General features: G+C 29.5%; 3 protein-coding genes across 10 annotated transcripts in view; 1 reads left to right on the top strand and 2 right to left on the bottom strand.

Annotated features, from left to right (window-relative positions):
* LOC107442066 (poly(rC)-binding protein 3) overlaps positions 1-26595 on the bottom strand; it is a 72604-nt gene extending 46009 nt beyond the window's left edge. The window contains exon 1 of one of the 3 annotated variants that reach the window (XM_016055529.4): positions 26404-26595. Coding sequence is in view for 1 of the 3 variants with exons in the window: in XM_016055527.4 (XP_015911013.1) it covers positions 4586-4598 (13 nt within the window). In the remaining 2 variants the exon portion in view is untranslated. Of the gene's footprint in view, positions 1-479; positions 518-4585; positions 4685-26403 lie in introns of those variants that run through there. The other 2 variants (XM_016055527.4, XM_043050977.3) reach the window with 2 other exon arrangements.
* Positions 26596-48692: 22097 nt separating this feature from the next.
* On the top strand, positions 48693-93212 carry LOC107442065 (uncharacterized). 6 transcript variants are annotated; one of them, XM_016055525.3, is made up of 6 exons: positions 48693-49023; positions 59504-60791; positions 66284-66520; positions 71279-71483; positions 74400-74590; positions 83480-93212. In XM_016055525.3, the coding sequence occupies exons 2-6, from the start codon at positions 59511-59513 to the stop codon at positions 85703-85705; spliced, it is 4140 nt and encodes a 1379-aa protein (XP_015911011.1). In that variant the 5' UTR covers positions 48693-49023; positions 59504-59510; the 3' UTR covers positions 85706-93212. The 6 variants fall into 6 exon arrangements, with proteins under 6 accessions (XP_015911011.1, XP_015911012.1, XP_042906909.1 ...); XM_016055526.3 differs by having other exon boundaries at positions 48706-49023; positions 83483-93212; XM_043050975.3 differs by lacking the exon at positions 48693-49023 and adding an exon at positions 49121-49249.
* Positions 93213-98734: 5522 nt separating this feature from the next.
* LOC147812532 (uncharacterized) lies at positions 98735-99902 on the bottom strand. The gene is made up of 2 exons (XM_087162341.1): positions 99179-99902; positions 98735-98910 (listed from the first exon to the last, which is right to left on the bottom strand). The coding sequence occupies exons 1-2, from the start codon at positions 99900-99902 to the stop codon at positions 98735-98737; spliced, it is 900 nt and encodes a 299-aa protein (XP_087018467.1).
* Between the last annotated feature and the right edge of the window lie 13929 nt (positions 99903-113831).

Raw genomic sequence — 113831 nt, 5'->3', positions numbered from 1 at the left:
GGTTCCTATACAGGCTGATCAAAGTGGTCACCCTTCCCCCGCTTACTGACTGCAACCAGTGATGCCTGACTTCGGTGTTCTACTGGGAAACACGTCTTTATGATCAATCCACTTAGCGGGTATGTAATATATTAGCATGTATGTAAATAATTTTCTTATAAATATTTATGGTTATGGTCACGCATTCCTGAGTTAGAAAAAATAAGTTAATAAACTTGCCTAAAATGCAAATAAACGAATAACACGAAAGACCCATCTCCAGTAAAAACAAAGTTAGTTTTACACTTGTAATTTTAAAATTTATTATCATTTCATATGTCAAAAAAGTATCATTTGTTTCTGGAAACATGTTGGTATAGGAAACACCATTTTTTTTTTATCACGCCAAGCCAGCCAAGATAGATTCTTTTTTTTTTTTCCGAGACAAAATTTTTCTTCCCCCTCTTTTTAAACAGGTAGAAATTAAAGAGAAGACTTACCTATGCTGAAACCCAACCCCCGGGAACAGTTCCAAACCACAACAAACGAGAGAAAAAAAGAAGAAAAAAAATGCAGATGCGTAATCCAATTATAGGAACGAATTTGCTGAGTACTTCATTTCATTTCATTTCTGTGGCCTCTTAGGCATGGTAGTAAATAAAAAGACAGAAAAGGAACCTCAATGAAGCGAAGGGAAATACGACACGGAGTAAGCAAGACGGTAAAAATGGAATCTGTGATGAATACCTGAATTGAAAAAAGAAAAAGGTATATCGTCGTTAAAAGAAAAACAATGGAAAACGTAACCTTGGGAAAAAAGCTCTTTGCAATCGTTGCACGCAGAAGATAAGGAAAATTGATCATTATTTGTTTCTACGGTCTTTCGAAGCCACCCATAATAATCTGTAATTAAACAAAACAAAAAATAAAAGGGTACTACTCTATTAAAGTGCTACAGTTTGATACGAGAGACCCATTGTTTTCAGCGAGGCTGGTGCGGAGAAAAAAGGAAAATGACTAGAAATTTAAAAAGTCAAAGCACTCGATTGATACATAACTATAAGTCTATGCAAAGTCAGTATTTTAATAACCTGTTTTTTTCTTTTCTTTTTAACTAAAAAACAAAAATCTAAATATTTTTGCGAACAAAAAACAATTTTTCTAATCATAACCATCCGACCAGCAGGTTCTTAAAATCCACTTTTTAAACATAAATAACATAATTGAATACTAGTGGGTTCCCCCTCTGCTCCCTGACGCTTCCTAACCCGAAAGACTGCTATGCAATCTTACATAAATTGCAAAGCTAACCATGTTCGCTACTAAGTTAAGCCCTTTTAAAATATGTTCTAGAATCGAAATTTAAATTGTAAAATCGTAAGAACTTAAAGCAATTCTTAAAATTAATTTCTCTATAAAAAATTAAAAATTCTCTTTCAATTAAATTAGTAATTTAAAGCATAGAAAAAATGAGTTTAGATAAACCAAGAGTTAAATATAAAGCTTCAATTTCTGATATATATATATATATATATATATATATATGCAAAATGATTCTCAGATTTTACATGATCATGATAAAAGAATTAGTTTCTGACAAAGAACTTTTTTCTTGATTATATTAGCCACCATAAAAGATCTAGAGATTTTTTGGTTTGATTTATAGAGGGTGGAAAATGAAGCCTGAAATGGAGAATACATCTTTATTTTCAATACGAATAGAATAAAAGAAATATTGGTTGCACACACAATTTTTGCATAACACATACAGTTTTTGATTAATTAAATGTTAAACACAGATTTTTAGCTAGTTTCCGCTATCTTTGTTATTTAAAATAACACACAAACACAATGGGGAGAAAAAAAATCGTCACTAAAGACATCACATTGTTATTTAAATTGTTAAAGTCATTGCTTCCGTCGTTTTTAGCAACTTCAAAAAGAATAATATTTCTATCTATATCATAAAAAGATAATTGTTTCGCGCATTCTCATTGGACAGAAAAATCACATGATACTTGATGAAATCGCATGACGATGAATGTGATACAAATAAAAACAATCCAGATATCTATAGGTGTCCTTTGTGTGTTATTACCCTAAAATTAATAAAAGCTGATACGGTGCTTGTCTATAAATTATCCATTTTCTACACATTATACCATTACAATTTATCGACAATTCTTAATATTATTCATTGTCATTATCTTAGAAAGGGACAATTTATAAGAGTGATATTTAGCTACTGTCTTAAAATTATTAATCACAAATTTACATTTATAATAAATTTTATACAAAACTGCGTCCAGTATGCGCATGAGATTTAAATAATGAATAAACAACAAATATTTAAAATTCTAAAGCAACATTAAGAATTCATTCTTTGCACCATTGCTAAAATAATTTTTACGAAAAATATTTGACAAAATTAAAAAAGAATTTCGACGCCCGGTGGCAGAGCGGTAGCGCTTCGCGCTGTCGTGCCACAGGTCCCTGGTTCGATCTTCGGCCCGGGCAAGGTTGACTCAGCCTTTCATCCCTTCAGTGGGTTGATAAATGAGTACCAAGCATGCTTGGGAACTAAACACTGGGGGTTCCGCGTTCGGCTGACCACCTGACCGGAACATCTGCTCCTGCACCCCAGAGCCCAAGGTCAAGAAAACTGAGATGGGCACAGTAGGCCATGGCCCTCTATGGGCTGTCGCGCCACTGAGTTTAGTTTTAAAAAAGAATTTCAAAAACAATTTTTTAACGAAGTCGCATTGATAGTGGAACAAAATTAGTCCATTTTGTCTCCGCAGATCGTGTAAAAACAATAAAGCTTTATAGCATTACATGATAATTAAGATTTTACATAGAATATTTAATGCGTCTAATAATTTGGCAAGGGATGCTAGAATAATAGATCTAAAGAGATACTGGGATATCATTCTAAACACTATTGAAATATATTGCCAAAATAGTGGGATCGTTTAATTGAAATCTTGGGGTTTATGGGTGAAGCAAGTAGGGGGAAGCCTCGTAGCCAGACATTAAAAGTCCCATTGTTTGAGATGTATTTTAAACTGATATCGATGGGAGGATCCTCATTTTAATTTAACTAGTCAGGAAATATTTAAGCCAACGTTTAATTAAAATATTTCTGACCAATCACGATGTCACGTATATATTTAAATAGAGTATTGATTGAAAAGAGGACTTCTCTGCAAAGAACACATGCTAAGTGAAGTATGAAATCTGAAAGAATCAGAGTTAGAAATTCTCTATAAAAAGTGCTGATGGGAAAAAGAAGACTCATTTAAGTTTTTAAAGATTTTCTTTTTAGATTTTTAAAGATTTTTTTTTTTTTGCCAGTGCTAAACAGGGGTAAATGTGAGTCCTACTCTAAAATCCTGAAAATTTCTCGCATTAATGACGCAATTCAAAAAAATCAATGTCTTCATAAATTTAAATCATTGATATTTTCAAAACACGAAATTCTAAATAAATTACATGCAGCATAATTTAAATGAATAATTATGCATAAGTTTACTTTTTATCTCTAATCACATTTTATTATTCTACCAGAAAAAAATATTTACAAATGAAAGAGATGCCAAGTATAAATTCTAGGTCTAATCAAATTAATTACCTAAAGCATTATATATTTATCTATAATTTAAAGTGATAATCAACTTAAAAACAAACTTTTTTTATCACTGATACTAATAATCGAAATTTTCGTTTTTCAACTAGACATATACAAGATGCCACATGAACTAAATTTAATACTGAAAACTTATAGCGATTATACAATATTTAATCTATTTTATTTTATTTTATAACCGTCGTTGAACAGCCGACCTAATTTTGGGTTTATGACCACTAATGTTCAACTCCGTAGTTTTGCAATTTTGAACCAATTCAAAAGGAAAAAAAACTGCTGGATCAGTTTCCACTAGAGGTATGATTTGTTATGGGAACATGGAAGATTTTGTGACTCGACAGATTTAACGTGTAATCAGTCACTACACGGTCACAGTCATTTACTTCACGGGGAGTCTTCGGCTGGCGGGGATCGAACCCACGACCTCTTGGACATAGGACCAGTGCCCTACCAACCAGGCTATCCCGGTTCAATATTTAATCTATTGTAATTAAAACTGCCTCGTAAACTAAAATTTGCTGTTTTAATTTAAATGTTCGTCACAAATAAAATTTTAAAAAAAACTTTACAGCGCTGGCATAAAAATAATAATCTTGACAAAATCAATCCAAATGTAATTTCTTTTCAAAAGTAAAATACTTTGCTGATATCATAAACATGATAGTAATCCAGGAACAAAATCTATGAAGAAACAATCAGTAAGAAAACAAGCTAAGCTAATTTATAGACTAAACAACTCAGAGAGAAAAGAAAATAATCTTTCTCTTTAAAGACTAACAATTAAAACTGAAAAAAAGAAAAATCTGCCTTGGTTGCAGACTGAAAAGCTGTTTACAAAAACGATCTTTTCAATAAAAATAATAAAAAAAACCGTAGTATGACACTAAAGAACTAAGTAACATTTAAATTTACAGTTGAACATGCCACGCTCTTAAATAGTGATTTAATATACATATTTACCAATAAAATTCATAATCCAAATGTAGTTTCTAATTCATTCAGTTCTCAAAGTATGTTTGTAGTACTGTATTGTAAAAGAAAATGAGTTTCCCAGAGAACAATTTGGAGTTGTGAAAACTGATAAGGGAAATCAATGGAAGAAGGAAACAATAGAATGTTCTTATTGAGGGGTTGTGATAAGATTCATAAAATAGAACAATGAATGAATTCGCACACCACATAAATATATTTTTGATGTAGCATATTTAAAACAACTATGTTGACTGAACTTTATAGGAATAACCTTTTAGAAGAAAGGGTTGAATCCGTTTGTATTTTTTCTTTCTCCATCAAATAAATAGTTTTGATATTTATTTTGAAAAATAAAAACCCTTTTATCCTTCAAGTTTTGAAGAAATAAAACACTTTAATTAGTTTTTTTCCCCTTTATAGAACCTGTGTAAGTTGAGCTTTTTTATTTTGGAAAAAAACTTGTTTTTTTACCAATTTTGACTTAAATGCTAAGTTAATCAAGAGCAGTTATGAGATATTCATTTTAGTGAATTGGAAAAAAAAAAAAAGGATAGTCAATAATTGATACGCTAAGCATCATAAATTGAAAATAAAAAAAGCTTGAAATTAAAAAATAAATTAAAAAATTTAAAAAAAAAAGCTTAATCATTTTTTTTCCTTTAAAGAAAATGAAACTTTGATAAACTCGTGCAGGATGAGCTTCTTGTTCGGAAAATTAAACATTTTTTTTTTTTTTTAAATTTTAATACTGCTAAATAAATAAAAGAAGCTTTTGGGACTAAATTTAATTATAACTTATTATTTACACCCATCTCATTCTAACGGGCCTGACAGTAATTGATACGTTAGGTACCCTACATTAAAAATTAAAAAAAAAAATTTAGATAAAAATCATTTAATAGAATGAACAGCATACAGAGATCTAATAAAGCAAGTTCTAATCACTTTCATTCATCCATTCAGAAAGTTCAGCGTAAAAGAATTTTTGGTCGATTATAATTATCCTTATGAAATCATACGATTCTAATTGAAATCAATAACCTTCTGGTTTTTGCAGTTCATATTACAGATTCACGGATATTAAGTTTTCCATTTGCCGATAGTTTCCAGCTGTTAGTATTAGCTGTTTCTTTCTATTTTGTCCGGAAACTAGATCACCCAAGGCATCATCCAAAAATAAAACGCCCATTTGATTTTGAAATAAAAAATAATTTTTTTTATTAAATTTAATACATTTGTAAATAAAATAGCAATTGGTAGTTCTTCTGTTAAAATAATATATGTTCTTCAAGGACTCGATAAGGGAAACTTAACGAGAGAAAACATCACGCTAAAAGGTACAAAAATTTAAGTTTCTCACGTTTTTAAAGAAATTGTGTAAAACCTGAAGTTTTCGCTAAAAAAAAAAAATCTTACAATGTTTCTGTTTTATTAATTTATTAAAACCTCTAAAATTAGGTAATTGTTTACCCCAAAGGTGCCATTTTGTTAAAATAAACTAAATATATAACATTTTATATTTCAAATCTTTTCAATTACTTAAAACATTTGAAAAAATAAGTCTCCCTTCAAGGCGAAACCTTAAACGCTGTTTTTCGAAGCGCTGTCGCCAAGGAAAATAAAAAGCCATTGGAGTTTAAGTGCCTTACACTTGAAGCAATGCGATGATTTTAAACTATATATATAATCTTGCCGTGAAGAATAATCCGGGCTTTAGAGCAGACAAATAACTTAAATATTTTAAAAGTTATTGAACTTTTTTAAAAATCGTCAATTTGGCGACATTTTTCCACCTAGATAAAAATCATCAAAATCACTGCCTTATTCTCAGTTTTTGCAAATTTTTATGAGCCCAAGAAATGCAGCATTGCAGTAAGTTTTTAAATATTAAAAAATTAAACCAGAAACGCTTTTCATTTTCACAAAACTATGGCTTTTCTCCATATTGACGTTTTGCGCCATTTTCAAAATAAACGATTTTAGATTGACAAAACATGACCTAACAGTCATGAGTAACAATTGCAAACTCACAGCAGCATATCATTCAGAGCTTATTATAAGATATTATATACAGAAAGTTTATAATAAGATGGCATATTATTCGTAAAAAAAAAAAAGAAAGAAAAACTGGTAAGGATGTATTTAAACAGATGTTTGAAAACTCACCTCATTGCAGTTCCCAATAAAATTCTAGAAATAGAAATTCTATCAGGGATTTTCAAACAGAAATTACTTATTTATTTAATTGGAGAAATAAGGCACAGTTTTTAAAATTTCATTCTTTGCAAAACAATAATAAACATACAAAATAAATAAACATTCCAAATGCAATAACAGTACGCAGAAATAAAAACCCAGAATAGCTTTAAACTAAAGACAATTTCAGGATTTTAAAAATTAAAGACTAATTAAGTCCGCTGGATAGAAATGTTATTAATACATTAAGTTATTTGAAATCAGTTTTCCAGGTGCTGTTTCCAGAAAATCTAAACAAAAAGAAAGAAAATAGAATAGTTAATTAAAGTTAAACGAAAGCTAATTTTCTATATAAGTAAGCCAATGGCTTAACTTTCCAACACAACATTAGAAATTCAAAACCTAAGAAAATGAGGAATTATCAAGAAGATCTGCGTATTCACATTAATTAAACTTTTAAATTTTAATTAAACATTTAATTAACAAGGAAGTAATTAAAACTTTTTTTAATTAAGTATACTGCAGTTCAGAAACGCGTTTCTAACGATATAAGTTAGCAACAAAATTCAAAGAAATACATTACATATTTATTTAAGTCAATTACTTCCACCTCGTTATTTATAGTAATTAAATTTAGTCTTCGAAAGGAAAAATGAAAACTTTTTAATTATAAAAGTAAGAAATATTTTAGTCCGTCGCTGTTTCCTTGAGATTCCACAAATCTACAAGGAATTGGTTAGCATATTTTTGCAGGAAAGTTATTAACGGCTAATTTCAAGTTCAATTTGAAAGAACAACATAATAATGATAGCGATGGGAATTCTTCGCAGTTAAGTCAATTGTTTTAAAATAATAATTAATATTCCCAATCAATAAGAAGTTTATGAATAAATATTTTTAACGTGCTTTTTGAAAACAATAAAAAAAGTCAGATTTGCGTATACAATTGAAAATGCATAAAATTTATACACAATTTTTATGCCGTACAATGCGAGGCAAGGAAAATAAAAAAGAATTGAAAGAAAGGAGAGAAAAAAAAGAAAATTAATCTAGGAAAATCTTTTGTTGTTGTTTTTACTGCCAATGTTTTCCAATATACAGCAAGCCTGTTGGTTGAAACCAAACGAGTTTAAGGCAGAGGGCGCGTTTTTTGTTTTTTAGTGGCGCCATCTATGGCCGAGAATACGACTTCTGTCACACACATCTCACAACCAGTTTATAGGGCGGATCCATTCATAATTCCATAGAACGTAATTTTGACCAGAACCAGAGAATGAACAATCTCCAAATCAGTACCCCCAGAGGTATTGATTTGTTATGGGAACTTGGAGGTCTTTGTGACCCGACAGATTTAACGTACACTAGTCACCATTTACTACACGAGGATAGAACCCACGACCGCTTGGATATGAGTCCAACGCGCTACCCTGCCAGGAAAATCTTTTAAGATGCATTTACAACCCTAATAAAATCATTTTCAATTACGAATCAAAAATCAGTTGAGTTGGAAAAAAAAGAATAAAATACGAATTAAAGAAAGATTCTTAAAAGGCTCTCACTTTTCCAAGAAAACATAATTTTTTCTACGAATTTCAAGAAAAGTTTACGGAAATTCCCGATTTATTTTAATTTTTGACAAGAACGAAGTACGTTTCTGTGTCTGATTTCGTTACTTAAAATATCGTCTGCATTAATCAATTAGTATATATATTTGCGGTCACCCTTTCAACCTTTAAGATTGAGTCCTAGAACGTGAAGGTCCCATCATTAGATAAAAGGTTATTCTGGGTGGTCCGTTTTTTTTCTTCCTTCATACTGTACATTATTTTTTGGAGGATATAAAAAAGCATTGATCACTTAAATCACAAACATTTGATAATTTCCTTGCATTTCTTAAATCACTGTCGTGAAATGTTTAGATCAGTGGTTTCCAACCTTTTGTGGACCATCACCCCCTTCTTGGGGTTGGCTGACACATATCGCCCCTTTCTCTTTTTGCTCAAAAAACCATTCATTGTTGCTTGTGAGCAACCAAACACTGAAAATATGCTATGTTATTTGATTTTAATATAAATTGTAATGCAAATAATGCACATTTATCCTGTCATTTTTATTAATTAAAAAAAAAATTTGCATCTTTTTTTTTTTTCAAAAAGAAATGATATTTAAAACGGAATAATCAAAACAAAAGTACATTTTTTTAAATTAATATTCTAATGTAATCAAGAAAAAGTTAAAACGTTAACAACTAAAATTTGAGAAAAAAAAATGAAGAGGGAGAAAGTACTTTTACCACTTCAATGACTGCCCTGTGCTTGGTGTATTTCAAGTTAAAGCTTGAATGTCAGGTTTTATGCTCGTCAGATTTAAACACGGGTCTCCTTTGAAGCAAATGTCCAACCTATCTCTTTGATTTGTGAGCAGCTGGAGGACAGAACTAAATCCTCTCTCCACTAAACAGGTTGACGGGAACGAGATGAGAAGCGGCTCAGTTTGTTTCCACAATTGTGGATAAATGTCCATAAGCTTTACCCAAGCTAACTCGTAACCGTATTTTTTAAAGACGACTTAAGCCTCACAGTCATACTTCAAATCTAAAATCTCAGTCTACAAAGAGGAAGTTAGCTTATCCACAACTTCAAAAGAAAAAGGATCGTAAAATCCAATCTGGAATTTCTAATTTCATCAAATCTTTAAATCTTGATTCCATAAGTGATCAAGGTTATCAGTAAAAATTAAGATTTTATTTTCGAGAATCTCGATATCTGCCATTGAACACTTTTTAAGAGTTGGAAATTGCATTAGCTCTTTGCGACCAATGTTTGACTTGTAGATATCAAACTTGGCGATGAATGAAGATATGATTCCCTTAGCCTTGATAATATTCATTTTATTTCCTTGAAGTTTTACTTGGATTTCGTTCATTTTTTCGAAAATATCCGTGAGGTACGCAGTTTCCAACTTGCGTTGCTTCAAACTCTCACTTAAAACAGGATTATGTAGGAGCAGGAATTCGAAATCTTCATCATTTTCATGGCAAAGTTCTCGGAACAAACGGTTATTAGAAGAATTAGCTTTTATTTTATTGATGCCAGAAATAACCAATTTTTCGCAGCCAAAAGTTGACGATGAATGACATAATGAATGGTGAGATAACTTCCGGTACTTTTTTTAAGGTGACCCAGAAACTCAGTATGACAACCAGACATGGTTGGAACACCATCTGTTGCACAAGCACTTACATTTGTGAGGGGAATTTCTTTTACATCAAAATAATATTTGATCAATTAAAAAATCGACGATCCTTTTGTATCTGTGTTCAAAGTTCTTGTAAACAACATTTCCTCGTTAATCTCATTACTCTCATTTATGAATCTCACGTAAGCTAAAACAGCTTTGTTATCTATCACAGTTGATTCATCAATCTGCAACGCAAATTTACCTTCTTTCAGAAATTTGATGAGTTTTGATTCAACGTCGGCGGCCATCTCATCAATACGCTTGGAAACAGTATCAGGAACAGAGTGCCTTATCAGATTCCCGCCTGCGAAACCAAAACGTATGACGAAACTATCCTGCACATGAATTTTTGTTAATTTTTAACTATCATAACCAGGGGTCTGTTTAGAAGAAATTTGGGTCCGTTACGGACCCTTCACAAAATATTTTAACTTAAAAACGGACCCTTCACAAAATGATTTTTCTTTTAATCGGACCCTTCACAAATTTGTTTATCTTCATTATTATTTTGTTAATCGAATAAACCCTTTCCAGGGCAGAAAACAAGAAAGATGGATGTAAAGGAATTAAGTTTTGTCTTCGGCAGACGATTTTTCCATTATTCGTCCGAAATTAATATTCTGCGTTCAGCAGTATAGGCTAAATACGAAATATTTGTACGTTGCATCTCTAATTTAGAAAGAGCAATTGTTGTTTATTTTTTTAAATTTAATTTTTTTAATTACAATTTTACAGTGTTGAGCATAATCTTGTATGTCTGTACAATTTAAAAACTCCTTGAAAAAAATTTTTTTTTTGCAATAACGGACCCCATTTGCACAAATTCATAAAAGCGGACCCTGGTAGAAAGAAAGTGAGTAATGTTTTCACAATTTCACGAAAAACGGACCTTTCACAAAATGTCTGGACAGACCCCTGATAACTCTTTGTTTACACCAGAACCATAGGTTTCATATATATTTTCAATTTCAATCTCAAATGGCTTCTATTATTAATATTATTAGCAATTTTTATCGTTTGAATAGTCGTCGCCCCCTGATCGCCCGCCTGAGGATTATCGCCCCCTTCAGAAGCTCTATCGCCCCCAGTTTGGGAACCACTGGTTTAGATGATCCAAAGAGCTATTTAAAATATATCAAAAAATTCTATTGAAAGAAATGACTCCTATAATACTCCAAGAAATTCCTTATTAACTATATAATGTTTAGATTATCAGTTTTATTGATACAAATGACTCCTACAATAATTCACGCAATTCTTCACTAACTAACAATATGTTTAGATTATCAGTTCTATTGATGCAAATGACTCCTATAATAATCCACGCAATTCTTCACTAACTATTTGACTGACCTCCAGTTAAAATCATTTCGAAAACTTTAACATTTTACGTAATATCCATATTAAATGCATAGGTCACGAAGCTTATAAAAGAAGTCAAATGATTTCTGATGTAGAATGATTTTAAAAACATGATTTCGTGAACAATGACACTACACATATACAAATGCGCTATATCATCCTCTATAATATAAGTAAAAAAAAAAAAAAAACGGTCTTTTGAAAGGGAAAAATCTTCCATAACTCGAAAATGTTCATTCCTTATTTCTTAACAAGTATTTTCATACCGAAAAATTTCCGATATAAAATAAAAACCAAACACGTCGCTATTGTTATCCTTCGAATTTATATCGATACACTGTATTATTATAGGTCAATTTAAATTGTATGATGATGAATTTAGGTTCACGATTGAAATAGACATGCTAACTATTTCTACAAATAAAAAATAATGAATGCAACAAAATAATAATTATGATAAATCACGACAGCTTTTAACGACAATCCGTTCATGAAACCTTGAAAATAAGGAAAAACTTCAACATACAAAAAGAAGCTGTCTAAGAAAACATTTAAGTGCATCTGAAGTAAAAAAATAAATACAATAAAGAACATAAGGTAAAGCATGATAAATAAGGTAAAATAAGCTTTCTAATACGGTTACATCTGTTGATTGAAACTGAATTCAATCGTCAAAGAAGTGAAGCCCGAATGCTGAATAGGCAACGTTATTTAATTTTTAAATTCAAAATAACGGCTGATATTTATTCTACTCTTTCGAGGCATTTGGAATACAAGTACATTTTCGAATCAGAATAAAAAACGAACAAACAGAATAGACAAAATAGAATTTCTTGAGATTTTTTATGACAAAATTATACCAATAAATGCCGCAATTATCCTTTTAAGAAGAAGAACTTAGTATTACTGTACCTTTGTTTTTGAAAATATCTGTTTTTGCGCAATTTACGCCAAATGAATTTTAAAACGTTATCCAAATCTGTTGCCAACAGAGAAAACAAAAATAAAATTAAATTTTAAAAAAACTAAAAACAGACAATATGAACAATATCATTAAAATCATTAACGATCCTCTTTAATTCCCAGACAAACTGGTAGCCATAGATATGAAGCTGTTCGGACTCTGGTGTAACATTATGGTAAGGTGACCATTTTTTTAAACCAGGACAACATGAATTTTGACCAGCCACGCCCAAATTTGATAAATTTTTATCAAAAATTCACCCAACGGCCAATCTGTATACCTAAGTAAATAAACTTTTAGATATCAAAAAATGTTGCGTTTACTTAAACACAAGAAATGTGAAAACTAAAATATGATTTTACTATATAAAAATAAAACATAATAAACATAACATAACATAATCCATACCTAATATAATAACATAATAAAACATAAGGAGTTATTTAATTTAGTTTGTTTTTTTTAAATATTTTTCTGAGGAATGAATTGTTTTTAACAAATTTTTGTTTTCCTGTATATTTTCATAGAATTCCATACAGGTTGCATTAAAATTATTTTTGACAATCAACAAGGATTTCAAAGTTTCCAGTTTCAATTGGGTTTTCTCGCTAGTCCAGATGTTGTTTAATAAAGAAAAAACCCGTTCGGTCGATGCATTAGTTCCTGGCATACAGAGGCAATACTCCACCAATTTGCCAATATTATTTGACACATCATTTTCTTTCAAGGTTTTAAAAATTTCACTCCATCTATCTGATACCGAAACACAATTTTGTTTCCAATGCCCAAGTTTCTCATCTGTGGTGTAGCGCTGAATGAAACAGATTTCATCAAAGAGCTCATCTTCAATTAAATTCATTTCCGGATAATGTTGAATTAAATAGTCACTGTTTACTTGAACCATTTGATGCGTAGGTTTCATGTTTAATGTAATCCAATTAAACTTCTCGATTCCCTCAAAATTGCATTCCCATTCTTCCAGATACTGAAAACATGTACTGTAAAATTCCACCACTTTTTCTTTGAAAATATTCGATTTAACTAAGCCGTCTTCTTCCAGCCTTTTTAAATTTTGTCGAACTTGCAGGGGCAGAAACACACTTGCTATCCTGTCAGCAATTTTGGTTTGAAGGTCCTTATAAATGATATTTGTTTCCAACATAGAAATATCCTGTCCTTCTATCTTTAAAACCGTGTTATGAAACATTGACGACACGTTTTGGAGAAAGAAAAGCCAAGATTCGGTTTCAGGATTCTCAAAATAATTTTTAATAATTGGGTATAATATGAAAAAAACACAACTACTTCGATTTAGTAGGAACAACATATGACGCAATGCTAAACGAATGGAATTTAGTTGTTGTTTATTTAGTTATTGTTATTAGTAGTTGTTGTTATTTGTTTTAGTTGTTGTTGTTTATTTAGTTGTATTTAGTTTCAATAACTTTTCTTTATAATGCAATAAAATCTGGCGAGCAGCTATTTAAACGATCGAACACTTCGTTTGTTTATTTGTGGCTTGAAGTTAGGCTCGCAGAAAATGCCATTCATGGGTTAAATTTAGGAGGAACAACACACTCTGTGACGTAGGCTATATTATACCCAATTGTCGGAGTTTTTTCATTAGACGCAAAATACGATTTTAAAGCAGGAAATATTTCAAACACGCGCTGGTCGTAACGCTAACCACCGCGTAGCACTGTAACCCAAAAGTTTTTTATATTCTATGTCTACAAAATTCTGAGTTGTCATAATGATTATGACAACTCAGAGCCTTAACCCAGCTCGGTTTTCTTCATAAAGAATTTTAATAAAATTATTTGTGCTTAACACTAAACATACCATAACCGGTCAAATGACCGTTTAAGAACTTTTGCGCTTATCATCTTATCGTTTTTGTCACTTTTTTCTAACAATTATATACAGTTAATATTCTATTGTAATTTATTTATTTTTTGTACTTCGTTTGTTTCGAGTAATACTTGCCGTAAACCTATTTCTACAACTACCGGTCATTTGACCGGGAGAACAATTTATTGCTGTATAAGGTTATCAGATCATAAATTACGATGTAATGCGTGTTCAACGTATTGCATTCGATGAGTTGCACATTTCTGCAAAGACTGTTGCGTAGTGAGTTCAATGAGAATAATTGTGAATTCAAATTTCAAGAAAGTACCTAAAATTTTAGATTGGTATTTTTGTGCCAGAAAGAGTGACAAAAACTAAATGTTTTGGTAAGTAGCTTATATTTTATTTGGATAGCTTTACTTCATTTCTAACTAACTGTTAGTTTTTACCCAGAAAAATGTCGAATCAATCAAGACATCATACGTTCTTAGAAGAAATAATATTAATTATAAGAATGATTATAAGAATTACAAAAAATAATCAGAAGAAATATGTTTGCGGAAAATGTACAATGAATTAAAAATTCTTTATTCTTTGTGTTTGTAATACATAAAAATTGGCAATATACAATTTTGTTTAATTATAATTAAGTTTTTGCTAGTTTATTCCCTTCCTAACATCCATATTTCATACATTCAAACAAGAAACATAAAGTGCGATCATTTGACCGATTATGATAGAAATAGGTAGAGATTAAGTGTTGGTATGTTTAGTGTTAAGTATGTATTAAAAAAAAGAATAATTCTGTGCAATTCATAGATGTATAGCAAATGATGCAATTAATTTAGGTTACACTTTTAATCTCATTCTTTGCTTACTTGTTTTATTCTTTGTCTAATTTCAATCTACATGCTTTGAATTTTGTGTAAACTGAAACGTTGGCGAAAGAGTTTGGAACAACACTATTAAGAACTAATTCAAAATGTCGATTTTGTGCCATCTCTATCAAGATCTCATAAAGCGCTACTTTTCATCAACTCGATGAAAGAGAATAAATAGTAAGAGTTCATAAATCATAAACATATTCGAGTAGAGTAAACATTTCGGCAGTGTCCAAAAATATGCATCCACAGTGATAAAGAATCTCATCAGTTTGTTCCCTTCAAGATTAATCCCGACCACACGCACCCGTTCGCGGATTATTTCCCCTAGCGCATTTATTCATATATAAATATAACGCGTTGATGAAGGAACAGAATTTTTTTTTTTTTTTTTTTTTTTTAATAAACTGTAAACAAACATCCCACATCTGAAGGAAGATTGCCATGTGGCAAAGAACACTTGGAAAGAAAGTTAGATGAAAGCGTTGGTAATTCTACCCTTCATGCAGCTTAAGCTGTAGAAAGCAATAATTATCAAGGGTCATTTAGGGGTAATTTAGATGCATAAACAATTCCTTAAGAATATTCTACTTCAAATTTTATAAACTGAATTGTCACATAAATTTTGTTTCATACAAAAATTTAATCCTAAAACTAACTTATTACAATAAAAGTCCCAATTAATTTTTTTTAAATTATCGCATGCAGTTTTCAATGATTTTTCTAAAATTTTAAATAAATAATTTTGTAATTAATTTTAAATTGTTCCACAAAGTTTGTTTGACTCCACTGAATATTTATTAAGTTAAAGCAAAAAAAAAATTTTTTGTGAAAATGTTATGTCCATAAATATGTAATCAGGTTTACAAAACTTTTTACGTTTATAACAACTAAAGTAATCGATACAAGTTACAAGATTACTGCTTGATTTTTCTAGGATAGGGTGATCAAAAATACTTGTTTTCTTTCGTAATTTATTGTCGGTCCCCAAACCCCTGAAAGCTTTAAATCTTATTGCTTAATATGAAAAATTGCATGAACTAAAAATCTCTGAAGTAATCCTTTACGTATTTCTAGATATATTAAGAAAAATGTCAAAAATTCGAAGTGTCTCTTCCATTATTTTTGGGTAGTGTATGTTACCTTCAAAATACAGCTTTTCAACATTCACTTTCTTTAAATGGTTTTCCAGAGAAAACAAAAATATTTCTATGATAGCAATTTAATTTACTAATTACTAGTCACTAAATTAGTCAATAAAGCCCCAAGTTTGATCTCAGAAATTTTACAAAAGGAGAAAGGAAACTAGTTTACTCATACCTTGGCCACCAAGATAAACTTTATTTGCCAAGACACATACTGAAATTGTTCCAAAATTTTCCTCCTACATATGTCGTTTGTATAGTTCGAAAATATCGAAATGTGATTACCATTCCAAGAAAGATTTGGTACTTTTCGGTTTGCCGGGTGCAAACAAAAAAGTCATCAAAAAATATAGACCTCCTACAATTTTTTTTAATAAATTTTACTATTTCACTTATTTATTTTTTATGAATGTTAACAAAAGTAAAACAATTAAGTTTAAAAAAAATATGGAATTTCTTTGCGTCCAGTTGTCTTTATTTTATAACGGCGTTGAACATCAGACCCTATTTTTGGGTTTAAGACTACTGATGTTCAACTTCGTAGCCTTGTAATTTCGAACCCAAACCAGAAGACAAGGGAAATCCTGGATCCAGCATTGGGAGAAATTTGCCTTTGTGGAGGATTTTTTGATAGAACTAACCCGCACTTGAGTTACATGGAGAGGAAGATCACGAGTACCTTCCACGGTTAGCCTGACGGTAAAGGGACTCTAACCCATGATCCGTCAACCACTGAGGATACTTCACGTCAGCACTGTGATCGGTGCAAGCCGGATGCGGACCAGCCATCGCAGGGAATTAAACCCGGTTCACCTCATTGAAAGGCGAACGCTTTATTCCCTGAGCCACTGCGGATCTTTGCGCCCAGTTAACCTCAAAATACCAAAGTTATCAATAAATTGTGATCAGATTTCCAGTTTTTTTTTATTATTTTCAAGTTAAAGAGTTGCACCGCCCTCAGTTGAAAACAGTTTTGAGCTAAAACCAGAAACTTATATAAGAAAAATTCTCAGTCACACGAATTTGCAGCAAAGATGGATTTTGTAACCTTAATTCTGTCTAATGGACCGAGATAGCCCAGTTATCAGGGCGCTGAACACGAATTTGTGAGAACAGGAGTTAAAATCCAGCTGGCCGAAGATTCCCCGTGACTGACGCACGTTAAATCTGCCGGGTCACTAAGTCATCCATGTTCCCATAACAAAACAATACCTTTGAGGGTACTGAATCGAAGATTGATCGCTCTCTGGTTCAGGCCAAATTTACGATCTGTAGACGAATGAATGAATGTATGAATGGATCCGTCCATTACACGGGTATGACAGAAGTCAAATTCTTAGCCATAGATGGCGCCACTGGAACACAAGAACAATCACACACTCTCTGCCTTAATAGCAGAAGACGACGACAACGATTCTGTCAGTCTAAACTCTGTAATTATTTACAAAAATACTTTATGCGAGACATGTTATAGATTAATATGTTCCCCTTATTCTTAGATAAGAAAAAAAGTGAAGCAAAAAATTATGTATTTTTTTAGTAAGATTTATTGATAAAATTGTAATAAACAAAGTTTTTTTCAATGGTGGAAAAATATTAAAATAACACAACAGCTATTAAAAAACGAATTGCTCGATAAAATAAGACACAAGGATGCAGTAATATTATTTGACGGAAATTTAAAAAAAAAATAATAAACAGACTAAGTGATTCCGGAATATTTTGTATTATGTCAGCTTGCAAAATACTTATTCCACGTGTAGTAAAATAGGAGCCTGAGCACACAGACAGTGCTGAGAATAAGTAAATTGCGTCAAATGTCGTACTTTATTTTTGAGAAAATGTTTACTTAATCGAAATGAAACTGCAGAATAGTATAAATAACATTCGTAAATTGTTAGCCAGAGCGAACACTGCGGTCATTTTGTTAAATTTTTTAGTTTCACAATAGCATGGGTCGTGACGAATTTTCTTTGTAAAACTACATTTATTAAAATATAATGTAATTGTTTGCATTTCTTTATTTTCATCCCGAGCTTACAAAACATTTTTTTTTTTTAAGGAATGGCAGTATACCTACATAATATTTGTTTTAAATGTTAAGTAAAACAAGCAATATAAAAAAAAAATTTAAAGTCAATTCCTACGTAGGTCAACAGAGAAATATTTTAGTTATTTTTTATTAAATAAGTACTATTTTTTCTCCCATATAAACTAAAATCAATTAATTGAATTTAATGAATGAATTAATGCTTGAAAAAACTGTATTAACATCATCCACTACAAGTTTTAAAAAAATGTATTTAAACTTGAGTGGATAAATAAAAAGTATTTTATTGGCGTTTGAAAATTTAAACAAGATATAGGAGAGAACATGAACTAATAGTAGGAATTGAATAAATATGGTGCACGTAAACAATATTTTCTAATCAATAATTATAAATCAATGAATTCTCACTCTATTAAACACGATATATATTGTTTTGCAACGCATAGGAACTTGAAATTACGATGGTGCGTAGAGAAATGTGAACGATGAAATTAAATTAACATTTCATTGTGAGAATTATTTACAATTATACTTGTAGTAAAAAATAACTAACTGGCAGTACACAAAAAATTTTCAGGGGTTGAAATTCAAGGTGCTGAAGGAACCATTTTGAATTGTTAACAGAACACGAACTTTGGCTTGAACTTTCAATTTGTTCGAAAGTTATTAAAGATTTACGAGCATTTTTTATCACTTCTTTTCCTTTTTCGGCTTTTTAAAACTTCATAATTTTCTTTTTTTTTTGTAAATTTTATTTATTTATTTATTTTTTGCAGAGCAAGACTTATAAGACTTTAGAAACTTGACTACGAAGATGTGAAGAAAAAATATAATTAGAGTAGAATGGAATAAAAAAAATAAAATTTGATAATTAGTTCGAAACTTCGACTTGAAGAAAGAAATTAAGAAAAAAAAAACAAAAACAAGTAGACCGTAGAAATGCAATTCATCATCATCAGCATAGGCACGACAGCCCTCTGTGAGCCTGGGCCTTCCTCAGAAGCCCTTCTCCCAGAAACTGATTTCCAGTTCTTCACTTTTAGGATGGCAAAATCCTCATCCACACAGTCTTTCCATCTTTTTTTGGGCCTTCCCCATGGCCTTTTATTGGAGGGGGTTGCATTAAAGACTCTTAATGCTGTTCGTTCTGGGCTCATTCTCCACTACATGACCGGCCCATCTCATTCTACTTAGTTTAATAGATTTAATGATATCATCACTATTAAAGATGTTATATATTTCAAAATTATATCTTTTTCTCCAGTTGTTGTTATCGAGGATAGCACGAAAGATGGTTCGTAGGACCTTCCTTTCGATTCTTCCTTTCGCTAATAACTTCTCTTTCCTCTTTGTTAAGTCCTATTAATACTGTCATATGCCGCCTTAAAATCCACAAATATATGATGGGACTCTATTCCAAATTCTCTACATTTCACCAAAGTTTGTCGTAGGGTGAGGATTTGGTCAACTGTGGACCTTCCTTAGCGGAAGCCACGCTGATAATCACCAATGACGCTGTCTACAATGGGAGACAGACGTTCAAATAGGATATTTGAGAAGACCTTATAGGCGACGCATAACAAACTTATTCCTCTATAATTGTGACAGTCCAATACATCCCCTCTTTTTATGTATTGGACATAGAATACTCAACTTCCATTCAGTAGGCAATATCTCTCTCTCTCCCAACTAGATAGAATAATTTTCCAGACGTTGTTTACGATAGCGTTCCACCCATACATTATGCAATTACTAAGTTTAAATTTGATGTGTTAAAAATATTTTCGGTGTGTTTGAAATTATTAATAATATATGTTAGTATTTGGAATATAAGTTTCAATATATTCAATTAGAAGGAAAAAAAATAATAAAAATAACGTTACTTTTGAACAGAAAATCTTTGATTTTTATGAAAAATGGTTTCGAATTTCGCAATGGGAAGTAAGTTTAATTAAACCAAATGAGAAAATTTGAGTAATTACTTTTTGACTCCCATTATTTTTTCTGATTTTATTATAAATCCAAGTCATGTTTTTTTTTTTTTTTTTTGGACATTTATAATTAACAATGGTTTTTAAGATCCCGATACATTTATTACAATATTACGACTCGTGAGTCGCGCATTTAATTTACCACTTTTTGCCAAGCTTCAATTTTGCTAATTTCGTCATAAATCTAAATATTTTTTTTTAAAGACACTTATTGTTACGTTCTTGCAAGTGATTTTGAAAATCTCGTATTTTTACTTTACTAAGACACGCAAGTTTCGAAATCGAACATTTAAATAACCACTTTTTGAAGGGCTTTGATTTTGCCGATTTCATCGCAAATCCAAGTTATTTTTCAACCATTTTTTTTCCCCCGACAGTTTTTGCGCTGCATTCCCACGTGCTTTCTAAAATTCCGAATTCTATTACGACTTGCGAATTATAAATCGCGCATTTAAATAATTACTTGAAGTAAGCGCGAATTCATGTAGATTTCATTGTAAGTTTATTTTAATCCGTTATTTTAACTACGATATTTTTACGACATGAGAGTTTTTAATCGCGCATTTAAATAATCATTTTATGATACTATTTATTTGAGCATATTTCATCTTAAATATATGTTACTTTTACCTCATCGCCATGCATTTGGACGGGTCATCAAGAATTCCGATATTTTGATACTATGTTATCACAACAATGAAAAAAATCGAAAAGCGAATTTTTAAACTACTCACTGTTTGTAATTTTGTTTTAATTTTCTGGTTGCTTCTATGATTTTTTCAGGTAAAAATAAAAAAACTCTTTTTTTTTAAAAATTCATAAGACATTTAATGATTCAAGAAATAGTAATTATATAGCATAATACCAAATAAATATTGAGTTTTAATAAGTACTATAATAGTTTTGTTTTAAATTTTGCTTAAATCCTATAAATTTTCTTTAATTAAAACATCTAGTGAAAATTTATATTATTCTTTAAAATATGCATGCAGCTTTATTTACACTTTTGTTCTGTGAGTATAATTTTTTTTTTTGTTAGAGTTTATAGTATCTCGTTTCTCCATATACTATATTATATATATATAAATAAAAAGGCAACAAACAAAAAGTTTAAAAAAATATCAGCTTTTTTTAATTTGTGAATGAATTCTAATAACAGGGTATCTGCTACACTTTAGATTTTCAAATTCATGACTTTCCATGACTAAATTCCAAGAATTTTTCATAACTTAACGAAGTTACTATTTTCTCCAACAAAAACACAACAATAAATTTAAAAAAGCATTATAATAACCTTAATTGAAATGATATGTAGAACCAAAACTGATATACTCCGCTCCTTCATATGTATAGATTTTAAATTTAAAAAACAGAGTAAGGAAAGAGTTGAAGCAATAAAATAGCTGAAAAAAATACAAAATCAAATAATTTTTTCTTTCTTTTCTTCAGCAGAATTATATTCTAAAGATACTTTTCTTGTTCATTTGAAAGGACAGAAATACTCCTGATTTTTCTGTTTTCATTTTGGAATTTAAAAAAAAAAATCGCCAATGACTAGCTTGCTTCAGCTAGGATTTTAAAATAATAAAATAAAAAAATATATAAATAACATAAATTCTGAAATCACAGAAGTTTAAAAGATAATTCGCTCTAGAAATTATGTTTTTTTCATTCATTTTTGAAAGAACACCATAATTTTTAAAGAACATGATAAAAACCTTTCATATTTTAATAAAATATGACTGAGTGAGGATTTTGTTACATATTCAGATATTCAGAACACCATGAAATTGGTGGGAGGGGTAAATTCCATTTTAAAAATTAGATTTTTCCGTGACCTAAATCCATGACTCATGTTTAAAAAAAAAAAAACAGTTAAAATCATGACAAATTTTGTGCAATACCGAAATTCATGACTTTCCATGATTTATCATGACTTTCCAGGCGTGCAGATACCCTGTAATAATTAAAAGTATCTAATTTTCTAAAAACATGTTTATACTGATAAAAATATTTAGTGCTTAGAACACCAATTTCAATATAAAAATGATCATTATTTGCTGCCAACATGACTAAATATGCGTGAGGCCCTTCATTAGTCAACCTGATGTGCAAGTGACCCTTCACTCAAAAAGATTATGCAACCTCCAGAATACTATTTTTTTAGATATACTATTTATAGAATATATTTTTATAGATGCACCTCTTGAATACCATTTATATCTTTTTTAAAAACCATAAATATGTTGCATCAAATGAAATTTGAGCTCCTACACAAAAAGCAGGGCTGCAAAAAATCTGGGTTTTTCATGTTTTATTGGGTTTTCTGCAAAAGAGCGGGCAGGGATAAGTACCGTATTTTAAAAAAGCTTATATTAATATTAATAAGTAAGTTTAATTTTGAAAATTGACTTAACTTATAGGTAATTAAAGTTAATAATCAATACAAATAAATTGTCTGAAAAAGGTTTCTTTTGACATCACGATACAAAATGCTATATGTACTCACATAGATCACACATTTGAAACTTATTTTAACACAAGATTACTTTTTATTTATATTTTAATCTTAAAAAACGTTTGAGGAATTTTTTCTATTTATTTATTTACTTTGTGTGCATAGAAAGCAAATCAAAGGCACTAACTAATCAATGGCCATACAGTCAAATCTAGATTGTATTATAATGCTGATGATTTATAATGTATTTCCTCTGTCTGTGTTTATTTTGAATCAAAATCCATATGAAATTACTTTTATTGTAGTATGATTTATACTCAAATTATTCTGATTTTTATATGAAACCTATACATTTTTCTTCATGAATTCCACAAATAATTTTTCTTTCTAGATTGTTGTTGGTTTTTTCCCCATAGATTCATTCTTTTAGGCTAGACTACATAATATATTTTAATAAAATAGCTTTTTATTATAACAGAGGATAAAAAAAGAAATCAATTTTATAAAAACTCACTTTAGGGTGGGTTTTTTGCAACCCTGACAGAAAATGTTTGAAAAAATATTAAATATTAAAGTAATTTTGTTAAGGTAAACAACTAATGAAATGTAGGTAGATTTACATCGCACTAGAGTTGCACAATGGGCTATGTCGACACTTATGAAATGTAATTTAATATTTGCATTAAAGCAAAATTAAGAAAAATTAATTCAATTCGTTCAGATCTATTTTTAGGAATTAAGATTTGCTTTCCACATTAGCATCAATGTTAAAAGCAAGTCCTTTTCAGGAAGCAGTTCAGGCCTGGTATGATACAATATTACATTACATAATATTTCAAGCATTAAAATTGATTAGCATATTATGTAAAATAAGATATTTCTTTTTAAATATTTAAACTTATGAGCAGTGTCACAAGAATTTGACATAAAATTATCAATGCAAACAATTGATGACGCTAAAGAAAAGAAAAAAAATTATAGGGTGACCTGGGGTAATTCACGATCACTCTGTTTCTGGGGTAAATAATGATCACATAAGTTTTATTTAAAAAAATAATTTTTTTTTTAAATTTGAGACATGGACAGGAATGCTTGTACACTTTACTAATGTATAACTACATTTACTTAATAACAGTTGTTTGTTTAATCTAACAAAATAAGTATCTTTTAAAATGCTTTCTGTATTTTCCATTTCAAAGATGAGTTTCAAAATGTGCACATTTCTGCAAAGATCCCCCTCCTTCTCTTAATAATAAATATATTGAGTTACTTTCTTTTTTTTATATATAAAAATAGTGTAGGCTTTTGCTTAATTATTTCACATCTACTGTAAACATTATAATTGATTGTAGGAAACTATATCAAATGTTGCCCCCTACAGATGGGGTAATTATTGATCACTGGGGTAATTCCTGATAATTTTCATTTCTTCTTATAAATAGTATAAAAAATAGCTAATAAATAGTCAATTGTCTTTTCTTAAATAACAGTTCATATTTATTAAGTGGAACAACTATAAAATATATTTTAACTATAATCACAAAATTTGTTTTTAACTGTATACAAGAAAAATGTGTTCTGATATGCACCATTTCTAGCCTGTCTTACCTTGCTTCTGTCTTAAATTTATGTGTGTACATTGTTAGAATAATTTTTAAGTTGATAAATTAACCTAAAATAAATATGGTGAGAAGTTATAAGCTTAGAAAGGATACTAAGCTTCTAGAAAGAAAAAATAGTGAATTTTTTTTAATGATTGAAAATGAAAATTTCAGTGTGAGAGCTGCTGCCAGAGCTGAAGTGTTAATCTTTATTCCTGATTTTAAATAAACAGTTTTATTAGCTGCTTAAACATAACTTTTTGGTTTATTTGTTTGATCTTAATGTCTTATTTGTTAATTACCATTGTATAGTTATTTTTAAACAGCCCATTTACTATAAGAACTGGTGGTCAGTAATTACCCCAGAAATGATCAGAATTTACCCCAGAATTGATCAAGAGATGGGGTAATTCCTGATCACTAAAAATTTAAAATCTTTTAAATTCTAATTAGATTTTTAAACAAAAGAAGGTAGCATAGGACTCATCTCATATAGCCTCAAACTTCCAGAAAATATTAAAATTCTATCTTGAATAGTTTTTTCACAAAATAGATGTTTGCATTTTTTGATCAGGAATTACCCCAGGTCACCCTAAACAAAATATGCAATTGCCTTTTAAGCATTTAAATAGCTCTCCAGCATTTGTATTCTTAAATGGCAATTACAGTAATAAAATATGTTAACATATTAAGTAATATAAACTAATTTTTAAATAACAAAATTTATTAGTTTTGCAATATGCATTTGACATCAAACTAAGTTTATCCTTTTCAGAGCAGACGCAGAGTAAACTGACATTTTAAGCATTCAATTAGCTTTCCAGCATTAACGTGTTTACTATAAAAGCCTTAATTGAGGGCCGGGATAACCTGGTTGGTAGGGCACTGGGCCCATGTCCAAGAGTTCGTGGATTTGATCCCAGGCCCTCCATGAAGACTCCAATCTTATAACTACCAAAAAGTTTTCTTTATAATATTCAAAATTATTAGATACATTTCACATAACAGGGATATTTTTACATCGTGATCTGTTGCAGCAACTAAAATCGTGAATGTCATAAATGGATTTTAAACTTGCAAATTTAAAAAAAAACCTGAAAATTATTGGCCGGGGCTGGCTACGAATTATACCCTTCGAGTTGGTATCCTTCTATAAAATTTTTTTTTTAGTTTCTCGAGGGTCACTGCCAGGAAGTTGCCACTGCTCAGTGATTATTCTGCTACAGATCATGAAACGAAATCTTCCCAACTTAAAATTAAAGTTTCTCATTATCAATGCAAACAGTTAATGGCAGTAAAAAAAAAAAAAAAAAAATTTGCAGACAAGCTATTCAATTGCATTTAAAGCAAACATTTAGCTTTCCAACCTATGAATGCTTAAAATGAAATTTTAGCATTATTAATGTTTATTAGATTCAGCATTGTCAATGTTGATTTCAATATTCAAATTAATTAGTTGCGAAAGATACATTTGACAAACAATTAAGTTTATATGTTTCAATGCAAACAGCTGATGACAATAATAATAATACTGTAATTACCTTGAACCCCTGCTTACTTACCCTGCTAAGTATAAAAAGCTCGAGTTCGAGCTTTAAAATCCATTAGCATAATATAAGCTATTATTTTAATATTCAAGTTAATTAGCTTTGTTAGATGCATTTTACAAAGAATTAAGTTTATGTTTTCATTGCCGAACAGTTTAAAAACCAAAATTAGAACAATAAAAACAAGAGTTAGATGATGATGAAAATAGACACCATTTCTAGCATACAAATTTAGCAAACTGATTGTTCAAAAACAATAAACAAATCATAAGCATTTAAAATATCATTTAAAAAAAAAACATATTTGCAATATGTACTGCGTTTTCAGAAACACCTGATGCTTTACTAATAGGACTTTGAATGAATACCCAAACTTTATGCCAGAATCTAAAAGATTTTCGTCAAAAACGCAGGTTATAAGATAAGCAAATGCAGTTGATTAAACTAAACAACCAAATTCAAAAAAAGAAGAAAAAAAAACTTAATGTATAAAAATGAAAAAATGAGATTTCTAACTCACCAAAAAGTACAATTTACATAAAAGTGAATCCTATGTGTTTCATTGTTTTCGGCACATGAGTTTCATATGTTTTTAATTTCTGTTACTGTTACACTAACACACGGGAGATTCGAAACCAATTTCTCTAATGCTCCAAACAGCGGAGATCATCACGGAAAACTAGTCTCTTTTTTTCTGCTCTTTTCTCCTTTTCATTTCACTTCACACAAGATAAAATATAAATCTAAGTTGACATTTCTGAACTCCGTAGCCGAGAAATATTGCTGTTTCACCAAAAACTTTACCTATGGCAGCATTTCGTATGCTTTCACCATAAGCGTGAGGATAGACTTAGGAAAAGGAAGAACATTAGTTTCTGTCCTTATTTTCAAATAGATTCGAAACTTATAAGTTAAGAAACTGAGAAGTCCATTAAACATAGTTTTAAAAGAAAGCGTCTTGGAAATTATACAATTTATTTTAACAATTAAATATGAAAATTAATATGGAAGGGGAAAATATCGTAGTACCTTCGCATACAACTGAAAAAAGGAGGAAAGGGATGAGGATCAAGACATGGAACCGGTCTTCTCGACAGATGGCACTTTGGAGCGTTAACGCTCGAAAGTGCCATCTGTCACACAATTGTGATCGCGAATAAACCTGGCTGTTTCTTCGAGATGTTCTAAATAACATTATCCTAAATATGGTCACCGAAGTCAAGCATCACTGGCTGCGGTCAGTGTGCGGGTGGGTGACCCACTTGGATCAGTCTGCGTAGGGACCGAGGGTGTGCGGTATTGGTCCTCGTTAAACTGTGCTACCGTAAAGTGCTCGACTTCGCGTGCAGGTCGTTGGGCTACCGAAGCGGGTGTGCCATCCCCTCCGCAGAGGATCAAAATTGTGATGGCATGTCTTCGGATCATCCTCAGGGATGTTTCCCAGACCGTCGCCAATAGCCCATTGTGCAGCTCTAGTGCGACGTAAATGAACTACTACTACTACCTAAATATGGAGAGTTGGGGGGAGGGGGATCTAAAGGTGCATTCGCACCGAATGCGGTTGCTGAAACTCCTATTACAGTCGAGAGAAAAAGGACACCTGATTAATGAGCTTTTCGCTGGAAAATATATTTCCCTAATCAGGTACTAATATTTCCTCGAAGGTGCTGCAATAGTATTAGATAAGAATGCTGCTTTTGAACATTTGCGAAAAAGGTTGATATATAAAGCGAAAACCAGGAAACAGACTTGAGTTAAAAATGGAAATGGAGCAAACTGGAGCCCCAGCACGCACACTATCCTCCAAAAGTCGAGATACAATCTATTTTCTGCTCCTAATTTGAAAACGAATGAACGTAGAAACTTTTAATTTTGGAAGAAATGAGCCCTAAACAGTTTTTTCATGGTTGCCTCAGTCCACTCTGCAGAGAATCAAAATTATTATGGTATGTCTTCGGATCATCCTCAGGAATGTTTCCCAGATCAACGCCAATTATGCAGCTCTAATGCAACGGTAATAAACTACAATAACAATCTGATTTCCCCACAGAGATTGACATAAATTCTAATAGAACCATAATTTATAGAAACTCAATCTAGATATATTCAATTTATAGAAACTAGGACTCAATCTTAGTGGTTTGAGAGGGTGATTTTTAATATGCTAATTTATTAACGTAAGCGATATTTTAAGTTACGAAGTCAGACCCAAAAACGTACTTTGTCTGAATAAACATAACTTTTTTACTACAGATGCGGATTTTTGACCCGCAAAATATATGGAGTGGCCACAATTTAGGAAACATGGTTCCCATAGTTTGATCTGGAAAAATCCATATCTATCATATTTTAACGAACCTGTATTTTTAAAATTCAATTTCTCAGGAACTATTCGATTGATTTCGCTTAAATTTCGTATTTTGCCATGTAGTATTAAATTCTTCAAGAGAACGAAAAAATTATCCACCTTACTGTTCAAGATTTTTTGAACCATTATTACATAAAGTAATAAAAAATAATTATTAAAAGTTATATTTTGCATGGAATTATCTTCAGATAAACGCGTACTAAATTATAATAATTGTGTGCAAAAAATTTTCAATTCCCTTAAAAATTTCTTGAGATATGGCGAAATACGCAAAAATTAAGAGGCTCAAACTTTGAACAGCTCTCCTGATCAATAACTATGGGGACCATATTCCTCAGACTTCGGCTAACTCTATATTTTAGGGGTCAGAGATTTAAATTCTTCGAGAAAAAAAAGTATATTTATTCAGAGAAAGTACGTTTTTATGTCTGATTTCGTAACTTAATATATCGCCTGCACTAATTAATTAGGATATTTAAGGTCCCCCTTCAAACCATTAAGATTGAATTCTAGAACGTGAAGATCAATCATTATAATGAAAGTGATTCAGGTTGTACCGTTTTTTATTTTGCGCACTGTATATCAATCTTAACCTTAACAGGAAGCGGTTATATATCAGAAATTATGCAATAGCTTTTTTAAATTAGGAAAATTAAGTTAGAAAATTCTTTTTTTTTTAAATTAAGAAAATAAAACATCATAATTTAGACTGATCATAATAAGTCCTGAATATATTACAGAAACTAACATGTTCCATGGATATTTTTAATAATGAAAATTTTTTCATTATAGAAAATTTTGAATTAATTTTTAATTATGTAATGTTAACTCCTTTGTCAGGTAGGCGATCACAATGCTCAAATACGCCATCTGGGGAGAAGAACGGTTCCATGCTTTTTCCCTTCCCCCTTTCCTCCTCTTCTCAGTTGTATAGGAATGTAATACAGGAATAAAAATATTTTTTAAAGGAATTAAAAATATTTTTTAAAATGTCCATGGCGCTTTCTTTTAGAACTATGTATAATGTAGTTTGCAGTTCAATATAGTTTCCTAATTTAAAAGATTCTAATCTATTTGAAAATCAAGACCCATTCCGATGGCCAATAACCACATTTTCAATTTATTTAGGTGAGTGTTTCAGGTGTAAAATACCACCCTTTCTACTTCAAAATGAAATTTATTTGTGCATTGTGCTTTTATCTAGTGGAACCGACGATTTTGAAAATTAAGTAATAATAATAATAGTATTAAAAATAAAAAATCCAACTAAATTTTCAAATGGTATTTATTCAAAAAAAAAATTGTTTTTAGTTGTTCTCTCAACTAGTAACGCTATCTGTGGATGAACTTTATACTAAATTTATTATGTGGAGAAAATATATATATTTTCTTAAGCAAAAAGAAATCGCACATTTCGATTTCCTTATTTTTTTTTTCTAAAGAAAAAAAAAAAAAAAAAAGATGCCTCTCCAGATTGTCAGTGATATTTCGGACTTAAAGAAACAGTTTAAAGCAAAAGCGTCACTATTGAAGAAATGTTTGACCTATCACTAGATTTTCCCTAGCGCCAATGAGATTCAGTTGATTATTTCAAATGCTGAAGCAACACTTTTTTTTTTCTGATAAAATTTTGAGTCTTTAAATCAACAAAAGGAACTCAAATCCTTTAAACGACTTGAATTATCTTGAATTATTTAAGATATATCCTAATCCTTTAAAAAGCATAATCTAAAGCAGGGGTGTCAAACTCGCGGCCCGCGGGCCTCATGCGGCCCGAAATGAACATTTTTGTGGCCTAGTCAATATATCCGACGCAAAGTAAAAATAAAATATAAATGTGAATTAGAAAGAAAACTAGCATATAAAATTATAATATACTTTATTTATAAACTTTACGGATCATTTTAAATTGCACGCACGAAAATGTAAAATTCTAATAGGCTTGTGGTACCTGCCATTCCAGGGATACTGCATCATATCAAAAATACGTAGAAAAAATTTCAAATCTTAGAACAGAATTTGAAACAAGGTTTAAAGATTTTTATTCCTTGGAAGTCAAATTTTACTTTTTTTTTTCGATTTGCTCAATAAATATAGACTCAAGTACCCAGTAATATGCAAATGGAAGTGATTGAGATTCAGTGCGACTCAAATTTGAAGGTAAATTCATTGAAGTGGGTGTGCCCGAAATTTACAAATAATTTACCGGCATGGTTTGAAAATACTCGAAAATTGGCAGTGCGAGCAATTATATTCTGTTATGAATGGAAAAAAATCTCCCGTCCGAAACCGTATTAATAACGCTCACGTTGGGTCAATTTTGAAAGTTGTCTCGGCCAATAAAATTTCTCCCGAAATAGGAAAGATAGTAGCAGAGAAGAGATGTCAAATATCAAACAATACTTTACTTTATATATGTTTATTACAATGTACTGCTCAAAATAAAAATATTTGTTTCTATGAACACTGATTTTTTTTCTTCTTCTTTTGCGGCCCACCTAAAGTTAAGCATTGTTTATTTGGCCCAAGTTAGCTTTTGAGTTTGACACCCCTGATCTAAAGGTTTTATCGATTCGAAATTTTATTTTTAGTCCCCTCAGCGTGGAACATACACTTAGTAAATAACTAGGTACATAATTTACCCCCTTTGTTTTAGGGACCTAGGTATTTTTTGTTAAGTTGGGTCCCTAAAACAGATTATAAAATATGTGATTTTAAAATAAAACTGTTGTGCTTGCTAACATCGTTAAGAGCGTAAATTTTCGCCACGTAAAGCTTTGTTAAGTTTGAAAATTTTTATAAAAAAATCAGAAATGTGCAATAATTTTTTATAACTACATATATAAATTGGGCAATTTATGCATACAGTTCGGTATAAATGCTGAAATGGTTTAAACCATAAAACTTCATTTCAGGGGGTGGGTCGTCTTCAGACGAAAGAGAGGTCAACAATCATGAAATGCCTCTAATGACCTTTATTTTTTAAAAAATTTATTTGAAGCAAACTTAGTTTATAGCGCCACTTCATTAACTTAACTTAGATACTAAATATCTTTTGTTTTGGCGCAATATAACCTACATTACAATACAACCTACGCAATATACATCGACTCTCGAACCATTAAACTCAACCTCCTTAAAAAATCCTTTAACCCCATTGAGAATTTACAGAATGTTAAAGTAATTTCATGCTTTTTTTAATGTTATAAAATAATTTATATTTAAAATTTAAAAAAAATGTATGCATATTTTTAACAAACGGTACCGATATTGGAGAATTTTTGAAATTGTTTTCAATTTTTTATTTTTTAATAAAATTTGACCAACAATTAATTTTTCCATGTTTATTTGTACAATCAACAAAAGTTAACAATATGTGTCAAAATTGGAGATTAAATTTTATAAATTGTTTTTACATACGTACATTCAGAGTATGTCTATAATTAACATTAGATAATTTTAAAAAAAACTCAAGCAATTATTGTGGCAACCAACAGCATTATTCCTGTTAATGCGTTTATAAAAAAAAAAAATACGATTACATAATTTTGTTTGTTATACGCAATTCAAAATTGATTTTACGCAATCGATAAATAAAAATTGATAAGTACAATTCCGGAGTTTATTGAATCTGATAAATCAAAAGATAACACTCAACCACTAATAGACAAAGCTGATAATTTATTATAAGAGTAAACAGAGCTGTATAAATTGATTTAAAAAAATTAAATTAGAGTCTTAATGAATTTAAATAATTTTTCGTTGGGTATTTTATTAAATAATTTTGTCTTTTGTAGAACAAACTATACAGTTTAAAACAGTTAAAATTAAGTGCATAATTTTAAGCATTTTACAAACAAATGTTCACTTTTAAATAATTTACAGACTAAATATACAATTTAAGGCAATTCACAAATATACAATTTTTAACAATTTACTATTCAAGTATACTATTAAAAGCAATTAAAAAATTAAATAGATAAATTGAAACAATTTACAAACTAAAAATACATTTTAAAATATTTTGAAATTTAATGCAAATTTAAACAATCTGCAAACAAATATGTAATTTTAAGCATTTTACAAAAAAATATATTGTTTTTAAAAATAATTACCAAGTAACTGTGCGCATAATTTCAAACAATAAATACTTTATATTTTAGAAGCATCTTTTGCCATGAACGAATTATCAGCCATTAAAATGACCATGACTCCTAATCGAAAAGTTAATGTTATTTTTAGTTGTTTCACATGGAAATTTGGAGCAAAGCAAATAGTATTTTGAGTAAAAACATTAAAAAATAAAGGCGTTTGAAATTTAAACCAGCTTGATTTATCGCAGTGAGTTTACAATAAATAATGTTTGGAGAGAAAAAACATTAAGTTAAAACTTTTTTTTTCTCCATTTTTTTAAAAATGTGTTTCATAAATTTAAAAAGTATTTTTCATCGATAAAGACAGGTTAGCTTTTGTGTCAAGTAGACTTTGTGTCAAGTAAAAAGACTTTAGCAACAATTTCACCCAGTTGGGTTTAAAATCGGCTCAATATAGGTCCTTTAAGAACATGCACCGAGTGACCAATATTTGGATGTCTAGATTTTTTAATAGTGGTCCTAGAACAGTCTATATAGGGCCTCTATTGGCTGAATAAGGACTATAATTATGGGCTGAATAATGAATAGAATTATCCGATTTCTATATAGGGCCAATATTAGTTGTAAAGTGACTGTAAACTATTGGATGAATCTGACAATTCTATATAGGGCCAATATTATATAATAATTCATAATTTTAGTAATTATGATTATCGCCATAGTATCACTACAGTCAAGCTACTGGCATTATGGTGCCAGCATCACGGCGGCTTTAATAGGTACCAAATATAACCTTATCTAGGTACAAAATATTTTAGATACCGATTACAGCTGCTTATCATATAAAAAGATGAGTACAGGAGAAAGTAGCTTGACTGTGGTGAGTTTTAAATATCATGAGTTGCTTTGAGCAACAGCATTATGCCTGGTGATACCGAATACAATTTGTCTTTATTTTGATAGGATGAATTACTAAAAATGCATTTTGCTTAATCTAATAATGCAAAGCAACCGAGAAGAGTAACAAATAATAATGACTAAATAAAAAAACATTCGAATCATTGTAGCTTTACTATCTGTGTTCGTATTTCTCTGAAAACTTTGAGCACGATTATGTAGTGTTATTCAGTACAAATTGATTAATGCATACCCCCCCCCCACTCCTTACGAAGAACTGGCATTCAGCAAGTAAATAAATAAATATAAAATTGTTACAAAGAATTGATATGATAGAAAAGGTTAATTTATTTTCAATTAAACTTTTGTAATAATTCAATTAAACTTTTCATGTAGAGATTCATTTATATTATTCACTTGTCCAATTAATTACAATGAATTAGAATCGCTTTTATTTATTTTGATATCAGAGAGTAACAAAAAGGATACCCCATATTTAACAATTATTATTTTAATCACCAATATTCTATCTGATAATACGTTTCAATGCAGGAAAAAAAAAATTCAAGCAAAAAATATTCATGAAAACAAAAAGTTATTTTAGTTCAATTTTTTTAAAGAAATGAATTATTTCATCATTGTTTTCATCCAGAGCTTCATGTCAACATCGTCCATGAGTTTTACTTCCTACAAATGATTGCGATAAGTTTAGTCCGCAAAGTCATAATGAAGAAGAATTGTTTGCGTTTCATTTTTTTCGATCTCCAAGAGTAAAAGAAAAGGATAACCCATATTTAACAATAGTATATGAAGCAGACAACTAACAAACGGCGTTAAGGAATGCGCCTAATGAGAATTTTCTAGAGAAACCAGTTTAAAATGTTGCTCATATCAATAAATGTCTGAAATAATCTATTGGTGCCCCAAAATCGACCTCGCGTACTCTTTAAAACTAGATTATATTAATAAAGAATATTATAATTCGAAACATAGCTCGAATTATGAATCTATTGAGCTTTCGATTAAAACAATTAGCATAATAAAATGCAAAAGGAAAATTAAAAAAACGAAGAAATTAGAGGAAAATGCTACTATTTCTTTTTAGACTAATATAATATATATTGGTACACAAGAAATATTCAATAGAAAACGGAAATTCTATAGACTTAGATGATTCAATTTAGAAATAGTTTTATCTGACAATACATTTCATAAATAAAAATAATAACTTTAAATTGCGTCAATTGTAGATGCGATGTCGTACTACATTATGTTAATATAACTCTTTAAACTTGAATAGACAAAGAAGTAATGTAAAAAATTAAAGTCAATTCCTACTTAGGTCAACAAAGAAATTTTATTTATTTTATTTATTTTTTATTAAATAATTAAGTATTTTTTTAAAACTTGCAGTGGGAGACACTTGATGCTAATACAGTTTTTCAAATATCAATTTATTAATTAAATTAAATAAATTAATTTTAGTTTTACATTCGAGAAAAATTTTTTAATTATTTAATAAAAAGTAACTAAAGTAAAATACTTCTTTGTTGACCTAAGTAAGAATTGATTTTAATTTTTATTTTTATTTCTTGATATTATTTGTTTAATGTACAGATCTATCAAAAAAACCTTTAAGTGAAAAAAATTTTCCTACCTACTTTATCTAAAAATATCATGCATCGTGTTATTTATTTTAAAATAAAAATTAGTTTCACATCATGATAGGTATTTATTATGAGGCTATATATTCATTGATATATTTTAACTAACCCTGAATAGAGTCTAAATAAATTATGCAATGTGTGTAATATATTTGCATATTATGCATAATTTATTTTATAGATTATAAAGTGATGTATTACAATTTAGTAAATTTTTTTTTATTTATTATTATTGTTTTTTAAATGAAACACATAATAAATATTGTCATCTTTAATTATTTTATTTTGAATTTTGTTTCTAGAAATTAGACAATTGAACTATAATTTATTTCATGTATTTTAGGTTCGTTTAGTTATCAATTTACACTTATAAAACAATCGGTTGATAATTTAATAAGTATAAAAGTTGATTTAATAATTGTACAAAAAATAAAATAAAAAATATTGGTAATGATGCAGTTAGAACTGCTAAAAATGTAAAAGTAAAAAAAAAAAATAATAATAATAATAAAAAAATTAATAAATAAAAATAAAACATTAGTAATGATGCAGTTTAAATTGCTGAAAATGTTAAAAAAATAAAAAAAATAAAAAATGAAAAAATAAAAACAACGCGTAAGGCGTTTTTCAGTGTGTCCAGGTAGAAAACCCCCTCATACCTAGGGAATGATTTTTACTTCATTTTTAAGAAGATTAAAATTAAATAATGTGAAGATTTTTCATATAAAAAGTGCTTGCTGACGAAATAATTAGTATATTTAAGTTCACTGACATTAGTTATTGTATAAAATAAATTTACCTAGCCTGCAATACTTAAAGATAATTTTATCAGATCAATTAAATATAAGATTCATTTTTACGAACCTATAAGTAATCTTATAAAAGTTAAAAAGTTTAAAAAGATAATATTTACTCTCAATAACTATTGTTGGCCTTATTATTCACTTGTCAGAGTTATTTAAATATATATTTTAATTTATACTTAGTTTTGTAACATATGTTAACATATGTATATATTTACAGAGCTTATCCTCAATTGGAACCCTGATATTGCTGAGAGGACCTAGGTTGCATATGACACACATGCAGCCACGTCAGCCACGGGGGAGAAGTGGCTAGCAAAAGCTAATGCTACTGCTCAGCCTTCCCCTGGGAAATAGTTCAGAATTTATACCTAAAAAGAAAAAAAGTAAACCCACATAATAAACTGATGAATTAACGTAATTGTTGATTAACAATACCTTGCGTGATATTTAATAATTGAAAACTAATAACTATACTAGCTCGCTTTTTCATGTTTGATCACAGAACTGTTATTTTTCACAACCTGTTATTTTTTCGCAATTTACCCGTGTTACTAATTTAAGACACAAATTATTATTACTTATTAGAATATTAAGCAGAATTAAATAAAAGTCGATTTCAAGTTGATATGATAATTTGTTTCACTGCTATGAGAATTTTTATGCAGCTGCTTATGGTTCACTACTTGAAAAATTTGCAAATTTCGGATATCATACATTTTTTAGAAGCAATCTTTAATGAGTAATTTTAAAGCTGAATCGAATAAAATCAGTTGTAAATAGAAGCATTTACTGTTTGAAAGTTATATGCATTTTTTTTTTTTGAATTTCTCCCAATGAGATGCGTTTTTATATTTGAACAAATGATTGTAGCAACTAAGAATTAGTTTTATTCTGCTCGGTATTATAAGTCACATAGGAAATATTTTACTCAATTTTCTTTTCAAAGCATTATTTCAAATCATTCTTTCTTAGACATTTTACTCTCATAAAATTGCTCACAACTGTAAAACAAATGATACTATCAGCTTGTGGTTAGTTTTATTCGATTGGGTGTATAATATGCATAAAAATTGGCACCTAACTTTAAAATTTTATGTTATTAAACGATTGTTGATTTGTGATAACATTGTTTTAAATATTCAAATAACTATTTTTGCGAAACCCTGACGTGATTGACAATAACGGAAGTTTTTTTCAGAATCAGCTTCAAAAATTGATTAAAAAACTATTAGTTTTATGAAATCTGAGAAAAGGTTCAGAAATATAGTCTTTTTGAGATTATGTTAAGATTTGTAAGAAAAAGGAAAGAAAATCTAATTATCAAACATACAAGTACCACGATGAAAGATGTAAGTTCAATTATGGAAAAAGTGTTAAAATTTCCTAATAAGATTGGAATTATATTTTTGAATTTCTGTAAAGGTTGTTAATGGTAGTACTTTCTTCAGTGTATTTATTTTCTGGCTGTCACACTTTTTCAACGCTTTTAGCCACGAGGATTGAATAGTAATGACAGAAGTGGAATGCCATTTATCTGAAAAAGAAAATTAATTTTATCCAGTTAATTTGAATTAAGGAAAAAAAACAATTTATTTTGATTCTGTTGGAAGATAATATGATTCTAATATTTTAAAACCTGCCGCTATTATTGTAAATATGACTTTCTTACTAATTCATATTTTTTACTTTTAGGTTCCAATACTTCCAAGTCTCAACAGGGAAACAGAATCAATATTTAAAATAATTTTGTTGGTTTGTAAAAAAAAAAAATTAAATTTTAGTTTTAAATAAAAATATTTTTAATATCAGCTGACTAATTATCTAAATTTGCATTTTTACAGCTTTAAAAACTCAAGCACCTTAGACATCCACCTTATAAAATTTTGAGCTCTCACAAATATATTTTTTTAACTGTAGAGTTTGTGATAAGTGTCATTTCAAGAAAATTTAATTGAATCTATTAAAATTACAAAAGAATTATGTATTTGAAACTTTGTTTTATAGTTTAACAAACGAAGCAATTACTGCCGAAGGTGTAATATTAAAAACTTCATGTTGATAAATTAAGATTTCTGCTAGTGAATAAATGTAAAGATATTCATTATTCTTTTTATAATATGAATAATAGTGGGGTTAAGAATGAATGAATTAGTCGAAACTTATAACACCTCACGTTTATGAATTATTATCTTAGCATGAGAAAAAAAAAAAAAAAAAAACACCTTTAAGTTGAACTATAAAGCCTGATGTGTCTAATTCTGGGTGTCCTGTAATGACTAATGTCGCATCCTAGGTTGGTAAATTAATACCTCTAAAAATACAAAAAGTTATACTTGAGGTTAAGAAATAATAACCTAAGGTAGAATATTTCACGTTAATTAAAAATAACCTTTCCAAGTATCAAAAAAAAATACACTTGAGGTTGATTTATAATAACCAGAAGGGTAAAATGGCACACCTTAGGTAGATAAATTTAATACCTCAACAACAATATAAATCCACATTTGAGGTTGAAAAATAATATGTGTATGAGGATTCCTGAAAGCAAAGAACTGGATATCATTTTCGGGGAGAAAATCGGGAAAAGCTTCTAAGGAAGGCTCACAAAGGGCTGTTGAGTTAATGTTGCTGCTGCTAAATTTCAAATGAGAAACGGACTGTAGTAAGAAGATGGGTTTTATAAACTCTTAATCTCACCCGAGACTCGACAGATTATTATTATTATTTGTATCAGCGATGGTAAAATAAGCTTATTTTATGTTTATGAGTTAAATAGCTTCTGGCAATAGCTAGAATAAAAAAATATATATATAGTTTGATAATTTTTGTCATTCTTAGGAGCAAAATTAGATTGTGAAACAGTTGTCATTTCTGTGATAACTGTTCTGTGTTGATCGACAAAAAGTGCAATTTGTTTTTCTTATGCTAGCTGCGATGAAAATTGTTAAATCTTATCTTGGGAAGATACTTAACGGTAAGGTAAATTGATATTATGATCCCTTATATGATATACATGATATGTTTGCAAATAGAAATCGTTATGAGTATTTTGCATGCCATGGCAAGCAATAATATTGCACCTTGAGTGGTGACTTCGAGACATTTTTTAGTTATGCATTGAACAATGATTAGGGCAGCAATCATAACCGTAGAAACAAAACCATTGTACAAACGAATATTTGTTCAAACGTCCCAATACAGCTTATAGGAGTTAAGACATATGAAAACAAAGAAAAAAACTAACTCTGGAAGCTAATGAAGAGACTTAAGGTTTTCAATAAACAATACCGTAGAAGCGTTTAGCTGGAAAGGCACCAGGATCTGCCAAATCTAAAAAAGAGTTAGTGCAAGATAATAATAAGAAGAGAAATTCAAATTATTAAAAAAGCAATTCGAAACTACATTTCCAGTGGAAAAACGTGCTATGCAGCAGAAATTCCATAAGAAAATTGAAACCAATAGTATCGATAAAGAAGTAAACAATGAAAAATATGACGTCGTCAGGGGGCCCCGGAAATCATAAATGCAAAACCTTTTCTATCGAGAGAGCACGACAACTCTCTGTACCCCCAAAGGTTTTGCCAAAAGTCCAGGTAGAGAGAAATAGAATACAAATTACAAAGTATAATACTTAAACTAATACAAACGAAATGAAATGTTCAAAAACTTACTTAAAAATAATAAATTCCAAAACCAACGAACACAACGCACTACAAATCCTCAACTAAATTGAAATTATGTAAAAAAATTCAATTTTTCTTTTTTTCATTGTTTACTTTTTTATGTATTCTACTGAAGATAATACTATCCTTTCAATCAAGTCAAATTAAATCAAATCCTTTCAATCAAGTCAAATTAAAAACTATCCTTTCGAATAAAATTTCCAATATTTTGTTCAATGTTGATTTAATATTACATTATGAATAAATACTATGTATTAATAATAAAAATAATGATAGAATTATTCATTACCTGACAAGTGGCGTAGTGTGGGTATCTCGATCCTCATTGGTTGTTGAAACGTGACGTTTGTTTACCTTAGCAACTGTTCTTTCCATTCTATTTCAAGTAAGGCAAGCCCTTCAAGTATCAATCCTCTTAGGTGACACATTTTATATTCTTTCACGAAGATTCTTTCACAAAGATTTCGATTCTCTCACTATATATTTCTTACTTAACACAAAGACCAGCGTGAAGCCATGTAGAACATAAACTAATTATGCATTGAAGTTGCCAGGTGCACAAAACAAAAATATATCACTAGAACAATAAAATACATAAACAAATAATAAATCTAAATTAAATAAAAGATGTAGACGAGAAATAATTATATTTCTAGAAATTCCATGTGTGATACGGAGCTGTATTTAATTAACTTCACTTTAATTAACATTCTAAGATTTGTGGAGAAACTTCGATAAACTTTAACACTCCATTTTGCTTATAAATATCAGCTGTCACTGACGTCATAGGTCATGTGTGATCATTGTGATCTTTTTGAAGTGCAAGTACCCAATTATAGTAATAAATTAGATACTTCAATTTTGGATATTTTAACGATTTGTTGAACTTTTTTACGGCCTCCAAAAAAATAAAAAAGTTCTTAGCTATTTAAAAATTATTTATTTATTTATTTCAGATATTTTAAAAACTCGTGTAAATATTCGATAATAAAAATTTTAGTACGAGCTACCTTGAAGTTTTACTAAATTTTGAAAAGGAAAGGTTAAGTGGCACAAAGTCACCCCCCACATAGCAAAATAAGGTTTATTTTTACTCAGCAAAAACTTTTTATTGTAAACCTAAAAAGGCTTGTTATGCGGTTTACGTGTTAACGTTCTAACCTTAAACGAGATCTGTGCTCTATTCTACTCACATTACCCTAATCCAAAATATTGGAAAACAACCTTCTATACAAAACCCTTAAATAGGGGTTGATTTAGGATTTTCAAACGTATGAGTAGAATACGTGAAAACCTCTGTGGCCATTGCGATAATTAGGCAACAATTCATTGAAATATAAAAGACATGCCAAATCGACATCCACATTGCCTGCTACCTTACGGTTGACATGGACTCTTTTCCCTTCATTGGTGACCCGGACGTGACATGAACTCGCCTACAACGAAAGTAACACCCACTTCTATAAGAACACGCCTACTTCGATGGATGGTCCACGTTGCAGTTCATGACTACATCATTGTCCCCCTGTTGATTCTTTGTCCCAATTGTACACAACGGAGTCCTGCACATACTCAACTGCTAATAGCAACACAGGAGAGATCATACACATAACTGTGAACTTAATATAGTTCTCACTACAGACGCGCAGAAAACTCGGTGAACTTAATACAGCTCTCACCACAAGCGCTCAAAATCCGGAGAGCATTATACAGCTCTTCCGATCTTTCGCAAATACAGCAACTAATGGTATCCGTTCATCGAATTCCATCTCTGATAAAATTCTTGAGGGTGAGTAGTGTGGTATAACTACCACTAAGATTATTAAACATCAATTTACTAGTAGTATATAAAACATGCTAACTCGATTTAATCTTTTTGAACCGATTCTATATATTTTATACACCTACGATTTCCCAATTAATAAAACCGATTGCAATAGAATTACAGCTTTTTACTCCCAGGCGATACAGGAATCATCATTAAATCAAGAAATCCAAATATTGCATTACAATAATTACAGGAACAAATTCATGAAATAGTAGACTGGTGCTTAAAATGGAAAATGGCAGTAAACGCAGATAAATCTAAAATCTTAAACATACAAGAAAGAAGAATAAAAATATTAATACAGTGCAGACCAAAAATGTTCAACATCCAAATACAAACTGCCTAGGTCTCATAATAAATAGAAAACTCACCTCGAACGACCCTATCAAAAACATAATGGATGAAACAACTGTAGCAACAATAGTAATACAACCAGAACATGTCATTAAAATTAAGAAAACTTCACTACCATACTTACCTGCCGGGACAACTATACCTGAATGTCAAAAGCTCAATCAATGCCAGAACAAGGTACTCAGAATGTGCCAGGATAGTTCATCAGAAATGCAAATATTCAAGAAGATCTCAAAATTCCGACCCCGTCACAGTATATTCATATATCAAATGCAGATTTATTTAACAAGGCCGAAAAAATGTAATGCAGCTAATTTCAACCAGATATTCCAGGGCTCGAAAAAACTCAGAAATTTTACCCGTCCCCGAGGACGGCTTGTCCAACAATGCACCCGTCCTCCGTTGAAACTAACCCGTCGCTTTTAAATAAATAAAAATATAATTTTCTCCTATTTATTACAAACATTTATATAAATTGCACAATGAATTAGTCGTTACTAGGATTACATTATACAGTAATAAAAGAAATACTAGGTTACTGATAGTAACCTAGTATTTCTTTTATGAAATAATTTAAATGACAAGGGTCAAGTTATCTGGAATGTCAAGTTATACGAGGGTACTGCGTTTTTTAAATGAATCAAATATGACGTTTGCCAGTTCCACAATCAAGCCAATGATTTACAGAGGTTTCTGAACAGAAATCTGAAAGGGGTTTTCCATTTAGGTAGATGTTCATAATTGCTTTTAAAGCTTCTTGTTTAAGACCAGTACGTATTGTGTTTTTTTGTAAGTTTATAGCTGCAAAGCCCCTTTCAACCGCTGCAGTACTTCCAGACAGAGAAAACATCAATATATGCGCAGTATGTTGCTGTATTGTGGGTCATTTTGCTGCCTTGTAACTTACAAGACTCTTGTAAGATAACAAAAATTGAAAATGTATCACGAACATTAACGGGAAAATGGCCGTCCACGCGGACGTCGGATTCAAGAAATTCGTTGTCCGCGGAGAATTTTTGACTGTCGAGGACGGGCGGACGGGCTGTTTTTCGAGCCCTGAGATATTCAATTTTGAAAATTATAAAAAAAGATATAAAATACAGACGGCTCACTTTACATCCGACACATCATATCACAATCATCAAAATAAATAATAGCTTTAACGCATATCTTGCCCACAAATTCAACTACAGAGATCCAATTATAACTCCAGTTTCTACAACTACAATACTCTAAATCAAGCGTTTCCCCTTACTGACCATCAACATGCACCTAAAAAATCTAAGCGCACATAGTTTGGAACACCTTCTATTTTCATTTATCGTTATTTATTGAAGCTAAGTGCTTGAATCTCGTTGAAAGCAACCACATTGACTGCTTACTCCAACTTTTTACAGCCGTGGTGGCTCAGGGAATAGAGCGTTCGCATTCCAATGAGGTGAACTGGGTTCGAATCCCGGTGAAGGCTGGTCGATACGAATTCAGTATCCGGCTTGCGCCGACCACAGTGCTGACGTGAAATATCCTCAGTGGTAGACGGATCATGGGTTAGGGTACCTTTGCCGTCAGGCTAACCGTTGGAGATTCTCGTGATCTTCCTCTCCATGTAGATCAAAAAATCCTCCGCGGAGGCAAATTTCTCCCAACACTTGTTCCAGGAGTTCTCTTGTCTTCTGGATTGTGATAAAAATTACAAGGCTACGTAGTTGAACATTAGTAGTCACAAACCCAAAAATTGGATCGGCTGTTCAACGACGGTAATAAAATAAAATAAGATGACTGCATGCAAAAGTTTATCCCTTCATGATGGATGTGCGCCCATCACTTCAAATTAGGGTAACTTTTGATGGATCATGGTCGTCCTCACTTGTGTCTACCGTTTTGTGTTTATTACCGTACCAAAATGAATGAAGAAAATTCTTGATCTCTTAAGCTTCCAAAAAAATATAGATATGTTAGTTTAGATAAAACTGCAAGAAATAATAAATCACGATTACAATTGTAAATCTGCTTGTTACTAAACAATACAAATCTAATCAATAGTAATCATTAATAAACGATTATAAGTAATAATGATTCACGATTACAATAGTAAACCTTTTTTTCCTACTATTAGTTCACATTCTCCCTTGTTCAAATTTTCAAACGTTAAATAAAATACTTTCTATTTATCCACTCAAGTGTTCAAATACATTTTCTTTTTAAAAACTTGTAGTGGATGACATTTGATGTTGATAGAGTTTCTTCAAATATTAATTCACTCATTAAATAAAGACGAGTGAAAAACGAAATGGAATTTTCTGATGGCGTTAGTCATTGTTTTAAATTTTACTATAAGCGATTCAGTTTTTCACATACAGTACAGAACCCGTTATCCGGAAATCAGAAAACCGGAAAACCAAAAAACCGGAACGAAATTCGATAAATTTTCCCGCAATTTTTTTAAAAAAAAAAAATTTTTTTTCCTCATAAGATTTTAGGATTTTTCTTTCTTTTTTGAAAGATGTTTACCTTACCATCACTTCAGAAATAATCATTAGTGTATTACCTCATCGTTTTTTCTTATTTTTAAGATTATTTACAAATATATATATTTTTTTAGTTGTGTTTAACACTAAAAAAAACGGCTTTTGTAGCGATTCAGAAAACCGGAAAAATCAGTTATCCGGAATAGCGATAGTCCCGATCGTTCCGGATAATCGGTTCTCTACTGTATTTTAAAAATATCATCAGTAATAATTTCTTATTTATAGCTCTATTTGAAAAAGAGTTTATTGCGCACATTTAAATATTTAATTATTTTACATTCGCTGCGTCAGATAAATTCAATAGCACGTGGTAGCACGTGTGGTCTAAGCCACAAAATGTATACTTTTACAGTTGTCTGATATCACGCTCCTTTTTTTTCTTCCAATTCCTTCACTCTCTCCCTACATATATTTAACTCCTTATATATTCTACCTATACAATATATTATCTTGTTCAAATTTTCAATCGTTTATAAAATACATTTTATTCATACACTCAAGTTCAAATACTTTTTTTAAAAGATACTTTTTGTATATTACTTCATTAATTTAGTTTAATTAATTAACTTTAGTTCTACATGAGGAAAAAAAATTTTAATTGCTTAATAAAAAGTAACTAAAGAATTTATTTTCATTGTTGACCTAAGTAGAAATGAACTTAACATTTTTTTATATTACTTGTATATAATTTTTATGCAATATACTTGTATTATAATCCTTTTTTATGCAATCGATTTTTTACATTAGAAATACACTTTCATTCATCATTACAAGACAACATGAATAGCGATAAATAAGCATGATATGTAAATAACATGAATAAGGATATACAGTAGAGAACCGATTATCCGGAACGATCGGGACTATCGCTATTCCGGATAACTGATTTTACCGGTTTTCTGAATCGCTACAAAAAGCCGTTTTTTTAGTGTTAAACCAAACTAAAAAAAAAAAAAAAAAAATATTTGGAAATAATCTTGAAAATAAGAAAAAACGATGAGGTAATACACTAATGATTATTTCTGAAATGATGGTAAGGTAAATATCTTTCAAAAAAGAAAGAAAAAGTCCTAAAATCTTATGAGGAAATTTTTTTTTTTTTTTTTTAAAAATTGCGGGAAAATTTATCGAATTTCGTTCCGGTTTTTTGGTTTTCCGGTTTTCTGATTTCCGGATAACGGGTTCTGTACTGTATAATTCAAGCTTAATTGCTGTAACGTTAAGCCGACAAGCGCAACCACATGATTGGGCCACAGCCGAGCGATTGAATTGACATGGTTAGGCCTCATCAGTCATCACGTATCCTTCTTTTCCAGTTACAAGTACCTGATTGTAAACTTGTTTTTACTCAAACAATTTTTGCGCAATTGTAATGATACTTACAGGAAAACATTAGCTACGATTATAAGTAATAGCGATCCATGATTACAATTATAAATCTGTTTATAATCAATTGTCATCATAATTATAAATCCATGATTATAACTAATCATTTTTCATTAATTCAATTGTTATCATCATAATTTTAAATCTACGATTGTGAGTAATAACAGCTGGATTAATATTTATGAAATGCATACCTGATTAAATGTAAATGTAATTACTGTGGCTTAATTGATTATAAGTAATTGATTGGCTTCATTTTAGTGAAATATTCTGTGATAACAAATAAAAGTAATGAAGCAAAAAAAAAAATACAGAATGTAGAGAAAACATGGAAAAATTACAGAACGATGAAAATAGGGAAAAAGAAAAATAATAATAATAAAAATCCGGAAAAATAATAATAAATCCGAAGAAAGCAAAAAAAATTAATAAAAATCCAGAAAATAAAAGATATAATCTTTTCATCAGCTCACACTATTATATCCGCAAAAAGGAGTGTTTTCTAATATTGTATCAATGTAGCCAAAGCAAAATATATCAATACAATAGTGTGAGGACACTAAAAAAAATTATATATATATATATATATATATATATATATATATATATATATATATATATATATATATATATATATATATATATATATATATATATATATATATATATATATATATATATATATATATATATATATATATATATATAATCTTTACAGGAGCTGAAACCGACTTTCCCATTTCATAAAAAAAAATATATATATATATATCAAGATTATAATTTTTTGTAATTAATACGTAAAAAGGAAAAAATTAAAAATTGCAAAATCATGATTACTTTTTTTGTTTAACTAGCACTTTAATCTTCAAAAATTAATTTTAATAAAAGTATATTTTGAAATGTATTTCTTTTTAATTAATATTATTTCTTTTGAGTTGATAATATTTGTAATTTATGCACACCACAGAAAAAAATGCATCTTGAATATCTTTTGATCTTATGATAGGATTTTTACGTACCTAAGATGCAATTTTAATGGTTCATGAGGAACACCTTAAATAGATCATAAATTCGTACATATAATCTCAATAGTTAAGGAAATTCTTTGAGTCCAATTCTAATTTCCCCGTCTCCAATGTTGACTTAGGGAGATTTCGCTAATTAATATTTATAATTTTTTTGATGCACTAAAATGCATTTTACAGAACTTAATTGCCAAATTATAATTTTCAAGGTTTTAAGTACTTCATGTTTTTTTTCCTTTAAAAATAAACCAATATAATTGTTTCTTTGGTAAAGTTTGATAAGCTTAAAAAAGTGCTTAATACCTGTAAATATTAAAATTTTGAAGTAAGTTTCAAGAATACACTTTAAATGAATAAAATGAAACAAATAATGTTTTAAGACATTGAATAATAAGGAATCGGTAACTTTTTAATTCTCCGTAGGCTAACACGCTTAGTCAGTAGCGTAGTTTCAATGCATATTCGGGGAGGTGGGGTACTCGGTTATATATATATATATATATATATATATATATATATATATATATATATATATATATATATATATATATATATATATATATATATATATATATATATATATATATATATATATATATATATATATATATATATATATATATATATATATATATATATATATATATATATATATATATATATATATATATATATATATATATATATATATATATATATATATATATATATATATATATATATATATATATATATATATATATATATATATATATATATATATATATATATATATATATATATATATATATATATATATATATATATATATATATATATATATATATATATATATATATATATATATATATATATATATATATATATATATATATATATATATATATATATATATATATATATATATATATATATATATATATATATATATATATGGGGGTTTTGTCCCTTTCCAAAACTAAGTAAAATTTAACTCCGAAAGTTTGAATTTCTCCTCCATTGCATACTTTTTGCTCTTATAGCCATTTATCAGACACTATTAATGAACATTAAAATTTTTTATATGCAAAAAATTATACGACTCGTTTATTTGAAAAAAAAAATATTTTACGTTTTGTTAAATTTTTATTTATGAATTTTTATTACCTTATTTCATAATGATTCAAAAAATTTCGAATGGAAATGACTTTACAAACTTTTACACTTTACAAACTATGCAATTTTTAATACGATAATCTACAATTTGGGAGAAATCGTTGAATAGTTTTTGAGGATTAAAAAATTAAAGGTAGGAATTTGAATTTTTTTTCTTCTCAGAAATAATTTAACCATTTGTTATAACCTTTTCATGTCTAAAGTTATACAAGTAACATACTATTTTAAAATTTTTGCGGTGTGCCTAATTTTTTTAATCTGTTTTAGATTTTTTCTTCTTCTTTTAAACAAGCATGGCATCACTGCTTTTCTGTAAACTACCTTTTTCTTTATTTGCTCTAATTTGTTAATGAGCAAATCATTTTCATTGAATTTGTCGTTACAAAGTTGAGTCCAATTTGTAAAACTTTTTTCCCCCTTTACTTTTTTAATAGTGTGGCTTAGCATTTATTTTTTCTTTAATTTTTAAAAATTCATGGAAAAATGTCAATATTGAAAATGGAAAAACTAGTGAAAACAATAAAAGAGGAAATCAAGTAAAAATAATGAAAATAAAATAAAAAGAATGAAATAAAAGAAAATAAAAATAACAAAATAAATAAAATAAAATAATAAAATGAATGAAATAAAACAAAAATAATAAAATAAAATAAACGAAAATGAATAAATAAATTATTAAAAAGATAAAACTAAAATAAATCAGCAAAAGAAATAAAATTAAATAATAAAATTAAAAAAAATCATGAAATAAAGCAAAAAATCATGAAATAAAGCTCAAAATAAATGAACAAAAAAAAAATAAAATAGATAGATAATAATATCATTACAATTTTTGTTTTATTTGTCTAAAGGTATAATATTAATAATTTGTTTATTTTATAAGGTAAATATATATTTAAAAAAGAAACAACCAACATTTTTTGTGAGAAACATTTTCTGTTTAAAATATGTAAAAATGAGAAGCATTCGGCGCACGCTCAATTTTTATACCCAACAGAATAAAGGTGCATTTAATTTCTCCCACAACCTACAATAAAGAATTCAACGAATTCACACATTTTGATCGAAAAAAGAATTCTTTGTAATATGTTCACAGTCCCGCGACGAGGTTTTTGCCCTTCTCACTTATGCGAATCCGTGGCGCTTGGGCCACTAATTTTGTAGATTTGATCTCGCTAAATCTCGAATTTTATTCGCCATATTGATGATTTGGAAGGGCAAGCTGACGTAGGCCTCTCATTAAGAGGATATGAATATATCATTTAAATTAGTTAAATTAGTTTTATAATAGTTGAAATTTCCATGTGTTTGTGTCTTTATAGTTTGATATTTCCGTAGATCAACAATTAGCGGTAAGAGTTACTCCTATTTAAAAATGTTTAAAAAATATATAAATTTTTTTTTGTGTCAATGTATTGAATGTATAATAGGCGTAAACATAGATATGAAATCTAAACAATGTTGCTATTGTGTTGTGTACACATATACTTTTATTTATCGCATAAAATAAAAATATCGGCTGTATATTCAGTATATTTATGTGTTGTATAAAAACGTGTTTATTGAATGCCTAATAGGGTAATGACACAGTAAAAATCTGACAGTGAAATTCCTAGTTGTGGATTAGCATTTTTGCCAGCGTCGCATTTTTTGATAATTTTTTTTTTTAAATTTTAAAATCGTTTTAAAATATAACTGTGTTGTGTATATGTGTCTCTGCACACGTGTTTTTTGCTTGTTGTTTTTTATATGGAATGTTGATTGTTTTTGTTTGTTTTTTTCATTGGAATGTGTTGACATAGAAATTATTATTAAAATTATATTTGCCAACTCACCCATAAATATGGACTCGCCTATTTCAATCGATCGATAAAAAAGTATTGGAATGAAATGCGCGCATGCTAATTTTTCATTTCATTTATGAATATTGTTGTATGTAAAAACTATTGTATAATTTAAAATTTTTTTTTTAAGAAATTGAAATTTGGCATAAATTGAAAATTTAGTTGATGACTATGAATTTATGAAAAAGTAACATAAATATTGCATAATAATAAATAATTTATGTTATTAAAATTAAAATTTGACTTAGTAAGTAAAAATTTAGATAATAGTTTTTTATTTGGTGTAAAAATGAAAAAATTCTTTAGTACCATATAGACTAGAATTTTAAAAACAATTTTGTTTAATATTTTGTAGGTTACAAAATTTAAGAAAATCTAACTATTATTTGTCATAATAATTAAAAATTAAAAATTTTTTTTTACTGTTAATTTAAAAAAAAAATTATTTTGTTAAAGCTAGTTGATGTTTTTTGTTTGAGTTATGCAAATTTTGTTAATTATTAATTACTAATTTAGTTTGAAATAATAATAAATTTTAAAATTTTTAATATTTTTATTTATTTATTTAGTTTTATTTAAATTTCAATTAGTCATTGTTTTCTTCCTTTAACACAAATACTTGTGTAAAATGTCATTAATTGTTAATATAACTAATGTCAATGTTAGAAAAATTCATTTTTTATTAAGTACATTTTTACATAAAATATGCTGCTTTAAGATTTAAATTTGTATAATTTATTTATTCAAGTTTAATTATAAAAGCCAATAATGAAAAAAATATAAATTGTGAAAATTTAAATACTATTTGTAATTATGGTGTATAATATTTTGAAATTGCTATATAAATGTTATGTTTTTATCTCTGTAATTTTTCTACTGTTATATAAAACAATAAGAGTGTCATTTTAATTTAAAAATAATGCTTAGTTTTTTTAATTGTATAAATGGATAATATTTCAAATAATGTATTTATGTGTTTAATGGTTAAGTTTTAATTAATTTTAACAGTTATTAAGCAATGGAAATTAAGACTTAACATGTGGGATATGGAAGTAACTACTCAAAATCTATAATTTTAAAATGAATTAATCATTAAAAATTCATCCATATTATACTTATGTTTAAAAGAATATATCTATAGCCATACTTTTTTCATTTTGATTTGAAATATTTTTATTTGAAACAAAAAATGCGTAGCATAAAGAGAAAAGTTCATTATTAATTGAAATTCTTTAATTCATTGTATATGAGTTTATAAAAAAAAATTTAAAATATGTGATTGTAATTAAAGATATTGTTTAAACTAAAAAAAAAAAGAAATCTTTAAATTTTTGTTTTCATAATTTTTAATAGTTTTGAGTGATTAAATCAATTAATTATTAAATTTATCTGAAATAAAAAGGTTCCAAATTAACAGTTATAGTTAATTTAGTTAGTATTTTTTTTTCCTTGAGGACTTCTTATCTTTTTAGCCTTCCTCATACAATGATTTCACTTCAAATCATACATTTTTGGGGGTGGACACCAAATGAAATATAGAAAAAAAAAGTTTAGATGCTGGCAGGCCAAGTTAAACTAAACCTTAAAAAACATTCTTCTGTATTAATAGATTTAGAAAAAAATCAAAATAATTTTGATTTGATTTGGTATGGAAATTTTGGATTGTAATTCTTTCTTGGATTATTTATTACACATCACATTTTTTCTTAATTGTAAAATTTTTTTTTATTATCTATTTCTTGCAGATGAGACTGAAGCTACATTTTGATAGGTTTTCTTATTTTTAAACTTTTTTCATTTGATAAACATTTAATAATTCTAATTAAAAATTATTTGGAATATTTTTCTGCAGCTTAATGCATGTAAGAAAAAAGAATTGTAAGAAAGCTAAAGAAGAATAAAAATATTTAATGTGTCTGATGTTACTAGGAGGGGACATGGATAAAACATCATTAACATCAAGCAATAATGGGATTATTTTTTTTTTTAGAAATATTTAAAAAAAAGCTTCAAATTAACTGGAAACAATTAAACAATTAAAAGTTCTCATGAAACAAGCTATAAACAGGGTATCTGCGCTCATGGAAAATCACGAATTTCGGTATTGAATCATAAAAGTCATGATTTTAACTATTTTTTAAAAAAATCATGGAAAGTCATTGATTTAGGTTGCGGAAAAATCTAATTTTTAAAATGAGATTCCCCCTCCCTCAATTTCATGGTGTTCTGAATATCTGAGTTTCTAACAAAATCCCCCCTCATAGTCATATTATTATAAAATATAAATTGTTTTTTTTTTCATGTTCTTTACAAATTATGGTGTTCTTTTAAAAATGAAAGAAAAAACTTCATTTCTAGAACAAATTATTTTTTAAAATTCTAGCTGCAGCAGGCCAGTCATTGGCGGATTTTTTTTAATTCCGAAATGAGAACAGAAAAATCAGGGGTATTTCTTTCCTTTCAGATGAACAAGAAAAGTATATTTAGGCAGAAAAAAAGAAGAAAAAAAAAATTGCTTTTGTATTTTTTTCAGCTATTTTATTGCTTCAACTCTTTCTTTACTCTGTTTTTTAAATTTAAAATCTATAAATATGAAAATGCAGTGTAAATCATTTTTGGTTATACCTATCATAGCAATTAATGTTATTATAATGTTTTTTTTAAAATTTGTAGTTGTGCTTTTGTCAGAGAAAATAGTAACATCGTTAAGTTAAGAAAAGTTCTTGCAATTAGTCATGGAACATCATGAAAAGTCATGAATTTGAAAATCTAAAATGTAGCAGATACTCTGATGTTACAATAAAATTTTTGTGATTCAAATTTTTTTATAAATTAACTAAGTTAATAAAAAAACAAAGAAATTTGTTAATGAAGGAATGTTATTAAATGTTTATTTTTTCGTAATCTTGTTCTTTGTATCATGGAATAATAATTTAATAGGACCTGCGTTTAGTAAAAAAGTATCCATAAATTTTTAAACCCTAGTTTGAATCCTGCATTTGAGTATTTACTTTATAAGGCAATGATTCTATCGAATTTTTCAGGTATTGCTATTGATTTGTCCTTAGTATTTAAATCCGATATTTTTTGTACGATATTATTTATTACAACAACCTTATCTCGAAACGAAACACGCATTTGAGTTATCCCTTTTTGAGGAGTCCGATTCATGTGATTTCAATGTTGATCTTTTTTTCGGCAACGGAGTTCATGATTTTTAATATTTTTTTATTGCGATGATTGTTTACCCCCCGAAAAAATTTCGAGAATGTCACCCATAATATTAGAATAAAAAATTATTAAATGTTCAATTAAAAACAAATAATAGTTTTTTTTCTTCCGTAAACACAGGGCTTTTGTTATTTTAAATTAGTAACATACGTGTTTGTTATCATTAAAAGTATCTTGTAGAAAGATATTAGTGCTAGAGAGTTTTGTCGCAGGTAGCTTGGAAAAATTCTGCTGCAGGGATTCTCAAAATGTTAATGATTACCAGGGTTAGGTTTTTGACGTCAAAAAGTGGTTTTTGACATGACAAGGGTATAATACTGGTTTAAACCGTCAAAAACTGAAGTTTGCCAAGAAAATATATAAACTTCAAAACTACCAACAGTTGCCATGCATTATATTGAAATTTAATTATACTATAGGTAATCAGCAGGTTTTAAAATATTTTTTAATTAAAATTAAGGTAAAATAACAGATTTAAAATCTTAGAAATTTATATTCAAATGCGTGTGCAGAAAAATTTTGCACAAAAATTGTTTAAATATTTATATTTTGAAAAAAAAATTTTTTTTTTTGAAATTTAAGAAAATTAAAAGTTTAAAACTATGCATTTTTGACATATAAGGCACATGTAACTAATATTTATAAGGAACTTACAAGTTATGTTGTATAAATACAAACTTGATACAAGTGTATAAAATTTTTTTTTTAATGTTATACTGAATATCTTTATTATTCAGTATGTTAATTTGAATTTAAAATTAATGAATAATGATAAATATAATTCATATTGTTTATTCTATTTATTTATAATTATTACACTTATCATTTTAAAACAATTTTTATCTCTTAATTTTTTTTTCTCCACTTGTATTAAGAATACAAATAATGTATATCTTGAAAGCAAGAAGTAATTATTCAACAGCTGAATATTTAGATATTCAACAAAACTATTTAGTATTCAGCAAAATTAAACTCACAAGTATTTGGATAAACTAAATTTTCAGCATAGTAAATGAATAGGCTGAATATACTGTAAATCGACACTAACTACTCTGTGTATTTAACAGAAAGCACTTAAATTTGTATTTTCTTATGTTAACTAAAGATGTGAGTTTTCAAAAATACAGTCAGACCTCGATATAAGGTCACCCTAAGGGACATCGCAAAAGTGACCTTATAAGCGGGGTGACCTTTTAACCGATTCATTAGCAGTTCGTAACTAAGCACGTAATTAGTACACTTTAAGACTTTTTAAAAATGTTAATATAAACGAAAATGATCAGCCATGAAATAAATGTTTAAGTCAATAAATTTTAACAGAATTAGTAAAGAATTAAAGGAAGTTTGATTTTTAAAAAAAAATTAATTTACAATAAAGCTGTTTACAAATTTCCTCAAAGTGCACATACAGTGCCGTTCCTGGGGTGGCGAACGCCTGCGTGCAAGAATAATTTTGTGCGCCCCTATATACTATGCTTAAATTTTGATGATAAGGCCACTTTTCATAATCATTTTTAGTTTGAGGTTTAAACTGAATGGTTTCCTTATAGACTAAAGTCACTTTAGTGTAAGTGTTTGATTATGAAAATGGGCGTAATAAAATAAAACAACGAAAAAATATGACAAAAAATTTATTTTCGACATCAAATAAAATAGACTATTAATGTACAATATAGGTCATAAATTCTAGTGTAGAAACAAAGTGTAGAAGTTACTTCTTATATTAATTTACTGTTTCTTCCTGTAATCAAAGTTTACAGCTTTGCTATAATTTGATTTTTAATAATTTGATTTTTAATAATTTGCTATAATTTGATTTTTTTCGAATAGTTGAATTTGGCGCCCCTTAAATTGGGCGCCTGCGTGCGGGGCATTCGCTGCATACCCGCCAGGAACGGCACTGTGCACATACATACATTACATTTTACCTTATTTAAAATAATCATTTATGTAGGTCTGCCTCGTTTTTGGTTTCATATTTTGAACAATGTTTTCTAGATTTTGTAACTTCTCAAAATGTTACTCAGCTCCCTCATGATTTGTAAAAAAAATTCTTATCACATTTATTGCATTGGAGGCTTCCACATTTGTTACAGCTACAGTCTCAGGATCACTGTCATTGTCCTCACTGTCCACAACTTGTGAAAAAATGTCAGAAATTGTAGCTTGTTCGTTGGCTGCAACATTTTCCTAGAACTCGAGAGGGGTAATTGCCTTGTAAGGAAGTTAAATAGGCTTTTGTTAGAAAAGAGCTTCCCTCGATTCAGATAAAAATGACCTTATAAGCGATAATGATTTTTAAAATTTGACCATATATCCGATATTTTGTGACAAAGAATTCCTATTCAGTGAACCGAGACTTTGGAAAAGTGACCTTATATGCGGGGTGACCTTATATGCGGATGACCTTATATCGAGGTCTGACTGTACAAGATTTTGGTTACTATTCAAAATATAAGTGTTTCTTCAAAATTTTAAATTTATTTTTTCTAGAACATATTTAGAAACACTATCCTTTATAAAAAATATATAAATTTTATGTATTAATTAAATTTCATATATGAATATAGGTTTTTGAAATTTTTGACAGTGAGGTTTTTGACGTGACGGTTTAAACCGTCAAAAACTGTCACAGGTCAAAAAACTGCCAACCTGATGATTACTAAAAAAAATTAAATCAGAACCTGAATCTTCAGAAAATTTTATAATTTCTGATTAGTGATCAGGTTTTACCATGAATGGAATAAAATCTGTGATTTTTAATAAATAAGGGAGGGATATTTAAGAAGAAAAGTATTTTGGGTAGTTTATTGAAATCTGCACAATAGCAGGGTTCATAGTTGTCCTGATAATACTGATAAAAAATATTTTGTCCTTATTTGACCTTATTTTTATCTTTTTGCCCTGTTATTCCTTGTGTTTATTCTGTTCAGAACATCCCATTTTCAGAAAATGCAAATAAAAAGTATTCTTGCAACAGCCCGTTGTTAGCTTGGGGGTCGTGGAGTTTAACGATTTCATGACATGATTGTGGCAGAATAAAATCGCAGCTCTTCAAAAATGTCTTAACCACTTAGTTGTTGCAGCTCAAAAATATAATTACTGATTTTTTTACAAAATGATTTGAAGAATTAAAAAGTGTGGAATTTTAGCCCAATTTCTTTTCATTTTAATTAATAATGCTAATAGAAATCATGAAATCCCATAGTTCCAATTTAGGAACCTTCTACTAAATTACATGGTTCAGGTATATAGTTTTACGTACAGGTTTCATTGTACCTAATTAATTTGTGAAAACCGGATTAACAATTCTATATTATCAAATTTTTATGATGATGATTTCAGGGGTCATATACTTATTTATTACTTAAAACAAATGCGATAACAAATCTTATTGATGTAGTTTCATAATTATGGTTCGTCTCTGTCCTCTGATTTTAAAACTTATCAACTTTACAGTAATCATATGATTGAATTGAAGAATCCATTAAAATTAGTTTCGTTAAAAACATGTTAAGTGTCATATTCACCGTGTTTTCATTTCAAGATTATTGAAACACTTCTTTAATTTTAATAGAAATGGAAATTCAGCTCCAAGTTTTAAATATGTATTGGTATGAGAGAGTATTAACTAATTCGTACTGGTTATTTTTTCAATCCAACAGTTCTCAAAACAATTCCTATAAATTTACTGAGAATTTTATGAATTGTTAAATATTAATAAAATTATACTGGAAACTATTAAAACTTTCTGTTCTAAACAAAGTAATTCTGATATTAAAAGTGTATTTTAATATCTGTGTATTTTAAAATAAATTTGTTTTATTACACTTAAAAGGAGCAAATTGTACCGTTTTAAGTTAGTTAATATTAAGTTTTACGTTGTCCTGATATTTTCTTTGGCCAACTACGAATTTAGGAGCCAGTTAGAATTGTATTAATTTTGGAACAAATAGAAATTTTGAAAAAAAAAACAACAACTCATGTTTATGAACAAATGGTTATTTTTGCATATCTCCTGTAGCAGAATCACGGCGACATTGCAGCAGAACGTTACAGAGTTCTTGCAGGAAGATTTTTCTTTTGGAAAAAAAGTTTTTCTTTTTTTCCTGACGTAAATTGAGCTCGTCAAAAAGCGATAATCTAAATGCATGGATCAAATATTGCGTGTAAATTTCTGTAGGAAAGAAAAGTACTTTTTTTTTACTTCTCAAAAGAAAAATCTTTCTGCAACAACTCTTAACGTTCTGCAACAATGTCGTCATGTCGCTTCGATTATGCCACGGAGCTTACGACAAACACATTTATAACATTATTTTGATATGCTTATTTATTTAAAATCAGAAACTTTGTAATTTTTAAAGGAATATTTTTAAATTAACTAGCTTTTATTTTTAAAAAAAAGTCTTTATTGACATTTTATTTTTATTTTGTTATTCACAAATAGTGTGTGTATACTTAGTAAAAAATGTATCTGAAATTTGTTATTGTATAAGAAACATCATATTTCTAATACTGCTGCCAAGTGCAATCTCCCCAGAAATACTGTACCTGTACTTTCCCATGACTTTAATTGAAATTCAGTTCAAATGATAATATTAATTTCTTAGCTAAAGTAACTTTTAATCAGTGAACATCTTTTTCTTATAGTTTTATTTGGAAATCTTCATAAATAATTTGGGCTATGTGAACAATAAATGTCAACAAGTGTAAACCAATCCAAAAAATATAATTGTAACATGTTCCATAGAGTTTCGAAAAAGTGCTTAAAGGTGCTTTTTTTCACTTTTTAAAAGCTCTTAACAGTGCTTTTTTTCATTGGGTGTTTTTAAAAAGAGCTTAATTTTCCCTTTTCAAAATGGAGATTTTTTCTTTACCGTGTCGATTTTCGCCACGTTTATGAAAAAGTGTGCTTTATGCATTGTTCTATTCAACATTTTCACAATTTATTCAACCATAATCTATTTTGGTGTACCCTTGGTCCATATCGTATGAAAGCACCAATCATTTGACATGTCTGATGAAATACTTGTGAGTCGGCATTTATATCTACTGAGCTGGGTTTGGTGCGATTATTGCACTCTCATGTGCTACTCTGCTGTATTTTGCAAGATATTCTCAATTTCATCCCCCCCCCTCTGATATGGAACTGAAGAATCATTTTAAAATTCAAGATCTCAATGCTCGAATACGCCATCTGGGTAGAAGAACGGTTCCGTGTCTTTGACTCTTCCTCTCCTCCTCTTTTCAGTTGTATAGGAATGTACTACAATATTTTTCCGTTTCTTAGTATTTTTCTTATTTAATTAAAAAAAATTTTTTTTTTAAATTTCCATGACGCTTTCTTTTAGTACCATGTTTAATGTAGTTTTCAAGTCCATTTAATTTCCTAAATTAAAAGATTTAAACTAACGTACTCCCTTCTTTTCTGACTCTCCACACGCAAGTGGTAAAAGCATGTGTAGTGTTGCCATAGGTAGAGAGTTCTGCTCTATGCCCCCTGTACCCCATTTCTATCGCCAATGACTAATATAATCAAGAAAAGAGTTCTTTGTCAAAAATTAGTTATTTTATCATGATCATGTAAAGTCTTTGAAAATTATTTTACATTTGTTAGTCCTTAAAAATATTTTTTGAGTGCTTAAAAAGTACTTAAAAGTTGATTATTTTTTTGCTGAAAGATTTGGCTACGCACACTGTGTAAGAACTCATGCTAAATATGCATCAGAAAATAAAATTTTTGCTGAAAATTTATCATTTTTCTAGAATCGCCATATAATTATTACTGCTGATCTGAAATTCTAGATTGAGCTCTTAGCTGGCCCCTGTGACAGAATTTTTTCGGAATTTCTGCAACATACGTCTCCAACACTAATATCTTATAGCAAGATACTTAAAAATAACAAATGTATATGTTACTAATTTAAAGTAAAAGACGCGTTAACTTCAATAAATATATAAATAAATTAATCGGATCAAATTTAATAATTTTTTTAATTGAATATGTAATTTTTTTAAAAATTCTAATATTATGGGCGATATTCCCACATTTTGTAGGAAGATAACTTACTATTTATTTCCTTTTACGCATTTTGTAATTCCTCATCACATTAAAAAAATCAAAAAACCGTGACAGCTGTAGCAGTAACTACTGAAAAAAGAGATTGACGGTGGAATCACATGAATCCGACTCTTCAAAATGGATTACTAAATGTGTGTTTTCATTTCAAGATGTAGTTGTTGTGATAAATAATATTGTATTAAAAATATCAGATTTTAAAAGTTATGTAGAAATCAGTAGTAATTACTGCATAAAAAAGGAGAAGGAAAATCTTTACTGAAAAGAAAACCAAATTTTTTACATCATTATACGTTATTTTTCATTATTCTCAAATGAGAATGGAAAAGTCCTTAGTATTTTTTCCCACTCCCATGCACGAGAAAGGCATCTTTTGAATATAATTTGAAAAAATATGAAATCTTTCAAAAATTTCTGCAGAAAAGAAAAGGAAAATATTTTACTTCCCAAAGGAATTTTTTTTTTGCAAGAACTCTAACGTTCTGCAATAATGTCGCCATTATTCTGCCACAGGGGAGCTGGCATTCATATTACCTGCTCTTGGAATGGCAGTAGCCTATTTATTCAAGGGTGGTTTTTTCATCTCTAAGATATTAGGTAGATCTCTAAGATATCTCTGCTCTAAAGATATTAGGTTTTTTCCTCCTAACCTTGATAATTAATATCTTTTTTTTTCAGGCTCATCATGGGTAAAAGAAAATCAACCAAGCCTCAAAAGTACATACAGCCCTCTGAAGATGAGGATGAAGATAATATGGATTATTACCATGAAGGAGAAGAAACAGAAAATATAGAATGTGCTCCAAAACACTCAGCTGCCCTTTCCGAAAAGAACTCCAGAGTTTCTCTGTGGACGAAAGAAAAACCTAATGACCATCTTCAAGAAATCAAAAAGGAAAATCACAACTCAATTGAAAATCAGTTTTGGGCTGCCCATTTTCCTCTTAATAGAGATGGAATGTCTAGCAATAACAAATTTGATTTGAATAATTACAAAGCAGAACCCTCCATAGCCGATAGTTTTAGAGAAAATTCAAATGTGAGCAGTCCATTAGAAACTCTTTTATCTGAAAGAATATACAATTCCAACCCCTTTGATAGTAGGTTACGGGAAAGTATTAGTTTAAATCATAGTCGGAACCTCAGCGGGACAGAAAGCGATCGGCGTAGCGTGAACGACGGGGGTAGCGATCGTAGAGATCGACCGAAAAGACGGAGGAAATATGTAACCTATCCTGCGACTTTTCGTTTAGAGGTTGTTGAACATGCTGAAAGGTATGGCAAAAGTTCGGCTGCTAAAAAATACAACATATGTGTTGAGAAAGTCAGTATGTGGTGTAAAACAAAAGATAATATTGTTCATAAAGTTAAAAAGGGTGGACAACCGTCCGCCGATGGAAGTTTCGATGCATCGTATGACGATAGAATGGAAGACATGTCAGCTGCAGGTTCACCTGATCATTTGGATGAAGACATGGATGAGATTAAAGAAATAGGAGATGAGAAGTCTCAACAAGTTTCTCAAGATTTGGACATGTTGTATAATTATGACTCTGATATCTCAGATAAGTTTGAACCAGATGCCCTTCGTAGACCAGAAATAGTATTCCCATCTTTTTTTAAGCACAGAGTTGTTCTTTACGCCGAAGAAAAGGGCGAAAAAGATGCCGCAAAAGAGTTCCACGTTTGCGAGAAACGTGTTGCCATTTGGTGCCAAGCAAAAGAATTCATTGCGGAGGTTGTGAACTCTAATAAAGTTGAAGAGTGGGAGTGTGATTTGTACGTGACTCTGAAAAAGTTACTGGAGGAGAATTATCAAGTTACTGTTCGTGATCTGATTGTTCGTGCAGAACAAGCACAGCTTGCCAGTTCTTCAACTAAATCTACAATAAGTACTGCCTGGTTGACTGATTGGTGTCAAAAGTTTAAAGTTTGTTTTCGTAGTGTTGTTGAAAGCACTCCTCAGGTATATATAATTTTTCTAAATTCTAATAATATTTTTCAATACTCTGGTTTTAAGAAGCAATTTTGCTTGTAAGAAATTTTATTGCAAATTCAATGAGACAATATCTGTATCAGTATTTGCACCAAAATATACACCAAGTTTTGGTGACTTCTGGGCATTGGCTTGCAATAAACTAAAACAATAAAATATAATAAAATGGAACCAACTCAAGGATTTAAATTGTAAACACCCCCGGGTAAACCTCTATTTATTTTTTAAAAATGTTTTTCAAGTTTGGAATCCCTTTGGAGACTTGGTTTTATTGAGATTTTATTTCACGTTTTCCAACTTTTTTTTTTTGCCTGATTTTCTATCTAAACTTTGCTTGCTTGGGATTTTATTCAGTGATTCTCGTATGATGTCTATTTCCATATGGTGTACTGTCATATAATATTTTTCTCACCTTAGGTTCTATGTAAGAATTTTTTTTTTCATTTATTGCATTGTCATTGCACAATGCTTTGACTATTCTATTTAAGATTCTGCTCCTCAAAATTTGGTCTGCTTGAGACTCTATTTCACAGTCCTCTGAAACAGTCAAAAGGCAGTGTTTTGTTGTATAACAGGATGCGAAACGTTTTTAAAAAGTGCATAATTTTTCCTTTTCAAAACGAGTTGAGCTGGGTTTGATGATATTCTTACACTCTCATGTGCAACTCTGCTGCATTTTATAACATATTTTCAATTTTAGATTTCATTTTCCACCCTCTGTTATCAAACGGAAAAATCTCTTGATCTTTTTATAATGGCTAATTTAATCAAGAAAAGAATTCTTGGTCAGAAACTGGTTATTTTATCATGATCATGTAAAGTGTTTGAGAATTATTTTGCATTTTGTTAAAGTATACAGTGTTTAAAAATATTTTTAGAGTGCTTAAAAAGTACTTAAAAGATGCTTATTTTTTGTTGAAAGATTTGGCTGATCACCCTGTATAATACTTCGTTTGTCTAAAACTCTATCTCTCGATATTTTGTCCTCTTAAGATTCTTTTTCAAATATTTTAAATTGATAAGAAAGCTTTTCCTTTTTTTTTTAAAGTCTACTTTTAAGGAAAAAGTGTTTTAATTTTATGAAATCTCACAGTGCATTTTCAAATTATCCACAGAATTTACATATCTATATTTTTTGTTTTTGTTAAAATAATTTCTAAAAAAATATAATTTGATAAGAATTACCTTGGAAAAAAATTAAAAGTAACACTTAACGAAAAAAATGATTCTTTTGTGAATATAAAATGGCAGAACCTTCTAATATTTTTACAAATATTATGCCTATGCTTAAAACTTTTTAATGACAAAAAATAAAGCACACTTGTTTCTTTTGTGCTGAAACCAGTGTTTAATGATCTTGCTATGATCATAAGTTTATGAAAGAGTTCATTAGTTTTGAAAAAATTAAGGTATCTCTAATTTGTATTGCACAATTCGATAACAATTAGACTTCTCTAAATGCGAAGATTTTACAAATTATCATTCAAATGTATCATTTATCTATGCATCCACAAATTTTGATTTTTTGTTGTTGTCTAGTTTTCAACCTAAGACTTAATTAACAATTCTGAAATTGCAAAAATGTAATATATTGAACTTTGTATTCTGCAAAGTGATAGTAAATTATTCGTACCTGTTTCTGAAATTAATCCTTAAGAAAAAATACAGTTATCAATTGTAATAGATTTGTGGTGAAGATGCCGTTATTAGTAATAGTAGTACTAATTGAGAAATAATATCTAATTTTATTTATTTAAATATGAATTAACTAAAATATGACAAATCGGCCTTCTACTTCACTTTTGAATGGAAGCAAAAGCAGAGAAAAGTACTATGAATTCTAACCAGGGTTGGGTTTTTGACGTCAAAAAGTGGTTTTTGACATGACAGGGGTATAATACTGGTTTAAACCGTCAAAAACCCGTTAAAAATGTCAAAAACTGAAGTTTGCCAAGAAAATATATAAACTTCAAAACTCCAACAGTTGCCATGCATTATATTGAAATTTAATTATACTATAGGTAATCAGCAGGTTTTAAAATATTTTTTAATTAAAATTAAGGTAAAATAACAGATTTAAAATCTCAGAAATTTATATTCAAATGCATGTGCAGAAAAATTTTGCACAAAAATTTTTTATATATTTATATTTAAAAAATTTTTTTTTTTCTTTTTGATACTTAAGAAAATTAAAAGTTTATTACTATGCATTTTTGACATATAAGGAACATATAACTAATATTTATAAGGAACTTACAAGTTATGTTGTATAAATACAAACTTGATATAAGATACAAGTGTATAAAATTTTTTTTTTAATGTTATACCAAATATCTTTATTATCCAGTATGTTAATTTGAATTTAAAAGTAGTTATATTTATGAATAATGATAAACATAATTCATATTGTTTATTATATTTATTTATAATTATTACACTTATCATTTTAAAACAATTTTTATCTCTTAATTTTTTTTTCTCCACTTGTATTAAGAATACAAATAATGCATATCTTGAAAGCAAGAGGTAATTATTCAACAGCTGAATATTTAGATATTCAACAAAACTATATCGTATTCAGCAAAATGAAATTCACAAGTATTTGGATAAACTAAATTTTCAGCATAGTAAATGAATAGGCTGAATATACTGTAAATCGACACTAACTACTCTGTGTATTTAACAGAAAGCACTTAAATTTGTATTGTCTTATGTTAAAAAGATTATTAAGAAGATTTAAAAGAATATTAAAAAGATTTTCCTTTAAAAGATGTCTAATGTACAAAACTGCTAATGTTTATCTTTAAAAATGTCTAATTTTTAGTATAATCTATACTATACACTAAATTTGGTTATAAATAAATTTCTTAATAATATCACTGCAGATTTTCAATAACACATGAAAATGAATACATAATATTACAAAAGATGTGAGTTTTAATAACACATGAAAATGAATACATAATACGTATTACAAAAGATGTGAGTTTTCAAAAGTACAAGATTTTGGTTACTATTCAAAATATAAGTGTTTCTTCAAAATTTTAAATTTATTTTTTCTAGAACATATTTAGAAACACTATCCTTTAAAAAATATATAAATTTTATGTATTAATTAAATTTCGCATATGAATATAGGTTTTTGACATTTTCGACATTTTTGACAGTGAGGTTTTTGACGTGACAGTTTAAACCATGGTTTAAACTGTCAAAAACTGTCACATGTCAAAAACCTGCCAACCCTGATTCTAACATAACATAGAAAATTATTTTTGAAGCTTGGAAAAATGTTTAAAAGTTGCTTGAAAATGAACCTTGAAAGTTGGTGTATTCTATTGTTGCCAAATATCCATTCGTTAACTCTCTGTGGTTTGGGTTGGCAGATTAATTTTGAATTTAAAAAAGATAGTTATTTGCTAAAAGTGGGTAGTAATAATTATAGGTCAGAAATGATTGTTAGAAGTTCTCAGTTAAATAAGTTAAAAATAAAATTTAAAAGGAAATGAACAAGGTCTTATTCAAATGAAAAGCAGAGACCCATTGCTAATAAATTAGAAATAGAAAAACTTATAGGTGAAAGTAAATTAAATGAAATATATGTCGGAATATTATTTCAATACACTGTCCAAAAAATAGCAAATTAACAAAAAAAGAATATCCAAATGGACGTTGATTAGCCAATTTTTAAATGTGTACCAGTGCTCTTGCACATAATTCACGATGTTGCTGGCCGTAAACTTAGTCATGGATTCCATTTTAAAAACCCATAGTGCTAGAGTTAAAATTTTGAAAGTGATGTCGATGTCATATGCAATTTTATTTTTTTGGTTGTATTTTTGTTTGAATTATTTTCTTATTCTTATATATATTTTTTGTCTTTCTTTTTACACTTCACTTGGAAAAGAAAGCATTGTATAAGTTGAAAGGAAAAGTAATCATTTTTAGAGAACTTTAAAAGGGTAATAAAAAGAAAGTGTTAAATATTAAGCTTTTCTGTTTATAAATTTTCGCTGTTTCTAAGTTATTAATATGCTTCTTTTTTCTTTTTTTTATCCCTTTTGCAAGTTGTGCAACTGACTTAGTACCTATCCCATGTGCTACTACTTAAAAAACAACAAACATTTCAGAAAAAGCTTTTAATATCAAATCTAAATCGAAGAAGATAATATAAGGTTTGGTTTTAATGTCAGAAACAGTGACGGTCGCACTATTAATTTGGTTGCATTTTAAGCATATTCAAAGGACTTAGTACATTTATTTTTAAGAAATGAAACATCTCTACTGGATTTAAAATCTGTAAAAATTATTTTCCTTCATTTCACTTTGACCATTTGTTATTGAAATATTAGTTATCCTAAGCTTAGTACAGTAAAACCTCGCTTCAACAATATTTTGGGACCCAATAAATATATTGTTATATCGAGGACCTACATACTTTGGGGAAACAAGATCTTTTTTTAAAATTTTAATGTTATATATGTATTAACTATAAGTGTATTTATATATTATGCAAAAAATCAATTTGCAGAGTGTTAATTATGGTTGAATATTAAAATCAAATGAAATAAGTTCAGAAAATAAGATCCTAGGCATACCCAAAAACTGTTTTTATTGAAAATAATCTGATTTTTTCCCCTCCATTTTTTTGACTGTCAACCAACAAAGTATGCATTGTGTTGGAAATTCCAATTAAATTCATTAATCTATCACTTAATTTCATCTAGTGAGCGCATGACGTGCTCAAGGCTAACCCGACTCCTCCCACACACACTGACATTCTGGTTCGAGAGAGAACTGTTTAGAACTACGATTGCGAAGCATGTTCTTTTTTGTTGTGTGTGTCCGTAAATATTTTGTGTCCATATGGTCGTGAATAAAATTTAATATTGAATGTCTCAACTGCAATTATTTAGATCATTTATAGAAGTCTATGGATTATTACGAAGTGTTCCCGGCCTTTTGATGGAGGTAAGCTTTCTCCTTTTTTGATATCTTTTGGTAATACCCAAAACATTGAGATTTTCTACATTATTTGAAAACCAATAATAAAGGGATAAAATGAGGTTGAAATTTGGGGAAAAAATTGGTTTACAGGGATTTGTTTGCTTCAGAGAATATTGTTATATTGAGAGGAGTATGACATTAATTTATATGCAAGTTCGTCGGGACCACGAAACATTATCGTAATAAAGGGCTTTATTGTTGTATTGTATATCATAGTAGCGGGATTTCACTGTACTATAATTCATGTCTAAAGATCTGTGTTTCATTTCATAATTTCCTTATATGAAAAAAACTGCAAATTTTCTGATGAATAAAGATTTGAATTGAAGAATATGTTTTCCAGCCTAAGAGAACACATGTGTGGAGTGCGTTCTCATGTAACATAATTGGAATGTTTTGCGAGAATGTGAGGAAACTAACTGTGTTATTGCAATTTCAATAAAGAGTTTGTTTTTCAGCCCTTGACGGAGAACACGTGTCTGATCTTAGAGACGAGTCTTTTCCAAGTGGACAGAGAGGAACAGCAAATGATAACAATGCGAGGCAAGAAATTCACCAAAGTTCAGGACCTGATCGAGAGCAGTCGCAATTTGGATGCTTCGCCCAGCGCGTCTGATCGAGAAGACTCTTTCTCTTCATTCTCGTTTAGTAGCAAGCGTAGACGGCGTTCGTACACGCTAGCTTTTAAGCTTGAGGTATGTTTTATATTTCTTTTCCTAATTTTATTTTAATTGTGATGCTAGCACTTAGTTCAAACAGGGTTGCAAAATATACTATTGTTTTTCCAGGAAAGCTCAACCCTTATGTGTTTTATTGGGCTTTTTTGGGTTTTTCATGTTTTATTGTTTGTTTTTTTTTCATAAGAGAGGGCAGGGATAAGTACCTTATTTTTATAAAGCTTATTTTAATATTAATAATTACGTTTAATTTTATAAATTGACTTTACATAAAGGTAATTAAAGTGTAATTAATATATAATACAAATAAATTGGTGCAAAAGCCTGAAAAAAATTTCTTCTGACATCACAATACAAAATGTTACGACCTTTAGTTTTAAAATCGCTTGAATATGAATCTCAATGTTTCATTTAAAAATAGCTTGAACATGAATCATAACAGTTGCTCTTAAATTGCTTGAATACGAGACGAGACTTTTGATATAAAATTGGTTTAAAAAAAAAGAAATAATTCTCAATCTCAAATTGTGTAAAATATGAATTGCGATGTGTGGTTTTAAGTCATATGAATCTAATTTTAAATCATGTTTTCATTGATAGGAAAATGTGCAAAGACTAATCATGGCACATAGTGTTTTTTAAGGGTGCTTATTTTCTATTTTATTTTCTAAAATCTCTGAAAGGTGCTTTTTTTCATTGGGTGTTTTTAAAAAGTGCTTAATTTCTCTTTTAAAAAGGAATTTTTTTTTACCCAGTCGACTTTTGCCACCTATTATTCAAAAGCGTGATTTTCACATTGTTCTATTCAACATTTTCAAAATTTTTTCACCCACAATCTAGTTCGGCGTCCCGTTGGTCCATAGCATATGAAAGTGCCAATCATTGTACATGTTAGATGAAATACTTGCGAATCCGCAAAGAGATTCGGTGAGATTATTGCACTCTCAAGTGCAACTCTGCTGCATTTTGCATTTGCACCTGCTGCATTTATAATGGCTAATATATTCAAGAAAAGAGTTCTTTGTCAGAAACTGGTTATTTTGTCATGATCATGTAAAGTCTTTGAGAATTATTTTTCATTTTGTTAATGTATGTAGCTTAAAAATATTTTTTGAGGGCTTAAAAAGTATTAAAAGGTGCTTATTTTTTATTGAAAGATTTGACTACGCACCCTGTTAATATTTAATATTTGTCTTTACCCATAATATATTTTTTTCCCACGGTAATTTTATAGTGCTATCTGTAGTTCTGAATAAAAAATATTTGTAAAACAACATTCTGAGTATTTGTGAAATTGAATTATTTCCGATTGGAAGAATAGGTGTCCTCGGTTTTTCATGTCCGCAGACCTTTCAATTAAGTCAACTTCAACACCATAATCACAAATAAAGAGTTTGTAATGTGTCTACCACTACAAAATTCCAATTCCAATTCACTAGTATATAAGACATGTTAAGTCGATTCTATGGTAGGGTACCTTTTCATAGATGAAGGTTGACATGGTCGATAACAACTCTCCCCACATTGGTGATCTTTGGAAAAGATGTGAACACTCCTACCTAGGCAGAAAGGCCACTACGAATTGAGCAGGCTATCTTCGACTGATGGTCCGCATTGAACAGTTGGCTTGCTACTTGTGACTGTGACATTGTCCTCCTTACACTGTTGCTTCACAATCTCAATCACACACAACGCCCGCCTCCGGCTTGTATATACTCGACTGCTAATGGCAACACAGAATCGACGTTGACCGTGCACTTTATACAACCCTCACGATCAGCACTCACAAATACGGTGATCTTAATGCAACTTTCCCGGCTTCTCTCAAGACAGCAATGAACCAACTAGTGGTATCCATTCATCGAATTCTATCACAACAATAATTCTGGAGGGGAAGTACTGTAGTGTGTCTACCACTACAAAACTACAATCCCAATTCACTAGTATATAAAACATGTTAACTCGATTCTACATTGGGGTACCTTTTCATAGATGAAGGTTGACATGGTCGATAACTACTCACTTTCCACAAGTTGTATTAGTCAAAAAAATCAGGCTAACCTAAGCATTAATAAAAAGGAGTACAAGGAGTAAAATCAGGCTAAACTAAGCATTGATAAAAAGGAGTACAAGGAGTAAAATCAGGCTAACCTAAGCATTGATAAAAAGGAGTAAAATGTTTGGACTTCTTGAAGTTAATTGTTTTCCATTGTTTGATTCTTTTCACCATCTTGCATTTTTTATGTTTTTGCATAATATTTAAAATGTTTTCATGATTAATTTATTCTTAAATATTGTCTTGGTGACAATTTTATTATAAATATAAATACTGAAGAGGGACAAAAACTTAGCAATCTCTTATATATAATATTTGGTTTAACTGATTATTTAGTTAAAAAAAACATTTTATATGACCGCTAACTTCATAAATACAATTTCAGAAACTATAAGTCTTACTTATTCTACTAAGAAGGGAATCAAGGAACAGAAAACTGTTTTTGAAGAATTTAGAACTAGATTTTACAAAGAATTACAACACCATGTTTGAAGTTAACAGAAGAATCCAGTTCTTTTTGTAAACACTAAAGCATTAGGTGTAGTGTGAGGGCTTTTTATTTCACATATTTATTTCTTCTATGTATGTATATTTATATATAAATGTATGTATAAAACTTAAAATAAACGAACAGTTTCTTGAAAGTGTGCCCCCCTCATGCTACACCTATACTCTAAAGAGTAGTAAAATGTTACTTAAAAAGAAATGTTAATGTGTGTTACCTGCACTTATGTAGCAGAGAATAAACTGTCAGTGTTAGATCTATTGGAAGGTATATGGGAAAACGTTTTCTTGGTATTATAAAATAAATACAGTTCCTGGCTAGATGCACTCTTAAGATTCTAAGTAAAATCTCAATTATCTGGTGATACTATACAGCTTTATAGATTTTACGACACTGTAACTGGTTTACACTTGTTTACGTTCATGTTTTAATTGGTTAAATTAGATGATATATAATATAAATTTGACGATTGGATAAAATAAATTATATATTATATAAATATATAATATTTATTATATCAGGTATTATATTAGTATATTATAATAATTAGACTAAATTATTAGAAAAGACACACTCTAGCTACTTAATAATTACATGTTTTGCATGAGTTTATATGCAATACTTTTATATTTAAATATACATGTTATGGGTTTTTATTCAGGAGATTTTTCAATTTATTTTTAATGTATTGCATTACGAGTGTAAATCGGTTTCTGTCGCGTAAAAACAATAATGCTGTACAGTATCACTTGATAATTAAGGTTTTAAATAGACTTTTGTAATGCATCTAATAATTTGGTCAGGGGCTGTAGGTAAAAAAAAAAAAACTTAAATACAGGACTGTAAGCAAACAATGGAAATAATAGAACATCAAACAAAAATATTGGATACCACCAAGAGTTATCCTGGTGATATAGTTCAATTTACAATATCTAAGGTTCACACTACAGGGAATGGTAGGAAATGCATTACTGCGACATTGAAAAGTAGTTCTTTGTTATTTTTAAATAAATTACTGTTTAAATATGTGTATAAATGTTGTGTAATAAGAAAAGTGATGAAAAAAAATATGATTTCTTTATTTTTTAAAGAAAACGAGCAGTAAATATTATAAAACATACATATGATTTTATTCATGATCAATGATTTCATGTCTATGTTGACTTTTCTTTCCCCCACAAAACACACATGTGGAATAAATTAATTTTCACAAATCTACAAAAAAAAAAAAATGTTGCTCATTAAAATGAGTATTTATGAGCATCTATGTATTTTTTTTATGTAGATTTAATCAAAAAAAAATTATCTTTTTAAATATAATTTTGTTAGCTATGTTTATTTGTTATAATTTTGTTAATTAAAAAATATTAATAAGAATCTGTTTTTTAAAAATTATAATAAGAAAATCTGTTTTTTTAAAAATTATATCAAAAAATCAGCTTACAATTAGTATCTCAAATTAATTATTAGAAATGCTCTAAAAAAATCTTTTTCTTTTCTGTATCTTGTTTAAAATTTTAGTAAGATTCTGGCAAAAAAAAAAAAAAAAAAAAATCAGCATTTTGTTTTCTTTTAATATCAATACTGGCCACTTTCTCTCCTTTTATTACTACCTCATGCCCTAACTAACTTAATGAGTAACCCAGTTTCCATGAACACGGCTGCAATCTGGTCTGCCTTTCTCTCCAGTGGAAACTTGAGGTGAAATGGATTATAGAGTGCAGAGAAGGCAGATCAAAATTCGACAAAAAGTTTAAACCTTCATCCTGCAGCGGATCGATAAAGTTAGATGAAGATCTTCATTCAGCAGTGAATCTATAAATTTTGAAGACCTCCATCTAGCTGTGGATTGATGAAGAATGAAGATCTTCTTTCAATGTTGGATTGATGAAGTTTGAAGAAGATCTTTATTTAGTGTTGTATTGATAAAGTTTAGTTTGGGGAAGTTGTACATCTAACAGTAGATCGCTAATTCTTCGAGTTGACGATAATCTTAGCTAAGCCTGAAAAATTTCAGTTTTTTTTTTAGCCAACTAAGGTATCACTGTTTGTTGCAAAACTTTCTGACATCAACAGATTTGAAACTATTTTCATGCTTCAAAGTTTTTAAAACCCTTTCAGTATATATCTAAATAAGAATCTTATATTGAGCAAATATTATTATTATTTTTTTTGTTTTTTGTTCTGTATTCTATTTTATAATTTTTAATTTTAGGTTGTGAAGTTTGCACAGAGTCACACGAAGCACGCGACATCGCGAAAATATGGCATTGCGCGTCGCGTCATCAGTCGCTGGATAGCTGACAAAGAAGTACTGCAAACAGATCTTTTAAATGCCACTCAACATGTCTTAAACGATAGCATCACAGAACAAGTTGATAATGATTTATTTAAATATTACAAAGAATTGAAAGAAAAAGGTGAGTTTTATTTATTGTTTGTGTTAATAAATGTAAGCAAAAGTTAAATTCTTTTTTGTATCTATTATTTATTTGGTTGTTAAACTGCGGTAACCTCGCATTCTTTCTCAAATTCTTTTTTGTATCTATTATTTATTTGGTTGTTAAACTGCGGTAACCTTGCATTCTTTCTCACCTTGTTGATATGATATTCTTTTGAACTTCTCCCAAACTATATGGATGCAAAAAAGTGCTATATTTCAGATGATTTTTATTATAAGTAGTATGCAATATTTATTGGAATCTGGAAAATGGAATTAAAGCTACTCTGGTTTGGGAATGGCAATGGAATTTTGTATATATGTCTTAAGCCAGGGGTTGCTCAATCTGCGGCTCGTGATTTTAAAATATTGCTTCGTTAATCAATGTCAAATAGATAAGTATAGCAGGCGGTTAAGAAAGTTTTGCTCGTAATAATAACAGGGCTGATTGTGCTCCGGAAAAAATCCGGATTCCCGGATTTTTCGCTAACAGTGATCCGGAAGTTTCCGGAGATCGGTACAGACGTTTCAAAAAATCATTGATCACAGAAGTTTCCGGTAATCAAATTTTCAAAGGTGGAACTTGAAAAAACACAGTTTTTTTTATTTGTTTGTAAGGGAGAGCCAGATACTTTATAAGCTTATATTCAAGATTAATATTAATTTTTTATCAGTAAATAGTTATTATAATCATAAACTCTAGAAGGAAAGACATATTTGTAAATTTTAATTACTTCTCTAGGTCATCATAGGTATGTGTAAAATTTTAAATATATTTTAAGTAAACTAAGAATTATTGAGAAAAAGGAAAAAATCTTGTTTAAATTTTTTTTCTAATTTTTCGATTTAATATTTATTTTTTTTTACTCCAGAAATTTTCCGGAATTTTGACTTGGGCTCACAATCACCCCTGTAATAATGTATTATCCGAAATAATAAAACATTTGTCATAATAAATCAAGGATAACAAAAACTTTGTAACTAAAGTGGATTTTAAAAAAAATCTATCCTGTCTTAAGATAGAAGTTTTTAAGTTACTTACCTCACATCTAGTTGACAACACTCAGAAACGATTAAGAATAATAGAAGAATCTTGAAGGTGCACATACGATAGTTGGTTCGAAAAAAATAATTGAATTTTTTTTTTTTTATGCATCAATTTGAATTTGATGTACCTTTAAGTATAAATATTCCCCCCCCCCCAAAAAAAAAGCAAATTGGTCTTGTAATTTTTTTAAATTAAAATTTTATTGTGTTTTACGTTTTTATTGTATTCTATGTTTAAGGATAAGAGACAATGGTAAAATTATTAATAAAACTTATTCCACCTGTTGCAAAAATCAGGAAAATTTATTAAAATCAACCTGAAAAATAAGAGAATATTTTTACCTGGCTGTTCCTGGCCACTTTAAAAGCGAAATAATTACAATCACATTGATACATGTCACATTATGTCAAACAACTGGAACTGATGTCGAATATTTCAAATATATGGTAACATAATTTTGATTAATAATTTTGATTTTGAAAAATTATGTTATTTTTAATTATTTTGCTATATTTTACTCCTTTACTTTTTGCACCATCTATTAAAACATTTTTGAACTAAAACCTAAAATTATAGAAAGGAAATTTAAGCCCAGTAACATGAATTTGCTGCAAATTATCGTAACTGTTTATAAATACTGTATAAACTGTTTATAAATACTGTACTCTTTATTGCGACCCTTCCATTGTCCCTCCCATTTGCTGTTTTGTAGACCAGGGCTCCCATGGGTTAGGGAGTGCAGGGAAAACTAGGAATTGCCAGGGAATTTCATTTTAACTATAAAAAGCAGTGAAAGTTGCAATTTGTTTACATAAAACCTAAAGAATTCCTATATCATACCTCGAAAATTACCAGTCTTAGAATTGTCAATAACAGTAATCAGTTATTGAGATTCTGTTTAAAATTCTAACTGCTATTTCAATTATTGTATGAAATTCCACCTTTAAGTGAAACTTTTCTATGTTTCCATTTTCATTCTATTATCTGTTTTTGCTCACAAAATCTAATATTTGATATTACAAATAAAGAAAATAAAAGTTTTCTGATTAAAAAAAATGTATAAAATAGATAAAGTATGGTATGGATTTTTATTAAATTTTATCTGATAACCTGATATATCTGGAAAAGTCAGATTTTTTTTCCTTCTGAAATTGAGTGGGAACCCTTATAGACGCAATATTATTTTAACGGCTATTGGACTGTCTAAACTGAACAGTTTATCAAAAATGGCTGTCCCTAACCAGGGTCCAGTGTAATACTACATGCTAAGAGCAAAAATTAGTAATTTTAAATGGATTGGATAGATGGCAAAAACTGCTAAATTAAAATTTGGAAATGCACTTTGTTTGCGATAATTAAACATCGTGATGTAATTCTACAGACAGAAGAACTAAGTTTTTTCATTCCAATCTAGAAAACGCACTGAATGACTGGCTGGAATTTATGCGCAATATTAAATGATGCCATTTTAAAAATTTTAATTACTTTTTAACCTTTAATGTACTTTAAAGAAATAATACTCTATTTATGTGAAAAAAACTGCTGATTAGTCATTATCTTAATTTTATTAAAAGTACAGCATGTTTATAACTCCAGTATTTATAAAAAGTAAGTAAATGTTTGCACTCATTTTACGTAGTCGCAATATAGCAACGTCGTGTTATAGCGTCCATTATTGCTTGTACCGTAGGGGTTTCTATATTGAGCTTAGACTGAATTTTAAAACATTCAATCTAATTGAGCAGAACTCAAATACTTAAGATTGTACTGCACTTAAATATATATTGTTTTTTACTGCTTAGAATTGCCTTTTTGCACTTTAAAATTTCACAAATCCATCTTTAATAGGTACAAGAGTGACTAAGAGTATGCTAATAACCAGGGCTAATTGCCTTTTTGAACAACAGAATGGTGCCAAGAGTGGTCCAGGCCTGATGTCAGCTACTAACGGCTGGTATAAGCATTGGGTTCTAAAATGGAAAGACCAGGGTGAGCAAATGATTATTGAAGATGATGACGCAACTGCTTCTAGTTCTGCTGTGAGTACTTAATGAAATGGGTTGTCATGGATATAGTTTTTTTATTTTATTTTATTTAAGCAGTTATTTTATTGCACCAATTTTACTTATATAGCACTATATTTATGTTTAATTTCTTTTACTACATGGTTTTTGAATTTATCTGATTTAAGCAAGGGTTTTGCCCTTGCTTGTTCTTGTGATATATTAATCTTTGTTTTATTAGTTTTCTAATACTTTTAATGCCAATAAAATTTCTGAATTATTTAAAGTGTAGTTGTTTCTGCCTAATAAACTAGCTTGTCTGGTTCTAACAAGAGAATAAAAGGAACTTTTCAATTTCAAAAAGAACTTTCTTTAATGAATATTAATCATAAAAATCTTTTTGTATAATCAAAGGAACTTACAAACTCAAACTGGGTGAAAATTTTTTTTTTATATCATTTACAACACGGTATGTATTCATTATAAGTACCTTGATATATTGCCCCTGTCAAGAGTGCATTAAAAAGGAAGTACAAAAATAATTAAATTGGTTTGTAGTTCCATTATAATATGGATTCGTTCGGGAATTATGTTTTCAGACAGTCGCTTTTTATGCATGATGCATACCCTCCAACTTATGAGGATTTTGAAAATAATTCTTTCTAGTGGTAGCTAACCAAAGTAGAAATTTTTAAAGCAAATGGATCTCTCATAAAACTTTTATCAGAACTTAAGAATCTAGCCATATGGCCTGCACTTTTATAAGTAATAGTGGACAAGTTACGCTAAAATTAATTTTTTTAAATATTAAGACATTAATTTTGCTACCGTCTGAAAAGAAGATTTCTGAAACTACGGAAATTCCGTAGCAGTTGGAGGGTATGCATGATGTGTAGCGTTTTTAAAAATTGCTATTTTTAAAAGTGCATTCCGTTGTACCGTCAGTCCATAGCGTATGAAACGACAATAATTTTACATGTTTGATGAGATACTTGCGGATCCGCGTGTACGTATACTAAGCCAGGTTCGGTGAGATACTTGCACTCTTTATGTACAAATCTGCTGCATTTTGCAAGATATTCTCAATTTCAGACTTCATTTCCCCCCTTTTGAAATTGAACAGAAAAATCTCTCGATTTTTTTTATTTTATGGTGGCTTATTTAATCAAGAAAATAAGTATTTATCATAAACTCTTAATTTATCCTGATCATGTAGTCTTTAAAAACTATTTTGCATTTTGTTAATGTATTTAGTGCTTAAAAGGTGCTTATTTTTTGTTGAAAGATTTGGCTACACACCATGTATAGTAATATTGCGCTTTAGAATTCATGATCAAAGAACATGTTTCTTTTATCAATATCAATACTGCACTTAGTAATGCAATATCTTTAATCACACATTTGACCAAAAATCTTTTCACAGTAAAAATGAAGATGATATTTCAAGAATAATATGAAGTTTTTCTCTTCACCATTCTATAGTTCCTAATTCTACCTGATTTCTTCCATAGTTGCTACCATATTAAGTCAAATTCTTAGTTTTTGCATAGTTCAGAAATGTCTAAAAGAAACAAAAACAATTAGGAATGTTTCTATCCTTACTAAATAAGTTATTTACTCATATATTTATTTTCTTGAATTTTAAATAAGTATTAACTACTTCGCAGCAGAAAGTCTTAGCAAAAATTCAAATGTACTTCTGAGCTATTACTTTTTAGAGCTAATTCTATTGAATCTTGCTATTTTCTCCTGATTAAATTTAAAAAAAACTTTCCTTTTTTTTTTCTTCCTTCTGTATATTTAAGACACTTCAGTGTTTCCTTCGCAGAAAAGAAATGGGTGAGAATTTCTCACCCTTTCTCAAAAAGCTAAGTAAGATTTCTAAAAATTAAAAAAAAAAAAAAAAAAAAAACACAAAGAGACTTGAAAAAAAATCATTTCTTTAATTATAATACATTTTTAACATCTTCTAATTTTTAAAGCATTGAATATTTTTGCTGCATCATCATATGGAAAATGTTCTATATTTACTTTTTCATCAGCTATTCTCATTAGGTTGCTCAAATGCGTATTTGTTTCGTTTTGATCGTTCTTACCCACATTTGTTTCATTTTCATTTGTCCGTTTCGGATTAGAAGATATTGCCTTTACAAGGTATTTGTCCATCTTGCATTAATGCGCACAAAATTTGAACGTCTTACATGAAGAAACCTTACCTATAGTAAACACGTGGTTGCAGAGAAATGCGTCCTGAAAGAGGTTCGGAGGGATGGTGTTCTGTTGTTCTTAAAGGTTCTGAACAATACTGGTAAATAGGGAAGCTAGATAATTGGGCAGATGTTGAAAATAATGAAAGATCCAAGAAGAAAAGTGAAATGGATTTTATTCTAAATGGCTTAATGAGAAATTTTTTTCAAAATGCGAGAAATTCACGAATTTTGAAATTGGTTTATAGAATGCATGAATTTCTCGCGGTAATAATTTTTTAATGCGAGGAAAGAAAAAAATATGCGAGATTCTCGCGCTGTAGTGAAAACACTGCACTTTTAAAATATAGGAATGGTTATAAAGTAAGCTTAGAAGATAAACTTAATAGATAAAGTAAGAAAGAAAGATAAAATTTGTTAAAGTTAGGGTAACTGCAGATGGTTAAAATATGAAGGCCTCTTTTTTTCTACGTTAAACTGGATGTCTTAAACTTAAGAAGAGTCTACATTAGATGATGCATAGCATTTTTAAAAAGTGCTCATAGGTGCTTATTTTCGGTTTTCGTTTTTTAAACTCCCTTAAGGGTGCTTTTTTCATGGGAAGTTTTTGAAAAGTGCTTAATTTCCCCCCTTTTTAAAAATGAGATTTTTTCTTTACCATGTTGATTTTCGCTGCGTATAATGCAAAAGCTTGGTTTTCACAGTGTTTGATTCTACGTTCCCAGTGTTTGATTCTACGTTCACCACAATCCATTTTGTGCCAACCATCGCTCCTGTAACGTATGATAGTGCCAATCATGTTACATATTTGTTGAAATACTTGGGAGTTTGCATTGCATCTACTGAGCTGGATTTGGTGAGATTACTGCATTCTCATGTACAACTCTGTTGAAGATTGCAGGATATTCTCAGTTCATTTTCCACTCTGAAATCGAACTGAAAAATCTCTCGATCTTTTTATGGTGGCCAATATAATAAAAAAAAAGTTTTTTGTCAAAAAGTAGATACTTTATCATGATCATGCAAAGTCTTTGAAAATTATTTTGCATTTTATTAATGTATATAGTGCTTAAAAATATTTTTGAGTGCTTAAAAAGTACTTTGAAAGTGTTTATTTTTTGTTGAGAGATTTTGCTTTGCACCTTTTTGGTTAGGTAAGTCTTAAACTGAGTTTAACCAATTCTTCTTTGTGAAAGTCTAAAGGCAATATCTACAGTTGACACTTTATTTACTTGGCACAATGATGCTCATTTTTATGAAAACTTAAGTGTAAATATGAAGCAAGTGTACTGGCTATATCCTTAACCTGAAAGACATCTCAAATTTGTAATAATAATTGGCTTAAGTTTAGCCGATTATTTATCATTCTTGTTTTATCAGAAACACTTTCATTAAATGCTAATCACAAACCGGACATGTTGGTATACTGTAATTTTTGTATTTTATTTTCCTTTATTAATTCTTAAAAATATATATATATATATATATATCAAAAAATACTTATGCATAAATTTTTTTATTATTTCAAAGGGGAAAAAAAATGTATTGGATTTTCCCTCTCATTATATTAGTAGCATTGCTGCTGAATTCTGACTAATAACTGGATTTGAGGTTCCCCAAAGGTGTTTCATGGAACCCTAGGGTTCCAGTGGTAGGGTGGCAGGGGGGTTCTGAGAGTTAGAATTTTTTGTTTTAATCTGTAATGATTTTTAAAGCCTCTAATTATCTTTATGTCTAATTGTTCATTTTAATCCATTATTTACTTTCTAATTAAGTTATTTTTAAGTAATTATTTGCTTAAAATGTCAGTGGGGAAAAAGAGAAAAATTAAAAAAAATTATTCTAATAACAATAAATTAAATAATTTATGAAAAGGATTTATAAGAAATTGAATCTTTATTTCTGGTTGAACTTTTAAAATAAAGTAATTAAGTTCAACTGTTAAAAATTATCTGAAAATCATTATCCTTTGTAACAGTTCTTTTTTGTGTCGTCAAAAATCTCACAATTCATTTATTCTTTACTTATGCATACACTAAGAATTAATTCAGTAATGTTCCAGGCCTGCAAATTCTGATATACAATCTAATTTTAAGACTGTCATTGATACAATGATGAAAATTTTTTCTTTACATTGATTGTTGCCTAAAAAAACTTAATATATTTCAAATGGTTAATGAATGTTATTTATTAGAATGAGGTTCCGGCAAAGAAAGGTTGGTTGTTTCATAGACAAAAATATTTGGAATTTGTGATCTGCAGATTTCGCTATGAGATATTTTTCATACATTGACAGTGAAATCGATTTAAATTCATGCACCTTCTTTGGTCTTAAAGGACAAAATGACAATTTCAAAAAAAAAAAAAAAAAAAAAACTTGAATATATTGCATGAAATAAAGACTTTAGTGGTAATTATAAAATCACGGCAGATTCTGGGATCTTCCGCTAAAGAAGAATTTTTATCCATAAAAATGACAAGAGAGGATTTAAATGCTTGCTCTCAAAGCAGTAAAAAAGAATTATAATATTTTAACACTTCTCAAAATTCAATTGTTACTCTTCTTATACAGTCACAGTTGTTTATTTTGAGAATGTAGGAATTGAAACACTCCTTAAATCGAATCTAATTAAACTGAGGCTGGGATGTTAGAATTTTGTTTTTTAATTTCTTTTCTAAAAAGGTTGATTACTATTTAATATGTTTTATTCAATTAATAAATTATTTTTTAATATAAATTAAATTTTATGGAGAAATTTAAATTTTTAAAAACAAAATAAAAGATTTAATTTTTCTTAATTGTAATATGTATTTAAAAATATTTTATAATTTAAATTTTAAATAATAAATTTTAAGAATCAAAATTTATTTACACTGAGTGAAATTTTTTAAAAAAGTAAACATGCAAGACATGATTCTGCATGTTACAAATATTTATGCTATAGAATGCCATAGAGTCTATTCAATGGTTTGGGCATCATTTTTTGTTTGTTTTTTTACTGCAAAACTTCACTTTGTCTCTCTTCATTGTATAAATGGAATTTTTTTTAAACCTTTTAAATCGAAATGAAATTTTCCCAAATGATTAAATACTTTTTTCATGATAACTTCAATATAGCAATATTTCTCATTAAATTCAAGTCATGCTTGTAATAACAGAGTTTAATGTAGACTTCTTTTTTACTCTAAACCAACCATTCATTTAAAATTCTGTATCTCAATAAATCAGGGCTCCTAGTAAAAAGGCTTCAGCTTGCTTAAAAAAAGAAAAAGAAAAATTCTTGACCATATTGAGGAAAATGATATGACAAGCACATGGCTGTCAATTTTTAAAAAAATATTACTGAAAATTTTTGTGGATTTACCATTAAAACTGACCTCTCTATTGAATAGAATATGAAAACTAATATGTCTTTACTAAATTTAAAACTCTCTGAATACTGTTCCACTTTTTCAGAGTAATAGGCAGATGTAATAGGGTCCATAACTGTCTATAAATGTAATCACTATTCTAAACAAAAGTGATAAACAGTAGTTTTCAGATATCAGATTTAAAAATACATCAGTATTCATTTTATTTTTCCCCCGTAATGGTAGTTACTGTGATTTAATTTTTTTTTATAATTTACAAAATTTTATTTTTGTTTTATGTTAAATTGTGTACAGTTGTTTCCCAAAATAACTAAGAATTGATTTTAAAAACAGATTTTGGAAGAAATTTTTTTTTTTTAAAATTTTATTTTTATTCTTGTTTTGGTGTAACTTAAGAGATTTTACTTATTGAACTGATATTAAAATTAACAATTAAAAAGCCACTTCTTTGTCAATAGATTTCAATAATCCAGAATAAAACTTAGAGGACCATGTTAGTCCCTTATTTCATTTGAAAGGAATTAAATGTTTCAAATTTGTTTGGTTTTACCAAAATTTTTTAAAAATTTTATTTATTGGTTCTATTTATTAATAGTTGTTCTGTAATAATTAATTTGAGTCATTTATTTGGTATGTATTGTGTTCTTCTGAATAGTAGATTAGATTAATTTGTTTAGTTACATAAGCTCAGTCTTAAATTGGAGCAAGTTATCATAATGAGTAATTTCTATCGTTCTACAAAGCTTTAAAGCATTAAATGAGACCAAATTAGATTTGAACAAAGAATTTCAGGAATAAATTTTAATTCCTGCGTAAGTGTTATTTGTTATGAGCACATTGCAATTTATTATCTAACTCTAAATCGATTAAAATTTTCAACATATTTATTTTAAAGTGGCTGCTAAAATTTGTAACTATCATAATAATAATTAAAAAAAAAGAGAACAATTTGTACAAAATAGCTTTATCTGCATTCGGTTGTTAAGTTGCAGTGTTAATTTTCAATGAGCTTGTTGACTGTTGAGTTACTGTCGAATACTGCTGAGTTAAAATAACATGGTTTCTAAATATTAGTGGAAAATAGAGTTTAAATTTGAGTCTAGCAGTTAAAAGTATGAAGAAGGGTAAATGTTTACAGGTGAAATTTGTTTCATTTTTGATGTGCTGCTTCACTGTTATGAGCTGTATTCAAACATGCAGATTTTACTTATTCTAACATCTACTGTACAGATTGTTTTATCCCCCTGGTGAGCATACTATTAGAGAGAACAGAATAAAAATTCTAGTTTAAGACCATGATCTCATAATTACTGTGACTGAACTCCCAAATCTTTAAATAGATGATTTTACATATTTTTTCTTTCAAAGAAATGTGATCTTCATAGTAATAATATTTAAAAGGGAGTCAGATTGAAAAATTATTTGCAATAAAATCTAAAATCCTTTTTTATTAAAAAAAAAAAAAAGAAACTTATCAAAATACTACATTTTATACGAACTTTAAACTTTAAAAAACTTTAGATTCAAGAAAATTAAATAACCAAGCAATTTTAAAATTAGAATAAAATTAATCTTAATAAAAGGAAAATTGTGACAAAAGTTGTGGATTTGAAAACTATATTTAGCACATATACAGGGCTGATTGTGCTCCGGAAAAATCCGGATTTCCGGAATTTTCGCTAACAGTGATCCGGAGATTGAAGGTCCAGACGTTTCAAAAAATCATTGATCACAGAAGTTTCCGGAAATCAAATTTTCAAAGGTGGAACTTAAAAACACAGTTTATTTTATTTGTTTGTAAGGGAGAGCCAGAGAGATACTTTATAAGCTTATATTCATGATTAATATTCATTTTTTATCAGTAAATAGTTGTTATAATCATAAACTCAAAGAAAGACATATTTGTAAATTTTAATTACTTCTCCAGGTCATCATAGGTATGTGTAAATGATATAGGTATGCGTAAAATTTTAAATATATTTTAAGTAAACTAAGAAATATTGAGAAAAAGGAGAAAAAAAATCTTGTTTAATTTTTTTTTTCAATTTAATATTATTATTTTTTAACTCAAGAAATTTTCCGGAATTTTGACTTGGGCTCACAATCACCCCTGCATATACTAAACGCAATACAGTGATAATGACGTTACAAACATTATAGACAAACGAAAGCTAATTTTCCACCTCTGTTGACCATTTATTGATCAAACTGACCTTTTATTGATTGAGCATAGATTACGATGGAAGGGACATGAAATTATTATATTTCTGGCTGTGGTTAATTCATTTCCTTAACTCCCTTTTGATACAGCTATAAAAGATTAAACTCATGTTAAAAAATAGTGAGAATTATTAATATGAGATTAATATAAAAGGACCACATGAAAATTGGAGCTGTAATAATGTTAGAGTTACCATACCTCAAATTATATTGTAGACTGTAGAAACTACTAAAATTAAATAAAGTTTCCTAATATTTTTTGTATTATTAGCATAACTCATGCTCTCTTCAAAACGTTGTAAAATATGATTTGCTGCTTTAGAAATTAGGATTTTTTTTAAATCAAATTTTAAAACTAGTTACAAAGCTTGTTACCCCGCTAACTTAGAAAACTGTAAAGTAATATTTTGAAAATGGAATGATTGCAGTAAGCTGTACATTTTTATGTCCTTTTTCGATTCCTACTGTTAGTTCACACTCTTCCTATATCTTTTTCAAATTTGCAATCGTTAGTAAAATACTTTTCCAAAAGATAAAATGGGCAGGCCACTTAGTAAGAATGGAAGAAGACCGTATTGTGAAAAAGATTTTTGATGCCCGGCCGACAGGAACACGTAGAAGGGGCAGGCCAAATCTCAGATGGCTAGATACCCTGGAGAAAGATTTATCTATATTAAAAATAAAGAATTGGAAGTCCATTGCCAAAAGAAGGACAGCTTGGAAAGAACTACTGGAGAAGGCCAAGGCCCATCCTGGGCTGTCGAGCCAGTGAGGAAGGAAGGAGTAAAATACTTTTTATTCATCCACTCAAGTTCCAATCCATTTTTTTAAAAACTTGTAGAGGATGACATGTGATGTTAATACAGTTTTTACAAATATTAATTCATTGATTAAATTCAATTAATTAATTTTTATAGAGAATTTTTTTTTTTAATTATTTAATAAAAAGTAACTAAAATAAAAATTTTCTTTGTTGACCTTAGTAGGAATTGACTGTCATTTTTTTGAAATTTTTTTTATATTACTTGTTTAGGATTGATTTTTTTGAAATTGTTTTGTCATTTTTAGGGCACTAAGTTAATATTATTAAAGAAAAATCCCTAATTTTCTAAATTTTTTGTTCCAGCAGCCATCTTTGACCCCTTTGGATTTACAAAATTCAAGAAACTCAGAAGGAGGAAGTTCTTTGAATGCATTAAAGCAAGCATACATGACAAATGCCATACTGAACACCATGAAACCTACAGAAATGGATCTTAAGATAATGTCTCAATTTCCTGAGTTGCTGCACGTCATTCAGCAAAATCCATCCATCCTGAATGCTGCAGCAGCTCAAATGCAGTCCAAAGAAGCTGAACTGTACAAGGCTTGCAGCTCTTCCCTCCAAGCTGTTATGAATCTTTGTAAAGATAATTCATCAGATAACAGTCTTAAGTCAAATCCATATTTAAATAATGTTGCTGATTCAACCATGACTGAGGATAAAAGGAAGGCTAGTAGTGTTAAAAAGAGAAGAGAGCGCTATTCACCAGATTTCAAGCTAATGGTTATTGACTATGCTGCCAGCCATTCTTACCAGGAAACATCCAGAAAATTCGGGGTGCACCATATCACTGTTTCCGAGTGGTGTAAAGACAAGGACAGGATACGCAAGAAAGTGTATTGCGAAAATTTACAAACATTGCAAACTAAAATACTCAAGTCAGAAACTGCTGAGCAGAAATTTTTGTCGTGGATTCAAGATTGCAATAAACACAAGATCGTCATCAAGCCGACGGATGTACAGAGCAAAGCGAATGAAATTTTGAGTTTAATAGGCGAAGCTGAAGTGAAGAAGAACTGTTGGTGGTTTTATCTCTGGAACAAGCGAGGTATGGACGCCGAAAGAATCTTCGATGACGAAGCGGAAATGGACGTGCTGGAAAAGGAAAGCCGCGTTAACTATCCTCCTGCAGTTAAAGTCGAGATAGCAAAAGTAGCCGAAAGACAAGACGTCCATTCGGCCGCTCGATGTTTTCGAGTTCCACGAAAGCGTATTCGTGAGTGGGTGAAGTGTAAAGACAAGCTAAAATGGCTCGCTGAAAGTGGACAGGTACGTGATCGCACTGCTGCCCTTGGTGGACGCAAACTGAATTGTTTAGATGTGGATAAAGAAGTTTACGAATGGTACATTAATTGTCGAGCCCAAGACACGACTCCCCAGTTATCCGACATCCGTACTAAAGCTTCAGAATTGTTTCTAAAGAATGGATTGAGCAATATGAAATGCAGCAAAGCGTGGCTTAAGAATTGGTGCAAGAAATACGGTGTAAGCAGGAGCCTGCAGAAAGATAGCCAACTGATCAAGTGGATTCTGTCTCGATATGACAAGAACGTGCCCATCACCAATCAGGAATTGGTTGAGTATGTTGTTTCTCAAAAAATGAAAAGTGGCGTCCAATTGAATGACGAATCTGCAGAAGATTATGTGTTTTCGTTTTGCAAACGTTATCCCAAACTTTTGGAAGCACTTCCCAGCATAGGGGAAACGTTTCCTGAAGAAATGGAAGCTGAAGTTGCTAAATTCAGATGCATGGTGAAGGACTTGCAAGAAGAAAACCATTGCTACACCCCAATGTCGATCGGATGCATGGACGAAGTTCCATTTTTGTTCACAAGTTCCGGTACTGAAAGACGCGTTATCATCAACAGCGGAATGAGTACTTGGAACGCAGTGGTTATTCTTTCTTGCTTAGCGGATGGTGTTATCTTACCACCAATGATAATACTTAAGGGATCTGAAAACTCCTCTCCCCCCGAAGGAATACCTAATGTTGTATTTAGTGAAAAACTTTTAGTGGAAGAACACAGTATAAAGAAGTGGATTCGTGATATTTGGTTAACCAAAGTACCATCACCAAGTATGATTCTAATGGACTGTTTTCAACCTCATAAATATAGCCCGACTCAAGAATTCATGCTTAATTCTGGCATCACACCAGTAATTATGCCTGAAGGCTGCGCTTCTAAACTTCAGCCTCTCAGTGCATGCATCACGAGAAATTTTCAGGAATTAGTTCAAGAGATCTGGAATTCTTCCCGGAGCTCAAATTCCTCTGAAAATCAAGCGGCAACCGTTACTTATCTCCCGTCACCGATCGAAGTGGTCCGGTGCATAATGGATGCTTTCGATAAACTGAAAAGTCAGCGCGACCTGGTTCGACGTAGCTTTATTGTCACAGGCGTGGCTGTCGCTCCCGACGGCAGTGAAGATGCTCTCATCGAGAATTCTGAGTGGTTTGGGTATTCCGGTGATGAGCATGTTTTATCCCCTGCCAGTGAAAGCGAAAATGATTCCGACTTAGATGGCTGACGTTTTCATTATTGAGTAAAATATAGTTTTTCTAAAAAAAAAAAGAAGAGAAAATAATGTGCAAAATAGATCCGGTGCGATATGACCTCAGATGCTTAACCTGTGTCGTGATATTCATGTATAGTCTTTTATCATTTCATTCAACCTATTTATTTTCTTGTAAACTTTATGTGAAGATTTTTTCATTTCCTGTTTTAATATAATTTATCAGTTTTAGTGCATTAACTACTTTTACTCTTGCACTTAAATTTTATAGGGGGCTCGTACGGGTATTATTTTGTGCAGCTTTCATAAACACAATGGTTTGAAAAAGTGTGGGACCATTTTTTCCCTTCCTAATTTAACAAACTGCATCATTTCTTAAAGATTGTATATAAGTATGATTTATTTATGTATATTTTTCCACTGCCTTTTGCTTTTTAGCATTTGATTGTATGCTTCTAAAGCATGACATGACCACTATGCAATTTATATATATATATATATATTATAGAGATTGTATAATATTTTGCCTGTATGAGATTATAATTTATATGAGTTAAGTAGTTTGTGAATTGTTTATTGTATAATGGAAAAAAATTTAAATGTTTAGTCTTTTTTTTTATTTTTTTATACTGGCATGGAAAGCTACTGAGATTTTATTATTTTAAAGCAGAACTTAAATGTGCAGTTTTTGTTATATATATTTTTTCTAGAGAACACTATACAAATAATAATTAAAATTAGAAATTATAATGTTTAATTTGTGAAAAAGTTTATTCATTTATTTAAGTTTCGCAAATTAATTGAATGAATTTTTAAAAAATTTTCATTGGTGAATTTTTAATCTGAGATATTAGTTTTGAAATTAATATGAATAATTTATATACCAATGATATAATAATAAAATTTTGTGAGTTTTGACGTGTTCTTTCTTCTGAAATGAATTTTAAAAAAAATCTACATCTTAAAATTAAATAAAATTTGGAAATTCCAAGTTCTTTCTAATGAAAGTTTGTTTATCAAATAATTCTAAGTTGTATTTTTTTAACTGTCTTCTTTTTATTACAAATTATTTTTCTCTTAAAAGTAAATTTACTTTGTATTTATTAAATAAAGAATTGAGTTTAAAAATTTTTGTGGGTCATTATTAAAATGAAATTTTTTAGCATTTAAAGTTTGTTGTTCATGTATATTATGGTACTTGTTTGAAATTAATTCTTTGAATTAGTAGACAAACTTTATTAAAATCATTATATTATAAAATTGTGATTATAAGTAGAAATTTTTTGTGTGTGAAACCCGTGAGTTTTATTTAAAAAATAAATTATATTTTAACGTTTTTATAATTTTTGCCCTATTCATGTCCATTTGTGCAATCATTTTGTGAAATCATCTAGTTAATTTTAAACATTTTTATTTACATATTGCGTTTGTGAGTATTTTTATTTTTTATTCAATAGAACTTATTTTCATGTCTGGTTTTGTATACAAGTCTTAAGATTATTTTTTAAATAAGAGGGATATGTATAATAGTGTACAACCCTTCCTTATCAGTTTTCACTTGGTGAAAATTTTTTAGATGTTATATATATTATATACATATATAAGAAATATAAATATATAGCTATATTTTTAGGCTTGCAACAGTTCTGTAACTTGCCAGAAAAACTGCCTGTCAGTGCAGACATAAAAATCAGACAAAAAACAGATATTTTTAGGATATTTTTAGTTCAAGATATTTTTTAGTTTATTTGGCCAACAATGTCTTCCTACAAATTTAGGAAAATGTGTGTCGTGTGTGTTTCGTGTCAAATATTTTTAGCTTTCCAAACAATTTATACTACCCAGGTAATTTGGAAAATAAATGAGTGGAGCTCCACTGAGCTCCATTATGTTTTATACGGCAAATGGAGCTTGTGGAGGCATGTGTGTTTGCAAACAGTGCAGCTATCTTTTTGGAGGAAGACATGTAAATTCTTGAATTAAAAAAGAAGAAAAAAACGCATTTTCAGTGATGAGAAGCCTTAAAAACTTCCCTTGCCTTGATAGGTATTGAAAATTGAAAGGCTATGCCATGTGTGACATAACCCTTTTTTCAACAAGCTTTTATGAAGGTTGGCCATGCAATGGTCTACTTCCTTCTCTCTATGTATTATATAGCATTTATATTGCAGTGTTTTGAAGTGCTGCGACTGCAGCAGCAAAGCTTTCAAGTGAAAAAAAAAATAACATTCTCTCTGCAATAAAGTTAGAATTGTGAGATATTTTTCCTAAGTGTAATGTACTATTTAGTCAATTTTATATTGCTTTTTAAAATTGTCAGATAATTTTTATATCTGTTTGATTAAAATGCACCTAATTTGTATTATATCATAAAGTTGGCTTGTTATTATGCTAAAATCCTTTTTAAAGCATTGAGTAGATGTTTTTTGTACAAATACTTAAACTTGTATTTTGGTTGCTATAGGAAAACCTATTAATTCATTTGGCCCTACAAGAATAAAAAACCCTCTTTCTCTTACAAAAATTTGATGACATCAATTATTTCTTAACTTTCTGTTTAAAAATACCTATTACAGATTCTTGTTTTTATTTTGTTATTATAAATTGTATGCAGTTTAAATTTTTGTACAAATATTATGGCAGTAATTATTTATGATTAAGTACACACATAAATTCAAATGCTTATTAAAAGTAATTGATCAATAATTCTCCATTAAAATCATAAATAGTCAGCATGTTTTGTTTGGCAAGAAATATATTTTAAGTTGTGTTAAAACTTTTTTTTCCCTATAGAATTTTCTTATAAGCTTTTTGATCAAACTTATTAAAATTATCTTCATCTTTACCAAAAATTGGGATTTATTTTTGTTAAAATACAATAGCTTTTGATTATTTTTATTTTTCTGTCATTTCAAAATTTTACTTTTCTGTATTCCAATTTAACTCTTTGATTAAAATTGTTTTTCTTTTGCATTCTAAATTGTAAATGCAAATATAACAAGTACTACATGATGTATTTTGATTATTGAAATGCAGTATGTTTCGTAATGACTGCCCTTAATATATATTTAAAAAATTTTTGTCGAAAAAAAAAAAAAGTATAGTAGTCATGAATTAAAGACTTAAGTCAGGAATAAACAAAAATTCTATTAAAATCTAATTACTTATATCTGAGTTTTTATTTTTTACTTGTTTAAATATTAACCCTTATGTGTGTATTTATTTATTTATTTTTTTAAAAGGTGGTAAATACAAATATATATTAAGAAAGTGAAATATCATATACTCAATCATGAGATTATATTCTTTTAAGTTTTGAAAATTTCAATGTGTCTTATCCTTACTAGTATTATTGCGTTGACCTATTTCAGTTGAATGCCATATATATTGCTTGCATTGAAAGTTAGTATAATCATTAATAAATCTGTTTAAGTATGGGCACCAAAAAGTAATGTATAAAATTACTCCCTCTGTTAACTATGGGTTTAATATAATAATAAGAAGCCTTATCTCATCACTATATCTGCTATATATTATGCTTTTTTCTAATCTTGATTATATAATTGGTATTGAAAGAAATTTGTAAATTATTATTTTTTTTTATCTTAAAAAATGGTTAATAATTTTGCTTTCACTGCGAATTTGCGTTTTGTAAATATTGAGATTTTAAAGTTTTATTTGTACGAACACATATTTTTAAAGCTTAGTATATGTATGTACTCTTTAATTATTTATGACATTTTTTTATTGTATTAGAGCTGAAAAACTTTGTATGTATAGAAACATATTTTTATGTTTCATAAGATCATTTTCATGATCTTCTGTAAGTCACTTTTTTTTTTTGCTATTTATTATGATGTGTTTAGAATTAGGATGAGGATTGCTTATTCTAATTGAACACATAATTTGGTTGAAATTTTAAAACTGTCGTGGAATTAGGGAACTGAACTTTAACTGAACTCCTACTTTCTCAACGGCTTTCATTATTTTTCCGTAATTAAAAAGTCAATTTAAACTTTTTTAAAAACTTTTAATATTATCTTAGAACTTATTTTTTTTAATATTAACTTACAGCGATATTAAGGACTATATTTTAATTAATTTACTTATTTAGATCTACATTCTGATTAGTGTGCAAAATATGAAACAACTTTTGATCTGATGGTTTTTACAAGATAAGATGCAGTTTTTCAGTGGCTTGATTTTAATTAGTGCAGATTTAAAAAGTATGTTAGAGACTGTGAATTTTTTGTATCTAATTTCATAACTTAAAATGCCATCTTTACAGGTTCTTCTTCCGTCAGTTGGTTGAATTTCTGACTTTCTAAACTTAAGAATTCTTAACATTTTTATTTTGATATTTTATTTATTTCTTATTTTGTGTTCTTTATGATTTATATATAAAACTTCACTGTTTTTTGGACTATCAACACAGCATTCTTTTTCTTTTTTAAATTTTAATAAGTATGCAAATAATTAAAAATGTTTCTTTTGTTCAAAATAGTTACACATGTTTTTAGATTTATTTTTTAATGATTTGAGTCATTAGGTATTTTTGTTCTTGCACTCTCTCTCCTATCTGCACTGATATATTTAAAATCTTCAAGCCAATAAAGACTGCATCTTCGTATGTGAAATTCCGATCATGAGCCAAAAAGTTATTCAGTTTTTATGTAATTAACTCTAATAAAAGTAACTCATATTTCATTCCTCATTTTTGATTGTAACACATCTTATCTTTTACTTATTTGTAATTGTCGGCAATTTTGATATAAAAAAATGTTTAGAAAGAGGACTTTTTAAACATTTATGTGATGTGATGTATATATGAGATTCTAAATAACAATGGTTATAAGTCTTTATTAATTTATTTATTTGCATATTTTGAAGTATCCAATCTTTGATACAAAATCATTTTAAATTTGCTAAACTTAGCTTCCAATTTGTAATAGAGCTTTCAAAGTGCTTATTTACTTATCCAGCTACATACTTAGCAGCCATTATTTGTGTCTTTATCACAACTAATATGCCATTTAGTGTTTACCCTAATTTGGCAACCTGGTTGGCACCCGAGCTGATAATTCCTTGACCAAAAAGGAGGCCATAGTAAGCATGTATGTGTCATAATAGATTAATGTTAATGTATATGCTTGACGTGCACATCTGGGATTGAACTACTTATTTTCTGCTCTCAATCAGAAATGAGTTCTGTTTCTGTAAGGTAAAAATATATTTTTATCAATCATAATTTTTTTTAATTAAAATTTATTTTAATAGTAGTTATAAATTTAATATTTTTCATTAATCATAATTTTTATTTTAGTTATAAATATTGTTACTTTTGGCAATTTACTACTTTTGTGAAATTTAATTTAGTTGCAGTTTTAGTATTCAGAAACGGTTCCTTTTAAATTAACATTACATTAGCGATTCCGTGTATTAACATTAACAAACTAATCTTATAGAGTTTCTATATATATATATATATATATATAAATAAATAAAAGAAATAACTGTTTTGATCATCAATTAAAATGAATTATCTAAATACTAATGTATTTAGATTACCTCAATTTGTAAAGATGCATGTAAAATTTTTTAAACTATGTTAATCTTTCTAATCAGCCAAGGGTCACTTAACTAATCCAAAGTTGTCTGATTCAGCTCTTTATTTGGTAATGAGTATTTACTACAAGAAATAACTTATTAGCGATTGTTTAATCAGTCAATTAAGTACGTTGTAACATAACGTAAATAACTTTTAAGCGTAAGATGAATTAAGAATGTCACGAAATGTTAAATCCACTATTGGCAGCATACCTATAGATTCCACAGACTAAAAGTTCAGTGGGAAAACGATTTTGTCTCCCTCCCTCCGTAAATTCTGGCTCTCAGTCAATCCCAGTGGGTGCTCTCTTAAACCAAGTTTAAATATGGAGAATAGCTCTAATGAGACGTTTACAATTAAATAAAATTTTCTTTTTAATTCGAAAATTCAACCGATTTTATTATTTTTTATACTTGCACGTAATTCTTGTTAGTAATATGCGATATTATTAGATATTAAGTCCCACAGTGGACTGATCGTAAAGACACGGTTCCCAGTAGAACACCGAAGTCAAGCATCACTGGCTCCCGTCAGTAAGGAGCTGGGTGATCACGTTGATCAGCCTATGTAGGGAATGAGGGTGCGCGGTATCGGTCCTCATTAAAGTGCTGGACTTCGCGTGCAGGTCGTCTGTCTACCAAACCGGTGGAGCCATCCCCTCTGCAGATCAAAATTGTGATGGCATTCCTTTGGAGGATTATCTTTGGGGATGATGTTTCCCAGACAGTCGCCAGTAGCCCATTGTGCAGCTCTAGTGCGACATAAATGAAATACTTACCTATATATATATATATTGCTTTTGAATTTTGTTTATAATCACACAATATTTAATTAAAATGTAGCCAATCAATTAAGCATAGTAGCTACATTTAATCAGGTATGCATTTAATCTAATCGTTAATACTCATAATCGCAAGTTTAAAAGTATGATAACAATTGAATAAAAAAATGAACGGTTATAATCATGGAATTCTAATAATGATGGCAAATGATTATAAACAGATTTATAATTGTAATCATTGGATATAAGAAGGCAAAAAAAAAAAGTATTATCTGCACCATTTTCCCCCAAACTTATGACATTTGTGTACCCTTTCAAAATTTTTCGTAACGCTGTGTACCACTAAAAAAAAAAAAAAAAAATGTATTTTTTAAAAAATGTTTACTTAGAATGGATAATACAGTCAAAAATTACAACTGGCTGTTGACACCACTAATTAACTGTTAACTCTGTAAAAAATAGGTAATAGAGAAATACGTAAACGTAAATTTTCATGGCTAGCTTTGTTTTTAAATAAAAATTTCTGAAATTTTCGTTGGTTGCAAGATATTTTGTATAAGAAAGCGTACCCCCGTTGAACTGTTCCCGTAACCTTGGGGGGGGGGGGGTACACGTACCATACTTTGGGGGGGAAAACATCATCCAAAATAATTCTTGTAGCGCTAAATAGTACAGTTGTGTTTATAGTACCAATGATGTGCAAAATAGTTTCCAAAAGCAATAGCTGATTCTATTAGCAAATGTTCTAAAGTATATCCATATATATATTTTTTACTGAACTCGTTTTGATTTGATTTTAAATAGTAGTGCCTTTGAAGTCGTGCTTGGATACCTCAAGATATGCACTTGTCCTCTTATCTCTTAAAAGGAGTTGTGTACTTGTGTTTGTTGAGTGTTCTGAACACTCGTGAAAATGTAAAAGACGGTGTTTTACGTGTGACGCATATAATGCGATGTCTGTACTCCCCCAATTGCTTTCCCCGTTCTCCTGCGTGCAGTCGCAGCGGTTCATTTCCAAGAAGTCTCTGCTATTTGTGTGTATGTGTGTGTGTATTTATGTCAAAGGACTTTGTAAAATAAATATCGTAACTTATTTTTGTATCGAAGTGAAATAAAAAAAAAAAACTAACTTAGATGTTTAGTTTTCATTTTTTCAATTCTATTCTATTAGTTCACACAATTCAATTCTATTAGTTCACACAATTCAATTCTATTCTATTAGTTCATACAATTCAATTCTATTAGTTCACACAATTCAATTCTATTCTATTAGTTCACACAATTCTATTCTATTAGTTCACACAATTCTATTCTATTAGTTCACACAATTCAATTCTATTCTATTAGTTCACACAATTCAATTCTATTCTATTAGTTCACACAATTCAATTCTATTAGTTCACACAATTCAATTCTATTCTATTAGTTCACACAATTCTATTCTATTAGTTCACACAATTCTATTCTATTAGTTCACACAATTCAATTCTATACTATTAGTTCACACAATTCTATTCTATTAGTTCACACAATTCAATTCTATTCTATTAGTTCACACAATTCAATTCTATTCTATTAGTTCACACTCTCCCTGTAAATTCAAATTTTCAATCGTTAAATAAAATACTTTTTATTCATCAGTTCAAATACATTTTTCTTTAAACTTGTAGAGGATGACATGTGATGTTAATACAGCTTTTTCAGATATTAATTCATTAAGTTTAATTAATTAATTTTAGATTGGAGTTAGAATTAAGTTAACTGTTCAAATCAATTTCATTATCAATTCCTATTAATTAGTTCACACTCTCCCTGTAAATTCAAACTTTGAATCATTAATAAAATACTTTTTATTCTTCCACTCAAATTCAAATACACTTTTTTTAAAACTTGTAGTGGATGCCTTGATACAGTTATACAGTTTTTTTTTATTTTTTTTAATATACAGTTAGTTTTTAAAAAAAAATATTAATTCATTCATTAAATAGGGATCAGTCAATAATATTCCTCAATTTATATAAAAAGGTATTTTCAACTAGTATTTCAAAATTATGTGCATACAAACTGATTTTAACAGTTATTATGCTATAGTAATCAGGGCCTGATTATCGCCTAGACCCAATAGACACAGGTTTAGGGCCCACACTTTCTGGGGGGCCTCAAAAGTTAGTAAAAAAATACTTTTTCTAATTTTTGAGACACACAATATTACTTTTATTTAAAAAAAAAAATACTGAAAGTAACAGAAAAAAGAAAGGCATTTTTTATTTCAAATTTTATTACATATTGTGATAAACCAAACTCGTATAAACATAGCACTAATCAAATTCGAGCTGAGCGAGTACAGCTGAATTTTAATTGGCGCAATTTTTACTCCAACGGCTTGCAATGCAAATGCAACGAGAATGCATATTTGCAAAGTCTCTTATAAATGATTAGTGTCAACCAGAACTAAAAGCTTATTCTTAACAAATATGTAAAGTTGTAGATGGAAGGCTACAATCTTTAAAATAATTCAGCTAATCAGTAGATTTTTAGCAAAATCACTGATTTCAATTCTTTGTGGTCACCAAACTATTTTTATTTTCATACAACATCGTTTTGTTGTTTTATATTTTGCTTTAATATTTAGATGCGCTAACATAAAAGTGTAATCTTCAACTGTCTGCTTTCAAAAATTTTTTAGAATGTTTCTCTAGAATTATGCAGTTCAATAGATTATTTTTATTGTTAGGACTACTCTTCAGAAATTTAATTTCAAAATATTTCGTTAGGGGCCCAGAAAATTTTGTGGGCCTTGGGCCTGAATTTGTCTTGATCGGTCCCTGATAGTAATAATTTCTCATGTCTTTAAAAATCTGAAATTTTTCAGCATATTTTAAAGTTTCGAAATTTGCGTTTGAAATTAAAAACAGCCACTCGTCTTAAAGTTTTAAATTCTCAAATTATTCAGCCTATCACACTGAAACAATTTATTTATTTTATTGAAATTACATACATTTGCTGACTTGTGTGCTCAATATAGGCTTATAAGTCATTGTCAAATAGAAAATACAGATAGAACAATTCAGAGAAAGACATCACAAAGAATACATCCAGGGTTACGGCGGGATTCGAACCCGCTACCTCCACGCTTAACAGAGCGTTTGGACCGGCGATACCGCTCAGCCAGGGAGGCCCCCACTGAAACAAATTGTTGATTTTATCATTCAAATGTAACATTTTTCTTTTCAGTTTATAAATGTATAACAATAGCGCAGATTTTATTTATGAATATACCAGCAATGTTTGAATATACTAGCAATGACATTCTTCTTACTAGCAATGTTTTTTTAAATATATTTTGAATTTGCTAGTTTGTAAGATTGAATGCAAATTATGTTTGCATTTTTAAATATTTTCAATATTGATAATTTATATAAATTCAAATTATACGTCTACTGATACGATGACTGAAAATAGAGCCGGTACCGTTTAAAAATACTGAGTTCTTACACGGATAAAACGATCGAGTATAGTTGGTGCAATATACCTATAGATGGTGCAAATATACCTATAGAAGCGGATATAGTTGGTGCAAATATACCTATAGAAGCATCGCAGGTTCAAGTACTGATAAAAAAAAAAAAAATGTGGTTTCTAAAAATGAACTTATAAATTCAAGTTTCGAAAAAAAAAGAACGGTTCAAGAAATGAAGGAATTATAACGGGTTTGAGTACTGATAATAGGACAGTGGGTTCGAGAACTGTCCAAATACTAATGGGTAAGAGTACTGTTCAATAAAGTGTGTGGTTTCTAAAAACTGATAAAATAATAATGGGTGTAGAGCGGCACGTTTGTCGCGGCGCGATTTTCCGCGAAATTGTCATCTTTTTTCCTAAAATCCGCGAATTTCTCAATATGTCTTGACTTACGCGAAAATTGCTTAAAATTTGATTTTTTTTTCATTTTTTATTTATTATTTTTATTAAACGGAATTTTTTATTTTCCTGAACCTTAAATTGAACACGTAAAATTGATTAGATATTTAGGGGAGTGAATCAATAGCAAAATGACATGAAAATAGTTCAGAAATAACCCAGAAAGCATGTAACCTTACGACAACCTTGAGTTTTAACTTAACTTTCATTGTTACGAAAAGGTTTGCGGTAAAAACCTTTTTTCAATGACGTAAAAATATTGCAATTTCCAACCTTTCCTCCTTAAAGGAAAACTAAATGATTTTTAAATCTTTTTTTAAAAATATTGTTATTTAGGTTAAAAAACAAGCAAATTGTAAACCTTATTTTTTGCATTTTTGTTTGCTGTCATGATTAGATTAGCAGAAATATTAAGCGAAAACCTTTTTCAAAGGAAACGAAATAAAGCAAATATTAACCTTTTCAGCAAAAATATTAATAAATAATAAGAAAATATTTTGCAAAGGGCCTCATTTAAAGGAAAGCAAATAAACGAGCATAAGACCATGATTTTGGATTGTTTTTTTAAAGTCTGCGAAAGCACAATACGAAAACTTTATTTGAAAGGTTTCTCGACACAAGTATAAGTAATAGTTCTTTTTTAGAAACTTTTCATTCGAACAATCTCATTAAAATAATAAATAAAATTTGAATCTGGAGTTTAAAATTGATGTTGTGTCTTTGTAGCTATTTAATAACCTTTTAGTTAAATGATAAACAAAGTCAACATTATTTAGGATTAGTATTTATTATTAGCATGAAACATGAAGCACGTTGTTACATCTTGTATACATCAAACCAGCAAGTACAGTTGAAGTTGTAGTTGTTATATCACACCCCCCTTTTTAAATTTTATCAAATTAATTCAATACATAAAGAGTAATCCCATTAAGCATAGTAAATTAAACACATACATAATCATTTAAGTATTGAGGTCGTCGTCTTATACGACTACTGCCTGGTCCATTCACAGTCTCTGATCTAGAAACTGTATTAGTAACGATCGTACATTTATTTTCTGGAGACTCATCAAGATCATCATAATAATGACGGGCAGTATTACCACAATGTTCATTGCATGATTTAGACAATTTTAGAAATCTCCTATTTCTTATTAAAGTTCCTCCAGAGTTTGTTTTGACTTCATATTGACGTGGACTTTTAGTTTTACCCACTACAGTAGCTGGTTCCCATAGTTTGGATTTGACATTTTGAACAATAACTTTATCTCCCTGTTTAAGTTCTTTCAAGATTTTACTAGATTTATCGTAATAGTGTTTCTGCTTCTGTTGCCTCCTTAACAATTCTATGTCAATATCTTTAAAAAGTTTAGGATTAAGAAGTTTACTGGTAATGGGCAATTTAGTTCTCAGCCGCCTGTTAAACATTAGCTGAGCAGGGGATAAGCCTAATCCAGAAATAGGTGTATTACGGTGTTCTAATAAGCCCACTGAAGGTCTACGATTATCTTCAAAAGCTTTTTTAAAGATAGACTTACATATCCCAACTGCTTTCTCAGCCATCCTATTGCTTTGTGAATAATTTGGACTTGTGAATATCAATTCAATGTCCCACCCCTTTCCAAAGCTTTTGAACTCATGGCTGTTAAATGGGACATTATCACAAATAATAGTTTCCGGTATTCCGAATCTGGAAAAAATGTCTTCTAACTTAAGTATAATTTCGGTAGCAGTCTTATTCTGAATAGGTATAGTCTCAACCCACTTTGAATAATAATCAATTAATACTAAATAATCTGTACTATGAAAGTACATTATGTCAATTCCAATTCTTTGAAAGGGGAGAATCGGTATCTCATGTGGAATGAGCGGTCCTTTACACTGGGACTTTTGAAATTTTTCACATATGGTGCATTTGGAAACCATAGTTTCAATATCTTGGTTGATACCTGGCCAGTACATTAATTCCCTAGCTCTACTTTTACATTTTGCAATACCCAAATGAGATTCGTGAATTAACATTAACATATCCTGTCTTAATATACTCGGAATAATAATTTTATCGTTTAGAAATGAAAGTCCTTCTGCACAAATTATGTCATTTTTAACTTTGCAATATTGCTTCAAATTTTTAGGTACCTTTCTCTTTTCGGGCCAGCCCTTTTGAAAGTATTCACCAATAAGTTTTAAATCTTTATCATCTTCAGATGCTTTTTGAAATTGTTTAAACCTGCTTTCACTCATTGGTAAGATTTTAGAAATTGAATGCACCATGTTTAACATTTCAGGATCATCCGAAACTTTTTCTTTTACATAAGCTCTAGACAAAGTGTCGGCAACATACATTTTGTTACCTGGTAAATACCGAATAACATTGCTTTCCCTCTAATCTGTTAATTATTTCATCAGCGGATGGTATTGCATGGTGCTCACGTTTTATCGCTTTGTTAAGATTTCTAGGATCAAGGCATATCCGTAGTTTCCCATTAGGCTTTTCAACCACTACCATACTATTAACCCAATCTGTTGGCTGATTAACTTCAGATACAATGCCTAACTTCTCTAATTCATTAAGGGTATTTTCTTAACTCTTTATATAAGGATTGAGGCACTCTTCTAGGAGCTTTTATTACAGGAGCAACATCCGGTTTTACCTCAATGTGACAAGGTTCCCCAGGAAACTTTCCCAATCCCTCAAATACAACTTTATATTTTTCAACTACTTTTATTTTAGATTAGAGAGTATCAATGCATTTGACCAATTGTAGCTCTTCACAAGCTTGTAAACCTAGGATAGGCTTCGATTTCACATCAATTACAATAAATTTAAGTAACACATCAGAATATTTGTCAGTGCAGCACATTAAATCTATGGAACCAATAGGTTCCAACTTGTTATTTCCATACGACACTAAAACAACATCAGTTGAGCTTAAATTTTTTTTTCAAATTTAATGTTTCGAAAATATGCACAGGCAAAACATTTACTTGTGCCCCAGTATCTAACTTAAAAGACACCTGCTGACTCTCAATTGATATTGTTTTAAGCCATTCATTACAATTTACCGAGTGAACATTAAGCACACTATCAACAAAAAGACAAATATCATTATTGTCACTACTATTAGAGTCACAGGCTAATTGTACCTCATTCACATTTTTGTTATAGTTGAACTTACCTTTGCACATCACAGCAAAATGATTCTTTTTTTTACACTTATTACATAGTTTATTATATGCAGGGCACTGCCCTCTTTTGTGCATTCTACCACATGACTGGCAGTCCACATTAGGATACGGATTTCGAGCATAACTGCTACCTTGCCCTTGCTTTTGAATCACATCAATACTACTGCTATTTGTTGACCCATTAATAGTTTCAACTTGTCTTCTGCTGAGTTCACATGCACGAACACTGTCAACAGCCTTCTGTAAGGTTAGACTGGGCTCTCTAAGTAATCGCTCTTGCAGTCCAGTGTCTTTCACTCCAAGTACTATTCTATCTCGAATCAAGCTGGTTTCCTGGTCTCCAAAATTACACGAAGCAGCTAGAGTTTTTAGTTCTGTCACATAGTTGTCAATGCTTTGACCATCCTTTTTAGAGCAGGAGAAAAATTTAATCCGTTCAAAAACTTCGTTACTTTGTGGAAAACAATAATCATCAAATTTTTTAATAATAATTCTAATAAATGTCTTTTCATTATCTTCTAACTTAAAGGTGTTATAGATATTCTCACCTTCATCACCGATTAGATTCAACAAGATCGTTATTTTAACTGCATCTGGTTTTTCATCCTTCTCCGAGGCTACAAGGAAATTATCAAGTTTCTGCTTCCATTTTGTCCAATTTTCTTTCAAATTGCCACTAAATGACATGGCTCCAGGTGGTTTGAAGGTTTCCATTTCAATTATTACTTATAAGCACAGGTGAACACAAAAAGTTCCATACACTACTAACTTATTTACACATGGGTACATCTTTTTCCTCAGGAAAATGCTTTTCTGACACCATGTTGTGTCTTTGTAGCTATTTAATAACCTTTTAGTTAAATGATAAACAAAGTCATATTATTTAGGATTAGTATTTATTATTAGCATGAAACATGAAGCACGTTGTTACATCTTGTATACATCAATCCAGCAAGTACAGTTGAAGTTGTTATATCACAATTGACTCTTCAATATTTTGTTACATATTTTTTTTCCTTCTCGAATTTGGCTTTAGGGGTCCTATGCGTTGCGGAACCTTTATAATGAGGGGCCTTCTCTCGTTCATTTTACCTTATTGCAAACCTAATTATGGTATAGCAATAAAATATTCGCGAGAAGAGAATTTTATTTAAAATATTTATGTGCAGACAAAATTCGCCCAACAGTCTATTGTGAGCTAGAGGGTCATCGATATTAAGACTCCATGATTTATGACTAACGAGGAGTGGTGGTGAAAATAAAATCAGCATTGTGCATCTACCGCCTTTATTTCCCTGACAAGCTGGTACCCGCTCTACAGCAGGGTGGATTCAAAACCTAGACCCACAGTTTTTTCATCATATCTTTGGAGTGAATTTAAGAACATTTTGTTCACAGAACTCGATGTATAGTGTACAAAATAAAAGCCAGACCACCCTGAATAGATTCTGATCTAATGATTGAATTTTTCCGTTTTATAAATCAATCTTAATATACCAAACAATCGTACCAAAGGGAATTTTTATACACTATTTAGGGGGCACATAAAGAACCAAAATAGATTTTGTTAATTAACCGGAAGGAAGTTTTTTAAGCTATATATTCGTGGAAGCAACGTGTGAATCGTGGAGTGGTTGTTAGCGCCATGGGTAAAGAAGTGTGTAGACTCGGTGGTCAGGGGTTCGTTCCTGGTCATGGATTAATTTTTTTTTCTATTTACTTTATTTTACTTTTTAAAATTTATTTTTTGATATTTCAACGTGAATAAAGTGTTATATATATATATATAAAAATAATTATTTTTCTTTGGAAAAGAGAGAATAATAGCTGTAAAACGGATAAATTCCGACTCCGGAGCTGCGCACACGACTCACTACGTAACTCCCTTTAATATTAACTTATGATTTTCAAACTTTGCCAGAAATTAGAGTTTTATATACCAAACAATCGTAATAAAGGACATTTTTATACACTAATTAAGGGGCACATAATGGGCCAAAATAGATTTTGTTAATTAACCTGAAGGAAGTTCTTTAAGCTATATATTCGTGGAAGCAACGTGTGAGTCGTGGTGTGGTTGTTAGCGCCATGGGTAAAGAAGTTTGTTGAATCGGTGATCAGGGGTTCGATCCTGGTCACGGATTAATTTTTAATTTTTTTTTCTACTTACTTTATTTTACTTTTTGAAATTTATTTTTCGATATTTCAACGAGAATAAAGTGATATAGATATAAAAGTAATTATTTTTCTTTGGGAAAGAGGGAATAATAGCTGAAAAACGGATAAATTTCGACTCCGGAGTTACGTTCACGAATCACTACGTAACTCTTTTTAATATTAACTTATAATTTTCAAACTCGGAAAGAAATTAGAGTTTTATATACCAAACAATCGTAATAAAGGAAATTTTTATACACTAATTAGGGGGCACTTAGTGGGCCAAAATAGATTTTGTTAATTAACGGGAAGGAAGTTCTTTAAGCTATATATTCGTGGCAGCAACATGTGAGTCGTGGTGTGGTTGTTAGCGCCATGGGTAAAGACTTTTGTTGAATCGGTGATCAGGGGTTCGGTCCGGGTCACGGATTAATTTTTAATTTTTTTTTCTATTTACTTTATTTTACTTTTTAAAATTTATTTTTCGAAATTTCAACGTGAATAAAGTGTTATATATATAAAAGTAATTATTTTTCTTTGGGAAAGTGGGAATAATAGCTGAAAAACGGATAAATTTAGACTCCGGAGTTACGCACACGAATCACTACGTAATTCCCTTTAATATTAACTTATAAATTTCAAACTCTACCAGAAATTAGAGTTTTATATACCAAACAATCGTAATAAAGGAAATTTTTATACACTAATAAGGGGGCACATAGTGGGCCAAAATAGATTTTGTTAATTAACGCGAAGGAAGTTCTTTAAGCTATATATTCGTGGAAGCAACGTGTGAGTCGTGGTGTGGTTGTTAGCGCCATGGGAAAAGAAGTTTGTTGAATCGGTGATCGGGGGTTCGGTCCTGGGCATGGATTAATTTTTAATTTTTTTTTTCTACTTACTTTATTTTACTTTTTAAAATTTATTTTTCGATATTTCATCGAGAATAAAGTGTTATATATATAAAAGTAATTATTTTTCTTTGGGAAAGAGGGAATAATAGCTGAAAAACGGATAAATTTCGACTCCGGAGATACGCACACGACTCACTACGTAACACCCTTTAATATTAACTTATAATTTTCAAACTCTGCCAGGAATTAGAGTTTTATATACCAAACAAACGTTATAAAGGAAATTTTTATACACTATTTAGGGCACACATAAAGAACCAAAATAGATTTTGTTAATTAACCGGAAGGAAGTTTTTTAAGCTATATATTCGAGGAAGCAACGTGTGAATCGTGGAGTGGTTGTTAGCGCCATGGGTAAAGAAGTGTGTAGACTCGGTGGTCAGGGGTTCGTTCCTGGTCATGGATTAATTTTTTTTTCTATTTACTTTATTTTACTTTTTAAAATTTATTTTTTGATATTTCAACGTGAATAAAGTGTTATATATATATAAAAATAATTATTTTTCTTTGGAAAAGAGAGAATAATAGCTGAAAAACGGATAAATTTAGACTCCGGAGTTACGCACACGAATCACTACGTAATTCCCTTTAATATTAACTTATAAATTTCAAACTCTACCAGAAATTAGAGTTTTATATACCAAACAATCGTAATAAAGGAAATTTTTATACACTAATTAGGGGGCACATAGTGGGCCAAAATAGATTTTGTTAATTAACGCGAAGGAAGTTCTTTAAGCTATATATTCATGAAAGCGACGTGTGAGTCGTGGTGTGGTTGTTAGCGCCATGGGAAAAGAAGTTTGTTGAATCGGTGATCAGGGGTTCGGTCCTGGTCACGGATTAATTTTTAATTTTTTTTTCTACTTACTTTATTTTACTTTTTAAAATTTATTTTTCGATATTTCATCGAGAATAAAGTGTTATATATATAAAAGTAATTATTTTTCTTTGGGAAAGAGGGAATAATAGCTGAAAAACGGATAAATTTCGACTCCGGAGATACGCACACGACTCACTACGTAACACCCTTTAATATTAACTTATAATTTTCAAACTCTGCCAGGAATTCGAGTTTTATATACCAAACAATCGTTATAAAGGAAATTTTTATACACTATTTAGGGCGCACATAAAGAACCAAAATAGATTTTGTTAATTAACCGGAAGGAAGTTTTTTAAGCTATATATTCGTGGAAGCAACGTGTGAATCGTGTAGTGGTTGTTAGCGCCATGGGTAAAGAAGTGTGTAGACTCGGTGGTCAGGGGATCGTTCCTGGTCATGGATTAATTTTTTTTTCTATTTACTTTATTTTACTTTTTAAAATTTATTTTTCGAAATTTCAACGTGAATAAAGTGTTATATATATAAAAGTAATTATTTTTCTTTGGGAAAGTGGGAATAATAGCTGAAAAACGGATAAATTTAGACTCCGGAGTTACGCACACGAATCACTACGTAATTCCCTTTAATATTAACTTATAAATTTCAAACTCTACCAGAAATTAGAGTTTTATATACCAAACAATCGTAATAAAGGAAATTTTTATACACTAATAAGGGGGCACATAGTGGGCCAAAATAGATTTTGTTAATTAACGCGAAGGAAGTTCTTTAAGCTATATATTCGTGGAAGCAACGTGTGAGTCGTGGTGTGGTTGTTAGCGCCATGGGAAAAGAAGTTTGTTGAATCGGTGATCAGGGGTTCGGTCCTGGGCATGGATTAATTTTTAATTTTTTTTCTTCTACTTACTTTATTTTACTTTTTAAAATTTATTTTTCGATATTTCATCGAGAATAAAGTGTTATATATATAAAAGTAATTATTTTTCTTTGGGAAAGAGGGAATAATAGCTGAAAAACGGATAAATTTCGACTCCGGAGATACGCACACGACTCACTACGTAACACCCTTTAATATTAACTTATAATTTTCAAACTCTGCCAGGAATTAGAGTTTTATATACCAAACAAACGTTATAAAGGAAATTTTTATACACTATTTAGGGCACACATAAAGAACCAAAATAGATTTTGTTAATTAACCGGAAGGAAGTTTTTTAAGCTATATATTCGAGGAAGCAACGTGTGAATCGTGGAGTGGTTGTTAGCGCCATGGGTAAAGAAGTGTGTAGACTCGGTGGTCAGGGGTTCGTTCCTGGTCATGGATTAATTTTTTTTTCTATTTACTTTATTTTACTTTTTAAAATTTATTTTTTGATATTTCAACGTGAATAAAGTGTTATATATATATAAAAATAATTATTTTTCTTTGGAAAAGAGAGAATAATAGCTGAAAAACGGATAAATTTAGACTCCGGAGTTACGCACACGAATCACTACGTAATTCCCTTTAATATTAACTTATAAATTTCAAACTCTACCAGAAATTAGAGTTTTATATACCAAACAATCGTAATAAAGGAAATTTTTATACACTAATTAGGGGGCACATAGTGGGCCAAAATAGATTTTGTTAATTAACGCGAAGGAAGTTCTTTAAGCTATATATTCATGAAAGCGACGTGTGAGTCGTGGTGTGGTTGTTAGCGCCATGGGAAAAGAAGTTTGTTGAATCGGTGATCAGGGGTTCGGTCCTGGTCACGGATTAATTTTTAATTTTTTTTTCTACTTACTTTATTTTACTTTTTAAAATTTATTTTTCGATATTTCATCGAGAATAAAGTGTTATATATATAAAAGTAATTATTTTTCTTTGGGAAAGAGGGAATAATAGCTGAAAAACGGATAAATTTCGACTCCGGAGATACGCACACGACTCACTACGTAACACCCTTTAATATTAACTTATAATTTTCAAACTCTGCCAGGAATTCGAGTTTTATATACCAAACAATCGTTATAAAGGAAATTTTTATACACTATTTAGGGCGCACATAAAGAACCAAAATAGATTTTGTTAATTAACCGGAAGGAAGTTTTTTAAGCTATATATTCGTGGAAGCAACGTGTGAATCGTGTAGTGGTTGTTAGCGCCATGGGTAAAGAAGTGTGTAGACTCGGTGGTCAGGGGATCGTTCCTGGTCATGGATTAATTTTTTTTTCTATTTACTTTATTTTACTTTTTAAAATTTATTTTTCGAAATTTCAACGTGAATAAAGTGTTATATATATAAAAGTAATTATTTTTCTTTGGGAAAGTGGGAATAATAGCTGAAAAACGGATAAATTTAGACTCCGGAGTTACGCACACGAATCACTACGTAATTCCCTTTAATATTAACTTATAAATTTCAAACTCTACCAGAAATTAGAGTTTTATATACCAAACAATCGTAATAAAGGAAATTTTTATACACTAATAAGGGGGCACATAGTGGGCCAAAATAGATTTTGTTAATTAACGCGAAGGAAGTTCTTTAAGCTATATATTCGTGGAAGCAACGTGTGAGTCGTGGTGTGGTTGTTAGCGCCATGGGAAAAGAAGTTTGTTGAATCGGTGATCAGGGGTTCGGTCCTGGGCACGGATTAATTTTTAATTTTTTTTTTCTACTTACTTTATTTTACTTTTTAAAATTTATTTTTCGATATTTCATCGAGAATAAAGTGTTATATATATAAAAGTAATTATTTTTCTTTGGGAAAGAGGGAATAATAGCTGAAAAACGGATAAATTTCGACTCCGGAGATACGCACACGACTCACTACGTAACACCCTTTAATATTAACTTATAATTTTCAAACTCTGCCAGGAATTAGAGTTTTATATACCAAACAAACGTTATAAAGGAAATTTTTATACACTATTTAGGGCACACATAAAGAACCAAAATAGATTTTGTTAATTAACCGGAAGGAAGTTTTTTAAGCTATATATTCGTGGAAGCAACGCGTGAATCGTGGAGTGGTTGTTAGCGCCATGGGTAAAGAAGTGTGTAGACTCGGTGGTCAGGGGTTCGTTCCTGGTCATGGATTAATTTTTTTTTCTATTTACTTTATTTTACTTTTTAAAATTTATTTTTTGATATTTCAACGTGAATAAAGTGTTATATATATATAAAAATAATTATTTTTCTTTGGAAAAGAGAGAATAATAGCTGAAAAACGGATAAATTTAGACTCCGGAGTTACGCACACGAATCACTACGTAATTCCCTTTAATATTAACTTATAAATTTCAAACTCTACCAGAAATTAGAGTTTTATATACCAAACAATCGTAATAAAGGAAATTTTTATACACTAATTAGGGGGCACATAGTGGGCCAAAATAGATTTTGTTAATTAACGCGAAGGAAGTTCTTTAAGCTATATATTCATGAAAGCGACGTGTGAGTCGTGGTGTGGTTGTTAGCGCCATGGGAAAAGAAGTTTGTTGAATCGGTGATCAGGGGTTCGGTCCTGGTCACGGATTAATTTTTAATTTTTTTTTCTACTTACTTTATTTTACTTTTTAAAATTTATTTTTCGATATTTCATCGAGAATAAAGTGTTATATATATAAAAGTAATTATTTTTCTTTGGGAAAGAGGGAATAATAGCTGAAAAACGGATAAATTTCGACTCCGGAGATACGCACACGACTCACTACGTAACACCCTTTAATATTAACTTATAATTTTCAAACTCTGCCAGGAATTCGAGTTTTATATACCAAACAATCGTTATAAAGGAAATTTTTATACACTATTTAGGGCGCACATAAAGAACCAAAATAGATTTTGTTAATTAACCGGAAGGAAGTTTTTTAAGCTATATATTCGTGGAAGCAACGTGTGAATCGTGTAGTGGTTGTTAGCGCCATGGGTAAAGAAGTGTGTAGACTCGGTGGTCAGGGGATCGTTCCTGGTCATGGATTAATTTTTTTTTCTATTTACTTTATTTTACTTTTTAAAATTTATTTTTCGAAATTTCAACGTGAATAAAGTGTTATATATATAAAAGTAATTATTTTTCTTTGGGAAAGTGGGAATAATAGCTGAAAAACGGATAAATTTAGACTCCGGAGTTACGCACATGAATCACTACGTAATTCCCTTTAATATTAACTTATAAATTTTAAACTCTACCAGAAATTAGAGTTTTATATACCAAACAATCGTAATAAAGGAAATTTTTATACACTAATTAGGGGGCACATAGTGGGCCAAAATAGATTTTGTTAATTAACGCGAAGGAAGTTCTTTAAGCTATATATTCGTGGAAGCAACGTGTGAGTCGTGGTGTGGTTGTTAGCGATATGGGAAAAGAAGTTTGTTGAATCGGTGATCAGGGGTTCGGTCCTGGTCACGGATTAATTTTTAATTTTTTTTTCTACTTACTTTATTTTACTTTTTAAAATTTATTTTTCGATATTTCATCGAGAATAAAGTGTTATATATATAAAAGTAATTATTTTTCTTTGAGAAAGAGGGAATAATAGCTGAAAAACGGATAAATTTCGACTCCGGAGATACGCACACGACTCACTACGTAACACCCTTTAATATTAACTTATAATTTTCAAACTCTGCCAGGAATTAGAGTTTTATATACCAAACAATCGATATAAAGGAAATTTTTATACACTATTTAGGGCGCACATAAAGAACCAAAATAGATTTTGTTAATTAACCGGAAGGAAGTTTTTTAAGCTATATATTCGTGGAAGCAACGTGTGAATCGTGGAGTGGTTGTTAGCGCCATGGGTAAAGAAGTGTGTAGACTCGGTGGTCAGGGGTTCGTTCCTGGTCATGGATTAATTTTTTTTTCTATTTACTTTATTTTACTTTTTAAAATTTATTTTTCGAAATTTCAACGTGAATAAAGTGTTATATATATAAAAGTAATTATTTTTCTTTGGGAAAGAGGGAATAATAGCTGAAAAACGGATAAATTTCGACTCCGGAGATACGCACACGACTCACTACGTAACACCCTTTAATATTAACTTATAATTTTCAAACTTTGCCAGAAATTAGAGTTTTATATACCAAACAATCGTAATAAAGGAAATTTTTATACACTAATTAGGGGGCACATAATGGGCCAAAATAGATTTTGTTAATTAACCGGAAGGAAGTTCTTTAAGCTATATATTCGTGGAAACAACGTGTGAGTCGTGGTGTATTTGTTAGCGCCATGGGTAAAGAAGTTTGTTGAATCGGTGATCAGGGGTTCGATCCTGGTCACGGATTAATTTTTAATTTTTTTTTTCTACTTACTTTATTTTACTTTTTGAAATTTATTTTTCGATATTTCAACGAGAATAAAGTGTTATAGATATAAAAGTAATTATTTTTCTTTGGGAAAGAGGGAATAATAGGTGAAAAACGGATAAATTTCGACTCCGGAGATACGCACACGACTCACTACGTAACTCCCTTTAATATTAACTTATAATTTTCAAACTCTGCCAGAAATTAGAGTTTTATATACCAAACAATCGTTATAAAGGAAATTTTTATACACTAATTAGGGGGCACATAATGGGCCAAAATAGATTTTGTTAATTAACCGGAAGGAAGTTCTTTAAGCTATATATTCGTGGAAGCAACGGGTAAGTCGTGGTGTGGTTGTTAGCGCTATGGGTAAAGAAGTTTGTTGACTCGGAGGTCAGGGGTTCGGTCCTGGTCACGGATTAATTTTTAATTTTTTTTTTCTAATTACTTTATTTTACTTTTTAAATTTTATTTTTCGTTATTTCAACGAGAATAAAGTGTTATATATATAAAAGTAATTATTTTTCTTTGGAAAAGAGGGAATAATAGCTGAAAAACGGATAAATTCCGACTCCGGAGCTGCGCACACGACTCACTACGTAACTCCCTTTAATATTAACTTATAATTTTCAAACTCTGCCAGAAATTAGACTTTTATATACCAAACAATCGTAATAAAGGAAATTTTTATACACTAATTAGGGGGCACATAATGGGCCAAAATAGATTTTGTTAATTAACCGGAAGGAAGTTCTTTAAGCTATATATTCGTGGAAGCAACGTGTGAGTCGTGGTGTGGTTGTTAGCGCCATGGGTAAAGAAGTTTGTTGAATTGGTGATCAGGGGTTCGATCCTGGTCACGGGTTAATTTTTAATTTTTTTTTCTATTTACTTTATTTTGCTTTTTAAAATTTATTTTTCGAAATTTCAACGTGAATAAAGTGTTATATATATAAAAGTAATTATTTTTCTTTGGGAAAGTGGGAATAATAGCTGAAAAACGGATAAATTTAGACTCCGGAGTTACGCACATGAATCACTACGAAATTCCCTTTAATATTAACTTATAAATTTTAAACTCTACCAGAAATTAGAGTTTTATATACCAAACAATCGTAATAAAGGAAATTTTTATACACTAATTAGGGGGCACATAGTGGGCCAAAATAGATTTTGTTAATTAACGCGAAGGAAGTTCTTTAAGCTATATATTCGTGGAAACAACGTGTGAGTCGTGGTGTGGTTGTTAGCGATATGGGAAAAGAAGTTTGTTGAATCGGTGATCAGGGGTTCGGTCCTGGTCACGGATTAATTTTTAATTTTTTTTTCTACTTACTTTATTTTACTTTTTAAAATTTATTTTTCGATATTTCATCGAGAATAAAGTGTTATATATATAAAAGTAATTATTTTTCTTTGAGAAAGAGGGAATAATAGCTGAAAAACGGATAAATTTCGACTCCGGAGATACGCAGACGACTCACTACGTAACACCCTTTAATATTAACTTATAATTTTCAAACTCTGCCAGGAATTAGAGTTTTATATACCAAACAATCGATATAAAGGAAATTTTTATACACTATTTAGGGCGCACATAAAGAACCAAAATAGATTTTGTTAATTAACCGGAAGGAAGTTTTTTAAGCTATATATTCGTGGAAGCAACGTGTGAATCGTGGAGTGGTTGTTAGCGCCATGGGTAAAGAAGTGTGTAGACTCGGTGGTCAGGGGTTCGTTCCTGGTCATGGATTAATTTTTTTTTCTATTTACTTTATTTTACTTTTTAAAATTTATTTTTCGAAATTTCAACGTGAATAAAGTGTTATATATATAAAAGTAATTATTTTTCTTTGGGAAAGAGGGAATAATAGCTGAAAAACGGATAAATTTCGACTCCGGAGATACGCACACGACTCACTACGTAACACCCTTTAATATTAACTTATAATTTTCAAACTTTGCCAGAAATTAGAGTTTTATATACCAAACAATCGTAATAAAGGAAATTTTTATACACTAATTAGGGGGCACATAATGGGCCAAAATAGATTTTGTTAATTAACGGGAGGGAAGTTCTTTAAGCTATATATTCGTGGAAGCAACGTGTGAGTCGTGGTGTGGTTGTTAGCGCCATGGGTAAAGAAGTTTGTTGAATCGGTGATCAGGGGTTCGATCCTGGTCACGGATTAATTTTTAATTTTTTTTTTCTACTTACTTTATTTTACTTTTTGAAATTTATTTTTCGATATTTCAACGAGAATAAAGTGTTATATATATAAAAGTAATTATTTTTCTTTGGGAAAGTGGGAAAAATAGCTGAAAAACGGATAAATTTAGACTCCGGAGTTACGTTCACGAATCACTACGTAACTCTTTTTAATATTAACTTATAATTTTCAAACTCGGAAAGAAATTAGAGTTTTATATACCAAACAATCGTAATAAAGGAAATTTTTATACACTAATTAGGGGGCACTTAGTGGGCCAAAATAGATTTTGTTAATTAACGGGAAGGAAGTTCTTTAAGCTATATATTCGTGGCAGCAACATGTGAGTCGTGGTGTGGTTGTTAGCGCCATGGGTAAAGACTTTTGTTGAATCGGTGATCAGGGGTTCGGTCCGGGTCACGGATTAATTTTTAATTTTTTTTTCTATTTACTTTATTTTACTTTTTAAAATTTATTTTTCGAAATTTCAACGTGAATAAAGTGTTATATATATAAAAGTAATTATTTTTCTTTGGGAAAGTGGGAATAGTAGCTGAAAAACGGATAAATTTAGACTCCGGAGTTACGCACACGAATCACTACGTAATTCCCTTTAATATTAACTTATAAATTTCAAACTCTACCAGAAATTAGAGTTTTATATACCAAACAATCGTAATAAAGGAAATTTTTATACACTAATAAGGGGGCACATAGTGGGCCAAAATAGATTTTGTTAATTAACGCGAAGGAAGTTCTTTAAGCTATATATTCGTGGAAGCAACGTGTGAGTCGTGGTGTGGTTGTTAGCGCCATGGGAAAAGAAGTTTGTTGAATCGGTGATCAGGGGTTCGGTCCTGGGCATGGATTAATTTTTAATTTTTTTTTTCTACTTACTTTATTTTACTTTTTAAAATTTATTTTTCGATATTTCATCGAGAATAAAGTGTTATATATATAAAAGTAATTATTTTTCTTTGGGAAAGAGGGAATAATAGCTGAAAAACGGATAAATTTCGACTCCGGAGATACGCACACGACTCACTACGTAACACCCTTTAATATTAACTTATAATTTTCAAACTCTGCCAGGAATTAGAGTTTTATATACCAAACAAACGTTATAAAGGAAATTTTTATACACTATTTAGGGCACACATAAAGAACCAAAATAGATTTTGTTAATTAACCGGAAGGAAGTTTTTTAAGCTATATATTCGTGGAAGCAACGTGTGAATCGTGGAGTGGTTGTTAGCGCCATGGGTAAAGAAGTGTGTAGACTCGGTGGTCAGGGGTTCGTTCCTGGTCATGGATTAATTTTTTTTTCTATTTACTTTATTTTACTTTTTAAAATTTATTTTTTGATATTTCAACGTGAATAAAGTGTTATATATATATAAAAATAATTATTTTTCTTTGGAAAAGAGAGAATAATAGCTGAAAAACGGATAAATTTAGACTCCGGAGTTACGCACACGAATCACTACGTAATTCCCTTTAATATTAACTTATAAATTTCAAACTCTACCAGAAATTAGAGTTTTATATACCAAACAATCGTAATAAAGGAAATTTTTATACACTAATTAGGGGGCACATAGTGGGCCAAAATAGATTTTGTTAATTAACGCGAAGGAAGTTCTTTAAGCTATATATTCATGAAAGCGACGTGTGAGTCGTGGTGTGGTTGTTAGCGCCATGGGAAAAGAAGTTTGTTGAATCGGTGATCAGGGGTTCGGTCCTGGTCACGGATTAATTTTTAATTTTTTTTTCTACTTACTTTATTTTACTTTTTAAAATTTATTTTTCGATATTTCATCGAGAATAAAGTGTTATATATATAAAAGTAATTATTTTTCTTTGGGAAAGAGGGAATAATAGCTGAAAAACGGATAAATTTCGACTCCGGAGATACGCACACGACTCACTACGTAACACCCTTTAATATTAACTTATAATTTTCAAACTCTGCCAGGAATTCGAGTTTTATATACCAAACAATCGTTATAAAGGAAATTTTTATACACTATTTAGGGCGCACATAAAGAACCAAAATAGATTTTGTTAATTAACCGGAAGGAAGTTTTTTAAGCTATATATTCGTGGAAGCAACGTGTGAATCGTGTAGTGGTTGTTAGCGCCATGGGTAAAGAAGTGTGTAGACTCGGTGGTCAGGGGATCGTTCCTGGTCATGGATTAATTTTTTTTTCTATTTACTTTATTTTACTTTTTAAAATTTATTTTTCGAAATTTCAACGTGAATAAAGTGTTATATATATAAAAGTAATTATTTTTCTTTGGGAAAGTGGGAATAATAGCTGAAAAACGGATAAATTTAGACTCCGGAGTTACGCACACGAATCACTACGTAATTCCCTTTAATATTAACTTATAAATTTCAAACTCTACCAGAAATTAGAGTTTTATATACCAAACAATCGTAATAAAGGAAATTTTTATACACTAATAAGGGGGCACATAGTGGGCCAAAATAGATTTTGTTAATTAACGCGAAGGAAGTTCTTTAAGCTATATATTCGTGGAAGCAACGTGTGAGTCGTGGTGTGGTTGTTAGCGCCATGGGAAAAGAAGTTTGTTGAATCGGTGATCAGGGGTTCGGTCCTGGGCACGGATTAATTTTTAATTTTTTTTTTCTACTTACTTTATTTTACTTTTTAAAATTTATTTTTCGATATTTCATCGAGAATAAAGTGTTATATATATAAAAGTAATTATTTTTCTTTGGGAAAGAGGGAATAATAGCTGAAAAACGGATAAATTTCGACTCCGGAGATACGCACACGACTCACTACGTAACACCCTTTAATATTAACTTATAATTTTCAAACTCTGCCAGGAATTAGAGTTTTATATACCAAACAAACGTTATAAAGGAAATTTTTATACACTATTTAGGGCACACATAAAGAACCAAAATAGATTTTGTTAATTAACCGGAAGGAAGTTTTTTAAGCTATATATTCGTGGAAGCAACGCGTGAATCGTGGAGTGGTTGTTAGCGCCATGGGTAAAGAAGTGTGTAGACTCGGTGGTCAGGGGTTCGTTCCTGGTCATGGATTAATTTTTTTTTCTATTTACTTTATTTTACTTTTTAAAATTTATTTTTTGATATTTCAACGAGAATAAAGTGTTATATATATATAAAAATAATTATTTTTCTTTGGAAAAGAGAGAATAAT

The sequence above is a fragment of the Parasteatoda tepidariorum genome, chromosome 4, assembly GCF_982258835.1.
Source record: "Parasteatoda tepidariorum strain Cologne lab strain chromosome 4, Ptep-v5.0, whole genome shotgun sequence".
NCBI classification, from domain to species: Eukaryota; Metazoa; Arthropoda; class Arachnida; order Araneae; family Theridiidae; genus Parasteatoda; species Parasteatoda tepidariorum.
This window is presented reverse-complemented; position numbering and strand designations above follow the sequence as displayed.

Excerpts from the sequence above, each read along its gene's own strand:
- LOC107442065 (XM_071182827.2), top strand. The coding sequence starts at position 51,070 with ATGCTGGCAGGCCAAGTTAAACTAAACCTTAAAAAACATTCTTCTGTA. Across the intron at positions 60,792-66,283 it reads TTGTTGAAAGCACTCCTCAG|CCCTTGACGGAGAACACGTG; the intron begins GTATATATAATT and ends TTTGTTTTTCAG. Across the intron at positions 66,521-71,278 it reads CGCTAGCTTTTAAGCTTGAG|GTTGTGAAGTTTGCACAGAG; the intron begins GTATGTTTTATA and ends TTTTAATTTTAG.
- LOC147812532 (XM_087162341.1), bottom strand. The coding sequence starts at position 99,902 with ATGGAAACCTTCAAACCACCTGGAGCCATGTCATTTAGTGGCAATTTG. Across the intron at positions 98,911-99,178 it reads TTTTGCTGTGATGTGCAAAG|TGTCGTATGGAAATAACAAG; the intron begins GTAAGTTCAACT and ends ATGTTGTTTTAG.